Source organism: Nothobranchius furzeri, chromosome 10 (genome assembly GCF_043380555.1).
Source record: "Nothobranchius furzeri strain GRZ-AD chromosome 10, NfurGRZ-RIMD1, whole genome shotgun sequence".
NCBI classification, from domain to species: domain Eukaryota; kingdom Metazoa; phylum Chordata; class Actinopteri; order Cyprinodontiformes; family Nothobranchiidae; genus Nothobranchius; species Nothobranchius furzeri.
In genome coordinates this window covers 70,516,904-70,658,783 of record NC_091750.1, presented here as the reverse complement: position 1 = coordinate 70,658,783, position 141,880 = coordinate 70,516,904, and the positions used below count along the sequence as shown (strand labels likewise).

The 141,880-nt window shown below is 40.6% G+C and overlaps 4 protein-coding genes and 1 long non-coding RNA gene across 5 annotated transcripts; all 5 read right to left on the bottom strand.

The window, feature by feature from the left end:
* Positions 1-28,868: 28,868 nt before the first annotated feature.
* LOC139072055 (mucin-2-like) lies at positions 28,869-40,574 on the bottom strand. Its single transcript, XM_070555245.1, has 19 exons — positions 40,490-40,574; positions 40,223-40,390; positions 40,018-40,134; positions 38,039-39,847; positions 37,811-37,912; positions 37,340-37,456; positions 35,361-37,169; positions 35,134-35,235; positions 34,867-35,034; positions 34,662-34,778; positions 33,535-34,491; positions 33,307-33,408; positions 33,040-33,207; positions 32,835-32,951; positions 31,510-32,664; positions 31,282-31,383; positions 31,000-31,167; positions 30,795-30,911; positions 28,869-30,624 (listed from the first exon to the last, which is right to left on the bottom strand). The coding sequence occupies exons 1-19, from the start codon at positions 40,572-40,574 to the stop codon at positions 29,030-29,032; spliced, it is 9,075 nt and encodes a 3,024-aa protein (XP_070411346.1). The 3' UTR covers positions 28,869-29,029.
* Positions 40,575-41,493: 919 nt separating this feature from the next.
* LOC139072054 (mucin-2-like) lies at positions 41,494-56,077 on the bottom strand. The gene is made up of 25 exons (XM_070555244.1): positions 55,993-56,077; positions 55,726-55,893; positions 55,521-55,637; positions 53,542-55,350; positions 53,314-53,415; positions 53,047-53,214; positions 52,842-52,958; positions 50,578-52,671; positions 50,347-50,448; positions 50,080-50,247; positions 49,875-49,991; positions 47,901-49,709; positions 47,672-47,773; positions 47,405-47,572; positions 47,200-47,316; positions 45,647-47,029; positions 45,419-45,520; positions 45,152-45,319; positions 44,947-45,063; positions 42,968-44,776; positions 42,740-42,841; positions 42,473-42,640; positions 42,268-42,384; positions 41,793-42,097; positions 41,494-41,610 (listed from the first exon to the last, which is right to left on the bottom strand). Exons 1-25 carry the CDS (start codon positions 56,075-56,077, stop codon positions 41,494-41,496), a joined length of 11,631 nt encoding a protein of 3,876 aa, XP_070411345.1.
* Positions 56,056-80,668, bottom strand: LOC139072053 (mucin-19-like). The gene is made up of 37 exons (XM_070555243.1): positions 79,639-80,668; positions 79,411-79,512; positions 79,144-79,311; positions 78,939-79,055; positions 77,650-78,768; positions 77,422-77,523; positions 77,155-77,322; positions 76,950-77,066; positions 74,971-76,779; positions 74,743-74,844; positions 74,476-74,643; positions 74,271-74,387; positions 72,292-74,100; positions 72,063-72,164; positions 71,796-71,963; positions 71,591-71,707; positions 69,612-71,420; positions 69,384-69,485; positions 69,120-69,287; positions 68,915-69,031; positions 66,934-68,742; positions 66,705-66,806; positions 66,438-66,605; positions 66,233-66,349; positions 64,254-66,062; positions 64,026-64,127; positions 63,759-63,926; positions 63,554-63,670; positions 61,575-63,383; positions 61,346-61,447; positions 61,079-61,246; positions 60,874-60,990; positions 58,900-60,708; positions 58,672-58,773; positions 58,405-58,572; positions 58,200-58,316; positions 56,056-58,029 (listed from the first exon to the last, which is right to left on the bottom strand). Exons 1-37 carry the CDS (start codon positions 80,666-80,668, stop codon positions 56,147-56,149), a joined length of 20,178 nt encoding a protein of 6,725 aa, XP_070411344.1. The 3' UTR covers positions 56,056-56,146.
* A 2,420-nt stretch (positions 80,669-83,088) lies between these two features.
* On the bottom strand, positions 83,089-92,237 carry LOC139072052 (mucin-2-like). Its single transcript, XM_070555242.1, has 12 exons — positions 92,145-92,237; positions 88,122-88,158; positions 87,581-87,697; positions 86,296-87,414; positions 86,068-86,169; positions 85,801-85,968; positions 85,596-85,712; positions 84,880-85,425; positions 83,617-84,768; positions 83,389-83,490; positions 83,180-83,289; positions 83,089-83,094 (listed from the first exon to the last, which is right to left on the bottom strand). Exons 1-12 carry the CDS (start codon positions 92,235-92,237, stop codon positions 83,089-83,091), a joined length of 3,669 nt encoding a protein of 1,222 aa, XP_070411343.1.
* Positions 92,238-117,746: 25,509 nt separating this feature from the next.
* On the bottom strand, positions 117,747-119,589 carry LOC129164813 (uncharacterized). The gene is made up of 2 exons (XR_011521738.1): positions 119,212-119,589; positions 117,747-119,117 (listed from the first exon to the last, which is right to left on the bottom strand). It is a non-coding gene; the product is annotated as an uncharacterized lncRNA (long non-coding RNA).
* Positions 119,590-141,880: the final 22,291 nt, after the last annotated feature.

The window sequence follows — 141,880 nt, the reverse complement described above, 5'->3', positions numbered from 1 at the left end:
TACAGAGAAACCTTACATAAACAAGTGCGTGTACACACACAGGTGCTTACATGGTGCTCTCAAAAGTATGGGCTTGGGCACGTTCAACAAATGTCTTAAGGCTGTGGTTGGCACTAAATGCACTGTGATTTATTATCGTGTGATTGTTCAGTAAAGCAATGTTATTATGTTATATTGCCTCATCAGGCTGATGCAGTGGTAGCTTGCTCCTGTTGTACTGTTGTGTATCCCTTTAATTTTTTTCTCCTTCGTCTGGTCTAGAAGCAGACCCCTGTTCATCATTGATTGTTTATTTTTGTGGATGGATTTATATCCTGTGTATTTTTTACCCTTATCATTAACATTGGGTAACATTAGGTGTTGTCCTTGGCCTTTCCAGGTCTGGTGAAACCAGAAACCAGTCCGACAATCTCTACAAACTTCAGACTTTGTTTACAAAGTTTCTTCTTCACCACAAACACTCACAAATGTGAAGATTTTATTACATTAAATTTACTCTTTTTGTGTATTTTAGTCTTATATTCAGTTTTGGTAGTTTAGCATGAAATTATATTAACTCAGATGTGTGAAGTACATCCAGAAGTGATGAAGAGAACCAAAGAGTCAGATAAGTGAGGTTGTTATAGAGAAACTGTCCTTGGTGACCACAGAGACCAGACTTGATCAGCAGAGGTGGTGGAGAGGTGGAGAAAAACTTTTACAATCCCATGGGTCACAGACAAAATTCTTAACTAAAAACCATGTTACGAGTTTTAAAACAGTTGGAGAGCGTGTCTAATTTTCTGGGCTTTTCCAAGAAATTTGTCTGGTTTAACAAAACAAAAGAAATAAAAAGAAACTTTTGAAGTTTTATCAAAGTTTTTCAGGTATTATCAGCAAGAACATTTTGACTTAGAAAACCAACTTCCTCAACAAGTCTCTCCACCATACGTCATTGAGAATGGAAGCCATTTTTTTCTTTTATGGCCTTCACAGGCTCTATTTCGTACTTTTTAAACCAGAGTTGGAATGTGGTGCTGAAGGTTGCACCATCTCACCTGCACAAAAAACAGTTTTTAAAGTAAAAGCTTTGTGCATTAAATAGCAAATTTAAACCTAATTTATTGTAAAATGTTCAAATAAACAACAACAAGGTAAGAAGTGTGATGTACAGAAGTCAACAAATGAAAACACGAGCAGAGAATTTTTGTTTGTGTAAATAAATCAGGCAAACATCCTGTTTTTGTACAGGGATGGAACGGGAGTTACACGGGAACCAGACTCTGGAGGGCAGGTCATTTTGCCCTGGCTTCACCTTTCTGACAGCAACTCTGTGTGTGTGTGTGTGTGTGTGTGTGTGTGTGTGTGTGTGTGTGTGTGTGTGTGTGTGTGTGTGTGGCAGTTGTCTGACATTTGTATAGCGGGGTGGGCAATCCTGGTCCTGGAGGGCCACTTTCCAACATGCTTTAGTAGTTTCCCTGCTTTGACACACTGATTTTAATCAGCAGGTGATTAACAGGCTTCTGCAGACCTTGATAATGGTGATTCAACTTTTAAATCAATCGTGGTGAGCAGGGAAACCACTAAAACATGCTGGATAGCGGCCCTCGAGGATCGGAGTTGCCCAGCCCTAGCTCCTGGGAGACAACTTATAAGGTTCAGTCCCTTTCCCAGTGGTACTCTGGCATGTGGCTTGCATGGAGCTGGGACCGAACCACATTCAGCTACAGTTGAACCTTCAGTGGCCCACTGAAACCTGTCTAAAAGCACAATACACTAAAAAACACCGATCCCTGCCTTGCTGCAAGTTGAACTTTAGGCTAAGTGTGGGTGTGTTACTCACTTTATCCCTGAAAGAATTAGCATGTACACATCTGCTTCTGAAAATGAACAAACTGGGAGAGTGGCTCCAACAGATAAAGAGAGAACACTCCTGTCCAGAAAAGCACAGCTCTAGGACAACCACGATCCTGCAAAGAACTCCTGCTCTCTCTGCATCAAGCTGCCTCCATGATTCAGGAAACATTTCTCTCATTTGCAATTGGTCAAAGAGCAATTGGAAAAGTCCCAAACCCAGTTTTAATTCTCCAAGATTCCCGAACTTTCTAATTTTGTTTTTGGTTACTGGTTCTTTGTAATGCATCTGCATTTAGAGGATAACTCCTAAAACCATCTGTAGCAAGTGGCAGGCACATCTAGAAATGTCTTATTGATATTTGCACAGTGATCTCTAGATTCCATTTTCTCAGCATCCCTGTTTCTCTACAATTAGCATTTTCATCTTTTATTCCCTCAAGCATAGCATTTAGAATTTGTCTTCCTAATGCAAATCCCGTCTGCTTTTAACATTCCTGTTTTGTCTTGTGCAAGTAGCAGGATGTTTTTCAGACTGTGTGTTGGGTGGTGGGAATTAAAGCAGCAAAGACTGGATTAACCACTAATGCTGTTGGCTTAACTTGTTTTAAGAACACCATTTCTAAAACTGTTAGGTAGCGGCTAACAGAACCTGCTACGGAGCGGACATTGCTGCATCGGTGATGTCGCACCCTAGGAATGGGGTTACACTCGATACTTCCTTAGAGGCAAAACGAAATTGAAGAAGGAGCTCAACTGTGTGAGAAGCTTGTAAGAAATCAGAAAGGGTGGTTGAGCAGGACATTTTACAGTCTTTGCAACAATTTAGAGCGAACACTAAAATGTGTCTCAAAGGCTTTGCTTACTCAGCAGGGAAAAGCGACCAAATGTATTTCTTTTTCTGCCCAAGTTTCTTTTTTATCAGTTTAAACAGTGAAAAGCAAATTTCCTGCATTCCTGTGCATTTTAACAGTTAGTTGAAATAAGTAAGCTTTAAAAAATCAATTCATTTATTAATGAAATGATATCAAGATCAACGAGTGACACAAAATAACTAGCCTTTGTTTTGTTTGATCTCATTACAGAAACACATTAGAGCATGAGCATAAACATGAAATAATCATACTAATAATAATAATAATAATAATAGTAGTAGTAGTAGGGGGCTGAGCCGTGATGATAAATTGGTAAGCTGGCTCAGGTGCTTCACAGGGTGAACACTGATTGAATCCCATCTCTGATTAATAATGAATATTCATTTTGGACTATTCCTTTCTCTTAGATGTTCTACAAACATGGACTTGAGTTGGAAAAAGGTAGAATGCCCTCTCCAAGTAAGGAACAAGGTTTTGCCCCAAGTGGAGGAGTTGGGAGCCTCTGCTCTTCCTCCTCTATCTGGTTCCTCTTCAGCACATCCTGAGCTCCTTTAAAGGAATCTCCTACCATCTTTACGCTGATGACATCCAACTGTACATCTTCTTTAAGCCCCATGAGATGTCTAAGCTGCAGCTGTTACACACCTGCTTAGACTCTATCAAAACCTGGATGGCTGGGAACTTTCGACAGCTGAATGAAGATAACCCCATGTCAGGAATCTTGGCGTGACCTTTGACCCAGCTCTCACCATGGATTCTCATGTCAGTTCTCTTGTTCCTCTTCCTTCTTCCATCTCAGGAACATTGCTAAGCTGAGTCCCATTCTGTCCCGCTCTGAACTTGAGACAGTTCTCCACACCTTCATCTCCTCACGCTTAGACTACTGTAACTCTCTTTTCACGTGTCTGAGCAGAACCTCCCTGAACCGTCTACAGGTGATTCAGAATGCCTGTGCTCAGCTTCTGACCAAGTCCTCCAAACACACTCACATCACCCCGCTTCTCCTCCAGCTTTAATGGCTGCCAGTCAACTTCAGGGTTCATTTCAGGATCCTGGTTCTGGTCTATAGGGCCTTACATGGACAAGCACCATCTTACATTGGTGATCTTCTCAGTCCCTACACCCCCAGCAGGTCCCTGAGGTCCAGTGACCAAAGCCTACTGGTTGTGCAGCACCAGGCTAAAGACCAAAGGTGACAGATCATCTGCTGCTGTGACCCCCAGACTCTGGACCTCTCTCCCCCTGAGCCTGAGATCCATTGATTTCCCTCTTTTCATTTAATTTTCTCTCTCCCTTTCCTTACATTTTTAATCAACATTTTTTATTGTTTCTCCTTTAAAACAGATTTTTAATATGATTTAAAATCCTTTTATACTTTAATTTTTTCTGTTTATTTTTGTGAAGCGCCTCATGATTTTTATCTTGAGAGGCGCTATAGAAAAGATTGTTTTCTTTCTTTATTCTTTTTAATAGCTTGGCATTTAAAATCTTGAGGTGGCTCATGCATCTGGTCAGGATAACTCCTGGACACGGCTTTTACCCTGATGCACAGAGACCCGACTACATCGTAGCTCATCACCACCAGGGAGTGAATGTGTGTGTGAATGGGTGGATGACTGTGCTGTAAAGCGCCTTGGAGGGTTCCAGGACTCTAGAAGGTGCTATATCAAATACAGGCCATTTACCATATTTAATTGCATCAAATGTCGTGCCTAAGCTGGAATACAAAGTCACGGTCAAAGAAGTGGACATTTCAGCTAGCAAGGACCCAAGTGAGAAATAAATGATTGATCCGCGCCAAATAGCTGGGTCCAAAGATGAATAAGGATTTATTCTTGCAAGGAGAAGTCATGCAACATGTCATTCAGTGTATGTATAGGCGGTTTCACCAGAGTTCACCAACAGACCTGGGACCTAACTTGTTACAGAACAACATAACTAAGATCTTGTTGGACTTCCAGATTCAGGTGACACCAAAAAGATCACGAGACACTGCAGAAATACCAAGAGCTCAATATAGAAAACATGTTTTGCACATTTTCCCAGGTGTTCTTGAAACGTTTTCAGGATGTTCCTGTGGTTATATTTACTATTTTGTTTTAAATGCTAAAAACGTTCCAAATACAAACTTCCTTAAAGGCCAAAGTGTATGATGACCTCAGCTGTTCTTGCAAGACCCATGACCTGCAACTGAGAAATGCATCGACAAGACAAATAGTCTTGTCGTCTTGTCGATGCATTTCTTATTGTTAGAGAAGTGCTTTTAGACAGATAAACTAGTAAACACTTTCAAAGGACTCACACAGTGATGCTGAAAAACCAGTCTAACTTTTCTTAGGTTGCACTGAAATAGCAGAAGGATGACTGAGTTAAAGCAGCGCAGCCTCACTACACGTAGATCTCACATAAAAAGGAGTGGGTGTGACATGCTATTGTTTTCACTCAAAAAGTATGGAGCTAGGATTGGGACAGTATTCAGCGTAACTTGTACCAAGTTTTGTAACTTCGAACATGTTTCATCACATGTAACTTTGGATTCGTAACTTGTAACTTTAGTTTTCTAACTTGTAATTCTCAATTTGTACTTGTATTTCTTGTTTTGTAACAGGAACATTGTATTTTGTACATGTATTTTTTATTTTGTAAAATCAAACTCTTATTTTGTACATTTACTACTCATTTTGTAACATCAAACATTCATTCAGAAACATTAAACTTTCGTTTTGTAACTAGCAGACTTCCAAATTGAAAAAAATCAAGGTACAAGTTTGAAGTCAAAACTCTCAAAACACACATTTCATTCTACAGGTACAAACCTTAAATCTACAGTTACGGATCTTTTTGTCTTGATTCTAGCGTCAGTGGGAGGAACTTGGGTGGAACCAATGAGAGCACGAGTCTTAGCGACCAATCACGTTTCTCGAATTCCTGTCCAATCATTGGGAGAGGAGGGCAGGGTTCTGTCAGAGCTGTAGAGAGAGTTATGACCTTACGACATGGAATGCGGGAGTCACGTGGTTCACGTAGCTTCGAATAGTTCCAAACAGCCTCCGCTGCTGCATTGACTTCAGTTCATTTTCGGTGTTTCGGAAGGATTTTCTCCAGCCAGTTGATGAAATGTCATCATTTTGTTGCATTCTCAAGTGTTAGCTAACCGCTTCGTACCAAAATAAGCCAACAATGATATTTTATGTTGCCAGTTTTTGCTAGATAACCTTTAATGAGCTAACTGTGTGCAGCTTGTTGGTTGTGAGCAGGAGGACGAGCTGTAGACGGGTTTATTTCAGTTTGTTTGATTCTACGTTTTAAAAATATTCCCCACAGTTTGAAACCCAGTGCATTTAACATAATGCTGCACTTTAGAAAATGGGTTGAAATATAACTTGTTGGTGGAGCTGGGTTCCGACTAGCGGCTTGTGGAGCTCTCGGGAGACCGATGTTTTCCACCCGTTCTCCCCTCCCCCGCAGCACGGCGCATCTCTGTCTGATCGCGGCTTCTGTTTGCTGCGGGCGGGCTGCCGGCTGGTTCTCCCCGCAGCTCAGCGCATCTCTGTCTGATCGCGGCTTCTGTGTGCTGTGCAGGCTGTCGGCTTGTGAAGCTCTGGATGGAAACCGATGTTTTCCACCCGTTCTCCCCTCCCCGCAGCTCGGCGCATCTCTGTCTGATCGCGGCTTCTGTCTGCTGCACGGGTTGCCGGCTTGTGGAGCTCTGGAATGGAAACCTTTCCACCCGGTTCTCCCCAGCGGCAGCTCTGCGCATCTCAGATCGCAGTGGCGCTTGTCTGCTGTGTGGCTGCCGGCTTGTGGAGCTTTCGGTAGACCTCTGTGTTCCACCCAGTTTTACCCAGCGGTCAGCCTGGCATATCTCTGACTCAGAAGCTCTGGTGTTGTGCACAGTTAACTCCGATTGTAGCTAGGTTGCTACCTCCGTTAGCTTAGCTCCCACCTCCGCATTAGCTTTGGGTTAGCTTCAGGTTAGCTTGTAGCTAGTTCGACCGGGTGTCGTCAGTTGATCCCAGCCTTACAGCCCCACCCTCAGCTCCACCTCTCTTCCCTTTTTTGGAATTGTCTGGGCTTGATGGAACCTGTGACACGGTCAAAATGGCGGTGGTGGCCACCTCCCATTTTAGCACAAAAACTTATTGGAGCATATGGAAACCCATTGTCCAGTATATGTATGTCGATTGGTTGCACCCACAAACCCGGCTCTCTATCCATTCTGATTACTCTAGTGTGCCCCCTAGTGGAACACTCCAGTTTTAGTACAAAAACTTATTGGAGTCTATGGAAACCCATTATCCAGTATATGTATGTTGATGCCTTAGACCCATTACACAGTTGATTCTCAGGTCTCATGGAAGCATTTATAAAAGTCGGATAAAAAAGTTAATATAAACATTTTTAAAGGACCAAATACATACTAGTAAGTAGTAAGTAAGTAAAAGTTTATTTATAGAGCGCCTTTCGCAGATATAAATCACAAAGCGCTGTACAACTCGAGTAAAATCAGGGCAAATACCGCTGACCAATAAAGACATCAGAAAAACAATAGCAGTGATAAAATAGTAAATAAAATCAGGAGTAAAAACAAAGTGAAGGTGTGAACCCGAACAAAGCCATCTTTTGGAACATTTAGGGAGGGAACGCCTGGATGAAAAGGTGAGTTTTTAGATGATTTTTAAAGACCTCTACGGTGTTAGAGAGATGGAGATTTGAAGGCAGACTGTTCCAAAGTCTGGGTGCAATAGTCTGAAAAGCCCTGTCCCCTTTGGTTTTCAGTCTGGTTCGAGGAACAGCCAGGAGGTTTTCAGATGTGGATCTAAGGTTCCGTGAGGTGGTGTGTGGGGATAAAAGCTCAGATAGGTAGCTTGGAGCCTGGTTGTTAAGAGCTCTATAGAGCGCCTTCCAGAACTCTCAAGGTCGCTTTACAGAAATTGCATAATACAGATAAAACAGTCCTCAGCAAGTTAAAATTACAAATCAATCAATCAAACAAATTAAAAGTGAAAACCACTAAGTGCTAAAATACTAGACTAAAGGTCAAAAATAAATAATCGGTCAATGTAATGTTATCATAAAGATATACATTACCCATTAAATCTACATAGTATAGCTGAATTACATACACAATCAACTAAAATCAAATTAGGTATTCAGAAAGGCCTGTCTAAAAAAATGTGTTTTCAGTAATTATTTGAACTGAGTGATAGACCTGGCCATACGGATGTCTAAGGGGATGCTATTCCATAACCGCGAAGCCTGTGAGCCGAAAGACCTAAGGCCCATCGAGGATAGATGAACTTGAAGTGTAGCAAGTAAATTATGGGAAGTTGAACGAAGTGATCGTGATGACGTGTACAAGTTCAATAGGTCACGTAAATAACTAGGAGCCATGTTATTTAAAGTTTTGAATGTCAAGAGTAATATTTTGAAATCAATGCAGTAGCATACTGGGAACCAATGAAGCTCCTCAAGAATCGGAGTAATATGTTGAGAAAAAGGTGTCCGGGTAATTGTACGCGCTGCTGCATTCTGCACTAACTGAAGTTTGTGAAGAAGTTTCTGAGGTAAGCCCGTTAGTAAGGCATTACAGTAATCCAAACGTGATAAAACCAGGGCATTTACAAGAATCTTAGTGTCATTTGTTGTCAAGGAAGAACGTAATTGATTGATGTTGCACAGATGAAAAAACACAGACTTAACCAATCCAGTAACATGGGTATTGAAGGAAAGTGTTATCCAAAGTAACACCTAAGCTTTTAACATGTGCAGATGATAAAATTAGAGTATTATTGATATTGAGTGAGAAATTCAGAGATCTGGCAACATGTGATGTGGTTCTGACTGTGAGAAGTTCCGTTTTATTACCATTCAGTTTCAAGAGATTATGATCAAACCAAGTCTGTATTTCACTTAAGCAGTTTGTTATAGCCATAATAGGTAATGACTGAACAGATTAGTGATGTGTCGGTCGCGAACGAACCGGCTCTACGAGCCAGCTCTTTGAAGTGAACGACGGGAGCCGGCTCGCCATTGGGAGCCGTCCCCTCCCCTGCCCCCCTCCCCTCTTGCTTTGGTGAAAGCTACAGGCGATTGGTCAACATGTGTAACTGCGTGTCCAGACTGTCCACACACAGAGTACTAGGGGCGGGGAAGAGAGAGGATAACACTCAGACACACAACAGAGCACATGCGAGTGGAGGGAGACGAGAGGGAATGAGGAGGAGGAAAAGGGCGAGCGAGAGAGGAGAGTATGAAGGGTGAGAAAATGAGCGCCAGCAGTCGGAAAGTGGAGATTTCTTAAAGTGTTCAGTTATTAAATCCATAGAAATTATAAATATTTGATATATTGCATTTTTTTACATTAGTAAATCATTTACATATAGCTTTACATTATTTTGGTTTTAAATGTACTCAAGGCAACAAAAAATCTGAGGAGCCACTTGGGAGCAGAAAGAGCCGGCTCTTTTTGGTGAGCTGCGCCAAAAGACCCGGCTCTCTAAAAAGAGCCGGAATTCCCATCACTAGAACAGATGAAGAAGCGATGTATAATTGCGTATCATCTGCATAACAGTGGAAGTTCACATTGTGCTTCCTAAAGATGTTTTCTAGAGGAAGAATATAGATAATAAATAACATTGGACCCAGAACTGAACCTTGTGGAACCCCACATGATACAGGCATGAGATGAGATTTATATGACATAACCTGAACAAAATGCAAGCGGTCAAAAGGTATGATTTGAACCATGAGAGTGCTGTCCCACATACCGCAATGGTGGATAGGCGCTTTAGAAGAATTTGATGCAATATTGTGTCAAACGCTGACGTCAAGTCTAAGGGCAGTAGTATGCTAACTAGGCCAGAATCAGATGCCATCAAAAGGTCATGAGTGATTTTAATTTGAGCAGTTTCTGTACTGTGGTTTTTTCGGAACCCAGACTGTAGTTGTTCATACAGTTGATTTCCACTAAGGTCGTCTTGAAGTTGAGTAGCCACCACTTTCTCCAACACTTTAGAGAGAAATGGCAGATTTGAAATAGGTCTGTAATTATTAAAATCGGTTATAGACAGATTTGGTTTTTTGAGAGTAAGTAAAATCATCGCAGTTTTAAATTTTACTGGAACCACTCCCATGTTAAGTGAGGCATTAATAATATTAACAACAAGAGGTAGTAACAATGGAAGTGCCAATTTAACTAGTGTCGTAGGTACGGGATCTAAACTGCATGTTGACCTCTTTGAATGCAAGACAATTTCAGAGATTTCGGCATAACTAGGTAGACCGAGATCAGATAATACAGACTGTACCGTGGGTGGAAAAAAATTACAGAGTTGGCAATGAATATCTGTACATTGAGTAAATTGGGAGTGAATATTACTAATCTTGGAATTGAGAAAATCCATATTCAATTCAATTCAATTCAATTTTAGCGCCAAATCACGACGAGTCATCTCAAGGCACGTCACATAATAAACATTCCAATCCAGGTCAGTTCATTAAGCCAATCAGAAAAAATGTTTCCTATATAAGGAACCCAGCAAATTGCATCAAGTCACTGACTAGTGTCAGTAAATTTACAGCAATCCTCATACTAAGCAAGCATATAGAGCTCCGGGAGTTGACGTAACATCTCCCGGCATGCAACAGTTCAAATCAAAACGGCGCCATATTGGCAGGCAGAAGCCCGCAGCTGGACTATTTGTTATCGTCAGAAAACTCAAGCAAACGAGAAATATGGTAGATTCCTGTTGTGCCCCAGGATGCAGAACAGACATGACGACATAAGGGATGAGCCATCTACAGGATTCCTCAAGATCCGGAGCGCCGCAAACGTTTGATCATTGTAATAAAACGTGCTAGTGACCGGGCTAAAATGAAGCTGTGGGATCCCGAGAGTAAAGGTTTTCACTTATGCAGTGACCACATCATATCAGGTACTTTAACGTTTCCTCAACTGTATATGGTATTTATTTTAAATGCTGTTATTACGATTCTTAGTGGGCTTCCTAAACTTATTTTGGCGTGGCTTTTTCTGTCTTATTACTCACAGCAACAAGTAAACATCACGTAAAACGTTGCCTCGTGATTTCTGTGTGCTGTAGGGGTTGTATGAACTAGTCGACTAGTCGACTTCACTGCTCTGTAGTGACTTTTCATGCCTGTCATCGACTAGTTGCTGTCACGTGATAATGACAAGATGCAGTCCTTGGAAAAGACAGCAGGTGACGAGCCCCTGCACGCCTGGATCGAGGCGGAGGCAGCGCGCTGTGCCAGAGCGTCGGTACTGACACCCGCCGTAAAACGGACATTTAACCAAATTGTGACCTTTTCCCTCTTGCAATTTAACCTTCCCCTCACCCCATCCTAACCTTAACCAGCTTGCGCATGCAAAGCTCTGATCGTTGACGCGCTCCAGACATCTGCTTCCTGAGCACGGCCACAGTAACATTATCAAATCAGGTGTCACCACTCAAAAACAAATGTAACGCGATCGTTCATGTCGGCTCATTTCCTTTCATGATTTCTGTATTTTATTTTGGCCTGATGCACCCCGCTGATGTGGAGCGGGGCACATCATCCGTTTTGTCCTCCGGTGACGCACTGCGGCCGGCGAGCAGCTCGCAGGCAGTTGTTTTTGCGGTCGGTGGATCTTTTAGAACTGCATTTCAAAGGTAACTCATGAGGTGAATATATATGAAGCCAGGTAGCAGTTTTCTTTAGGATTGCGAGGAGATGCAGGAAGATAATAAACAGACAGGACAGAAAAATAGTCAAATAAAAACAAGTTAGTTTTTGTACCTGGTGGTTGCAACAAACAGACACCATTGAAGGTAATCAGAAGTGAGGAACAGAAAATGAAATAATTATTTTAATGTTTAGAGCAGCAGGAACTCTGAGAGGCTGCAGGCGCATCAGTGAGTTTGCGGCCGCTGCGCAGAGGGAGGGGGGAGAGGGCTGAAGCAGGAACAGTATATATATATATGCAGAAACTACCGTTGTTAAAAGAGATGTGTTTAACTTAGAAAATGTGGGCGCAATTTTAATTGTCAAAAACTCCAGCGAACCAACCGACCCCCCCCCCAAACCCCACCCCCCACCCCACCCCCGGCCGCCGCTTCAGGTGTTTGACGTCATCAACGACTAGTCGAAGTCGAATCGATTTTCATTACTTGACTGTCGACCTAAAAAAAATTTAAGTCATGCAACCCCTAGTGTGCTGCCGTTTACGTGTTTTATGATCACAGCAATTAACTGGCTAAGCCAGGGGTGGGCAATCCCAGTCCTCGAGGGCCGCTGTCCAGCAGGTTTTACTTGTTTTTCTGCTTAAACACAGCTGATTTGAATCTACTAGTGATTAACAGGCTGCTGCAGAGCCTGATGAGCTGCTGAACAGGTGATTCATCCAGAATCAGGTGTGTTGCGGCAGGTAAACAACTAAAACCTGCTGGATAGCAGCCCTCGAGGACCAGGATTGCCCACCCCTGGGCTAAGCTGTATTTAATTTTTAAGCAATGGTTGATCAATTGTCGGATCACACATAAAAAGCACTTTGGATTGCTATTATCTGTCTCACCGAGACAGATCTCAGACAGATCCTGAGATGCTCCTGCCCGACATATTTATTTTATTCACGAAAAAAAATCAAACTAGTGATTTCTCTTGGCGTTCAGTTTACACATTCAAACAGCACAGCACTCTATTTAAACTACTTACGTGTAAATCTATGTTATTTGCCCATCCTTCCATTTTCATCCGCTTATCCGGAGTCGGTTGAAGGTAGACAAGGTGTCTGCCTCACGGACTAAGGCTGGGAGCTGGTTCCACGGGAGAGGAGCCTGATAACTAAAAGATCTGCCTCCCATCCTAATTTTAGATATTCTGGGAACACCAAGGTTCTTTACTTTGTTCTTGGAGATTAATGTAATGCCATTCAGGTCAGGTGATTGACTAAGCAATTTCCTTTTCTGGATTTCTGGTCCAAAGATGATAACTTCCATCTTGTCTTGATTTAAAAGCAAAAGGTTTAGAGTCATCCAATTTTTTATGTCCTCAAGACAAACCTGTAATCTACCTAACCGAGTATCGTCAGCATAACAGTGAAAGTTTATCCATGCTGTCTAATGATTTTACCAATTCGGAGCATATATATAGTAAAAAATAATTGGTCCAAGCACTGAACCCTGTGGTACTCCACAAGTAACCCTGGAGTATGAAGAAGATTTGTCATGTACATTTACAAAATGAAATCTGTGAGACAGGTAGGATTTAAAGCAGCCTAGCGCTGTTCCTTTGATCCTACAACATGTTCAAGTCTTTCTAAAAGAACATTGTGATCAACTGTGTCAAAGGCAGCACTGAGATCTAACAAGACTAGAACAGACACAAGATTCTTATCTGAGGCCATGAGAATATCATTTGTAATTCTCACTAATGCCGTTTCAGTGCTGTGATACTCTCTAAAACCAGACTGAAATTCCTCAAACAGATCATTAGTGTTTAAATGCTCACATACTTGGATGGCCACTATTTTCTCCAGGATTTTGGAAAAAAAATGGAAGGTTAGATATTGGTCTATAATTCATTGGGTCATCTGGGTCCAGAAAAGGCTTCTTAAGTGAAGGTTTGATTACAGCAACCTTAAAATCCTGTGGTACATATCCATTTACTAAGGATAGATTGATTATATCGAGAATGGGGGCAGTAAGAAAAGGAAATGCATCTTTAAATAATTTGGTTGGGATTGGATCTAAAATGCAAGTTGAAGGTTTAGATGGAGCTAATATTTTTGATAACTCTGAAAGCTCAACTGGAACAAAACGGTTCAAACACAGATGAGGTTCCACAGTTACCTCTGATGCTGCCTCACTGAGGAAGAAGAAATTGCATTAGGGAGTAGGGGTTGCATGACTTAATTTTTTTTAAAGTCGACAGTCAAGTAATGAAAATCGAGTCGACTTGATGACGTCATTCACATATACTGCGTGCAAACTCAAATGGTTCCCTAAAAGCTAGGTGGAACAGCAGAAAATGTGTGTTTTAGCGTGCTTATGTGCTACAATAACGCAGAGATATCCTAGTGCAGAGAAATTAAATCAGTTTTAGCAAGCCACAAACACCAAACAGCTACACGTAGTGCAACACTGAAAACAGGAAACGCCTTACCGCCAGGGAGCATCAGACTCATCTATTGACTACCGGTGTCATTTGTATCAAAATGATGGATAATGGTATTTTGAGGCTTAATCAATCTATTTAAAGTACTAAATAGTGCTCTTGAATTACCATTAGCAAGGCTAATTTGATAAGTATGGTAAGCAGATTTAGCTTTAGCTATTTCCTCCTTATACTTTAGCGAATGGCAATGGTAGAGATCTTTATGACTATGCAGTTGTGTTTTCCTATATAGTCTCTCCAGTCGGCGGCCTTCGCGTTTTAATTGGCGCGGGTTGGCTGCGTACCATGGAGCAGATTTAGAAAAAGAAACATTACATGTTTTCAAAGGAGCCAGGTCATCAAAAACATTCCGTAATTTATCATCATAAAGGTTGAGTAAGACGTCAGGGGGTGCTGAGCAATCTCAACTAGACAGGTTTGTGATAGCAGAGCATTGAGATCAATATTTTTAACATTTCTAAAAGAAATGGAGTGGGTGACAATTTAAAAAAAATAATGAATTAATTTTAAAAGAAACATGCTTATGGTCCAGTAAGGGGAAATCAGATGCCATAACATCCAAAGGAGTAACACCAGTACAACAAACCAGATCTAAGGTATGCCCCTTAGAATGGGTAGGAGCTTTTACAAACTGTTGGAAACCATGGTTGTTCAGGCAGAGTGTTAAGCATTTTGCATTAGAGTCTAAGGCATTATTAACGTGAATGTTGAAGTCACCTAACAAAACCACATTCTGGGAAAGTGAACATAAAAAAGCTATGAATTCAGATAGTTCATTAAAAAATTCTGAATTGAACTTTGGTGAATGGTAGATAACAGCCAAAATTGTGGGAATAGATCCATTCATTTGTAAGACAGTTGATTCGAAAGTCTGGTATGAAAAGGTTTAGCATAGGAGAGACCTTAAATTTATCTTTATAGATAAAAGCAAAGCCGCCACCACGTCCAACCGGCCGAGCTAGGCTAGAATAAACAAACCTGGTTGGAGTTGATTTAATAGTTCTGTGAAGTCACCTGGTTTTGCCACTTCTCAACCAGGCAGAGAAAATCTAGATTACAGTTGTTAATGAGTTCAGATACTAAGCAGTGTTGGGAGTAACGCGGTACAAAAGTAATTAATTACTGTAATGCATAGCTTTTTGCTGTAATGTGGTAATGTAAGGCATTACAGGGAAAAAATGGTAATTACTTGGTACAATTGTCAGTAACGCAGTAATTACAATGCATTTTTAAACCCAGAATCAAGATGTGGGTTTCCTAAAAATTCAAATTGCGGGAAGCCTGCAAAAAGATCCAGTATCCACATACATGACGTCATTTATGGACTCAGCTTTGCGGGCATTCTGTGAGCAGAGAGGACGCAGCGGTAACGGCTCAAATACTCCAGCTGCGTCCTGCACGCGGCCGCTGTTATATTCACAAAATCGCTCCACCAAAACAAAGTCATTCATTTGCGATTGTTTATATCAGCCCATATTCTCTGGTACTTCATGTACTTTTCAGCTGATTCATAATCTGTGCGCCGGTGATTTCAACTCATTGCTGCTGGAGTGCAGCACATATTAAGCTTTATTTTTTATTTTTTTTTTGCGTTCGGTAGATCCCTTTGGCTGATTAGGTGGAAAGTAGGAAATCTAGGAAACAGTTTTTCTGGAAGACAGAGAAAACATGCAGCATGCAGGAAGGTTAGAGGGAGAAAGGGCCGGAAATTATTCAAATAAAATCAAGCAAACAAAACAAAGTGCTTGAAAAGAAAAAAAAGTAGGTAGATTTATCCCCAATACACATTTTTACCAGTGAAAAGCAATAATATATAAGCATTTAATATTTATACATGTGATAGAATCAGATCACCCCGGAAGTCAGTCCCACATCCAGGGCCGTATCAAGGCATTTGGGGACCAAGGCAAATATAGGCTTGGAGCCCCCACCACCTCACTCCCTGCTCAGTTAATATAAGATGGCAGCGTGTTGAGAGTACAGTTTGTTGTTGCTTTTATTTAATAAACAATCATTTTAAAGCACTGTTATTATATCTGACTGTTTTTAACAGCAATCCTAGCTCAGACACCACATCACATTCCACATATATGTCATGAGCTCACTGAGCGTCAGATTACCAGATTCACATTGAAGTTGTTCTGGTGAAAGTAACAGAGTAATGCAAAAGTAGTTTAATGCCTTACATTTTAAAACCAGTAATATTGTAATGTAATGAATTACTTTAAAATGAGGATAACAAGTAATAAATAATGAATTACAGTTTTGAAGTAACTTGCCCAACACTGATACTAAGTGGCCCTTACTAGACCAAACTAGACTAGATTGAAAACAAATCATAGAAAAGCTGAACTGGAATATGCCAAACTACACTTTGACAAGCCACAACGCTTCTGGGAGAATGCCCTAAGGACTAGGGATGTGGAGATTCACCGATCTGAACTGGTGGTTCGTTCATCACGTTAGTGATGCGACTGCACTGGTAGCTTCAGTGTGTATCGAATACAACTGACAGCTATATCGCAAATGTATCTTTCCATGCATGCCTGTCGTCAGTAAAAAACACGTTTATATCGATGACTTCTTAATTTACCTGCTATGTCTTCGTTTTTTGATGCACATCATCTATTTCTTTCATGGCAAGGTAAGTGGGGCGCAGTTAGACAACCGTGGGACCGACGTGCGCGGTTCCGGACCTAACTTACCAAAATAAAACAACCTTCTCTATGACACGGTCTCTGGTTTCTGCAGCAGCATGTTTTTCTGAGCATTGTTACTGATCTGCACACATGAAGCCTATTATTGTAACAATTGAGCAGAACTAAAAACTCCAGACTGAATGACATTTTGCCCTTAACAGTGGTTGAGAGAAGTCAAATAATCCGCTGAGATGAACTCACATTTTTAAATCATAAATGAATTGTTAGCAGGGATAAATCTTAAGGGCAGATGGCGCTTCCCTGCTTCGTTACTGTATCAAATCTCAGGTAGCATATCAAGATACGAATCAAATTGGCCTGAGTGATGGAGGTTAACATCCCTACTACGGACAAATGAGACAAAAAAATGAACTATTTTGTCAAGGCACATGAACTCAAGAACACTGTCCCTACTGTGAAACATGGAAGAGGCTGTGTTATTTTCTGGGCTGCTTTGTTGCATCTGTGCAGGGTACAATGAAATCTCAAGACTCCCAAGAGATTCTAGAGAGAAATGTGCTGGCCAGTGTCAGAAATCTTGGTCTCAGTTGCAGGTCATGGGTCTTGCAACCCAGGAAGACCCAGGACACGTTGGAGGTACTATGTCTCTCATCTGGCTAGGGAACACCTAGGACTTGCCTAAAAGAGCTGGCCCAAGTCACTGGGGGGAGTGAAGTCTGGGCGTCTCAACTTAGGCTGTTGCCCCGTGTCACAACTCTGAATAAGAAGAAGCAAATGGATAAATGAATGGTTATTTTTTGTTCAATGTGCAGTTTTTTATTTCTTTTTCTGTATTTTTGTTCTTCCTTGCTTCTGTCGTGAATGTAATTACTGCTGTGGCACCAACATTTCCCCACTGCCAGACAATAAATACAAATCTTTTCTAGTCTATTTTGGCAACCTTTAACTGCAAATGCTTCTTGGCCTTTACCTGTTGTGACACAGCGGCCACACCAGGTGGTGCAGCGGTAATAAGTCTGCTAGTCCAGAAGCAAAGCAGGGAACCGGTGCCTCAACATTCCAGAAAACCAGGAAAACAAGATGGCCAAGTTATGTTAAAATGATGAAGTGACTTTGGAATAGCAAAATTCCCCCAAGCATTTCTCGGGAAACTACCTAAACATGCAAACAAGAATTGTTGTGAAACAGAATGATGTGTAATTAATGTAAAGACAAACAAAATAAGACATTCGAGATGCACATTGGATCATTAACATTAATGTAAAATTTCTTTTTTGAGACCTTATAATAAAATAAACATTGAGTTTAATTTATTTTTGCTCTGAGTTTAGCAGTTATTTATTTTTGTTTTGTTTGTTATTGTTCCACATTCATACCCACTCAAATAATTTGTTCTGGAAAAACACATTTATGTTTTGTCTTCAAAAACCACATAAAACATAAGAGACATGTGCTGAAGGAAAATCCTCATTGGGTAACTGACTGTCTTCACGCTCTGTGATTGGCCGGTCACACAGAGCGCCCGCCCCTCCCCACACACAAAACTCTGCAGCCGGGAGCTCAGTCCGGCCCATCCACGCACACACACAGACAGTAATGGATCTCTGTGCTTGCTTCACTGTTGCTCACGTTTCTTCAGTACTCCCTAGGTTTTCTTCAGCTCGTCTCTTTTTCGGTTTAATAGTTAAAGTAACTTTTTTCGTAAAGCACGTGGTGCATCCGCTTGGGGGTGGGAGGCTGCAGGCAAACCTGTGGGCTTGCCGCTAATATCTCCCGGGGCTCTGTCGGCTGCTGGTTGTGGTTCGCTGGGGCAATTCTCTGCGCCTCTCGAGAGGGGGGCAGGGGCTTTTCTCGTTACAGTCTCTCTGGGGTCCCTGTGCTCTGGGGCAGCTCCTGGATCTCTGAGACTTGGAGCTCCTTCCATATCCTACACGTCTTTGGGGGGCAGATCTGTGGCCCCTCACACTCTCTATTGGATGCTCCGTTAGAGAAACCTTTCATATTCAAGCTCGTGTACGCACAGGTGCTCTCAAAAGTATGGACCTGGGCACGTTCAACACGTCTTAAGGCTGCATTTGACACTTAATGCACTGTGATTTATCATTGTGTGATTGTTCAGTAAAACAATGTTGTTTTTATATTTCCTCATCAGGTTGATGCAGTGATAGACTGCTCTTGTTGTGTTGTTGTTTTTCTCTTTCTGTAGGTCTAGAAGCAGACTTGTTCATCATTGATTGTTAATGTTGTTCCTTTTGTTTCTTCCTTTCTCTTTCACCTATGTCTTTGTGTCTGATCGAAATTATAGAGCATTAAAAAAACAATAACAATAAAGTTTTAGGTAAAAAATAAATAACTCCCTCATAACAAAGTTGCATCCATGGTTCAAACACACCCAGAACTCTCAGTTTTAATAATAAAACCAGGAAAAAAGAGAGTAAAAAAACAGGGTTTGTTTCCTCAGGCTGTTCCTCTAAGTTTTTTTATATTTGTCGTCAAAAGTTTTGAGAATGACACAAATGTTAGTTTTCACAAAGTTTGCTGCTGAACTGCTTTTAAATCTTTGTTTCAGTTGTTTCTGTGATGTACTAAAATGTGATTACAAGCACTTCATTTGTTTCAAAGGCTTTTATCAACAATTACATGACATTTGTGCAAAGAGTCAGTATTTGCAGTATTGGCCCTTCTTTTTCAGGACCTCTACAAGTCGACTGGGCATGCTCTCAATCAACGTCTGGGCCAAATCCTGACTGATAGCAATCCATTCTTTCATAATCACTTCTTGGAGTTTGTCAGAATTAATGGGTTTTGTCCACCCACCTCTTGAGGATTGACCACAAGTTCTCAATGGGATTAAGATCTGGGGAGTTTCCAGGCCATGGACCCGAAATTTCAACGTTTTGGTCCCAGAGCCACCACGTTATCACTTTTGCCTTATGGCACAGTGCTCCATCGAGCTGGAAAATGCCTAGTTCTTCACCAAACTGTTGTTGGATTGTTGGAAGAAGTTGCTGTCGGAGGGTGTTTTGGTACCATTCTTTGTTCCTGGCTGTGTTTTGGGGCAAAATTGTGAGTGAACCCACTCCTTTGGATGAGAAGCAACCCTACACATGAATGGTCTCAGGATGCTTTGCTTCTACACCTTTTCTTCTCCGGACAAGCCTTTTTCCAGATGCCCCAAACCATTGGAAAGGGGCTTCATTGGAAAAAATGACTTTGCCCCAGTCCTCAGCAGTCCATTCATCATACTTTTTGCAGAAAATCAATCGGTCCTTGATGTTTTTTTGGAGAGAAGTGGCTTCTTTGCTGACCTTCTTGACACCAGGCCATCTTCCAAAAGTCTTCGCCTCATTGTGCGCGCAGATGTGCTCACACCTGCCTGCTGCCATTCCCGAGCAAGCTCTGCACTGGTAGCACTCCGATCCCACAGCTGAATCCTTGTTAGCAGACGATCCTGGTGCTTGTTGGACTTTCTTGGACACCCTGAAGCCTTCCTAACAAGAATTGAACCTCTTTCTTTGAAGTTCTTAATGATCGTAGAAATTGTTGATTTAGGTGCAATCTCATTTTTATGCAACACAATCATGGCTGCACGTGTTTCTTTGCAGGTCATCATGGTTACCAATGGAAGAACAATAATTTCCAGCATCACCCTCATTTTAACATGTCAAGTCTGCCATTCTGACCCAATCAGCCTGACATAACGATGTCCAGGCTTGTACTCATCAACATTCTCACCTGACTTAAGATGATGATTACTGAATTGATCTCAGCAGGTCTTTTAATGACAGCAATAAAGTGCAGTGGAAAGTTTATGCAGGATTAAGGTAATATAATTAAACTTTTGTTTGAATGTGAATTTTTTATTGAGCTCTCTCTATACGTTGACATTCGAAGCAGTGGTGATTTTATTCACCACATTTTAACCCCTTCAGGTTTTTTTCTACAGAAAAAATTAATCTACAACTTATCCTTTTGTTCAAAATTAGCGTCATGTGGATTTGATGACCCAAATGTGGATTTGATCATCCTGTGAGTCCTGTAAATACGAGCTCCCAAAAACTTGAAAAAGAGAGATTAAAGTTGAACTGAACAGTCTGAAGATATTCCTGCCTGGTTGTTCAGGTGAATTTTGTGTCTCATCATGTCTCCTGGCATCATACTCTGGATGACTCAGAGCTTTGGTCCGGATTTAATTTAGCTGCAGCCTTAAAAGCTCTGAGAGTTAAAGCTGCTGCTCCTGTCTCCCTCCTTACTTGAGGTCAGACATCTTGTTTGATTGTGACACTCTACCACCCCCTGCTGTTGTGGCAGGTACAAATCCTAATGTTATATTCTGGTTGACCTGTTATCACATGTAAACATAATTGAGGTTGTTTTCAGTCTGCTCTCGTGGCATAAATATTCTGAATATCTCTAATATTTTACTTGTGAAAATATTGTAATTATTGTCAATTCTCTTCTTTCTTGTCATAACCTTCTGAGAATATTAAATTAGCTAAGCCGTTTGTTCTAGACAGTCTCAGTTCTCAGTTTTAAGGACATAGTTCTGAAAACAGAACTTATTTTAGATGCAGAGTCCACATAGAAAGAGGCAAAAGATGAGTTTTGCAAAATATGTCCTCTTTCATATTTCTTTGTTCATGTTTACTTGGACAGGTGTCGTGCCAGTGTACTCGGGAAATAGCATTTTCCTCTTCAGGAAACAGAATTTTACGATGATGACCAACAGCCCTGAAACACTCAGATCTATTTAATTGCTTGAAGAGTGGTTTACTGAGGATTAAAGTTTACATGAATGAAGGTTACAGTTGTGATGATCCTCCTGTAGGAAAATGTGGACCTGGATTAAAAACTGATCTGATGAGCCCAGATGGACCCTGTTCCAGAGTGATGGTGCATCATGGTAAGAAGAGAGGCAGATGAAGTGATGCACCCTTGTGATTTTTATGTTGAGAGGGGTTTTATTCAAGTCAATTCAATAAAAAAATACTTTATTAATCCCAGAGGGAAATTAGAGTTTCAGTACAGACAATTCTGAGATCAGACATACATACATAGACACATGACAAGAATTGGTGACTGTGGTCATTCGCAACCCGAGTCGCCCTACCGTAATAGATCAAGAGGGTTTATATGAGGATAGAGTCAGGGGGAGGGGAAAAAAGGCACTTCAGAATTACCCTCCACAGAGAGGGCAGCTTTGCTATGCAAAAAAACACCTCAGACAGATATGCACAGACTTCAGACATTACACAACATAAGTGTCCACTAGATGGGGAGGTAGGGTTGGGACTCTCCTCACTTCAGTGCGTGCAGCCGCATGGAGCAGCGTTCATCACCTCCGTTTGGACAGGGGAGGGAGATAATGGGTTAGAGGACTCCTATATACGGTTCCACGGCCTTCACCGGTCACAGTCCCGCCCAGGCTGGGATAGGATAGAAAAAGTTTCCATAGCGATGGCAGCATTCCACATTTCTTCTGAGGGGGGAGTTATCACTTCAGCCTCACAGGCTCCAAGGCACCAGATTCAAATAAAAATTGTTTTGGGGACAGACAGAGATCATTTCCTCTCTGCCTTAGTGTTCTGTTGGTTTTCAACCCCTCTAGATCCAATAATGGCGTAATTAATCCATCCCAATTCGTGTTTATCCATCCACTCACTCCTTGATGGTATCCACCTTTTGTGCTAGAGCCTGAATCTCAGCCAAAGTTCCAAGCTCACGACTCATCTCGACAATTATATGAGTTTGTGCGTTCACAGCACAATGCATTCCATCCCTGAGCTCCGGGATTGAGCCAATATTCCTTGAAATCTCATAAATTTTCCGGTATGCCAGGTAACTGCTCATGTCAAACAGCAGGAATCCCGATACCAAAACGACGAATCTCCAAACATCTTCAGAATCCTCTACAGACAGTTGAGAGAGGCATGTCAGGTTCCACTTTTTCCAGGAGTCCATGACATACCCAGCTGGCTCTGTCCCAGAGGGACATCAGAGAGCCCCTTCTCCCATTCTCATTGTTGAAAAAATTTTGTCAATCGCGTTGAGAGACCAACTGACCAGGTCCATTTTTTATAATTTCCAGTTTCCAGAAAAAATGCAGAAAGCACTGTGCACACAAGACAGGACAAAGAGCCTTGGGATAAGGAGGGAGGGAGAGGAGAAAAAAAGCGTCTGCACTCTTCAAGAGCCGGAAGAAGAAAATATAAAAAAATAGTTTACTTTCTTTTTACTGTACAAACTTGTAGGGGCAGTGCTATGATCTGGGGTTGCTGCAGTTGGTCTGGTCTATCAGCAACAGGATGTGCTCCAAGAATATGTGTGTCGTAATCAAGGCTAAAGGCGGTCCAACTAAATATTAGTGTGAGAGACAGTTCATTAGGTGGTGACTTATTATTGGGCCAGATAGAGCAGTTCCACATCTAGTTGATGAAATCGAAGCAATTGACTGTATCCTAGCTGTTTGTTGGTAAGGGATACACATTGTGCTGGGGATAACAACATTGGCCAGAAATCTGTCCAGGTAAATCAGACCCATGAAATATGATAATCAAATTCTGCCCTGAAGCCTGTTTTCATGTATTACATCAGACATTGAAAATATAAAAAAGAACCTTATTTTAAATTTCATTCATCACTAAATAAGCAAATAATGTTTTCTTTTAAAAAGGGGGATCAAATTATTTGATGGTTTCAGTGCAATAAATATGATGGTCTGTTTTCTGAGTTTGTTAAAGTCCACAAGGGGGTGCCACAGGACAGCTCAGCACACATTTCAGCTGAAACTTCTTCCCTTTGTGAACAAAAGACCAGAGTGACCACTCTTGCCATTGTTAAAAAGAGGCCTCCCTGCTTAGGTTGCTGCCGTCATGACCCAACTCCCAATAAGTAGGAAGGAATATATATATATATATATATATATATATATATATATATATATATATATATATATATATATATATATGTGTGTGTGTGTGTGTGTGTGTGTGTGCGTGCGTGCGTGCGTGTGTGTGTGTGTGTGTGTGTGTGTGTGTGTGTGTACTCTGTGCGTCTTTACCTCCTAGCTTCAGCCTTTCTGTGTTTGGGTCTGACCCAAGTTAGCAAGTTTAAGTCCTCGATCAGATTTGTGCCTTTTCTAGTGTCATTTTGAGACTTTTTATTTATTTATTTTTACCATTACTATATTACCAGTACTAGAAATGATACTAAAAACACAATTATGTGAAACAGAAAAAAAATTTGAATGCTGTGTAAAATTACATTTATTTCAGTAATTTGACTACACAGACTACAAAGGAAACCTTCACAGGTGTTTCTTTTAGTAGTAGTAGTAGTATTAGTTGTAGTAGTAGTGTTCTATTTCAAACAAACTGAATTTTTTGCAATTAAGTGCCCATTATTCAGTTTTTTAAAAAACATTTGGACAGACATTTTATTGTGTCTTTAGTCATTTATATTTGGGTACGGTAGCCGTTATAGTAATTTGTAGTGAATTAAGTCAGTTTAATTAAGAGCCGAACCCATTTTCTTGCATTCTTTTATTAGAGAAGAAATGAAATTGTAATTTTTCTTGGTAATTACTTACTTTCATAATCTTGTAACTCAGTAAGTAGCTGAGTTATGATTTTGATAAAGTAATCAGTAAATATAAGTAATTACTTTTTAAAAGTAACATTCCCAACACTGTTCTTGGAGCACATCCTGTTACTGAACCTAGACCTGACCAACTGCAGCAAGCCCAGATCATAGCACTGCCTCCACAAACTTGTACAGTAGGCACTAGGCGTGATGGGTGCATCACTTCATCTGCCTCTCTTCTTACCCTGTTGCACCATCACTCTGGAATAGGGTTCATCTAGACTCATCAGGCCAGTTTTGATAATGCGTTGGACAGTTCTTAATCCAACTTTAGTCATTTCTGCAATCTCCATAGATGGTATCTCTGCTTGACGCATGCCAATGATTTGACCCTTCAGCAGTAGCTCAAGAGGTAGAGCAGCTTGTCCAGTAATCCGAAGGTTGCAGGTTTGATCGCTACAACCAGAGACTGCTGCTGTTGTGTCCTTGGGCAAGACACTTAAACTGCCTTGCCTGCCGGTGGTGGTCAGAAGGACCAGAGGCCCCAATGTTCAGCAACATTGTAGCTCATCCCCACCAGTGTGTGAAAGTGTGTGTGAATGGGTGAATGACTGATTGTGTTGTGAAGCACCTTGGGGGGTTGTAGAACCCTAAGAAGGCTCAATATAAGCCATTTACCATTTTTTTCAGACTAACATCTTTTCCACAACCACCAGATGTGTCTTTCCACATGGTTGTTTAAGAAATGAAAAGAGACTTGTTGCACCAGTTGGGGTTAAATAACTTGTTGACAGCTGAAAGATAATCATTTATGCAGTAATTATCCAATGGGAGGCTCCTATCTATTTGCTTAGTTAAATCCAGGTGGAAACTTAAGTTTGGTTGGGTGGTGTATACTTATTATTTCTAAAGGTAAAACACACAATACAACCAGAGCCGGATTAAATAAATGGACTACACTAGGCAGGCTGCATTTTTAGGGCCCCCCCCCCCCCTCCATAGATGTTATGTAATGAATTAAAATCTGAAACTTACAAAATTTACTTATAAAAGTTCATTCACATTTTACATAGCCTAGTTTTTGGTTACAAATTGGTTGTTTGTATGCCAAAATAAGTCATGTGTTGTAGGCTGTTGCCTCTGCTGAATCAGAAATTCTGTCAATTTTCTGAGTGTGAACTTATTGTTTTGCTATTTGAACATTAATAAAATTATTTGACAAATAATTAATAAAACCAGCAACACTTACCAAGGAAACCATTTAGCATTATCTACTCCGGGATAATCTTCAGGCTTCTAGCATCACAGGGCCTCAATCACAGCAGAAACACGTCTAAAGAAATGTTCCTTGGTTAAGCTTCAGTCTATGTCTCCAGATTTCCTCTGTGATGCAGAAGAATATCCAATATTTTGAGAGGGATAGTTTAGTGCAAAGTACTCATCAGTTTGGTACCACTTTGCAGGATCAGATGGGTAGCTAGTTGTTAATACCCTGTCTGGGTCTAGGGGCTCCTGTAAGACTACATTGGGCTCACTTCTGGCTGGCTGCTGTTCTTCCAGTTTGTCCTTCTGTGAAGGCGCTGATGTTGACGGTGTTGGCGCTACAGCATCTTCCGCCACATCTTCCACCGCGTCTTCGGGTTGTGTCTCCTCCGGGTCTGACTTGGGCCCGGCCTCTGGCTCTGCTGACTCGAGCATGTTCACAGCTGTCGGACGGCTGCCCGAGCAGCCCGACAGAAACTTCTGTAAAGCCCCCCGCTGTCTCTTCTTTAGTTCCTCTTCATTTAAATATTTTTCTTTTTTACGTTTTGCCGCACCCGAAAGCATCGTGAAAGTTAGCCTACTCAAAAACACCTGCTAGCTTTGTTGTGTCCCGCTCTAACTCTGACCGCTTCTCTGACGTCCTTCATTGGGTGGCGCCTTAACCCTCTGGGGTCCAGGGTGTAATTTGCCGTGAGTTTTCCTTTGTATTTCCAAAATAAAAACCATAACCACTGTCTTATGTGTTATCAATCTTTTCAGCACAACCTGGACTTTATGAATCTATACTTATTTTGTATATTTGGACATAAAGGGGTTGCGTATTAGACCTTAAATCACTCAAAAACATAAAATCTGAATAGGAAAAAAGTTGTTTATTTTACTGTGAAACCAACAAACATTTATGACAAATGTTTTTTATCATTTAGACTGGTAATCTAGACTGTACATTTATAAAAAACATGACTAAATATAGCAAATAACTAATTAAAAAAAGTTATTAGCTCTCTGGGATCCAGAGTGTAAATCACCGTTTTTGACTCATTTTGGTTTTTCTTTTGTATTTTCTAATAAAAACAATAAATATTGCCTTATGGGGTATCATTAATTTCAGGACAACCTGGACTATCTGAATTTATACTTATTTTATTAATTTGGCAATAATGTACATGGATTTTGGAGTGGGGAGTGGCTCCGTCTCACGCCGAGATCTGACAGCTGCGCGGCGCCGCCCACTCCTCTTGATGGATCTCCGAGGAGCTGGATCTCTGCCTTCATCCTCTACCTCATCATGACCCAACTCTTCTATGAGGAAGGATGGATCTGCCACATCATCATCATCATCCTCGCTATTTGCCTCAGACTCCGGCTGCGAGTCTCCGTCCACTTCCTCTGCTTCCAGTTCAAAAAACAGCCGTACTATCTGAACTGCCTGGTGGACATTTATCCTTCTCATCATCCTTTATTAAAGCCTAATAAAAGCCTACTAAACTGCAGAGACAATATATCTGTCCGGATCGCTCCAAAATACAAAGTTTACCGTCAATATCTGTCTAATTGTTTGTTGTTACACTGTTCGCGCCACTCCTTTCCCCGCGAAGCGGCTCCTTTTTGCGCACATCTCGTTACTCGTGTGATACTTTTTATCAGCTGAATATGTGAGACGTCCACCAACAGCAAAAGGATCTCGTGTTTTTGTGGGTTTTTAATGTTCACAAGCACATTCCCGCTCACAGATTACTAAACCGCTGTTTTGACAAGTTATCAGATTGTCTAAAAATAGGTAACAACTGACATTACAAGGGAGTCATCTGTGGTTTTTTAAACCAAAGATGGGGTTAAATACCAGTATATGTAAAGAATGGGTCATTTAAATCTTACTTATGAACCATAAAATGTGAGATTCCATATGAAATATCAATCTGATGGATCTTTGACTATTTTAACCAGAAGTTCAGAACTTTTTATTGCAGGGATAAAGCGACACTTCGTATTAACTCCAAGGAAAGAGAGAGAGTCAGGTTTAAAATAGTTAAGAAATTTATTTCTACACAATTTAAACAAGACCAACTTAAACACTCTGTGTACTGATGGAACTACGGTGGAGTGAGACGTGATGAATGATGATGGTGTGTGTGTGGAGTGTTATTCAGAACCAGCGGATCCGGAGAAGCACTTAGTTCTGAGTGGGAGTGAATGTTTCACTCTAAGCCTTAGTAGGAGATTTATAACACACATGAGACGCCATCTGTCGGTCTACGTAACCAGGGGAAGCCTCCGTTAGATCCAGAATGCCGAGGTCCTCGTGGGCCCTCTTTGGTACCGAAGCTGGTAGAAAAGCAGCGGTGCCGACCAAACTAGTCTTGGAATGCTTCCAGGTCACGACAGGTTATCACTGGCGTCTCTGAGACCCTGAAGGGGTCGTGAGGTTCAGCTTTTATTCTGAAGGAACCATTGCGGTCAGGTGTAACGTGCAACAGATTTTAACCAGCTTGTCTGAGGTTCTTTATGGCTGAAGAGGAAGTCCGGATGGCTTGTCCGAGACTCCTCCAGAACGCTTTGAACTAACGAAAAGGTGGCGTGGGATAGTTTTTATAATTGTCATATTTTGGTTTACTGGCAAATCAGAATTTGACATGCAAAATAGGGTTTATACAAACACCACAGAAAACCACGCCTTGCCAGAAACGAAGGTTCTAATTGGATCAGACAAAAGGAAATGTGTCGTGTGACTTTAGCATTACGTGTCATTAGTTTCTAGTGCAAATGTCCAAGATTATAATAACTTGTAAAATACTACTGATCACAGGATTATAATGTCAAGTAATAACATTGTCATTTCATAGATTGATTGAACATTGGCTCACATTATTATTGGTAGTAACAAAGTTGTTGATTATGTATTTATCAAAATAGTGTTCGTCTTCGTCTTGAGAGGTGAAGCAGTTCAGATGAGTAGAGTACATAAAAGACCTTGACGACTATCATGTAGATTAGCCTGTCAGAGACTTTATGTCTCTGCTCGAGCAGACACAGCAGATCATGACGTTTAGGTCAAAAACAGGACATTCATGATGCTACATATATAATTCCAAAATATGAGTATTAATAAATTCAAATAACAAGTAAAAACCAGAAAATCTTCTTCACAAATTGTTAAAATGCTACTTTTGATCAGAGAAACTGAGAAAGACTTAATGAGTGATTTTAGACAAAAACCAACACTTACAAAAATCAACCTCCATCTTGCCACTCCAAGACTTTACAATTTATTCTCAGAGAACAATACGTTCTTGTCTCATCTTGCTAAAACTGAGAGTGATTGTGGCTAAAATAAATGAACAAAACGAATATAAAGTTAAAGTATTTTACAGGCCCTCACTTATTTAAAACACACATAAGAAATCTTGATAAATTTAAATTACAGCGCATAGAGGAAATATTGAGCAAAAATGATAGCTACAAATACAAACACACTTAAAATCAATTAACGTATTCTCTTAAATATTACTTAAATTAATTGCTTTAAAGTAAAAGTTTATAGATATTTATCACAAGTGCTGCTACTTACTCAATCCCTATGCAGACTTTTTTATTTATTAGCTTTTAAAGTCCCATGAGTTCTCCAGTGACCATCTTTTTCTAAAGGAAAAAGAGAAATAGTCCAAGAAGCAAATGAAGAATACTAAAATGGACTCTATAGGCATTGCTCTTAGTTGTTTGTTGTGTTGGTGGAATTGTAGCTGTTTGTGCGATCATCATGGTTGAAGAAGAAGATGGAGTGGTGTATGTGCCATTTGTGGCTCCTGGGTATGATGGCTTTGTAGCTGGGTCAAGTGTTTTAGCTGCTGTTGTTGGTCTAGCTGATGTAGTGATTGGAATTAGTGGTCTCTTAGCTGGTACTAAAGGTAAGTGAGCTGGTGCTGTTGCTGGTAGAACTGGTGGAGCTTTTCTAGTTGTTGGTACCCTAGTTTTTCCTGCTGTTGTAGCGGCTTGTTTCAAGGTTGTTTTTGCTGGTTCAGATGTTGCTGAGCTCATTGCTTTAACATAATTTAGGACTGTGGTCATAACTGGGTCAGCAGATTTACTTATAAATGAATCAGTAGGTGGAGTCGTTATTGCTGGCCTGTGGTTACACAAAGTTTGTCCAGAACAGCCGGGTCCACTTATTGTTGGTTTTGTTTCAGTGTCTGTGGGTGCTTTCTCAGTTGTTTGTGCATTAGGCACAGTGGCTGTTGCATTAGTTGTTGTGGAAGGTTCTTCAGTTTTTGTGGTTAGCTCTTCAGGCACGGTAGGTAAAACTTGACTTTTTGTTATTGATAATTCAGTGGGCGTTGGTGCATTACTAACTGTTTTTAGCACTTTATTTGTGTTAAATGGGGCTTTTGTAGTGGTTGCTGGCGAAAAAGTTGTTGCAGCATTTTCCCTAGTAGCTGCTAATGTATCAGTTATAGTGGCTGGTGCATCTGTGGTTGTTTTTGCAACTTCAGTTATCATTGATGGTTTTTCAGTTGCGGTGATTGGTGTTGTAGAGGTGGTGGTTGCTTCTTCACTTATTGTCTGTGCGTCAGTTGTAGTGGCTGGTGCAGTGGTTATTGTTGTTGATTCTTCAGTTCTTGTTTTTGGAACTTCAGTTGTATTGGTTGTTGTTAAATTCACGGTGGTTACTTCCTGAATGGTTGTCTGTGCACTGGTAGTTGAGGCAGGTTCTTTTGTTTTTGGTGTTGGAACTTCTGGTGTGGTGGTTGAACTTAGAATTTCGGTTATTGGTTTATCAGTGGTGATTGGTGCTTTCATTGTTGTTCTAGGTTCGCTGGTAGATGTTGGTGTATCAATTGTAGTGGCTGGTGCATCAGTGCTTGTTTCTTGCACTTCAGTTGTGGTGGCTTTTTCCTTAGTTGTCGTTGTTGGTCTAGGAGTTTTGGGTCTTACCTTTTCAGTTACTGGTACTTTAGAGACTGTTGCTCTCTCTTCAGTTGTGGTGTCTGGTGCTTTACTTCTGCTGGTAAGTTCTTCAGTTGTTGGTGCAGCAGTTGAAGTGGCTCGTTTTTCACTTGTTGAAATTGGTGCTTCAGTCGTTTTTTGCTGGTTACACTCACTTTGTCCACAACAACCTGGTCCACTGGTGATGTTCCCAACTTGTTCCATGAATGGTAGACTTTGCAGGACTTTAGCTGCTACACATGTATTTTCAGTTACACAGCCACACACTGGGTAAGTTGTGGATCCGTGTTTCACTGTGGAAAGCGATGATTTTCATCAAGAACACTTTTTTATAGAAACAAATTATTTTGACGGAATTCACATGTAATTATTCTAATTTCTAAACAGTGATTTTTATTTTGTTATACTCCATAGTAAGAAGAAATAGTCTGGACTTGTCTATTCCTGTAACATGCAAACACACCTGTGGCTGTCAAGCAGCTGTTTTCCTCTCCTAAACATGAAACAGTTGAGTTGCATGTGGAAGTTTTGGGGTCACAAACGATACACCGCAGTTTGTTGGATGACTGAGATCCAGGCACTAAAACACAAGAAAAGAAGTAGTCAACAATGTTTTGAATTAATCAGAAACTTAGTTATATCTATAAACTTTATGCATTCATACGTACTGGGAAGATTTTGTGAGTTGCAGTTGTCATTGTTGCAGCATTTTACAGATGCACGTATGCTTGAAAAACCCAGGTTGGCTGAAAATAGCTGAATGCCTGGCTTTTGACACAGGATGGATGGTGCACAATCTTTGTAGATTTTGTTTTCTGTAGTTCCTGATGAAGTGGCTGTAGAGTCCAGAAGAAGTTTGTTATTTTTGTTCAAAAGAGACAAAAAATTTGAAAAAACAAAACAAAACAAAAAAAAACTTTTTGCCTAAAACATCTTGTAATGGAACATACCTTGAATGGAAGCAATAACACACATTGTCTCTGAGCCGCATTTCTTTTCTGTTGTGGTTTCACACTTGTCATCTGTGCAGGCCATACAATGCAAAGAGCCACCTGTAAAAAGTAAAAGCATTTGAAACCGCTACTTTCAACGAGTTTACATGTGTTAAACAATATTTTGTAGTTTTTTTTCTCAAAATAGTAAAAATAGGAAAAAAAGATTGCAAGTAAAATACATACCGCTGTGTTCTGTTGTAGGTCGTAATGTGGTGGTAGCTGTTGAAAATGTTGCTGTAATTAGTCTTTTAGTTGTTGACGGAGTTGTTTCAGTTGTAGTGTTTGTTGTTCTAGTTGTGGTGGTTGCTTCCTGAATTGTTGACTGTGCACTGGTTGTTGAGGCTGGTTCTTTAGTTTTTGGTGTTGGAACCTCTGGTGTGGAGATAGACCTTTGAATTTCACTTATTGGTCGTTCAGTGGTGGTTGGTGCTTTAGTTGTGGTGCTAGGTTCTCTGGTAGTTGTTGGTGTATCAATTGTAGTGGCTGGTTTATCTGTGCTTGTTTCTGGCACATCAGTTGTGGTGGCTTGTTCCTTAGTTGTCGTTGTTGGTCTAGGAGTTTTGGGTCTTACCTTTTCAGTTATTGGTACTTTATAGACTGTTGCTCTCTCTTCAATTGTGCTGTCTGGTGCTTTACTTCTGCTGGTAAGTTCTTCAGTTGTTGGTGCAGCAGTTGTAGTGGCTGGTGCAGTGGTTCTTGTGGTTGATGCTTCAGTTGTTGTTTTTAGCACTTTAGTTGTATTGGTTGTTGTTCGAGTCGCAGTGGTTGCCTCCTGAAATGTTGTCTGTGCACTGGTAGTTGAGGCAGGTTCTTTTGTTTTTGGTGGTGGAACTTCTGGTGTGGTTGTTGAACTTAGAATTTCGGTTATTGGTTTATCCGTGGTGGTTGGTGCTTTCGTTGTTGTTCTAGGTTCTCTGGTAGTTGTTGGTGTATCAATTGTAGTAGCTGGTGCATCAGTGCTTGTTTCTGGCACTTCAGTTGTGGTGGCTTCTTCCTTAGTTGTCGTTCTTGGTCTAGGAGTTTTGGGTCTTACCTTTTCAGTTACTGGTACTTTAGAGACTGTTGCTCTCTCTTCAGTTGTGGTGTCTGGTGCTTTACTTCTGCTGTTAAGTTCTTCAGTTGTTGGTGCAGCAGTTGAAGTGGCTCGTTTTTCACTTGTTGAAATTGGTGCTTCAGTCGTTTTTTGCTGGTTACACTCACTTTGTCCACAACAACCTGGTCCACTGGTGATGTTCCCAACTTGTTCCATGAATGGTAGACTTTGCAGGACTTTAGCTGCTACACATGTATTTTCAGTTACACAGCCACACACTGGGTAAGTTGTGGATCCGTGTTTCACTGTGGAAAGCGATGATTTTCATCAAGAACACTTTTTTATTGAAAAAAGTTAGTTTGACAGCATTCACATGTAATTATTCTAATTTCTAAACAGTGATTTTTATTTTGTTATACTCCATAGTAAGAAGAAATAGTCTGGACTTGTCTATTCCTGTAACATGCAAACACACCTGTGGCTGTCAAGCAGCTGTTTTCCTCTCCTAAACATGAAACAGTTGAGTTGCATGTGGAAGTTTTGGGGTCACAAACGATACACCGCAGTTTGTTGGATGACTGAGATCCAGGCACTAAAACAGAAGAAAAGAAGTATTCAACAATGTTTTGAATTAATCAGAAACTTAGTCATATCTATAAACTTTATGCATTCATACGTACTGGGAAGATTTTGTGAGTTGCAGTTGTAATTGTTGCAGCATTTTACAGATGCACGTACGCTTGAAAAACCCAAGTTGGCTGAAAAAAGCTGAATGCCTGGCTTTTGACACAGGATGGATGGTGCACAATCTCTGTAGATTTTGTTTTCTGTAGTTCCTGATGAAGTGGCTGTAGAGTCCAGAAGAAGTTTGTTATTTTAGTTCAAAACAGACAAAACATTAGAAAATAACAACCTTTTTGCCTAAAACATCTTGTAATGAAACATACCTTGAATGGAAGCAATAACACACATTGTCTCTGAGCCACATTTCTTTTCTGTTGTGGTTTCACACTTGTCATCTGTGCAGGCCATACAATGCAAAGAGCCACCTGTAAAAAGTAAAAGCATTAGAAACCGCTACTTTCAACGAGTTTACATGTGTTAAACAATATTTTGTAGTTTTTTCCCAAAATAGTAAAAAAAAGAAAAAAAAAGATTGCAAGTAAAATACATACCTCTGTGTTCTGTTGTAGGTCGTAATGTGGTGGTAGCTGTTGCAAATTTTGTTGTAATTAGTCTTTTAGTTGTTGACGGAGTTGTTTCAGTTGTGGTGTTTGTTGTTCTAGTTGTGGTGGTTGCTTCCTGAATTGTTGACTGTGCACTGGTTGTTGAGGCTGGTTCTTTAGTTTTTGGTGTTGGAACCTCTGGTGTGGTGGTAGACCTTTGAATTTCACTTACTGGTCGTTCAGTGGTGGTTGGTGCTTTAGTTGTGGTGCTAGGTTCTCCGGTAGTTGTTGGTGTAACGGTTGTAGTGGCTGGTGCAGTGGTTCTTGTGGTTGATGCTTCAGTTGTTGTTTTTAGCACTTCAGTTGTATTGGTTGTTGTTCGAGTCGCAGTGGTTGCTTCCTGAATTGTTGTCTGTGCACTGGCAGTTGAGGCAGGTTCTTTTGTTTTTGGTGGTGGAACTTCTGGTGTGGTTGTTGAACTTAGAATTTCGGTTATTGGTTTATCCATGGTGGTTGGTGCTTTTCTTGTTCTTCTAGGTTCTCTGGTAGTTGTTGGTGTATCAGTTGTAGTGGCTGGTGCATCAGTGCTTGTTTCTGGCACTTCAGTTGTGGTGGCTTCTTCCTTAGTTGTCGTTGTTGGTCTAGGAGTTTTGGGTCTTACCTTTTCAGTTACTGGTACTTTAGAGACTGTTGCTCTCTCTTCAATTGTGGTGTCTGGTGCTTTACTTCTGCTGTTAAGTTCTTCAGTTGGTTGTGCAGCAGTTGAAGTGGCTCGTTTTTCACTTGTTGAAATTGGTGCTTCAGTCGTTTTTTGCTGGTTACACTCACTTTGTCCACAACAACCTGGTCCACTGGTGATGTTCCCAACTTGTTCCATGAATGGTAGACTTTGCAGGACTTTAGCTGCTACACATGTATTTTCAGTTACACAGCCACACACTGGGTAAGTTGTGGATCCGTGTTTCACTGTGGAAAGCGATGATTTTCATCAAGAACACTTTTTTATAGAAACAAGTTAGTTTGACAGCATTCACATGTAATTTTTCTAATTTCTAAACAGTTATTTTTATTTTGTTATACTCCATAGTAAGAAGAAATAGTCTGGAATTGTCTATTCCTGTAACATGCAAACACACCTGTGGCTGTCAAGCAGCTGTTTTCCTCTCCTAAACATGAAACAGTTGAGTTGCATGTGGAACTTTTGGGGTCACAAACGATACACCGCAGTTTGTTAGATGACTGAGATCCAGGCACTAAAACACAAGAAAAGAAGTATTCAACAATGTTTTGAATTAATCAGAAACTTAGTCATATCTATAAACTTTATGCATTCATACGTACTGGGAAGATGTTGTGAGTTGCAGTTGTCATTGTTGCAGCATTTTACAGATGCACGTACGCTTGAAAAACCCAAGTTGGCTGAAAATAGCTGAATGCCTGGCTTTTGACACAGGATGGATGGTGCACAATCTTTGTAGATTTTGTTTTCTGTAGTTCCTGATGAAGTGGCTGTAGAGTCCAGAAGAAGTTTGTTATTTTTGTTCAAAACAGACAAAACATTAGAAAATAACAACCTTTTTGCCTAAAACATCTTGTAATGAAACATACCTTGAATGGAAGCAATAACACACATTGTCTCTGAGCCACATTTCTTTTCTGTTGTGGTTTCACACTTGTCATCTGTGCAGGCCATACAATGCAAAGAGCCACCTGTAAAAAGTAAAAGCATTTGAAACCGCTACTTTCAACGAGTTTACATGTGTTAAACAATATTTTGTAGTTTTTTCTCAAAATAGTAAAAAAAAGAAAAAAAAGATTGCAAGTAAAATACATACCTCTGTGTTCTGTTGTAGGTCGTAATGTGGTGGTAGCTGTTGCAAATTTTGTTGTAATTAGTCTTTTAGTTGTTGACGGAGTTGTTTCAGTTGTGGTGTTTGTTGTTCTAGTTGTGGTGGTTGCTTCCTGAATTGTTGACTGTGCACTGGTTGTTGAGGCTGGTTCTTTAGTTTTTGGTGTTGGAACCTCTGGTGTGGTGGTAGACCTTTGAATTTCACTTACTGGTCGTTCAGTGGTGGTTGGTGCTTTAGTTGTGGTGCTAGGTTCTCCGGTAGTTGTTGGTGTAACGGTTGTAGTGGCTGGTGCAGTGGTTCTTGTGGTTGATGCTTCAGTTGTTGTTTTTAGCACTTCAGTTGTATTGGTTGTTGTTCGAGTCGCAGTGGTTGCTTCCTGAATTGTTGTCTGTGCACTGGTAGTTGAGGCAGGTTCTTTTGTTTTTGGTGGTGGAACTTCTGGTGTGGTTGTTGAACTTAGAATTTCGGTTATTAGTTTATCCATGGTGGTTGGTACTTTCGTTGTGGTGCTAGGTTCTCCGGTAGTTGTTGGTGTAATGGTTGTAGTGGCTGGTGCATCTGTGGTTGTTTTTGGCCCTTTAGTTGTTGTTGCTGGTTCAGTGGTTGAGGTGGGTGCGTCAGTTGTTGTGGAAGGTTTTTCAGTTGCAGTGATTGGTGTTGTAGAGGTGGTGGTTGCTTCTTCAGTTGTTATTTGTGCATCAGTTGTAGTGGCTGATGCAGTGGTTCTTGTGGTTGATGCTTCAGTTGTTGTTTTTGGCACATCAGTTGTAATGGTTGTTGTTAAAGTCACGGTGGTTGCTTCCTGAATTGTTGTCTGTGCACTGGTTGTTGAGGCTGGCTCTTTAGTTTTTGGTGTTGTAACTTCTGGTGTGGTGGTTGAACTTAGAATTTTGGTTATTGGTTTATCAGTGGTGGTTGGTGCTTTAGTTGATGTTCTAGGTTCTCTGGTAGTTGTTGGTGTATCGATTTTAGTGGCTGGTGCATCTGTGGTTGTTTTTGGCCCTTTAGTTGTCGTTGCTGGTTCAGTGGTTGAGGTGGGTGCGTCAGTTGTTGTGGACGGTTTTTCAGTTGCAGTGATTGGTGTTGTGGTGGTGGTGGTTGCTTCTTCGGTTGTTGTTTGTGCATCAGTTGTAGTGGCTGGTGCAGTGGTTCTTGTGGTTGATGCTTCAGTTGCTGTTTTTAGCACTTCAGTTGTATTGGTTGTTGTTCGAGTCGCAGTGGTTGCCTCCTGAAATGTTGTCTGTGCACTGGTAGTTGAGGCAGGTTCTTTTGTTTTTGGTGGTGGAACTTCTGGTGTGGTTGTTGAACTTAGAATTTCGGTTATTGGTTTATCCGTGGTGGTTGGTGCTTTCGTTGTTGTTCTAGGTTCTCTGGTAGTTGTTGGTGTATCAATTGTAGTGGCTGGTGCATCAGTGCTTGTTTCTGACACTTCAGTTGTGGTGGCTTTTTCCTTAGTTGTCGTTGTTGGTCTAGGAGTTTTGGGTCTTACCTTTTCAGTTACTGGTACTTTAGAGACTGTTGCTCTCTCTTCAATTGTGGTGTCTGGTGCTTTACTTCTGCTGGTAAGTTCTTCAGTTGTTGGTGCAGCAGTTGAAGTGGCTCGTTTTTCACTTGTTGAAATTGGTGCTTCAGTCGTTTTTTGCTGGTTACACTCACTTTGTCCACAACAACCTGGTCCACTGGTGATGTTCCCAACTTGTTCCATGAATGGTAGACTTTGCAGGACTTTAGCTGCTACACATGTATTTTCAGTTACACAGCCACACACTGGGTAAGTTGTGGATCCGTGTTTCGCTGTGGAAAGCGATGATTTTCATCAAGAACACTTTTTTATAGAAACAAGTTAGTTTGACAGCATTCACATGTAATTATTCTAATTTCTAAACAGTGATTTTTATTTTGTTATACTCCATAGTAAGAAGAAATAGTCTGGATTTGTCTATTCCTGTAACATGCAAACACACCTGTGGCTGTCAAGCAGCTGTTTTCCTCTCCTAAACATGAAACAGTTGAGTTGCATGTGGAAGTTTTGGGGTCACAAACGATACACCGCAGTTTGTTGGATGACTGAGATCCAGGCACTAAAACACAAGAAAAGAAGTATTCAACAATGTTTTGAATTAATCAGAAACTTAGTTATATCTATAAACTTTATGCATTCATACGTACTGGGAAGATTTTGTGAGTTGCAGTTGTCATTGTTGCAGCATTTTACAGATGCACGTACGCTTGAAAAACCCAAGTTGGCTGAAAAAAGCTGAATGCCTGGCTTTTGACCAGGATGGATGGTGCACAATCTCTGTAGATTTTGTTTTCTGTAGTTCCTGATGAAGTGGCTGTAGAGTCCAGAAGAAGTTTGTTTTTTTTGTTCAAAACAGACAAAACATTAGAAAATAACAACCTTTTTGCCTAAATCATCTTGTAATGGAACATACCTTGAATGGAAGCAATAACACACATTGTCTCTGAGCCACATTTCTTTTCTGATGTGGTTTCACACTTGTCATCTGTGCAGGCCATACAATGCATAGAACCACCTGTAAAAAGTAAAAGCATTTGAAACCGCTACTTTCAACGAGTTTACATGTGTTAAACAATATTTTGTAGTTTTTTCCCAAAATAGTAAAAAAAAGAAAAAAAAAGATTGCAAGTAAAATACATACCTCTGTGTTCTGTTGTAGGTCGTAATATGGTGGAAGCTGTTGCAAATTTTGTTGTAATTAGTCTTTTAGTTGTTGACGGAGTTGTTTCAGTTGTGGTGTTTGTTGTTCTAGTTGTGGTGGTTGCTTCCTGAATTGTTGACTGTACACTGGTTGTTGAGGCTGGTTCTTTAGTTTTTGGTGTTGGAACATCTGGTGTGGTGGTAGACCTTTGAATTTCACTTATTGGTCGTTCAGTGGTGGTTGGTGCTTTAGTTGTGGTGCTAGGTTCTCCGGTAGTTGTTGGTGTAACGGTTGTAGTGGCTGGTGCAGTGGTTCTTGTGGTTGATGCTTCAGTTGTTGTTTTTAGCACTTCAGTTGTATTGGTTGTTGTTTGAGTCGCAGTGGTTGCTTCCTGAATTGTTGTCTGTGCACTGGTAGTTGAGGCAGGTTCTTTTATTTTTGGTGGTGGAACTTCTGGTGTGGTTGTTGAACTTAGAATTTCGGTTATTGGTTTATCCGTGGTGGTTGGTACTTTCGTTGTGGTGCTAGGTTCTCCGGTAGTTGATGGTGTAATGGTTGTAGTGGCTGGTGCATCTGTGGTTGTTTTTGGCCCTTTAGTTGTTGTTGCTGGTTCAGTGATTGAGGTGGGTGCGTCAGTTGTTGTGGAAGGTTTTTCAGTTGCAGTGATTGGTGTTGTGGTGGTGGTGGTTGCTTCTTCAGTTGTTATTTGTGCATCAGTTGTAGTGGCTGGTGCAGGGGTTCTTGTGGTTGATGCTTCAGTTGTTGTTTTTGGCACATCAGTTGTAATGGTTGTTGTTAAAGTCACGGTGGTTGCTTCCTGAATTGTTGTCTGTGCACTGGTTGTTGAGGCTGGCTCTTTAGTTTTTGGTGTTGTAACTTCTGGTGTGGTGGTTGAACTTAGAATTTCGGTTATTGGTTTATCAGTGGTGGTTGGTGCTTTCGTTGTTGTTCTAGGTTCTCTGGTAGTTGTTGGTGTATCGATTTTAGTGGCTGGTGCATCTGTGGTTGTTTTTGGCCCTTTAGTTGTCGTTGCTGGTTCAGTGGTTGAGGTGGGTGCGTCAGTTGTTGTGGAAGGTTTTTCAGTTGCAGTGATTGGTGTTGTAGAGGTGGTGGTTGCTTCTTCAGTTGTTGTTTGTGCATCAGTTGTAGTGGCTGATGCAGTGGTTCTTATGGTTGATGCTTCAGTTGCTGTTTTTAGCACTTCAGTTGTATTGGTTGTTGTTCGAGTGTCAGTGGTTGCTTCCTGAATTGTTGTCTGTGCACTGGTAGTTGAGGCATGTTCTTTTGTTTTTGGTGGTGGAACTTCTGGTGTGGTTGTTGAACTTAGAATTTCGGTTATTGGTTTATCCGTGGTGGTTGGTGCTTTCGTTGTTGTTCTAGGTTCTCTGGTAGTTGTTGGTGTATCAATTGTAGTGGCTGGTGCATCAGTGCTTGTTTCTGGCACTTCAGTTGTGGTGGTTTCTTCCTTAGTTGTCGTTGTTGGTCTAGGAGTTTTGGGTCTTACCTTTTCAGTTACTGGTACTTTAGAGACTGTTGCTCTCTCTTCAATTGTGGTGTCTGGTGCTTTACTTCTTCTGGTAAGTTCTTCAGTTGTTGGTGCAGCAGTTGAAGTGGCTCGTTTTTCACTTGTTGAAATTGGTGCTTCAGTCGTTTTTTGCTGGTTACACTCACTTTGTCCACAACAACCTGGTCCACTGGTGATGTTCCCAACTTGTTCCATGAATGGTAGACTTTGCAGGACTTTAGCTGCTACACATGTATTTTCAGTTACACAGCCACACACTGGGTAAGTTGTGTATCCGTGTTTCACTGTGGAAAGCGAAGATTTTCATCAAGAACACTTTTTTATAGAAACAAGTTAGTTTGACAGCATTCACATGTAATTATTCTAATTTCTAAACAGTGATTTTTATTTTGTTATACTCCATAGTAAGAAGAAATAGTCTGGACTTGTCTATTCCTGTAACATGCAAACACACCTGTGGCTGTCAAGCAGCTGTTTTCCTCTCCTAAACATGAAACAGTTGAGTTATATGTGGAAGTTTTGGGGTCACAAACGATACACCGCAGTTTGTTGGATGACTGAGATCCAGGCACTAAAACACAAGAAAAGAAGTATTCATTAATGTTTTGAATTAATCAGAAATTTAGTCATATCTATAAACTTTATGCATTCATACGTACTGGGAAGATTTTGTGAGTTGCAGTTGTCATTGTTGCAGCATTTTACAGATGCACGTACGCTTGAAAAACCCAAGTTGGCTGAAAATAGCTGAATGCCTGGCTTTTGACACAGGATGGATGGTGCACAATCTTTGTAGATTTTGTTTTCTGTAGTTCCTGATGAAGTGGCTGTAGAGTCCAGAAGAAGTTTGTTATTTTTGTTCAAAACAGACAAAACATTAGAAAATAACAACCTTTTTGCCTAAAACATCTTGTAATGAAACATACCTTGAATGGAAGCAATAACACACATTGTCTCTGAGCCACATTTCTTTTCTGTTGTGGTTTCACACTTGTCATCTGTGCAGGCCATACAATGCAAAGAGCCACCTGTAAAAAGTAAAAGCATTTGAAACCGCTACTTTCTACGAGTTTACATGTGTTAAACAATATTTTGTAGTTTTTTCTCAAAATAGTAAAAAAAAGAAAAAAAAAGATTGCAAGTAAAATACATACCTCTGTGTTCTGTTGTAGGTCGTAATGTGGTGGTAGCTGTTGCAAATTTTGTTGTAATTAGTCTTTTAGTTGTTGACGGAGTTGTTTCAGTTGTGGTGTTTTTTGTTCTAGTTGTGGTGGTTGCTTCCTGAATTGTTGACTGTGCACTGGTTGTTGAGGCTGGTTCTTTAGTTTTTGGTGTTGGAACCTCTGGTGTGGTGGTAGACCTTTGAATTTCACTTACTGGTCGTTCAGTGGTGGTTGGTGCTTTAGTTGTGGTGCTAGGTTCTCCGGTAGTTGTTGGTGTAACGGTTGTAGTGGCTGGTGCAGTTGTTCTTGTGGTTGATGCTTCAGTTGTTGTTTTTAGCACTTCAGTTGTATTGGTTGTTGTTAGAGTCGCAGTGGTTGCTTCCTGAATTGTTGTCTGTGCACTGGTTGTTGAGGCAGGTTCTTTTGTTTTTGGTGTTGTAACTTCTGGTGTGGTTGTTGAACTTAGAATTTCGGTTATTGGTTTATCAGTGGTGGTTGGTGCTTTAGTTGTTGTTCTAGGTTCTCTGGTAGTTGTTGGTGTATCGATTTTAGTGGCTGGTGCATCTGTGGTTGTTTTTGGCCCTTTAGTTGTCGTTGCTGGTTCAGTGGTTGAGGTGGGTGCGTCAGTTGTTGTGGAAGGTTTTTCAGTTGCAGTGATTGGTGTTGTAGAGGTGGTGGTTGCTTCTTCAGTTGTTGTTTGTGCATCAGTTGTAGTGGCTGATGCAGTGGTTCTTGTGGTTGATGCTTCAGTTGTTGTTTTTAGCACTTCAGTTGTATTGGTTGTTCGAGTCGCAGTGGTTGCTTCCTGAATTGTTGTCTGTGCACTGGTAGTTGAGGCAGGTTCTTTTGTTTTTGGTGGTGGAACTTCTGGTGTGGTTGTTGAACTTAGAATTTCGGTTATTGGTTTATCCGTGGTGGTTGGTGCTTTCGTTGTTGTTCTAGGTTCTCTGGTAGTTGTTCGTGTATCAATTGTAGTGGCTGGTGCATCAGTGCTTATTTCTGGCACTTCAGTTGTGGTGGCTTCTTCCTTAGTTGCCGTTGTTGGTCTAGGAGTTTTGGGGCTTACCTTTTCAGTTACTGGTACTTTAGAGACTGTTGCTCTCTCTTCAATTGTGGTGTCTGGTGCTTTACTTCTGCTGTTAAGTTCTTCAGTTGTTGGTGCAGCAGTTGAAGTGGCTCGTTTTTCACTTGTTGAAATTGGTGCTTCAGTCGTTTTTTGCTGGTTACACTCACTTTGTCCACAACAACCTGGTCCACTGGTGATGTTCCCAACTTGTTCCATGAATGGTAGACTTTGCAGGACTTTAGCTGCTACACATGTATTTTCAGTTACACAGCCACACACTGGGTAAGTTGTGTATCCGTGTTTCACTGTGGAAAACAATTATTTTCATCAAGAACACTTTTTTATAGAAACAAGTTAGTTTGACAGCATTCACATGTAATTATTCTAATTTCTAAACAGTGATTTTTATTTTGTTATACTCCATAGTAAGAAGAAATAGTCTGGACTTGTCTATTCCTGTAACATGCAAACACACCTGTGGCTGTCAAGCAGCTGTTTTCCTCTCCTAAACATGAAACAGTTGAGTTATATGTGGAAGTTTTGGGGTCACAAACGATACACCGCAGTTTGTTGGATGACTGAGATCCAGGCACTAACACACAAGAAAAGAAGTATTCATTAATGTTTTGAATTAATCAGAAACTTAGTTATATCTATAAACTTTATGCATTCATACGTACTGGGAAGATTTTGTGAGTTGCAGTTGTCATTGTTGCAGCATTTTACAGATGCACGTACGCTTGAAAAACCCAAGTTGGCTGAAAATAGCTGAATGCCTGGCTTTTGACACAGGATGGATGGTGCACAATCTTTGTAGATTTTGTTTTCTGTAGTTCCTGATGAAGTGGCTGTAGAGTCCAGAAGAAGTTTGTTATTTTTGTTCAAAACAGACAAAACATTAGAAAATAACAACCTTTTTGCCTAAAACATCTTGTAATGAAACATACCTTGAATGGAAGCAATAACACACATTGTCTCTGAGCCACATTTCTTTTCTGTTGTGGTTTCACACTTGTCATCTGTGCAGGCCATACAATGCAAAGAACCACCTGTAAAAAGTAAAAGCATTTGAAACCGCTACTTTCAACGAGTTTACATGTGTTCAACAATATTTTGTAGTTTTTTCTAAAAATAGTAAAAAAAAGAAAAAAAAAGATTGCAAGTAAAATACATACCTCTGTGTTCTGTTGTAGGTCGTAATGTGGTGGTAGCTGTTGCAAATTTTGTTGTAATTAGTCTTTTAGTTGTTGACGGAGTTGTTTCAGTTGTGGTGTTTGTTGTTCTAGTTGTGGTGGTTGCTTCCTGAATTGTTGACTGTGCACTGGTTGTTGAGGCTGGTTCTTTAGTTTTTGGTGTTGGAACCTCTGGTGTGGTGGTAGACCTTTGAATTTCACTTATTGGTCGTTCAGTGGTGGTTGGTGCTTTAGTTGTGGTGCTAGGTTCTCCGGTAGTTGTTGGTGTAACGGTTGTAGTGGCTGGTGCAGTGGTTCTTGTGGTTGATGCTTCAGTTGTTGTTTTTAGCACTTCAGTTGTATTGGTTGTTGTTCGAGTCGCAGTGGTTGCTTCCTGAATTGTTGTCTGTGCACTGGTAGTTGAGGCAGGTTCTTTTGTTTTTGGTGGTGGAATTTCTGGTGTGGTTGTTGAACTTAGAATTTCGGTTATTGGTTTATCCGTGGTGGTTGGTACTTTCGTTGTGGTGCTAGGTTCTCCGGTAGTTGATGGTGTAATGGTTGTAGTGGCTGGTGCATCTGTGGTTGTTTTTGGCCCTTTAGTTGTTGTTGCTGGTTCAGTGATTGAGGTGGGTGCGTCAGTTGTTGTGGAAGGTTTTTCAGTTGCAGTGATTGGTGTTGTGGTGGTGGTGGTTGCTTCTTCAGTTGTTATTTGTGCATCAGTTGTAGTGGCTGGTGCAGGGGTTCTTGTGGTTGATGCTTCAGTTGTTGTTTTTGGCACATCAGTTGTAATGGTTGTTGTTAAAGTCACGGTGGTTGCTTCCTGAATTGTTGTCTGTGCACTGGTTGTTGAGGCTGGCTCTTTAGTTTTTGGTGTTGTAACTTCTGGTGTGGTGGTTGAACTTAGAATTTCGGTTATTGGTTTATCAGTGGTGGTTGGCGCTTTCGTTGTTGTTCTAGGTTCTCTGGTAGTTGTTGGTGTATCGATTTTAGTGGCTGGTGCATCTGTGGTTGTTTTTGGCCCTTTAGTTGTCGTTGCTGGTTCAGTGGTTGAGGTGGGTGCGTCAGTTGTTGTGGAAGGTTTTTCAGTTGCAGTGATTGGTGTTGTAGAGGTGGTGGTTGCTTCTTCAGTTGTTGTTTGTGCATCAGTTGTAGTGGCTGATGCAGTGGTTCTTATGGTTGATGCTTCAGTTGCTGTTTTTAGCACTTCAGTTGTATTGGTTGTTGTTCGAGTTGCAGTGGTTGCTTCCTGAATTGTTGTCTGTGCACTGGTAGTTGAGGCATGTTCTTTTGTTTTTGGTGGTGGAACTTCTGGTGTGGTTGTTGAACTTAGAATTTCGGTTATTGGATTATCCGTGGTGGTTGGTGCTTTCGTTGTTGTTCTAGGTTCTCTGGTAGTTGTTGGTGTATCAATTGTAGTGGCTGGTGCATCAGTGCTTATTTCTGGCACTTCAGTTGTGGTGGCTTCTTCCTTAGTTGTCATTGTTGATCTAGGAGTTTTGGGGCTTACCTTTTCAGTTACTGGTACTTTAGAGACTGTTGCTCTCTCTTCAATTGTGGTGTCTGGTGCTTTACTTCTTCTGGTAAGTTCTTCAGTTGTTGGTGCAGCAGTTGAAGTGGCTCGTTTTTCACTTGTTGAAATTGGTGCTTCAGTCGTTTTTTGCTGGTTACACTCACTTTGTCCACAACAACCTGGTCCACTGGTGATGTTCCCAACTTGTTCCATGAATGGTAGACTTTGCAGGACTTTAGCTGCTACACATGTATTTTCAGTTACACAGCCACACACTGGGTAAGTTGTGTATCCGTGTTTCACTGTGGAAAGCGAAGATTTTCATCAAGAACACTTTTTTATAGAAACAAGTTAGTTTGACAGCATTCACATGTAATTATTCTAATTTCTAAACAGTGATTTTTATTTTGTTATACTCCATAGTAAGAAGAAATAGTCTGGACTTGTCTATTCCTGTAACATGCAAACACACCTGTGGCTGTCAAGCAGCTGTTTTCCTCTCCTAAACATGAAACAGTTGAGTTATATGTGGAAGTTTTGGGGTCACAAACGATACACCGCAGTTTGTTGGATGACTGAGATCCAGGCACTAAAACACAAGAAAAGAAGTATTCATTAATGTTTTGAATTAATCAGAAATTTAGTCATATCTATAAACTTTATGCATTCATACGTACTGGGAAGATTTTGTGAGTTGCAGTTGTCATTGTTGCAGCATTTTACAGATGCACGTACGCTTGAAAAACCCAAGTTGGCTGAAAATAGCTGAATGCCTGGCTTTTGACACAGGATGGATGGTGCACAATCTTTGTAGATTTTGTTTTCTGTAGTTCCTGATGAAGTGGCTGTAGAGTCCAGAAGAAGTTTGTTATTTTTGTTCAAAACAGACAAAACATTAGAAAATAACAACCTTTTTGCCTAAAACATCTTGTAATGAAACATACCTTGAATGGAAGCAATAACACACATTGTCTCTGAGCCACATTTCTTTTCTGTTGTGGTTTCACACTTGTCATCTGTGCAGGCCATACAATGCAAAGAGCCACCTGTAAAAAGTAAAAGCATTTGAAACCGCTACTTTCTACGAGTTTACATGTGTTAAACAATATTTTGTAGTTTTTTCTCAAAATAGTAAAAAAAAGAAAAAAAAAGATTGCAAGTAAAATACATACCTCTGTGTTCTGTTGTAGGTCGTAATGTGGTGGTAGCTGTTGCAAATTTTGTTGTAATTAGTCTTTTAGTTGTTGACGGAGTTGTTTCAGTTGTGGTGTTTTTTGTTCTAGTTGTGGTGGTTGCTTCCTGAATTGTTGACTGTGCACTGGTTGTTGAGGCTGGTTCTTTAGTTTTTGGTGTTGGAACCTCTGGTGTGGTGGTAGACCTTTGAATTTCACTTACTGGTCGTTCAGTGGTGGTTGGTGCTTTAGTTGTGGTGCTAGGTTCTCCGGTAGTTGTTGGTGTAACGGTTGTAGTGGCTGGTGCAGTTGTTCTTGTGGTTGATGCTTCAGTTGTTGTTTTTAGCACTTCAGTTGTATTGGTTGTTGTTAGAGTCGCAGTGGTTGCTTCCTGAATTGTTGTCTGTGCACTGGTTGTTGAGGCAGGTTCTTTTGTTTTTGGTGTTGTAACTTCTGGTGTGGTTGTTGAACTTAGAATTTCGGTTATTGGTTTATCAGTGGTGGTTGGTGCTTTAGTTGTTGTTCTAGGTTCTCTGGTAGTTGTTGGTGTATCGATTTTAGTGGCTGGTGCATCTGTGGTTGTTTTTGGCCCTTTAGTTGTCGTTGCTGGTTCAGTGGTTGAGGTGGGTGCGTCAGTTGTTGTGGAAGGTTTTTCAGTTGCAGTGATTGGTGTTGTAGAGGTGGTGGTTGCTTCTTCAGTTGTTGTTTGTGCATCAGTTGTAGTGGCTGATGCAGTGGTTCTTGTGGTTGATGCTTCAGTTGTTGTTTTTAGCACTTCAGTTGTATTGGTTGTTGTTCGAGTCGCAGTGGTTGCTTCCTGAATTGTTGTCTGTGCACTGGTAGTTGAGGCAGGTTCTTTTGTTTTTGGTGGTGGAACTTCTGGTGTGGTTGTTGAACTTAGAATTTCGGTTATTGGTTTATCCGTGGTGGTTGGTGCTTTCGTTGTTGTTCTAGGTTCTCTGGTAGTTGTTGGTGTATCAATTGTAGTGGCTGGTGCATCAGTGCTTATTTCTGGCACTTCAGTTGTGGTGGCTTCTTCCTTAGTTGCCGTTGTTGGTCTAGGAGTTTTGGGGCTTACCTTTTCAGTTACTGGTACTTTAGAGACTGTTGCTCTCTCTTCAATTGTGGTGTCTGGTGCTTTACTTCTGCTGTTAAGTTCTTCAGTTGTTGGTGCAGCAGTTGAAGTGGCTCGTTTTTCACTTGTTGAAATTGGTGCTTCAGTCGTTTTTTGCTGGTTACACTCACTTTGTCCACAACAACCTGGTCCACTGGTGATGTTCCCAACTTGTTCCATGAATGGTAGACTTTGCAGGACTTTAGCTGCTACACATGTATTTTCAGTTACACAGCCACACACTGGGTAAGTTGTGTATCCGTGTTTCACTGTGGAAAACAATTATTTTCATCAAGAACACTTTTTTATAGAAACAAGTTAGTTTGACAGCATTCACATGTAATTATTCTAATTTCTAAACAGTGATTTTTATTTTGTTATACTCCATAGTAAGAAGAAATAGTCTGGACTTGTCTATTCCTGTAACATGCAAACACACCTGTGGCTGTCAAGCAGCTGTTTTCCTCTCCTAAACATGAAACAGTTGAGTTATATGTGGAAGTTTTGGGGTCACAAACGATACACCGCAGTTTGTTGGATGACTGAGATCCAGGCACTAACACACAAGAAAAGAAGTATTCATTAATGTTTTGAATTAATCAGAAACTTAGTTATATCTATAAACTTTATGCATTCATACGTACTGGGAAGATTTTGTGAGTTGCAGTTGTCATTGTTGCAGCATTTTACAGATGCACGTACGCTTGAAAAACCCAAGTTGGCTGAAAATAGCTGAATGCCTGGCTTTTGACACAGGATGGATGGTGCACAATCTTTGTAGATTTTGTTTTCTGTAGTTCCTGATGAAGTGGCTGTAGAGTCCAGAAGAAGTTTGTTATTTTTGTTCAAAACAGACAAAACATTAGAAAATAACAACCTTTTTGCCTAAAACATCTTGTAATGAAACATACCTTGAATGGAAGCAATAACACACATTGTCTCTGAGCCACATTTCTTTTCTGTTGTGGTTTCACACTTGTCATCTGTGCAGGCCATACAATGCAAAGAGCCACCTGTAAAAAGTAAAAGCATTTGAAACCGCTACTTTCAACGAGTTTACATGTGTTAAACAATATTTTGTAGTTTTTTCTAAAAATAGTAAAAAAAAGAAAAAAAAAAGATTGCAAGTAAAATACATACCTCTGTGTTCTGTTGTAGGTCGTAATGTGGTGGTAGCTGTTGCAAATTTTGTTGTAATTAGTCTTTTAGTTGTTGACGGAGTTGTTTCAGTTGTGGTGTTTGTTGTTCTAGTTGTGGTGGTTGCTTCCTGAATTGTTGACTGTGCACTGGTTGTTGAGGCTGGTTCTTTAGTTTTTGGTGTTGGAACCTCTGGTGTGGTGGTAGACCTTTGAATTTCACTTATTGGTCGTTCAGTGGTGGTTGGTGCTTTAGTTGTGGTGCTATGTTCTCCGGTAGTTGTTGGTGTAACGGTTGTAGTGGCTGGTGCAGTGGTTCTTGTGGTTGATGCTTCAGTTGTTGTTTTTAGCACTTCAGTTGTATTTGTTGTTGTTCGAGTCGCAGTGGTTGCTTCCTGAATTGTTGTCTGTGCACTGGTAGTTGAGGCAGGTTCTTTTGTTTTTGGTGGTGGAACTTCTGGTGTGGTTGTTGAACGTAGAATTTCGGTTATTGGTTTATCCGTGGTGGTTGGTACTTTCGTTGTGGTGCTAGGTTCTCCGGTAGTTGATGGTGTAATGGTTGTAGTGGCTGGTGCATCTGTGGTTGTTTTTGGCCCTTTAGTTGTTGTTGCTGGTTCAGTGATTGAGGTGGGTGCGTCAGTTGTTGTGGAAGGTTTTTCAGTTGCAGTGATTGGTGTTGTGGTGGTGGTGGTTGCTTCTTCAGTTGTTATTTGTGCATCAGTTGTAGTGGCTGGTGCAGGGGTTCTTGTGGTTGATGCTTCAGTTGTTGTTTTTGGCACATCAGTTGTAATGGTTGTTGTTAAAGTCACGGTGGTTGCTTCCTGAATTGTTGTCTGTGCACTGGTTGTTGAGGCTGGCTCTTTAGTTTTTGGTGTTGTAACTTCTGGTGTGGTGGTTGAACTTAGAATTTCGGTTATTGGTTTATCAGTGGTGGTTGGTGCTTTCGTTGTTGTTCTAGGTTCTCTGGTAGTTGTTGGTGTATCGATTTTAGTGGCTGGTGCATCTGTGGTTGTTTTTGGCCCTTTAGTTGTCGTTGCTGGTTCAGTGGTTGAGGTGGGTGCGTCAGTTGTTGTGGAAGGTTTTTCAGTTGCAGTGATTGGTGTTGTAGAGGTGGTGGTTGCTTCTTCAGTTGTTGTTTGTGCATCAGTTGTAGTGGCTGATGCAGTGGTTCTTATGGTTGATGCTTCAGTTGCTGTTTTTAGCACTTCAGTTGTATTGGTTGTTGTTCGAGTTGCAGTGGTTGCTTCCTGAATTGTTGTCTGTGCACTGGTAGTTGAGGCATGTTCTTTTGTTTTTGGTGGTGGAACTTCTGGTGTGGTTGTTGAACTTAGAATTTCGGTTATTGGTTTATCCGTGGTGGTTGGTGCTTTCGTTGTTGTTCTAGGTTCTCTGGTAGTTGTTGGTGTATCAATTGTAGTGGCTGGTGCATCAGTGCTTATTTCTGGCACTTCAGTTGTGGTGGCTTCTTCCTTAGTTGTCGTTGTTGGTCTAGGAGTTTTGGGGCTTACCTTTTCAGTTACTGGTACTTTAGAGACTGTTGCTCTCTCTTCAATTGTGGTGTCTGGTGCTTTACTTCTGCTGTTAAGTTCTTCAGTTGTTGGTGCAGCAGTTGAAGTGGCTCGTTTTTCACTTGTTGAAATTGGTGCTTCAGTCGTTTTTTGCTGGTTACACTCACTTTGTCCACAACAACCTGGTCCACTGGTGATGTTCCCAACTTTTTCCATGAATGGTAGACTTTGCAGGACTTTAGCTGCTACACATGTATTTTCAGTTACACAGCCACACACTGGGTAAATTGTGTATCCGTGTTTCACTGTGGAAAGCGAAGATTTTCATCAAGAACACTGTTTCATAGAAACAAGTTAGTTTGACAGCATTCACGTAATTATTCTAATTTCTAAACAGTGATTTTTATTTTGTTATACTCCATAGTAAGAAATAGTCTGGACTTGTCTATTCCTGTAACATGCAAACACACCTGTGGCTGTCAAGCAGCTGTTTTCCTCTCCTAAACATGAAACAGTTGAGTTATATGTGGAAGTTTTGGGGTCACAAACGATACACCGCAGTTTGTTGGATGACTGAGATCCAGGCACTAAAACACAAGAAAAGAAGTATTCATTAATGTTTTGAATTAATCAGAAATTTAGTCATATCTATAAACTTTATGCATTCATACGTACTGGGAAGATTTTGTGAGTTGCAGTTGTCATTGTTGCAGCATTTTACAGATGCACGTACGCTTGAAAAACCCAAGTTGGCTGAAAATAGCTGAATGCCTGGCTTTTGACACAGGATGGATGGTGCACAATCTTTGTAGATTTTGTTTTCTGTAGTACCTGATGAAGTGGCTGTAGAGTCCAGAAGAAGTTTGTTATTTTTGTTCAAAACAGACAAAACATTAGAAAATAACAACCTTTTTGCCTAAAACATCTTGTAATGAAACATACCTTGAATGGAAGCAATAACACACATTGTCTCTGAGCCACATTTCTTTTCTGTTGTGGTTTCACACTTGTCATCTGTGCAGGCCATACAATGCAAAGAGCCACCTGTAAAAAGTAAAAGCATTTGAAACCGCTACTTTCAACGAGTTTACATGTGTTAAACAATATTTTGTAGTTTTTTCTAAAAATAGTAAAAAAAAAAAGAAAAAAAAAGATTGCAAGTAAAATACATACCTCTGTGTTCTGTTGTAGGTCGTAATGTGGTGGTAGCTGCTGCAAATTTTGTTGTAATTAGTCTTTTAGTTGTTGACGGAGTTGTTTCAGTTGTGGTGTTTGTTGTTCTAGTTGTGGTGGTTGCTTCCTGAATTGTTGACTGTGCACTGGTTGTTGAGGCTGGTTCTTTAGTTTTTGGTGTTGGAACCTCTGGTGTAGTGGTAGACCTTTGAATTTCACTTATTGGTCGTTCAGTGGTGGTTGGTGCTTTAGTTGTGGTGCTAGGTTCTCCGGTAGTTGTTGGTGTAACGGTTGTAGTGGCTGGTGCAGTGGTTCTTGTGGTTGATGCTTCAGTTGTTGTTTTTAGCACTTCAGTTGTATTGGTTGTTGTTCGAGTCGCAGTGGTTGCTTCCTGAATTGTTGTCTGTGCACTGGTAGTTGAGGCAGGTTCTTTTGTTTTTGGTGGTGGAACTTCTGGTGTGGTTGTTGAACTTAGAATATCGGTTATTGGTTTATCCGTGGTGGTTGGTACTTTCGTTGTGGTGCTAGGTTCTCCGGTAGTTGATGGTGTAATGGTTGTAGTGGCTGGTGCATCTGTGGTTGTTTTTGGCCCTTTAGTTGTTGTTGCTGGTTCAGTGATTGAGGTGGGTGCGTCAGTTGTTGTGGAAGGTTTTTCAGTTGCAGTGATTGGTGTTGTGGTGGTGGTGGTTGCTTCTTCAGTTGTTATTTGTGCATCAGTTGTAGTGGCTGGTGCAGGGGTTCTTGTGGTTGATGCTTCAGTTGTTGTTTTTGGCACATCAGTTGTAATGGTTGTTGTTAAAGTCACGGTGGTTGCTTCCTGAATTGTTGTCTGTGCACTGGTTGTTGAGGCTGGCTCTTTAGTTTTTGGTGTTGTAACTTCTGGTGTGGTGGTTGAACTTAGAATTTCGGTTATTGGTTTATCAGTGGTGGTTGGTGCTTTCGTTGTTGTTCTAGATTCTCTGGTAGTTGTTGGTGTATCGATTTTAGTGGCTGGTGCATCTGTGGTTGTTTTTGGCCCTTTAGTTGTCGTTGCTGGTTCAGTGGTTGAGGTGGGTGCGTCAGTTGTTGTGGAAGGTTTTTCAGTTGCAGTGATTGGTGTTGTAGAGGTGGTGGTTGCTTCTTCAGTTGTTCTTTGTGCATCAGTTGTAGTGGCTGATGCAGTGGTTCTTATGGTTGATGCTTCAGTTGCTGTTTTTAGCACTTCAGTTGTATTGGTTGTTGTTCGAGTTGCAGTGGTTGCTTCCTGAATTGTTGTCTGTGCACTGGTAGTTGAGGCATGTTCTTTTGTTTTTGGTGGTGGAACTTCTGGTGTGGTTGTTGAACTTAGAATTTCGGTTATTGGTTTATCAGTGGTGGTTGGTGCTTTCGTTGTTGTTCTAGGTTCTCTGGTAGTTCTTGGTGTATCGATTTTAGTGGCTGGTGCATCTGTGGTTGTTTTTGGCCCTTTAGTTGTCGTTGCTGGTTCAGTGGTTGAGGTGGGTGCGTCAGTTGTTGTGGAAGGTTTTTCAGTTGCAGTGATTGGTGTTGTAGAGGTGGTGGTTGCTTCTTCAGTTGTTCTTTGTGCATCAGTTGTAGTGGCTGATGCAGTGGTTCTTATGGTTGATGCTTCAGTTGCTGTTTTTAGCACTTCAGTTGTATTGGTTGTTGTTCGAGTTGCAGTGGTTGCTTCCTGAATTGTTGTCTGTGCACTGGTAGTTGAGGCATGTTCTTTTGTTTTTGGTGGTGGAACTTCTGGTGTGGTTGTTGAACTTAGAATTTCGGTTATTGGTTTATCCGTGGTGGTTGGTGCTTTCGTTGTTGTTCTAGGTTCTCTGGTAGTTGTTGGTGTATCAATTGTGGTGTCTGGTGCTTTACTTCTGCTGGTAAGTTCTTCAGTTGTTGGTGCAGCAGTTGAAGTGGCTCGTTTTTCACTTGTTGAAATTGGTGCTTCAGTCGTTTTTTGCTGGTTACACTCACTTTGTCCACAACAACCTGGTCCACTGGTGATGTTCCCAACTTGTTCCATGAATGGTAGACTTTGCAGGACTTTAGCTGCTACACATGTATTTTCAGTTACACAGCCACACACTGGGTAAGTTGTGTATCCGTGTTTCACTGTTGAAAGCGAAGATTTTCATCAAGAACACTTTTTTATAGAAACAAGTTAGTTTGACAGCATTCACATGTAATTATTCTAATTTCTAAACAGTGATTTTTATTTTGTTATACTCCATAGTAAGAAGAAATAGTCTGGACTTGTCTATTCCTGTAACATGCAAACACACCTGTGGCTGTCAAGCAGCTGTTTTCCTCTCCTAAACATGAAACAGTTGAGTTATATGTGGAAGTTTTGGGGTCACAAACGATACATCGCAGTTTGTTGGATGACTGAGATCCAGGCACTAAAACACAAGAAAAGAAGTATTCATTAATGTTTTGAATTAATCAGAAATTTAGTCATATCTATAAACTTTATGCATTCATACGTACTGGGAAGATTTTGTGAGTTGCAGTTGTCATTGTTGCAGCATTTTACAGATGCACGTACGCTTGAAAAACCCAAGTTGGCTGAAAATAGCTGAATGCCTGGCTTTTGACACAGGATGGATGGTGCACAATCTTTGTAGATTTTGTTTTCTGTAGTTCCTGATGAAGTGGCTGTAGAGTCCAGAAGAAGTTTGTTATTTTTGTTCAAAACAGACAAAACATTAGAAAATAACAACCTTTTTGCCTAAAACATCTTGTAATGAAACATACCTTGAATGGAAGCAATAACACACATTGTCTCTGAGCCACATTTCTTTTCTGTTGTGGTTTCACACTTGTCATCTGTGCAGGCCATACAATGCAAAGAGCCACCTGTAAAAAGTAAAAGCATTTGAAACCGCTACTTTCTACGAGTTTACATGTGTTAAACAATATTTTGTAGTTTTTTCTCAAAATAGTAAAAAAAAGAAAAAAAAAGATTGCAAGTAAAATACATACCTCTGTGTTCTGTTGTAGGTCGTAATGTGGTGGTAGCTGTTGCAAATTTTGTTGTAATTAGTCTTTTAGTTGTTGACGGAGTTGTTTCAGTTGTGGTGTTTGTTGTTCTAGTTGTGGTGGTTGCTTCCTGAATTGTTGACTGTGCACTGGTTGTTGAGGCTGGTTCTTTAGTTTTTGGTGTTGGAACCTCTGGTGTGGTGGTAGACCTTTGAATTTCACTTATTGGTCGTTCAGTGGTGGTTGGTGCTTTAGTTGTGGTGCTAGGTTCTCCGGTAGTTGTTGGTGTAACGGTTGTAGTGGCTGGTGCAGTGGTTCTTGTGGTTGATGCTTCAGTTGTTGTTTTTAGCACTTCAGTTGTATTGGTTGTTGTTCGAGTCGCAGTGGTTGCTTCCTGAATTGTTGTCTGTGCACTGGTAGTTGAGGCAGGTTCTTTTGTTTTTGGTGGTGGAACTTCTGGTGTGGTTGTTGAACTTAGAATTTCGGTTATTGGTTTATCCGTGGTGGTTGGTACTTTCGTTGTGGTGCTAGGTTCTCCGGTAGTTGATGGTGTAATGGTTGTAGTGGCTGGTGCATCTGTGGTTGTTTTTGGCCCTTTAGTTGTTGTTGCTGGTTCAGTGATTGAGGTGGGTGCGTCAGTTGTTGTGGAAGGTTTTTCAGTTGCAGTGATTGGTGTTGTGGTGGTGGTGGTTGCTTCTTCAGTTGTTATTTGTGCATCAGTTGTAGTGGCTGGTGCAGGGGTTCTTGTGGTTGATGCTTCAGTTGTTGTTTTTGGCACATCAGTTGTAATGGTTGTTGTTAAAGTCACGGTGGTTGCTTCCTGAATTGTTGTCTGTGCACTGGTTGTTGAGGCTGGCTCTTTAGTTTTTGGTGTTGTAACTTCTGGTGTGGTGGTTGAACTTAGAATTTCGGTTATTGGTTTATCAGTGGTGGTTGGTGCTTTCGTTGTTGTTCTAGGTTCTCTGGTAGTTGTTGGTGTATCGATTTTAGTGGCTGGTGCATCTGTGGTTGTTTTTGGCCCTTTAGTTGTCGTTGCTGGTTCAGTGGTTGAGGTGGGTGCGTCAGTTGTTGTGGAAGGTTTTTCAGTTGCAGTGATTGGTGTTGTAGAGGTGGTGGTTGCTTCTTCAGTTGTTGTTTGTGCATCAGTTGTAGTGGCTGATGCAGTGGTTCTTATGGTTGATGCTTCAGTTGCTGTTTTTAGCACTTCAGTTGTATTGGTTGTTGTTCGAGTTGCAGTGGTTGCTTCCTGAATTGTTGTCTGTGCACTGGTAGTTGAGGCATGTTCTTTTGTTTTTGGTGGTGGAACTTCTGGTGTGGTTGTTGAACTTAGAATTTCGGTTATTGGTTTATCCGTGGTGGTTGGTGCTTTCGTTGTTGTTCTAGGTTCTCTGGTAGTTGTTGGTGTATCAATTGTAGTGGCTGGTGCATCAGTGCTTATTTCTGGCACTTCAGTTGTGGTGGCTTCTTCCTTAGTTGTCGTTGTTGGTCTAGGAGTTTTGGGGCTTACCTTTTCAGTTACTGGTACTTTAGAGACTGTTGCTCTCTCTTCAATTGTGGTGTCTGGTGCTTTACTTCTGCTGTTAAGTTCTTCAGTTGTTGGTGCAGCAGTTGAAGTGGCTCGTTTTTCACTTGTTGAAATTGGTGCTTCAGTCGTTTTTTGCTGGTTACACTCACTTTGTCCACAACAACCTGGTCCACTGGTGATGTTCCCAACTTGTTCCATGAATGGTAGACTTTGCAGGACTTTAGCTGCTACACATGTATTTTCAGTTACACAGCCACACACTGGGTAAGTTGTGTATCCGTGTTTCACTGTGGAAAACAATTATTTTCATCAAGAACACTTTTTTATAGAAACAAGTTAGTTTGACAGCATTCACATGTAATTATTCTAATTTCTAAACAGTGATTTTTATTTTGTTATACTCCATAGTAAGAAGAAATAGTCTGGACTTGTCTATTCCTGTAACATGCAAACACACCTGTGGCTGTCAAGCAGCTGTTTTCCTCTCCTAAACATGAAACAGTTGAGTTATATGTGGAAGTTTTGGGGTCACAAACGATACATCGCAGTTTGTTGGATGACTGAGATCCAGGCACTAAAACACAAGAAAAGAAGTATTCATTAATGTTTTGAATTAATCAGAAATTTAGTCATATCTATAAACTTTATGCATTCATACGTACTGGGAAGATTTTGTGAGTTGCAGTTGTCATTGTTGCAGCATTTTACAGATGCACGTACGCTTGAAAAACCCAAGTTGGCTGAAAATAGCTGAATGCCTGGCTTTTGACACAGGATGGATGGTGCACAATCTTTGTAGATTTTGTTTTCTGTAGTTCCTGATGAAGTGGCTGTAGAGTCCAGAAGAAGTTTGTTATTTTTGTTCAAAACAGACAAAACATTAGAAAATAACAACCTTTTTGCCTAAAACATCTTGTAATGAAACATACCTTGAATGGAAGCAATAACACACATTGTCTCTGAGCCACATTTCTTTTCTGTTGTGGTTTCACACTTGTCATCTGTGCAGGCCATACAATGCAAAGAGCCACCTGTAAAAAGTAAAAGCATTTGAAACCGCTACTTTCTACGAGTTTACATGTGTTAAACAATATTTTGTAGTTTTTTCTCAAAATAGTAAAAAAAAGAAAAAAAAAGATTGCAAGTAAAATACATACCTCTGTGTTCTGTTGTAGGTCGTAATGTGGTGGTAGCTGTTGCAAATTTTGTTGTAATTAGTCTTTTAGTTGTTGACGGAGTTGTTTCAGTTGTGGTGTTTGTTGTTCTAGTTGTGGTGGTTGCTTCCTGAATTGTTGACTGTGCACTGGTTGTTGAGGCTGGTTCTTTAGTTTTTGGTGTTGGAACCTCTGGTGTGGTGGTAGACCTTTGAATTTCACTTATTGGTCGTTCAGTGGTGGTTGGTGCTTTAGTTGTGGTGCTAGGTTCTCCGGTAGTTGTTGGTGTAACGGTTGTAGTGGCTGGTGCAGTGGTTCTTGTGGTTGATGCTTCAGTTGTTGTTTTTAGCACTTCAGTTGTATTGGTTGTTGTTCGAGTCGCAGTGGTTGCTTCCTGAATTGTTGTCTGTGCACTGGTAGTTGAGGCAGGTTCTTTTGTTTTTGGTGGTGGAACTTCTGGTGTGGTTGTTGAACTTAGAATTTCGGTTATTGGTTTATCCGTGGTGGTTGGTACTTTCGTTGTGGTGCTAGGTTCTCCGGTAGTTGATGGTGTAATGGTTGTAGTGGCTGGTGCATCTGTGGTTGTTTTTGGCCCTTTAGTTGTTGTTGCTGGTTCAGTGATTGAGGTGGGTGCGTCAGTTGTTGTGGAAGGTTTTTCAGTTGCAGTGATTGGTGTTGTGGTGGTGGTGGTTGCTTCTTCAGTTGTTATTTGTGCATCAGTTGTAGTGGCTGGTGCAGGGGTTCTTGTGGTTGATGCTTCAGTTGTTGTTTTTGGCACATCAGTTGTAATGGTTGTTGTTAAAGTCACGGTGGTTGCTTCCTGAATTGTTGTCTGTGCACTGGTTGTTGAGGCTGGCTCTTTAGTTTTTGGTGTTGTAACTTCTGGTGTGGTGGTTGAACTTAGAATTTCGGTTATTGGTTTATCAGTGGTGGTTGGTGCTTTCGTTGTTGTTCTAGGTTCTCTGGTAGTTGTTGGTGTATCGATTTTAGTGGCTGGTGCATCTGTGGTTGTTTTTGGCCCTTTAGTTGTCGTTGCTGGTTCAGTGGTTGAGGTGGGTGCGTCAGTTGTTGTGGAAGGTTTTTCAGTTGCAGTGATTGGTGTTGTAGAGGTGGTGGTTGCTTCTTCAGTTGTTGTTTGTGCATCAGTTGTAGTGGCTGATGCAGTGGTTCTTATGGTTGATGCTTCAGTTGCTGTTTTTAGCACTTCAGTTGTATTGGTTGTTGTTCGAGTTGCAGTGGTTGCTTCCTGAATTGTTGTCTGTGCACTGGTAGTTGAGGCATGTTCTTTTGTTTTTGGTGGTGGAACTTCTGGTGTGGTTGTTGAACTTAGAATTTCGGTTATTGGTTTATCCGTGGTGGTTGGTGCTTTCGTTGTTGTTCTAGGTTCTCTGGTAGTTGTTGGTGTATCAATTGTAGTGGCTGGTGCATCAGTGCTTATTTCTGGCACTTCAGTTGTGGTGGCTTCTTCCTTAGTTGTCGTTGTTGGTCTAGGAGTTTTGGGGCTTACCTTTTCAGTTACTGGTACATTAGAGACTGTTGCTCTCTCTTCAATTGTGGTGTCTGGTGCTTTACTTCTGCTGTTAAGTTCTTCAGTTGTTGGTGCAGCAGTTGAAGTGGCTCGTTTTTCACTTGTTGAAATTGGTGCTTCAGTCGTTTTTTGCTGGTTACACTCACTTTGTCCACAACAACCTGGTCCACTGGTGATGTTCCCAACTTGTTCCATGAATGGTAGACTTTGCAGGACTTTAGCTGCTACACATGTATTTTCAGTTACACAGCCACACACTGGGTAAGTTGTGTATCCGTGTTTCACTGTGGAAAACAATTATTTTCATCAAGAACACTTTTTTATAGAAACAAGTTAGTTTGACAGCATTCACATGTAATTATTCTAATTTCTAAACAGTGATTTTTATTTTGTTATACTCCATAGTAAGAAGAAATAGTCTGGACTTGTCTATTCCTGTAACATGCAAACACACCTGTGGCTGTCAAGCAGCTGTTTTCCTCTCCTAAACATGAAACAGTTGAGTTATATGTGGAAGTTTTGGGGTCACAAACGATACACCGCAGTTTGTTGGATGACTGAGATCCAGGCACTAAAACACAAGAAAAGAAGTATTCATTAATGTTTTGAATTAATCAGAAACTTAGTTATATCTATAAACTTTATGCATTCATACGTACTGGGAAGATTTTGTGAGTTGCAGTTGTCATTGTTGCAGCATTTTACAGATGCACGTACGCTTGAAAAACCCAAGTTGGCTGAAAATAGCTGAATGCCTGGCTTTTGACACAGGATGGATGGTGCACAATCTTTGTAGATTTTGTTTTCTGTAGTTCCTGATGAAGTGGCTGTAGAGTCCAGAAGAAGTTTGTTATTTTTGTTCAAAACAGACAAAACATTAGAAAATAACAACCTTTTTGCCTAAAACATCTTGTAATGAAACATACCTTGAATGGAAGCAATAACACACATTGTCTCTGAGCCACATTTCTTTTCTGTTGTGGTTTCACACTTGTCATCTGTGCAGGCCATACAATGCAAAGAGCCACCTGTAAAAAGTAAAAGCATTTGAAACCGCTACTTTCAACGAGTTTACATGTGTTAAACAATATTTTGTAGTTTTTTCTAAAAATAGTAAAAAAAAGAAAAAAAAAGATTGCAAGTAAAATACATACCTCTGTGTTCTGTTGTAGGTCGTAATGTGGTGGTAGCTGTTGCAAATTTTGTTGTAATTAGTCTTTTAGTTGTTGACGGAGTTGTTTCAGTTGTGGTGTTTGTTGTTCTAGTTGTGGTGGTTGCTTCCTGAATTGTTGACTGTGCACTGGTTGTTGAGGCTGGTTCTTTAGTTTTTGGTGTTGGAACCTCTGGTGTGGTGGTAGACCTTTGAATTTCACTTATTGGTCGTTCAGTGGTGGTTGGTGCTTTAGTTGTGGTGCTAGGTTCTCCGGTAGTTGTTGGTGTAACGGTTGTAGTGGCTGGTGCAGTGGTTCTTGTGGTTGATGCTTCAGTTGTTGTTTTTAGCACTTCAGTTGTATTTGTTGTTGTTCGAGTCGCAGTGGTTGCTTCCTGAATTGTTGTCTGTGCACTGGTAGTTGAGGCAGGTTCTTTTGTTTTTGGTGGTGGAACTTCTGGTGTGGTTGTTGAACTTAGAATTTCGGTTATTGGTTTATCCGTGGTGGTTGGTACTTTCGTTGTGGTGCTAGGTTCTCCGGTAGTTGATGGTGTAATGGTTGTAGTGGCTGGTGCATCTGTGGTTGTTTTTGGCCCTTTAGTTGTTGTTGCTGGTTCAGTGATTGAGGTGGGTGCGTCAGTTGTTGTGGAAGGTTTTTCAGTTGCAGTGATTGGTGTTGTGGTGGTGGTGGTTGCTTCTTCAGTTGTTATTTGTGCATCAGTTGTAGTGGCTGGTGCAGGGGTTCTTGTGGTTGATGCTTCAGTTGTTGTTTTTGGCACATCAGTTGTAATGGTTGTTGTTAAAGTCACGGTGGTTGCTTCCTGAATTGTTGTCTGTGCACTGGTTGTTGAGGCTGGCTCTTTAGTTTTTGGTGTTGTAACTTCTGGTGTGGTGGTTGAACTTAGAATTTCGGTTATTGGTTTATCAGTGGTGGTTGGTGCTTTCGTTGTTGTTCTAGGTTCTCTGGTAGTTGTTGGTGTATCGATTTTAGTGGCTGGTGCATCTGTGGTTGTTTTTGGCCCTTTAGTTGTCGTTGCTGGTTCAGTGGTTGAGGTGGGTGCGTCAGTTGTTGTGGAAGGTTTTTCAGTTGCAGTGATTGGTGTTGTTGAGGTGGTGGTTGCTTCTTCAGTTGTTGTTTGTGCATCAGTTGTAGTGGCTGATGCAGTGGTTCTTATGGTTGATGCTTCAGTTGCTGTTTTTAGCACTTCAGTTGTATTGGTTGTTGTTCGAGTTGCAGTGGTTGCTTCCTGAATTGTTGTCTGTGCACTGGTAGTTGAGGCATGTTCTTTTGTTTTTGGTGGTGGAACTTCTGGTGTGGTTGTTGAACTTAGAATTTCGGTTATTGGTTTATCCGTGGTGGTTGGTGCTTTCGTTGTTGTTCTAGGTTCTCTGGTAGTTGTTGGTGTATCAATTGTAGTGGCTGGTGCATCAGTGCTTGTTTCTGGCACTTCAGTTGTGGTGGTTTCTTCCTTAGTTGTCGTTGTTGGTCTAGGAGTTTTGGGTCTTACCTTTTCAGTTACTGGTACTTTAGAGACTGTTGCTCTCTCTTCAATTGTGGTGTCTGGTGCTTTACTTCTTCTGGTAAGTTCTTCAGTTGTTGGTGCAGCAGTTGAAGTGGCTCGTTTTTCACTTGTTGAAATTGGTGCTTCAGTCGTTTTTTGCTGGTTACACTCACTTTGTCCACAACAACCTGGTCCACTGGTGATGTTCCCAACTTGTTCCATGAATGGTAGACTTTGCAGGACTTTAGCTGCTACACATGTATTTTCAGTTACACAGCCACACACTGGGTAAGTTGTGTAGCCGTGTTTCACTGTGGAAAGCGAAGATTTTCATCAAGAACACTGTTTTATAGAAACAAGTTAGTTTGACAGCATTCACGTAATTATTCTAATTTCTAAACAGTGATTTTTATTTTGTTATACTCCATAGTAAGAAATAGTCTGGACTTGTCTATTCCTGTAACATGCAAACACACCTGTGGCTGTCAAGCAGCTGTTTTCCTCTCCTAAACATGAAACAGTTGAGTTATATGTGGAAGTTTTGGGGTCACAAACGATACACTGCAGTTTGTTGGATGACTGAGATCCAGGCACTAAAACACAAGAAAATAAGTATTCATTAATGTTTTGAATTAATCAGAAATTTAGTCATATCTATAAACTTTATGCATTCATACGTACTGGGAAGATTTTGTGAGTTGCAGTTGTCATTGTTGCAGCATTTTACAGATGCACGTACGCTTGAAAAACCCAAGTTGGCTGAAAATAGCTGAATGCCTGGCTTTTGACACAGGATGGATGGTGCACAATCTTTGTAGATTTTGTTTTCTGTAGTTCCTGATGAAGTGGCTGTAGAGTCCAGAAGAAGTTTGTTATTTTTGTTCAAAACAGACAAAACATTAGAAAATAACAACCTTTTTGCCTAAAACATCTTGTAATGAAACATACCTTGAATGGAAGCAATAACACACATTGTCTCTGAGCCACATTTCTTTTCTGTTGTGGTTTCACACTTGTCATCTGTGCAGGCCATACAATGCAAAGAGCCACCTGTAAAAAGTAAAAGCATTTGAAACCGCTACTTTCAACGAGTTTACATGTGTTAAACAATATTTTGTAGTTTTTTCTCAAAATAGTTAAAAAAAGAAAAAAAAAAGATTGCAAGTCAAATACATACCTCTGTGTTCTGTTGTAGGTCGTAATGTGGTGGTAGCTGTTGCAAATTTTGTTGTAATTAGTCTTTTAGTTGTTGACGGAGTTGTTTCAGTTGTGGTGTTTTTTGTTCTAGTTGTGGTGGTTGCTTCCTGAATTGTTGACTGTGCACTGGTTGTTGAGGCTGGTTCTTTAGTTTTTGGTGTTGGAACCTCTGGTGTGGTGGTAGACCTTTGAATTTCACTTACTGGTCGTTCAGTGGTGGTTGGTGCTTTAGTTGTGGTGCTAGGTTCTCCGGTAGTTGTTGGTGTAACGGTTGTAGTGGCTGGTGCAGTGGTTCTTGTGGTTGATGCTTCAGTTGTTGTTTTTAGCACTTCAGTTGTATTGGTTGTTGTTAGAGTCGCAGTGGTTGCTTCCTGAATTGTTGTCTGTGCACTGGTTGTTGAGGCAGGTTCTTTTGTTTTTGGTGGTGGAACTTCTGGTGTGGTTGTTGAACTTAGAATTTCGGTTATTGGTTTATCCGTGGTGGTTGGTACTTTCGTTGTGGTGCTAGGTTCTCCGGTAGTTGTTGGTGTAATGGTTGTAGTGGCTTGTGCATCAGTGGTTGTTTTTGGCCCTTTAGTTGTTGTTGCTGGTTCAGTGGTTGAGGTGGGTGCGTCAGTTGTTGTGGAAGGTTTTTCAATTGCAGTGATTTTTGTTGTAGAGGTGGTGGTTGCTTCTTCAGTTGTTATTTGTGCATCAGTTGTAGTGGCTGATGCAGTGGTTCTTGTGGTTGATGCTTCAGTTGTTGTTTTTGGCACATCAGTTGTAATGGTTGTTGTTAAAGTCACGGTGGTTGCTTCCTGAATTGTTGTCTGTGCACTGGTTGTTGAGGCTGGCTCTTTAGTTTTTGGTGTTGTAACTTCTGGTGTGGTGGTTGAACTTAGAATTTCGGTTATTGGTTTATCAGTGGTGGTTGGTGCTTTAGTTGTTGTTCTAGGTTCTCTGGTAGTTGTTGGTGTATCGATTTTAGTGGCTGGTGCATCTGTGGTTGTTTTTGGCCCTTTAGTTGTCGTTGCTGGTTCAGTGGTTGAGGTGGGTGCGTCAGTTGTTGTGGAAGGTTTTTCAGTTGCAGTGATTGGTGTTGTAGAGGTGGTGGTTGCTTCTTCAGTTGTTGTTTGTGCATCAGTTGTAGTGGCTGATGCAGTGGTTCTTGTGGTTGATGCTTCAGTTGTTGTTTTTAGCACTTCAGTTGTATTGGTTGTTGTTCGAGTCGCAGTGGTTGCTTCCTGAATTGTTGTCTGTGCACTGGTAGTTGAGGCAGGTTCTTTTGTTTTTGGTGGTGGAACTTCTGGTGTGGTTGTTGAACTTAGAATTTCGGTTATTGGTTTATCCGTGGTGGTTGGTGCTTTCGTTGTTGTTCTAGGTTCTCTGGTTGTTGTTGGTGTATCAATTGTAGTGGCTGGTGCATCAGTGCTTATTTCTGGCACTTCAGTTGTGGTGGCTTCTTCCTTAGTTGTCGTTGTTGGTCTAGGAGTTTTGGGGCTTACCTTTTCAGTTACTGGTACTTTAGAGACTGTTGCTCTCTCTTCAATTGTGGTGTCTGGTGCTTTACTTCTGCTGTTAAGTTCTTCAGTTGTTGGTGCAGCAGTTGAAGTGGCTCGTTTTTCACTTGTTGAAATTGGTGCTTCAGTCGTTTTTTGCTGGTTACACTCACTTTGTCCACAACAACCTGGTCCACTGGTGATGTTCCCAACTTGTTCCATGAATGGTAGACTTTGCAGGACTTTAGCTGCTACACATGTATTTTCAGTTACACAGCCACACACTGGGTAAGTTGTGTATCCGTGTTTCACTGTGGAAAACAATGATTTTCATCAAGAACACTTTTTTATAGAAACAAGTTAGTTTGACAGCATTCACATGTAATTATTCTAATTTCTAAACAGTGATTTTTATTTTGTTATACTCCATAGTAAGAAGAAATAGTCTGGACTTGTCTATTCCTGTAACATGCAAACACACCTGTGGCTGTCAAGCAGCTGTTTTCCTCTCCTAAACATGAAACAGTTGAGTTATATGTGGAAGTTTTGGGGTCACAAACGATACACCGCAGTTTGTTGGATGACTGAGATCCAGGCACTAAAACACAAGAAAAGAAGTATTCATTAATGTTTTGAATTAATCAGAAACTTAGTTATATCTATAAACTTTATGCATTCATACGTACTGGGAAGATTTTGTGAGTTGCAGTTGTCATTGTTGCAGCATTTTACAGATGCACGTACGCTTGAAAAACCCAAGTTGGCTGAAAATAGCTGAATGCCTGGCTTTTGACACAGGATGGATGGTGCACAATCTTTGTAGATTTTGTTTTCTGTAGTTCCTGATGCAGTGGCTGTAGAGTCCAGAAGAAGTTTGTTATTTTTGTTCAAAACAGACAAAACATTAGAAAATAACAACCTTTTTGCCTAAAACATCTTGTAATGAAACATACCTTGAATGGAAGCAATAACACACATTGTCTCTGAGCCACATTTCTTTTCTGATGTGGTTTTACACTTGTCATCTGTGCAGGCCATACAATGCAAAGAGCCACCTGTAAAAAGTAAAAGCATTTGAAACCGCTACTTTCAACGAGTTTACATGTGTCAAACAATATTTTGTAGTTTTTTCTCAAAATAGTAAAAAAAAGAAAAAAAAAGATTGCAAGTAAAATACATACCTCTGTGTTCTGTTGTAGGTCGTAATGTGGTGGAAGCTGTTGCAAATTTTGTTGAAATTAGTCTTTTAGTTGTTGACAGAGTTGTTTCAGTTGTGGTGTTTGTTGCTCTTGTTGTGGTGGTTGCTTCCTGAATTGTTGACTGTGCACTGGTTGTTGAGGCTGGTTCTTTAGTTTTTGGTGTTGGAACCTCTGGTGTGGTGGTAGACCTTTGAATTTCACTTATTGGTCGTTCAGTGGTGGTTGGTGCTTTAGTTGTGGTGCTAGGTTCTCCAGTAGTTGTAAGTGTAACGGTTGTAGTGGCTGGTGCAGTGGTTCTTGTGGTTGATGCTTCAGTTGTTGTTTTTAGCACTTCAGTTGTATTGGTTGTTGTTCGAGTCGCAGTGGTTGCTTCCTGAATTGTTGTCTGTGCACTGGTAGTTGAGGCTGGTTCTTTTGGTTTTGGTGGTGGAACTTCTGGTGTGGTTGTTGAACTTAGAATTTCGGTTATTGGTTTATCCGTGGTGGTTGGTACTTTCGTTGTGGTGCTAGGTTCTCCGGTAGTTGTTGGTGCAATGGTTGTAGTGGCTGGTGCATCTGTGGTTGTTTTTGGCCCTTTAGTTGTTGTTGCTGGTTCAGTGGTTGAGGTGGGTCCGTCAGTTGTTGTGGAAGGTTTTTCAGTTGCAGTGATTGGTGTTGTAGAGGTGGTGGTTGCTTCTTCAGTTGTTATTTGTGCATCAGTTGTAGTGGCTGATGCAGTGGTTCTTGTGGTTGATGCTTCAGTTGTTGTTTTTGGCACATCAGTTGTAATGGTTGTTGTTAAAGTCACGGTGGTTGCTTCCTGAATTGTTGTCTGTGCACTGGTTGTTGAGGCTGGCTCTTTAGTTTTTGGTGTTGTAACTTCTGGTGTGGTGGTTGAACTTAGAATTTCGGTTATTGGTTTATCAGTGGTGGTTGGTGCTTTAGTTGTTGTTCTAGGTTCTCTGGTAGTTGTTGGTGTATCGATTTTAGTGGCTGGTGCATCTGTGGTTGTTTTTGGCCCTTTAGTTGTCGTTGCTGGTTCAGTGGTTGAGGTGGGTGCGTCAGTTGTTGTGGAAGGTTTTTCAGTTGGGGTGATTGGTGTTGTAGAGGTGGTGGTTGCTTCTTCGGTTGTTGTTTGTGCATCAGTTGTAGTGGCTGGTGCAGTGGTTCTTGTGGTTGATGCTTCAGTTGCTGTTTTTAGCACTTCAGTTGTATTGGTTGTTGTTCGAGTCGCAGTGGTTGCCTCCTGAAATGTTGTCTGTGCACTGGTAGTTGAGGCAGGTTCTTTTGTTTTTGGTGGTGGAACTTCTGGTGTGGTTGTTGAACTTAGAATTTCGGTTATTGGTTTATCCGTGGTGGTTGGTGCTTTCGTTGTTGTTCTAGGTTCTCTGGTAGTTGTTGGTGTATCAATTGTAGTGGCTGGTGCATCAGTGCTTGTTTCTGACACTTCAGTTGTGGTGGCTTTTTCCTTAGTTGTCGTTGTTGGTCTAGGAGTTTTGGGTCTTACCTTTTCAGTTACTGGTACTTTAGAGACTGTTGCTCTCTCTTCAATTGTGGTGTCTGGTGCTTTACTTCTGCTGGTAAGTTCTTCAGTTGTTGGTGCAGCAGTTGAAGTGGCTCGTTTTTCACTTGTTGAAATTGGTGCTTCAGTCGTTTTTTGCTGGTTACACTCACTTTGTCCACAACAACCTGGTCCACTGGTGATGTTCCCAACTTGTTCCATGAATGGTAGACTTTGCAGGACTTTAGCTGCTACACATGTATTTTCAGTTACACAGCCACACACTGGGTAAGTTGTGGATCCGTGTTTCACTGTGGAAAGCGATGATTTTCATCAAGAACACTTTTTTATAGAAAAAAGTTAGTTTGACAGCATTCACATGTAATTATTCCAATTTCTAAACAGTGATTTTTATTTTGTTATACTCCATAGTAAGAAGAAATAGTCTGGACTTGTCTATTCCTGTAACATGCAAACACACCTGTGGCTGTCAAGCAGCTGTTTTCCTCTCCTAAACATGAAACAGTTGAGTTGCATGTGGAAGTTTTGGGGTCACAAACGATACACCGCAGTTTGTTGGATGACTGAGATCCAGGCACTAAAACACAAGAAAAGACGTATTCAACAATGTTTTGAATTAATCAGAAACTTAGTTATATCTATAAACTTTATGCATTCATACGTACTGGGAAGATTTTGTGAGTTGCAGTTGTCATTGTTGCAGCATTTTACAGATGCACGTACGCTTGAAAAACCCAAGTTGGCTGAAAATAGCTGAATGCCTGGCTTTTGACACAGGATGGATGGTGCACAATCTCTGTAGATTTTGTTTTCTGTAGTTCCTGATGAAGTGGCTGTAGAGTCCAGAAAAAGTTTGTTATTTTTGTTCAAAACAGACAAAACATTAGAAAATAACAACTTTTTTGCCTAAAACATCTTGTAATGAAACATACCTTGAATGGAAGCAATAACACACATTGTCTCTGAGCCACATTTCTTTTCTGTTGTGGTTTCACACTTGTCATCTGTGCAGGCCATACAATGCAAAGAGCCACCTGTAAAAAGTAAAAGCATTTGAAACCGCTACTTTCAACGAGTTTACATGTGTTAAACAATATTTTGTAGTTTTTTTCTCAACATAGTAAAAAAAGAAAAAAAAAAGATTGCAAGTGAAATACATACCTCTGATTTCTGTTGTAGGTCGTAATGTGGTGGTAGCTGTTGCAAATTTTGTTGTAATTAGTCTTTTAGTTGTTGACGGAGTTTTTTCAGTTGTGGTGTTTGTTGTTCTAGTTGTGGTGGTTGCTTCCTGAATTGTTGACTGTGCACTGGTTGTTGAGGCTGGTTCTTTAGTTTTTGGTGATGGAACCTCTGGTGTAGTGGTAGACCTTTGAATTTCACTTATTGGTCGTTCAGTGGTGGTTGGTGCTTTAGTTGTGGTGCTAGGTTCTCCGGTAGTTGTTGGTGTAACGGTTGTAGTGGCTGGTGCAGTGGTTCTTGTGGTTGATGCTTCAGTTGTTGTTTTTAGCACTTCAGTTGTATTGGTTGTTGTTCGAGTCACGGTGGTTGCTTCCTGAATTGTTGTCTGTGCACTGGTTGTTGAGGCTGGCTCTTTAGTTTTTTGTGTTGTAACTTCTGGTGTGGTTGTTGAACTTAGAATTTCGGTTATTGGTTTATCAGTGGTGGTTGGTACTTTCGTTGTGGTGCTAGGTTCTCCGGTAGTTGTTGGTGTAATGGTTGTAGTGGCTGGTGCATCTGTGGTTGTTTTTGGCCCTTTAGTTGTTGTTGCTGGTTCAGTGGTTGAGGTGGGTGCGTCAGTTGTTGTGGAAGGTTTTTCAGTTGCAGTGATTGGTGTTGTAGAGGTGGTGGTTGCTTCTTCAGTTGTTATTTGTGCATCAGTTGTAGTGGCTGATGCAGTGGTTCTTGTGGTTGATGCTTCAGTTGTTGTTTTTGGCACATCAGTTGTAATGGTTGTTGTTAAAGTCACGGTGGTTGCTTCCTGAATTGTTGTCTGTGCACTGGTTGTTGAGGCTGGCTCTTTAGTTTTTGGTGTTGTAACTTCTGGTGTGGTGGTTGAACTTAGAATTTCGGTTATTGGTTTATCAGTGGTGGTTGGTGCTTTCGTTGTTGTTCTAGGTTCTCTGGTAGTTGTTGGTGTATCGATTTTAGTGGCTGGTGCATCTGTGGTTGTTTTTGGCCCTTTAGTTGTCGTTGCTGGTTCAGTGGTTGAGGTGGGTGCGTCAGTTGTTGTGGAAGGTTTTTCAGTTGGGGTGATTGGTGTTGTAGAGGTGGTGGTTGCTTCTTCAGTTGTTGTTTGTGCGTCAGTTGTAGTGGCTGGTGCAGTGGTTCTTGTGGTTGATGCTTCAGTTGCTGTTTTTAGCACTTCAGTTGTATTGGTTGTTGTTCGAGTCGCAGTGGTTGCCTCCTGAAATGTTGTCTGTGCACTGGTAGTTGAGGCAGGTTCTTTTGTTTTTGGTGGTGGAACTTCTGGTGTGGTTGTTGAACTTAGAATTTCGGTTATTGGTTTATCCGTGGTGGTTGGTGCTTTCGTTGTTGTTCTAGGTTCTCTGGTAGTTGTTGGTGTATCAATTGTAGTGGCTGGTGCATCAGTGCTTGCTTCTGGCACTTCAGTTGTGGTGGCTTGTTCCTTAGTTGTCGTTGTTGGTCTAGGAGTTTTGGGTCTTACCTTTTCAGTTACTGGTACTTTAGAGACTGTTGCTCTCTCTTCAATTTTGGTGTCTGGTGCTTTACTTCTGCTGGTAAGTTCTTCAGTTGTTGGTGCAGCAGTTGAAGTGGCTCGTTTTTCACTTGTTGAAATTGGTGCTTCAGTCGTTTTTTGCTGGTTACACTCACTTTGTCCACAACAACCTGGTCCACTGGTGATGTTCCCAACTTGTTCCATGAATGGTAGACTTTGCAGGACTTTAGCTGCTACACATGTATTTTCAGTTACACAGCCACACACTGGGTAAGTTGTGTAGCCGTGTTTCACTGTGGAAAGCGATGATTTTCATCAAGAACACTTTTTTTTATAGAAAAAAGTTAGTTTGACAGCATTCACATGTAATTATTCTAATTTCTAAACAGTGATTTTTATTTTGTTATACTCCATAGTAAGAAGAAATAGTCTGGACTTGTCTATTCCTGTAACATGCAAACACACCTGTGGCTGTCAAGCAGCTGTTTTCCTCTCCTAAACATGAAACAGTTGAGTTGCATGTGGAAGTTTGGGGGTCACAAACGATACACCGCAGTTTGTTGGATGACTGAGATCCAGGCACTAAAACACAAGAAAAGAAGTATTCAACAATGTTTTGAATTAATCAGAAACTTAGTTATATCTATAAACTTTATGCATTCATACGTACTGGGAAGATTTTGTGAGTTGCAGTTGTCATTGTTGCAGCATTTTACAGATGCACGTACGCTTGAAAAACCCAAGTTGGCTGAAAATAGCTGAATGCCTGGCTTTTGACACAGGATGGATGGTGCACAATCTCTGTAGATTTTGTTTTCTGTAGTTCCTGATGAAGTGGCTGTAGAGTCCAGAAGAAGTGTATTTTTGTTCAAAACAGACAAAACATTAGAAAATAACAACTTTTTTGCCTAAAACATCTTGTAATGGAACATACCTTGAATGGAAGCAATAACACACATTGTCTCTGAGCCACATTTCTTTTCTGATGTGGTTTCACACTTGTCATCTGTGCAGGCCATACAATGCAAAGAGCCACCTGTAAAAAGTAAAAGCATTTGAAACCGCTACTTTCAACGAGTTTACATGTGTTAAACAATATTTTGTAGTTTTTTTCTCAAAATAGTAAAAAAAGAAAAAAAAAGATTGCAAGTGAAATACATACCTCTGATTTCTGTTGTAGGTCGTAATGTGGTGGTGGCTGTTGCAAATTTTGTTGTAATTAGTCTTTTAGTTGTTGAATGAGTTGTTTCAGTTGTGGTGTTTGTTGTTCTAGTTGTGGTGGTTGCTTCCTGAATTGTTGACTGTGCACTGGATGTTGAGGCTGGTTCTTTAGTTTTTGGTGTTGGAACCTCTGGTGCAGTGGTAGACCTTTGAATTTCACTTATTGGTCGTTCAGTGGTGGTTGGTGCTTTAGTTGTGGTGCTAGGTTCTCCGGTAGTTGTTGGTGTAACGGTTGTAGTGGCTGGTGCAGTGGTTCTTGTGGTTGATGCTTCAGTTGTTGTTTTTAGCACTTCAGTTGTATTGGTTGTTGTTCGAGTCACGGTGGTTGCTTCCTGAATTGTTGTCTGTGCACTGGTTGTTGAGGCTGGCTCTTTAGTTTTTTGTGTTGTAACTTCTGGTGTGGTTGATGAACTTAGAATTTTGGTTATTGGTTTATCAGTGGTGGTTGGTACTTTCGTTGTGGTGCTAGGTTCTCCGGTAGTTGTTGGTGTAATGGTTGTAGTGGCTGGTGCATCTGTGGTTGTTTTTGGCCCTTTAGTTGTTGTTGCTGGTTCAGTGGTTGAGGTGGGTGCGTCAGTTGTTGTGGAAGGTTTTTCAGTTGCAGTGATTGGTGTTGTAGAGGTGGTGGTTGCTTCTTCAGTTGTTATTTGTGCATCAGTTGTAGTGGCTGATGCAGTGGTTCTTGTGGTTGATGCTTCAGTTGTTGTTTTTGGCACATCAGTTGTAATGGTTGTTGTAAAAGTCACGGTGGTTGCTTCCTGAATTGTTGTCTGTGCACTGGTTGTTGAGGCTGGCTCTTTAGTTTTTGGTGTTGTAACTTCTGGTGTGGTGGTTGAACTTAGAATTTCGGTTATTGGTTTATCAGTGGTGGTTGGTGCTTTAGTTGTTGTTCTAGGTTCTCTGGTAGTTGTTGGTGTATCGATTTTAGTGGCTAGTGCATCTGTGGTTGTTTTTGGCCCTTTAGTTGTCGTTGCTGGTTCAGTGGTTGAGGTGGGTGCGTCAGTTGTTGTGGAAGGTTTTTCAGTTGGGGTGATTGGTGTTGTAGAGGTGGTGGTTGCTTCTTCAGTTGTTGTTTGTGCATCAGTTGTAGTGGCTGGTGCAGTGGTTCTTGTGGTTGATGCTTCAGTTGCTGTTTTTAGCACTTCAGTTGCATTGGTTGTTGTTCGAGTCGCAGTGGTTGCCTCCTGAAATGTTGTCTGTGCACTGGTAGTTGAGGCAGGTTCTTTTGTTTTTGGTGGTGGAACTTCTGGTGTGGTTGTTGAACTTAGAATTTCGGTTATTGGTTTATCCGTGGTGGTTGGTGCTTTCGTTGTTGTTCTAGGTTCTCTGGTAGTTGTTGGTGTATCAATTGTAGTGGCTGGTGCATCAGTGCTTGTTTCTGGCACTTCAGTTGTGGTGGCTTCTTCCTTAGTTGTCGTTGTTGGTCTAGGAGTTTTGGGTCTTACCTTTTCAGTTACTGGTACTTTAGAGACTGTTGCTCTCTCTTCAATTGTGGTGTCTGGTGCTTTACTTCTGCTGGTAAGTTCTTCAGTTGTTGGTGCAGCAGTTGAAGTGGCTCGTTTTTCACTTGTTGAAATTGGTGCTTCAGTCGATTTTTGCTGGTTACACTCACTTTGTCCACAACAACCTGGTCCACTGGTGATGTTCCCAACTTGTTCCATGAATGGTAGACTTTGCAGGACTTTAGCTGCTACACATGTATTTTCAGTTACACAGCCACACAATGGGTAAGTTATGGATCCGTGTTTCACTGTGGAAAGCGATGATTTTCATCAAGAACACTTTTTTATAGAAAAAAGTTAGTTTGACAGCATTCACATGTAAATATTCTAATTTCTAAACAGTGATTTTTATTTTGTTATACTCCATAGTAAGAAGAAATAGTCTGGACTTGTCTATTCCTGTAACATGCAAACACACCTGTGGCTGTCAAGCAGCTGTTTTCCTCTCCTAAACATGAAACAGTTGAGTTGCATGTGGAAGTTTCGGGGTCACAAACGATACACCGCAGTTTGTTGGATGACTGAGATCCAGGCACTAAAACAGAAGAAAAGAAGTATTCAACAATGTTTTGAATTAATCAGAAACTTAGTTATATCTATAAACTTTATGCATTCTTACGTACTGGGAAGATTTTGTGAGTTGCAGTTGTCATTGTTGCAGCATTTTACAGATGCACGTACACTTGAAAAACCCAAGTTGGCTGAAAATAGCTGAATGCCTGGCTTTTGACACAGGATGGATGGTGCACAATCTCTGTAGATTTTGTTTTCTGTAGTTTCTGATGAAGTGGCTGTAGAGTCCAGAAGAAGTTTGTTATTTTTGTTCAAAACAGACAAAACATTAGAAAATAACAACTTTTTTGCCTAAAACGTCTTGTAATGGAACATACCTCTAATGGAAGCAATAACACACATTGTCTCTGAGCCACATTTCTTTTTTGATGTGGTTTCACACTTGTCATCTGTGCAGGCCATACAATGCAAAGAGCCACCTGTAAAAAGTAAAAGCATTTGAAACCGCTACTTTCAACGAGTTTACATGTGTTAAACAATATTTTGTAGTTTTTTTCTAAAAATAGTAAAAAAAGAAAAAAAAAAGATTGCAAGTGAAATACATACCTCTGATTTCTGTTGTAGGTCGTAATGTGGTGGTAGCTGTTGCAAATTTTGTTGTAATTAGTCTTTTAGTTGTTGACGGAGTTGTTTCAGTTGTGGTGTTTGTTGTTCTAGTTGTGGTGGTTGCTTCCTGAATTGTTGACTGTGCACTGGTTGTTGAGGCTGGTTCTTTAGTTTTTGGTGTTGGAACCTCTGGTGTAGTGGTAGACCTTTGAATTTCACTTATTGGTCGTTCAGTGGTGGTTGGTGCTTTAGTTGTGGTGCTAGGTTCTCCGGTAGTTGTTGGTGTAACGGTTGTAGTGGCTGGTGCAGTGGTTCTTGTGGTTGATGCTTCAGTTGTTGTTTTTAGCACTTCAGTTGTATTGGTTGTTGTTCGAGTCGCAGTGGTTGCTTCCTGAATTGTTGTCTGTGCACTTGTTGTTGAGGCAGGTTCTTTTGTTTTTGGTGGTGGAACTTCTGGTGTGGTTGTTGAACTTAGAATTTCGTTTATTGGTTTATCCGTGGTGGTTGGTACTTTCGTTGCGGTGCTAGGTTCTCCGGTAGTTGTTGGTGTAATGGTTGTAGTGGCTGGTGCATCTGTGGTTGTTTTTGGCCCTTTAGTTGTTGTTGCTGGTTCAGTGGTTGAGGTGGGTCCGTCAGTTGTTGTGGAAGGTTTTTCAGTTGCAGTGATTGGTGTTGTAGAGGTGGTGGTTGCTTCTTCAGTTGTTATTTGTGCATCAGTTGTAGTGGCTGATGCAGTGGTTCTTGTGGTTGATGCTTCAGTTGTTGTTTTTGGCACATCAGTTGTAATGGTTGTTTTTAAAGTCACGGTGGTTGCTTCCTGAATTGTTGTCTGTGCACTGGTTGTTGAGGCTGGCTCTTTAGTTTTTGGTGTTGTAACTTCTGGTGTGGTGGTTGAACTTAGAATTTCGGTTATTGGTTTATCCGTGGTGGTTGGTACTTTCGTTGTGGTGCCAGGTTCTCCGGTAGTTGTTGGTGTAATGGTTGTAGTGGCTGGTGCATCTGTGGTTGTTTTTGGCTCTTTTGTTGTTGTTGATGGTTCAGTGGTTGAGGTGGGTGCGTCAGTTGTTGTGGAAGGTTTTTCAGTTGGGGTGATTGGTGTTGTAGAGGTGGTGGTTGCTTCTTCAGTTGTTGTTTGTGCATCAGTTGTAGTGGCTGGTGCAGTGGTTCTTGTGGTTGATGCTTCAGTTGCTGTTTTTAGCACTTCAGTTGTATTGGTTGTTGTTCGAGTCGCAGTGGTTGCCTCCTGAAATGTTGTCTGTGCACTGGTAGTTGAGGCAGGTTCTTTTGTTTTTGGTGGTGGAACTTCTGGTGTGGTTGTTGAACTTAGAATTTCGGTTATTGGTTTATCCGTGGTGGTTGGTGCTTTCGTTGTTGTTCTAGGTTCTCTGGTAGTTGTTGGTGTATCAATTGTAGTGGCTGGTGCATCAGTGCTTGTTTCTGGCACTTCAGTTGTGGTGGCTTCTTCCTTAGTTGTCGTTGTTGGTCTAGGAGTTTTGGGTCTTACCTTTTCAGTTACTGGTACTTTAGAGACTGTTGCTCTCTCTTCAATTGTGGTGTCTGGTGCTTTACTTCTGCTGGTAAGTTCTTCAGTTGTTGGTGCAGCAGTTGAAGTGGCTCGTTTTTCACTTGTTGAAATTGGTGCTTCAGTCGATTTTTGCTGGTTACACTCACTTTGTCCACAACAACCTGGTCCACTGGTGATGTTCCCAACTTGTTCCATGAATGGTAGACTTTGCAGGACTTTAGCTGCTACACATGTATTTTCAGTTACACAGCCACACAATGGGTAAGTTATGGATCCGTGTTTCACTGTGGAAAGCGATGATTTTCATCAAGAACACTTTTTTATAGAAAAAAGTTAGTTTGACAGCATTCACATGTAAATATTCTAATTTCTAAACAGTGATTTTTATTTTGTTATACTCCATAGTAAGAAGAAATAGTCTGGACTTGTCTATTCCTGTAACATGCAAACACACCTGTGGCTGTCAAGCAGCTGTTTTCCTCTCCTAAACATGAAACAGTTGAGTTGCATGTGGAAGTTTCGGGGTCACAAACGATACACCGCAGTTTGTTGGATGACTGAGATCCAGGCACTAAAACAGAATAAAAGAAGTATTCAACAATGTTTTGAATTAATCAGAAACTTAGTTATATCTATAAACTTTATGCATTCATACATACTGGGAAGATTTTGTGAGTTGCAGTTGTCATTGTTGCAGCATTTTACAGATGCACGTACGCTTGAAAAACCCAAGTTGGCTGAAAATAGCTGAATGCCTGGCTTTTGACACAGGATGGATGGTGCACAATCTCTGTAGATTTTGTTTTCTGTAGTTCCTGATGAAGTGGCTGTAGAGTCCAGAAGAAGTTTGTTATTTTTGTTCAAAACAGACAAAACATTAGAAAATAACAACTTTTTTGCCTAAAACGTCTTGTAATGGAAGATACCTTGAATGGAAGCAATAACACACATTGTCTCTGAGCCACATTTCTTTTTTGATGTGGTTTCACACTTGTCATCTGTGCAGGCCATACAATGCATAGAACCACCTGTAAAAAGTAAAACTATTTGAAACCGCTACTTTCAACGAGTTTACATGTGTTAAACAATATTTTGTAGTTTTTTTCTCAAAATAGTAAAAAAAGAAAAAAACAGATTGCAAGTGAAATACATACCTCTGATTTCTGTTGTAGGTCGTAATGTGGTGGTAGCTGTTGCAAATTTTGTTGTAATTAGTCTTTTAGTTGTTGACGGAGTTTTTTCAGTTGTGGTGTTTGTTGTTCTAGTTGTGGTGGTTGCTTCCTGAATTGTTGACTGTGCACTGGTTGTTGAGGCTGGTTCTTTAGTTTTTGGTGTTGGAACCTCTGGTGTAGTGGTAGACCTTTGAATTTCACTTATTGGTCGTTCAGTGGTGGTTGGTGCTTTAGTTGTGGTGCTAGGTTCTCCGGTAGTTGTTGGTGTAACGGTTGTAGTGGCTGGTGCAGTGGTTCTTGTGGTTGATGCTTCAGTTGTTGTTTTTAGCACTTCAGTTGTATTGGTTGTTGTTCGAGTCACGGTGGTTGCTTCCTGAATTGTTGTCTGTGCACTGGTTGTTGAGGCTGGCTCTTTAGTTTTTTGTGTTGTAACTTCTGGTGTCGTTGATGAACTTAGAATTTCGGTTATTGGTTTATCAGTGGTGGTTGGTACTTTCGTTGTGGTGCTAGGTTCTCCGGTAGTTGTTGGTGTAATGGTTGTAGTGGCTGGTGCATCTGTGGTTGGTTTTGGCCCTTTAGTTGTTGTTGCTGGTTCAGTGGTTGAGGTGGGTGCGTCAGTTGTTGTGGAAGGTTTTTCAGTTGCAGTGATTGGTGTTGTAGAGGTGGTGGTTGCTTCTTCAGTTGTTATTTGTGCATCAGTTTTAGTGGCTGATGCAGTGGTTCTTGTGGTTGATGGTTCAGTTGTTGTTTTTGGCACATCAGTTGTAATGGTTGTTGTAAAAGTCACGGTGGTTGCTTCCTGAATTGTTGTCTGTGCACTGGTTGTTGAGGCTGGCTCTTTAGTTTTTGGTGTTGTAACTTCTGGTGTGGTGGTTGAACTTAGAATTTCGGTTATTGGTTTATCAGTGGTGGTTGGTGCTTTAGTTGTTGTTCTAGGTTCTCTGGTAGTTGTTGGTGTATCGATTTTAGTGGCTGGTGCATCTGTGGTTGTTTTTGGCCCTTTAGTTGTCGTTGCTGGTTCAGTGGTTGAGGTGGGTGCGTCAGTTGTTGTGGAAGGTTTTTCAGTTGGGGTGATTGGTGTTGTAGAGGTGGTGGTTGCTTCTTCAGTTGTTGTTTGTGCATCAGTTGTAGTGGCTGGTGCAGTGGTTCTTGTGGTTGATGCTTCAGTTGCTGTTTTTAGCACTTCAGTTGTATTGGTTGTTGTTCGAGTCGCAGTGGTTGCTTCCTGAATTGTTGTCTGTGCACTGGTAGTTGAGGCAGGTTCTTTTGTTTTTGGTGGTGGAACTTCTGGTGTGGTTGTTGAACTTAGAATTTCGGTTATTGGTTTATCCGTGGTGGTTGGTGCTTTCGTTGTTGTTCTAGGTTCTCTGGTAGTTGTTGGTGTATCAATTGTAGTGGCTGGTGCATCAGTGCTTGTTTCTGGCACTTCAGTTGTGGTGGCTTCTTCCTTAGTTGTCGTTGTTGGTCTAGGAGTTTTGGGTCTTACCTTTTCAGTTACTGGTACTTTAGAGACTGTTGCTCTCTCTTCAATTGTGGTGTCTGGTGCTTTACTTCTGCTGGTAAGTTCTTCAGTTGTTGGTGCAGCAGTTGAAGTGGCTCGTTTTTCACTTGTTGAAATTGGTGCTTCAGTCGATTTTTGCTGGTTACACTCACTTTGTCCACAACAACCTGGTCCACTGGTGATGTTCCCAACTTGTTCCATGAATGGTAGACTTTGCAGGACTTTAGCTGCTACACATGTATTTTCAGTTACACAGCCACACAATGGGTAAGTTATGGATCCGTGTTTCACTGTGGAAAGCGATGATTTTCATCAAGAACACTTTTTTATAGAAAAAAGTTAGTTTGACAGCATTCACATGTAAATATTCTAATTTCTAAACAGTGATTTTTATTTTGTTATACTCCATAGTAAGAAGAAATAGTCTGGACTTGTCTATTCCTGTAACATGCAAACACACCTGTGGCTGTCAAGCAGCTGTTTTCCTCTCCTAAACATGAAACAGTTGAGTTGCATGTGGAAGTTTCGGGGTCACAAACGATACACCGCAGTTTGTTGGATGACTGAGATCCAGGCACTAAAACAGAAGAAAAGAAGTATTCAACAATGTTTTGAATTAATCAGAAACTTAGTTATATCTATAAACTTTATGCATTCATACGTACTGGGAAGATTTTGTGAGTTGCAGTTGTCATTGTTGCAGCATTTTACAGATGCACGTACGCTTGAAAAACCCAAGTTGGCTGAAAATAGCTGAATGCCTGGCTTTTGACACAGGATGGATGGTGCACAATCTCTGTAGATTTTGTTTTCTGTAGTTCCTGATGAAGTGGCTGTAGAGTCCAGAAGAAGTTTGTTATTTTTGTTCAAAACAGACAAAACATTAGAAAATAACAACCTTTTTGCCTAAAACATCTTGTAATGGAACATACCTTGAATGGAAGCAATAACACACATTGTCTCTGAGCCACATTTCTTTTCTGATGTGGTTTCACACTTGTCATCTTTGCAGGCCATACAATGCAAAGAGCCACCTGTAAAAAGAAAAAGCATTTGAAACTGCTACTTTCAACGAGTTTACATGTGTTAAACAATATTTTGTAGTTTTTTTCTCAAAATAGTAGAAAAAAGAAAAAGAAAATTGCAAGTAAAATACATACCTCTGTGTTCTGTTGTAGGTCGTAATGTGGTGGTAGCTGTTGCAAATTTTGTTGTAATTAGTCTTTTAGTTGTTGACGGAGTTGTTTCAGTTGTGGTGTTTGTTGTTCTAGTTGTGGTGGTTGCTTCCTGAATTGTTGACTGTGCACTGGTTGTTGAGGCTGGTTCTTTAGTTTTTGGTGTTGGAACTTCTGGTGTGGTGGTAGACCTTTGAATTTCACTTATTGGTCGTTCAGTAGTGGTTGGTGCTTTAGTTGTGGTGCTAGGTTCTCCGGTAGTTGTTGGTGTAATGTTTATAGTGGCTGGTGCATCTGTGGTTGTTTTTGGCCCTTTAGCTGTCGTTGCTGGCTCAGTGGTTGAGGTGGATGCGTCAGTTGTTGTGGAAGGTTTTTCAGTTGCTGTGATTGGTGTTGTAGAGGTGGTGGTTGCTTCTTCAGTTGTTGTTTGTGCATCAGTTGTAGTGGCTGGTGCAGTGATTCTTGTGGATGATGCTTCAGTTGCTGTTTTTAGCACTTCATTTGTATTGGTTGTTGTTCGAGTCGCAGTGGTTGCTTCCTGAATTGTTGTCTGTGCACTGGTAGTTGAGGCAGGTTCTTTAGTTTTTGGTGTTGGAACTTCTGGTGTGGTTGTTGAACTTAGAATTTCGGTTATTGGTTTATCCATGGTGGTTGGTGCTTTCGTTGTTCTTCTAGGTTCTCTGGTAGTTGTTGGTGTATCAGTTGTAGTGGCTGGTGCATCAGTGCTTGTTTCTGGCACTTCAGTTGTGGTGGCTTGTTCCTTAGTTGTCGTTGTTGGTCTAGGAGTTTTGGGTCTTACCTTTTCAGTTACTGGTACTTTAGAGACAGTTGCTCTCTCTTCAATTGTGGTGTCTGGTGCTTTACTTCTGCTGGTAAGTTCTTCAGTTGTTGGTGCAGCAGTTGAAGTGGCTCGTTTTTCACTTGTTGAAATTGGTGCTTCAGTCGTTTTTTGCTGGTTACACTCACTTTGTCCACAACAACCTGGTCCACTGGTGATGTTCCCAACTTGTTCCATGAATGGTAGACTTTGCAGGACTTTAGCTGCTACACATGTATTTTCAGTTACACAGCCACACACTGGGTAAGTTGTGGATCCGTGTTTCACTGTGGAAAGCGAAGATTTTCATCAAGAACACTTTTTTATAGAAAAAAGTTAGTTTGACAGCATTCACATGTAATTATTCTAATTTCTAAACAGTGATTTTTATTTTGTTATACTCCATAGTAAGAAGAAATAGTCTGGACTTGTCTATTCCTGTAACATGCATACACACCTGTGGCTGTCAAGCAGCTGTTTTCCTCTCCTAAACATGAAACAGTTGAGTTGCATGTGGAAGTTTTGGGGTCACAAACGATACACCGCAGTTTGTTGGATGACTGAGATCCAGGCACTAAAACACAAGAAAAGAAGTATTCAACAATGTTTTGAATTAATCAGAAACTTAGTTATATCTATAAACTTTATGCATTCATACGTACTGGGAAGATTTTGTGAGTTGCAGTTGTCATTGTTGCAGCATTTTACAGATGCACGTACGCTTGAAAAACCCAAGTTGGCTGAAAAAAGCTGAATGCCTGGCTTTTGACACAGGATGGATGGTGCACAATCTCTGTAGATTTTGTTTTCTGTAGTTCCTGATGAAGTGGCTGTAGAGTCCAGAAGAAGTTTGTTATTTTTGTTCAAAACAGACAAAATATTAGAAAATAACAACCTTTTGCCCTAAAACATCTTGTAATGAAACATACCTTGAATGGAAGCAATAACACACATTGTCTCTGAGCCACATTTCTTTTCTGATGTGGTTTCACACTTGTCATCTGTGCAGGCCATACAATGCAAAGAGCCACCTGTAAAAAGAAAAAGCAGTTGAAACCGCTACTTTCAACGAGTTTACATGTGTTAAACAATATTTTGTAGTTTTTTTCTCAAAATAGTAAAAAAAAGAAAAACAAAATTGCAAGTAAAATACATACCTCTGTGTTCTGTTGTAGGTCGTAATGTGGTGGTAGCTGTTGCAAATTTTGTTGTAATTAGTCTTTTAGTTGTTGACGGAGTTGTTTCAGTTGTGGTGTTTGTTGTTCTAGTTGTGGTGGTTGCTTCCTGAATTGTTGACTGTACACTGGTTGTTGAGGCTGGTTCTTTAGTTTTTGGTGTTGGAACCTCTGGTGTAGTGGTAGACCTTTGAATTTCACTTATTGGTCGTTCAGTAGTGGTTGGTGCTTTAGTTGTGGTGCTAGGTTCTCCGGTAGTTGTTGGTGTAATGTTTATAGTGGCTAGTGCATCTGTGGTTGTTTTTGGCCCTTTAGCTGTCGTTGCTGGTTCAGTGGTTGAGGTGGATGCGTCAGTTGTTGTGGAAGGTTTTTCAGTTGCTGTGATTGGTGTTGTAGAGGTGGTGGTTGCTTCTTCAGTTGTTGTTTGTGCATCAGTTGTAGTGGCTGGTGCAGTGATTCTTGTGGTTGATGCTTCAGTTGCTGTTTTTAGCACTTCAGTTGTATTGGTTGTTGTTCGAGTCGCAGTGGTTGCTTCCTGAATTGTTGTCTGTGCACTGGTAGTTGAGGCAGGTTCTTTAGTTTTTGGTGTTGGAACTTCTGGTGTGGATGTTGAACTTAGAATTTTGGTTATTGGTTTATCCGTGGTGGTTGGTGCTTTCGTTGTTGTTCTAGGTTCTCTGGTAGTTGTTGGTGTATCAATTGTAGTGGCTGGTGCATCTGTGCTTGTTTCTGGCACTTCAGTTGTGGTGGCTCGTTCCTTAGTTGTCGTTGTTGGTCTAGGAGGTTTGTGTCTTACCTTTTCAGTTATTGGTACTTTAGAGACTGTTGCTCTCTCTTCAATTGTGGTGTCTGGTGCTTTACTTCTGCTGGTAAGTTCTTCAGTTGTTGGTGCAGCAGATGAAGTGGCTCGTTTTTCACTTGTTGAAATTGGTGCTTCAGTCGTTTTTTGCTGGTTACACTCACTTTGTCCACAACAACCTGGTCCACTGGTGATGTTCCCAACTTGTTCCATGAATGGTAGACTTTGCAGGACTTTAGCTGCTACACATGTATTTTCAGTTACACAGCCACCCACTGGGTAAATTGTGGATCCGTGTTTCACTGTGGAAAGCGATGATTTTCATCAAGAACACTTTTTTATAGAAACAAGTTAGTTTGACAGCATTCACATGTAATTATTCTAATTTCTAAACAGTGATTTTTATTTTGTTATACTCCATAGTAAGAAGAAATAGTCTGGACTTGTCTATTCCTGTAACATGCAAACACACCTGTGGCTGTCAAGCAGCTGTTTTCCTCTCCTAAACAGTAAACAGTTGAGTTGCATGTGGAACTTTTGGGGTCACAAACGATACACCGCAGTTTGTTGGATGACTGAGATCCAGGCACTAAAACACAAGAAAAGAAGTATTCAACAATGTTTTAATTAATCAGAAACTTAGTTATATCTATAAACTTTATGCATTCATACGTACTGGGAAGATTTTGTGAGTTGCAGTTGTCATTGTTGCAGCATTTTACAGATGCACGTACGCTTGAAAAACCCAAGTTGGCTGAAAAAAGCTGAATGCCTGGCTTTTGACACAGGATGGATGGTGCACAATCTCTGTAGATTTTGTTTTCTGTAGTTCCTGATGAAGTGGCTGTAGAGTCCAGAAGAAGTTTGTTACTTTTGTTCAAAACAGACAAAATATTAGAAAATAACAACCTTTTGCCCTAAAACATCCTTGTAATGAAACATACCTTGAATGGAAGCAATAACACACATTGTCTCTGAGCCACATTTCTTTTCTGATGTGGTTTCACACTTGTCATCTGTGCAGGCCATACAATGCAAAGAGCCACCTGTAAAAAGAAAAAGCAGTTGAAACCGCTACTTTCAACGAGTTTACATGTGTTAAACAATATTTTGTAGTTTTTTTCCCAAAATAGTAAAAAAAAGAAAAAAATGATTGCAAGTAAAATACATACCTCTGTGTTCTGTTGTAGGTCGTAATGTGGTGGTAGCTGTTGCAAATTTTGTTGTAATTAGTCTTTTAGTTGTTGACGGAGTTGTTTCAGTTGTGGTGTTTGTTGTTCTAGTTGTGGTGGTTGCTTCCTGAATTGTTGACTGTGCACTGGTTGTTGAGGCTGGTTCTTTAGTTTTTGGTGTTGGAACCTCTGGTGTAGTGGTAGACCTTTGAATTTCACTTATTGGTCGTTCAGTAGTGGTTGGTGCTTTAGTTGTGGTGCTAGGTTCTCCGGTAGTTGTTGGTGTAATGTTTATAGTGGCTAGTGCATCTGTGGTTGTTTTTGGCCCTTTAGCTGTCGTTGCTGGTTCAGTGGTTGAGGTGGATGCGTCAGTTGTTGTGGAAGGTTTTTCAGTTGCTGTGATTGGTGTTGTAGAGGTGCTGGTTGCTTCTTCAGTTGTTGTTTGTGCATCAGTTGTAGTGGCTGGTGCAGTGATTCTTGTGGTTGATGCTTCAGTTGCTGTTTTTAGCACTTCAGTTGTATTGGTTGTTGTTCGAGTCGCAGTGGTTGCTTCCTGAATTGTTGTCTGTGCACTGGTAGTTGAGGCAGGTTCTTTAGTTTTTGGTGTTGGAACTTCTGGTGTGGATGTTGAACTTAGAATTTTGGTTATTGGTTTATCCGTGGTGGTTGGTGCTTTCGTTGTTGTTCTAGGTTCTCTGGTAGTTGTTGGTGTATCAATTGTAGTGGCTGGTGCATCAGTGCTTATTTCTGGCACTTCAGTTGTGGTGGCTTGTTCCTTAGTTGTCGTTGTTGGTCTAGGAGTTTTGGGTCTTACCTTTTCAGTTACTGGTACTTTAGAGACAGTTGCTCTCTCTTCAATTGTGGTGTCTGGTGCTTTACTTCTGCTGGTAAGTTCTTCAGTTGTTGGTGCAGCAGTTGAAGTGGCTCGTTTTTCACTTGTTGAAATTGGTGCTTCAGTCGTTTTTTGCTGGTTACACTCACTTTGTCCACAACAACCTGGTCCACTGGTGATGTTCCCAACTTGTTCCATGAATGGTAGACTTTGCAGGACTTTAGCTGCTACACATGTATTTTCAGTTACACAGCCACACACTGGGTAAGTTGTGGATCCGTGTTTCACTGTGGAAAGCGATGATTTTCATCAAGAACACTTTTTTATAGAAAAAAGTTAGTTTGACAGCATTCACATGTAAATATTCTAATTTCTAAACAGTGATTTTTATTTTGTTATACTCCATAGTAAGAAGAAATAGTCTGGACTTGTCTATTCCTGTAACATGCAAACACACCTGTGGCTGTCAAGCAGCTGTTTTCCTCTCCTAAACATGAAACAGTTGAGTTATATGTGGAAGTTTTGGGGTCACAAACGATACACCGCAGTTTGTTGGATGACTGAGATCCAGGCACTAAAACACAAGAAAATAAGTATTCATTAATGTTTTGAATTAATCAGAAATTTAGTCATATCTATAAACATTATGCATTCATACGTACTGGGAAGATTTTGTGAGTTGCAGTTGTCATTGTTGCAGCATTTTACAGATGCACGTACGCTTGAAAAACCCAAGTTGGCTGAAAAAAGCTGAATGCCTGGCTTTTGACACAGGATGGATGGTGCACAATCTTTGTAGATTTTGTTTTCTGGAGTTCCTGATGAAGTGGCTGTAGAGTCCAGAAGAAGTTTGTTATTTTTGTTCAAAACAGACAAAACATTAGAAAATAACAACCTTTTTGCCTAAAACATCTTGTAATGAAACATACCTTGAATGGAAGCAATAACACACATTGTCTCTGAGCCACATTTCTTTTCTGTTGTGGTTTCACACTTGTCATCTGTGCAGGCCATACAATGCAAAGAGCCACCTGTAAAAAGTAAAAGCATTTGAAACCGCTACTTTCAACGAGTTTACATGTGTTAAACAATATTTTGTAGTTTTTTTCTCAAAATAGTAAAAAAAGAAAAAAACAGATTGCAAGTGAAATACATACCTCTGATTTCTGTTGTAGGTCGTAATGTGGTGGTAGCTGTTGCAAATTTTGTTGTAATTAGTCTTTTAGTTGTTGACTGAGTTGTTTCAGTTGTGGTGTTTGTTGTTCTAGTTGTGGTGGTTGCTTCCTGAATTGTTGACTGTGCACTGGTTGTTGAGGCTGGTTCTTTAGTTTTTGGTGTTGGAACCTCTGGTGTAGTGGTAGACCTTTGAATTTCACTTATTGGTCGTTCAGTGGTGGTTGGTGCTTTAGTTGTGGTGCTAGGTTCTCCGGTAGTTGTTGGTGTAACGGTTGTAGTGGCTGGTGCAGTGGTTCTTGTGGTTGATGCTTCAGTTGTTGTTTTTAGCACTTCAGTTGTATTGGTTGTTGTTCGAGTCACGGTGGTTGCTTCCTGAATTGTTGTCTGTGCACTGGTTGTTGAGGCTGGCTCTTTAGTTTTTTGTGTTGTAACTTCTGGTGTCGTTGATGAACTTAGAATTTCGGTTATTGGTTTATCAGTGGTGGTTGGTACTTTCGTTGTGGTGCTAGGTTCTCCGGTAGTTGTTGGTGTAATGGTTGTAGTGGCTGGTGCATCTGTGGTTGGTTTTGGCCCTTTAGTTGTTGTTGCTGGTTCAGTGGTTGAGGTGGGTGCGTCAGTTGTTGTGGAAGGTTTTTCAGTTGCAGTGATTGGTGTTGTAGAGGTGGTGGTTGCTTCTTCAGTTGTTATTTGTGCATCAGTTGTAGTGGCTGATGCAGTGGTTCTTGTGGTTGATGGTTCAGTTGTTGTTTTTGGCACATCAGTTGTAATGGTTGTTGTAAAAGTCACGGTGGTTGCTTCCTGAATTGTTGTCTGTGCACTGGTTGTTGAGGCTGGCTCTTTAGTTTTTGGTGTTGTAACTTCTGGTGTGGTGGTTGAACTTAGAATTTCGGTTATTGGTTTATCAGTGGTAGTTGGTGCTTTAGTTGTTGTTCTAGGTTCTCTGGTAGTTGTTGGTGTATCGATTTTAGTGGCTGGTGCATCTGTGGTTGTTTTTGGCCCTTTAGTTGTCGTTGCTGGTTCAGTGGTTGAGGTGGGTGCGTCAGTTGTTGTGGAAGGTTTTTCAGTTGGGGTGATTGGTGTTGTAGAGGTGGTGGTTGCTTCTTCAGTTGTTGTTTGTGCATCAGTTGTAGTGGCTGGTGCAGTGGTTCTTGTGGTTGATGCTTCAGTTGCTGTTTTTAGCACTTCAGTTGTATTGGTTGTTGTTCAAGTCGCAGTGGTTGCTTCCTGAATTGTTGTCTGTGCACTGGTAGTTGAGGCAGGTTCTTTTGTTTTTGATGGTGGAACTTCTGGTGTGGTTGTTGAACTTAGAATTTCGGTTATTGGTTTATCCGTGGTGGTTGGTGCTTTCGTTGTTGTTCTAGGTTCTCTGGTAGTTGTTGGTGTATCAATTGTAGTGGCTGGTGCATCAGTGCTTGTTTCTGGCACTTCAGTTGTGGTGGCTTCTTCCTTAGTTGTCGTTGTTGGTCTAGGAGTTTTGGGTCTTACCTTTTCAGTTACTGGTACTTTAGAGACTGTTGCTCTCTCTTCAATTGTGGTGCCTGGTGCTTTACTTCTGCTGGTAAGTTCTTCAGTTGTTGGTGCAGCAGTTGAAGTGGCTTGTTTTTCACTTGTTGAAATTGGTGCTTCAGTCGATTTTTGCTGGTTACACTCACTTTGTCCACAACAACCTGGTCCACTGGTGATGTTCCCAACTTGTTCCATGAATGGTAGACTTTGCAGGACTTTAGCTGCTACACATGTATTTTCAGTTACACAGCCACACAATGGGTAAGTTATGGATCCGTGTTTCACTGTGGAAAGCGATGATTTTCATCAAGAACACTTTTTTATAGAAAAAAGTTAGTTTGACAGCATTCACATGTAAATATTCTAATTTCTAAACAGTGATTTTTATTTTGTTATACTCCATAGTAAGAAGAAATAGTCTGGACTTGTCTATTCCTGTAACATGCAAACACACCTGTGGCTGTCAAGCAGCTGTTTTCCTCTCCTAAACATGAAACAGTTGAGTTGCATGTGGAAGTTTCGGGGTCACAAACGATACACCGCAGTTTGTTGGATGACTGAGATCCAGGCACTAAAACAGAAGAAAAGAAGTATTCAACAATGTTTTGAATTAATCAGAAACTTAGTTATATCTATAAACTTTATGCATTCATACGTACTGGGAAGATTTTGTGAGTTGCAGTTGTCATTGTTGCAGCATTTTACAGATGCACGTACGCTTGAAAAACCCAAGTTGGCTGAAAATAGCTGAATGCCTGGCTTTTGACACAGGATGGATGGTGCACAATCTTTGTAGATTTTGTTTTCTGTAGTTCCTGATGAAGTGGCTGTAGAGTCCAGAAGAAGTTTGTTATTTTTGTTCAAAACAGACAAAACATTAGAAAATAACAACCTTTTTGCCTAAAACATCTTGTAATGGAACATACCTTGAATGGAAGCAATAACACACATTGTCTCTGAGCCACATTTCTTTTCTGATGTGGTTTCACACTTGTCATCTGTGCAGGCCATACAATGCAAAGAGCCACCTGTAAAAAGAAAAAGCATTTGAAACTGCTACTTTCAACGAGTTTACATGTGTTAAACAATATTTTGTAGTTTTTTTCTCAAAATAGTAGAAAAAAGAAAAACAAAATTGCAAGTAAAATACATACCTCTGTGTTCTGTTGTAGGTCGTAATGTGGTGGTAGCTGTTGCAAATTTTGTTGTAATTAGTCTTTTAGTTGTTGACGGAGTTGTTTCAGTTGTGGTGTTTGTTGTTCTAGTTGTGGTGGTTGCTTCCTGAATTGTTGACTGTGCACTGGTTGTTGAGGCTGGTTCTTTAGTTTTTGGTGTTGGAACCTCTGGTGTAGTGGTAGACCTTTGAATTTCACTTATTGGTCGTTCAGTAGTGGTTGGTGCTTTAGTTGTGGTGCTAGGTTCTCCGGTAGTTGTTGGTGTAACGGTTGTACTGGCTGGTGCATCTGTGGTTGTTTTTGGCCCTTTAGCTGTCGTTGCTGGTTCAGTGGTTGAGGTGGATGCGTCAGTTGTTGTGGAAGGTTTTTCAGTTGCTGTGATTGGTGTTGTAGAGGTGGTGGTTGCTTCTTCAGTTGTTGTTTGTGCATCAGTTGTAGTGGCTGGTGCAGTGATTCTTGTGGTTGATGCTTCAGTTGCTGTTTTTAGCACTTCAGTTGTATTGGTTGTTGTTCGAGTCGCAGTGGTTGCTTCCTGAATTGTTGTCTGTGCACTGGTAGTTGAGGCAGGTTCTTTAGTTTTTGGTGGTGGAACTTCTGGTGTGGTTGTTGAACTTAGAATTTTGGTTATTGGTTTATCCGTGGTGGTTGGTGCTTTCGTTGTTGTTCTAGGTTCTCTGGTAGTTGTTGGTGTATCAATTGTAGTGGCTGGTGCATCAGTGCTTGTTTCTGGCACTTCAGTTGTGGTGGCTCGTTCCTTAGTTGTCGTTGTTGGTCTAGGAGGTTTGTGTCTTACCTTTTCAGTTATTGGTACTTTAGAGACTGTTGCTCTCTCTTCAATTGTGGTGTCTGGTGCTTTACTTCTGCTGGTAAGTTCTTCAGTTGTTGGTGCAGCAGATGAAGTGGCTCGTTTTTCACTTGTTGAAATTCGTGCTTCAGTCGTTTTTTGCTGGTTACACTCACTTTGTCCACAACAACCTGGTCCACTGGTGATGTTCCCAACTTGTTCCATGAATGGTAGACTTTGCAGGACTTTAGCTGCTACACATGTATTTTCAGTTACACAGCCACACACTGGGTAGGTTGTGGATCCGTGTTTCACTGTGGAAAGCGATGATTTTCATCAAGAACACTTTTTTATGGAAACAAGTTAGACAGCATTCACATGTAATTATTCTAATTTCTAAACAGTGATTTTTATTTTGTTATACTCCATAGTAAGAAGAAATAGTCTGGACTTGTCTATTCCTGTAACATGCAAACACACCTGTGGCTGTCAAGCAGCTGTTTTCCTCTCCTAAACATGAAACAGTTGAGTTGCATGTGGAAGTTTTGGGGTCACAAACGATACACCGCAGTTTGTTGGATGACTGAGATCCAGGCACTAAAACACAAGAAAAGAAGTATTCAACAATGTTTTGAATTAATCAGAAATTTAGTTATATCTATAAACTTTATGCATTCATACGTACTGGGAAGATTTTGTGAGTTGCAGTTGTCATTGTTGCAGCATTTTACAGATGCACGTACGCTTGAAAAACCCAAGTTGGCTGAAAATAGCTGAATGCCTGGCTTTTGACACAGGATGGATGGTGCACAATCTCTGTAGATTTTGTTTACTGTAGCTCCTGATGAAGTGACTGTAGAGTCCAGAAGAAGTTTTTTTATTTTTGTTTTAAAAATGGACAAAAAATTTTCAGAAATTGCCATTTTATCTAAAGTAATATATAACATAAAAAGAACCTTGAATCAAAGCAGTAATGCACATTGTCTCTAAATCACATTTTTTTTGTGATGTGGTTGCACACTTCTGATCTGAGCCGGCCCAACATTGCAGAGCTGAGGCTAAAAGGAGGAAAAGCACAAAAACACAATTTTAACATATAATCAGAAGTCACATGTGATGGTACTTTAAGACTTTTTTGTGCATCCATTTTAACAGCAATTAGTTGCACTATTTGCCATTGACAGACAGTTTTAATTAATCATTTACTTCAATTACATTTTCTGTTTTATGGAAACAGGCAGTCACTCCCCTTCCTAAGTAAGGTATTTTCACAGATATGAACAATTATTAACTCATTTCAAATCTCTCAGTTCTAGCAAAATTGTCAATAATGTGTGTCCATTTCAAACAGCAACTTTAAAAACAACATTTGGAACCAATCTGGATACAGGGTGGGGAATAGAACATTTAAAGTTACTCTAAAGTCAATTCAACGTATTAAAAATATAAATTTTTGCTTAGCTTTGTTTATTGACCTAACTAAGGCGTGGATCACTGGTATATAATCAATCTTTTTTTAAAGCTTTTGCTGAATTAATGGTTATACCCACAACACATTCTGATTGTTTATTGTTTGATGTCTGAGCCAATCTTTTTGCAAAAGGGGGTTCCACAAGGGTCTTTCACAAGTCCCTTGCTCTTCTTATATTAACAACATCTGTGATCAGCTCACTTTCACTTGTTCATACTGGGTTATTTAGCTATTTTACATACTGCTGTTTCTCATCCCTGCCAGGACATCCTAAAATAAATAAATAATTTTGTTAGTTAAAAAAAAAGTAAAATTAAATAAAAAAAATATTTTAGAAAATGTTTTACTTATCCTGTAAATTCTTGTAAAATTATTTTAGTAATAGTTCAATTATAAAACACCATTAGGAAAAGTCATTTACCTGAGCTGAAGAGCCCCCAGATGAGAATCAGAGTAAATATCAACGCCATCACTGCAGTCCGGTCATTGAAACTAATACCAGGTGTCACAATGTTGACTCCAGTTTTTATACTGATGGAGGACTGATTCACTGGGTGTGCGTTAGTGTTTGGGATGGGTCAGATAATTACCTAGCCTCATTATGCTGACTTTTGTTTAGGCATCTTCAAAAGAAAAAACACAACTGTTAGTTCATCAGCATTCAACAAGGTACTTGATTTGTTTACGTAGTTTTTGTTGATTCAGATTGTACATTTATAATGTAGCACAAACCATTTCAGGAATGGTTGAATTTCAAAAGCTTAGTGGTGACTGAGTTTTTGTTTTCTTTCAAGGTCACACAAGTGACAGTTTTCTAAAGCGGGAAGGTTTACGTGCTCACGTAAAAATGTCACATTTTACCCCCCTTGATGTTTTTTTATGTTTTGGGGGTGGGGGGGTTAAAATAACTACTTTTTTGGAATTTACAGTTTAAGATAAAACACTTTGAAAAACAGCATTTCACAAATGATGTTTTATAAATTATTTTTACCGTAAATCCTCTAATACAGGCCTGGGCCTGTATTTGACTCAAGCTCATCAAGCTCCCGGCCTTTATTGGAAGGAGGGCCAGAATTAGAGGCATGCCTCAATTTCTATTTGAGCAAAATGAACTAATGGTTCGCTGGAGTTTTTTACAATTAAAATTGTGCCCACATTTTAGAGTTAAACACATTTCTTTTAACAACGGTAGTTTCTGCTTCAGCCCTCTCCCCCGTCCCCCTGCGCAGCTGCCGCAAACTCACTGGTGCGCCTGCAGCCTCTCGGAGTTCCTGCTGCTCTAAACATTAAAATAATTATTTCATTTTCTGTTCCTCACTTCTGATTACCTTCAAATGCGTCTGTTTGTTGCAACCACCAGGTACAAAAACTAACTTGTTTTTATTTGACTATTTTTCTGTCCTGCCTGTTTATTATCTTCCTGCATCTCCTCTCAATCCTAAAGAGAAACTGCTACCTGGGTTCATATATATTCACCTTATGAGTTACCTTTGAACTGCAGTTCTAAAAGATCTACCGACCGCAAAAACAGCGGAGTGCGTGCTGCTCGCCGGCCGCATCAGTGAGGTGCATCACCGTAGGACAAGGTGATGCTCTCCGCTCCACAGCAGCAAAACGCATCAGGCACAAATAAAAGACAGAAAACATTAAAGCTGGGGTCAGCAACCCGCGGCTCTTCCATCCATCTGATGCGGCTCTCTGTGCTAATAAAATAATGACTGGATATTTAAATAAAATGCTTTATATTTTACTGCATAAATTTTACATCTGTAAGCTAATTCTAAATGTAAAGATTGTCTGCGTAAACTTGAACAGGTCCAACCCGGTCTTACTGTGAGACCGGGTTGACGCGTCACGCTTGTGCGTAATCATATCGGCGCTTTCTGAGCTGAAGAGGATGTGAGATTCTGGGATTCTCCTCAGACAGGCTCCTGGATGTGTCGCCACATTGGAGACAGGAACAAGCGCTATTCAGCCAAAGTTTCATAATCAGGGAACATTTTCTAAGTGACAAGTCTCTCTGAGAGACAGGGTTTGGAAAACACTTGCTTCAGTCGGAGGAATCTTCCCGCATGCGCTCTGTTTCTGCGACACGTTCCAAGCCAATCTCCTCATCTTCAGCTCGCTGTGCATCTTATGTACGCGCTGACAGTGAGCTGCGCTGAGCATTGTCCAGCTCAGATGTTCAGAAGGAAATCTTTTCTTGAGTGATTTAGCTACATCTGCGATGTGCAAAACGAATAAAATGTCAGTTTGTCTGCATGCGTCGGGGTAATTCTTTCTATTCTTTCTCCGTCAAAATAAACGGTCAAATACGGGAACTGTCCGGTCAACACAAGCCCTGCTTTTAACTGTTCTGTTTTCTTGTGAAAATTGTTACAAAGAGATAAAATTAAACTTGATTAACACCAGAGCCAGGCACACTGCACCGTTGTCTCCGTAACTGTAAACGAGGGAAAAACAAATTGATCGGATGCTTTTCTGACCTTCCCTACCTACAAAGTTTAATTACAACAATCAAACGTGACAGAGCCTGGATTTGTATTCTGAACAGTCTAAACATGTTTTAAAAAGAAACGTATGACAAAAGTGGCACCTGCTCAGTAAAACCACCAACAGGGTGAAAAATATCAAAATATTGTAGGCAGAGACGGGCTACAACTTCTGGATCCGTTTTATATAAATCGTTTTATTGATTATCTTCTTATGAAAGATAACTTTGACGTACACGAGCGACCAGTACTGGCTGTTGTCACCTGTTGTGAGCAGCGCTCTGCTGTGTGAGGGTAGGCCCCGCCCACAACGCCGCGGCTGCTGTGGCTCCCAGTGTTTTCTTTACTGTGGGAAAGGGGTTATAATGGCTCTTTGATGGGAACAGGTTGCCGACCCCTGCATTAAAGGAAATTAGCCGACATGAACGATCCCTTGTTAAATTAGTTTTTGAGGTGGCGACACCTAATTTGATAATGTTATTGTGGCCATGCTCAGGACGCAGATGTCTGGAGCGTGTCAACAATCAGAGCTTTGCATGCGCAAGCTGGTTAAGGTTAGGATGGGGGTGAGGGGAAGGTTAAATTGCAAGAGGGTAAATATCACAATTTGGTTAAATGTCCGTTTTGCGGCGGGTGTCGGTACCGACGCTCTAGCACAGCACGTTGCTTCCAGGCGCGCAGGAGCTTGTCACCTGCTGACAGCAGGCTGCTGTCTTTTCCGTGGACTGCATCTTGCCGGTCATTATCATGTGACAGCGACTAGTCGATGACAGGCATAAAAAGTCACTATAGTGAAGTCGACTAGTGACTAGTTCATACAACCCCTATTGCTCTCCAGAGTGTTCTGCAGCATAATCAGCACGTTCTCTTTGAACTTGATATCAAATTTTCGCCTCCCCTTCGTCTCCACACCTGCCATGGTTAAAGTTACCCTCGCGGTCTGTCACCGGCAAATCAAAAGTGAGACGGATGACACCCCCCCTTGCTTGTTACTTGCTTGTTACCACATTCCACCTGGCCACAATAAAAAACCAGCCATTATTCACCTCCGCCGACTCCGACACCGGCCAAAATGTGATACCCGGTTGTCAATTGAATAGAGGCCAATGTTAGAGGATTTACGGTATTTGGGGATGACGCTGTGGCTATTGACAAAAGTGTTCAAAGAGATCATGTTTCCGACTGTTCTATTTTTTCTGTTAGATTTTTTAAGTAAAAACTGATGAAGGGAGACATAAAATATCAGCGATGATTTCTATCATGTAATGCTAAACAGGATTTCAGTTGGTCACGTTTCCTTCTGCTTGATTAATGTCTCTAGGTGACTAGAAGAGAATGTTTTACTCCAAGTACAAAACTGCTACTGTAATTATCTTAATGGTGATTATTAAAGTAATTATGGAAGAATGCTCTCAGTTACACGGTGAGATGATACATCTACCTTCATATAGCTTTTACTCACCTGGAATGCTGAAAAGCTGCTTCACGGCTTCGTTTGTCACATTTATTACTGTTGCGCCTCCAGGAGTGGCCGCTGCCTCACAATAATTAAAGTGTAATTAACTCAACGATAACTTTATTCACCTACTGGATCAGAGAACATTAACCCTGAAATCTGACTTAATTTATGAGGGCAATAAAAGCTTAAGCATGAAGAATTCTTACTGCTTCGCTGTTTTAACTTCAGCAACACTTATCTCTTTTCAGGCTCTGAAGGTTTGAAATCTCGACATCATTCAGAGTCACAGAAGATTTGGCCTTCCATGGATGAATGGATGTTTTATTATCTATCATGGCTTTTGCACAATCACAGCTTAAGTTGGAGGATTTTTAGAAAACTCCAACTTACATTTACAAACTTATTTCTGTCACATATCAAATACTTTCACACATTCTACCTTTTACCAGTTAGTCAGTTTCTCAAGGACTTTTCTCAAAGCTTTCTTTTGGCCATGTGAAGGTGCTATATAGAAAAAGCTGAATGAAAATGTAAAAAGTCTTGCATAATACAGCACAAAAATATTAATAAAGTACATTTGTGCCCAAAGAATTTGTTTTAGTGTGAGAACTTTTCATCAAGCAGCTTGAGAGGAACTCGTAATCAGGTTATGCATCCCACGCCTTTGTTCTTTTTCAGCTTTTAATAGACCTACGTACCTGCATTTAAAAAAGTTTAACAACTATAATTTCTAACCCGTGCTAAAGCGCTAGTGTTCTCCATCAAGGTACTTTTTAGATTACTCATTGGGTGTAGTGAATTAATTATAAAAGTGCCCATTAATTAAAAGTAAGCATCTTAATCCAGCAGATAATTTGTTCCACCCACATTTACTTTACTTTCAAATGGGGAGAAGCATGATTACCTCTCAGCGAGTCAGAAGATGAAACAGAGTAAAGGATGTGCGACTGGAAACAAAACGTACATCTCAATACTTTTTAGCAGACATATTATGTGCAATATTTATCTAAATATCTTTCTTCTCAGAAATTGTTCAACAGTTAAGAGTCAAAGCAACATAATTTATTTATAATTATGTGAAATAATTAAAATTCCATATGTGTCAACTATGGATGGGCCACATCTCATTCATGCAATGTCGGTAAAGTTTTCTTGTCCGAGAAAACAACAAATATCACAATACGCTAATTTCATGGCATGAGTAAATCCACCATGTAAAAGATTGTGCTTGTGCACAATTAAAGTTGTGAAAGCAAAACATAGCTGGACTCACAATATTCCCTCATATCAGCAACTAATGATGGATAGGATACATAATAGTTTCTGAGATATTTTGGCTACCAGTTACTAGGGATGCACCGATGGATCGGCATTTGATCGTAATCGGCCGATAGCGCCCCTATCGGTTTTGATCAGAATTTTCAAAATAGATCAAAGCAGACCGATCAGCCGTAGGGTTGTCATGGTAACCAGTGTAGCGGTAAAAAAAAAAAGTTGACAATAATAATAACCGTCTTGTTTTTTAAAAAACTATATTATCTTGGTGGGTTTACCGTGGCTGCGGTGCAGGTGCGGTGACCCTTACCAGCCACCGTATCATCTGCTGAAGTTGCCGGCGGCACATGCGCGCTTTGCTGTTTACAACCAAAACTTTCTTGAAGCTAAAGCTGAAATAATGGTCAAAGGAGGAGACGGCAGCGCTCAGGAGGACATTTATTATCCCTCAAAGAAGACAAAGTCGGAAGTACGGGCATATTTTAGATATTTGAAGAATGCCGAGGGAGTTTATAGAAGACGGCTATCCTGTTTGCAGCACGTGCAGAAAAAGTGTCTGTGAAAGGCAGCAACGCTTCAAATCTCATGACACATCTGTGTGACCATCACCCACAACTCTGCAGTCAACGCAAGGCAAGTTAACGTTTGCTAAAATGCGTGATCCGAGGATTTGGGTTGAGGGAGAATGCAACGAGTCGCTATATAAAGCAGCCGCAGCGCCGCTACCTGCATATAAACCGTGTCGTGGACACCCCCATGTTGAAATGACGCTATGCATTACGGGGCTCCCAGGGGCAGATATGAGTTGGTCTCTCTCCAAGAATAATTATGAATTTAACAATGATTACTGCCTGATGACATTTTCCCACATCTGCAAAGCTCACTGGAAGGACACAAACCGAGGACAATATTTTCCTGATATAGGGTTTATTACTCAAGTAAGGGTAAAAAAGTATCTGATTAGAAGGCTGCTTGAGTACTGAGTATCATCTGAACTAATATTTTTAAAATGACGACATCAAACAGACATAAAATAAGAAGTTATGGGCAAATATTGGTATTTTAAAGACTAAAGGGAAAAAATGTAAACAAATAAACAACATAATTACAAAATAATACATTTTAGGCTAAATTTAGACACAAACTGTGGACAATATTTCCTGACATACAGGGTTTATTTAATTGTGTGAAAATGTAGCCCGTTTAAAAAAAAATACTGTGATAATACCGAAAACCGTGGTAATTTTGGTCACAATAACCGTGAGGTTAAATTTTCACACCGTGACGACCCTAATACAGACCATTTTAGATTAGGTTACATTTCCTTTATTCCCAGATTATGTAGTTTGTAGCACTCATTATAATGTTGTAGAAAATTTCTGGCCAATCCACGTGATCGGTATCAGTGATCAGCATTCTTTAATATCGGTATCGGTGATCGGCAGCAAAAAACCTGATCGGTGCATCCCTACCAGTTACCTGGTTACACGGAATGGGTTTGGTCCATCTCTCCACACAAAACAAAATTTGTCAGCCAAAATTAGGTTTGGGGTATTTATCATGAGGAAATAATGATTTCACACAGTAAAAAGCGCCAAAACGAGGATTTTCCATCATTTGGCCCCTTTATGTCCACTTGGTGTAATTATAAGTCCCATTCTGCCTTTGTTATAGGAAGGCAGAGGCTCAGCCTCACATTCACCACGGTGCTGAGTGACAGAACATTAGTGATAGAGACAGATAACCACAGCCAATATTAATATCGACTCTAGCAACCCTACAAAAACAAAAAAAATGGGTTGGATCGGCTCCCGTAACCGTTCCCACCCCTGTATTAATATGGTGCCTTATAGAGTCCTAGATTTCCCCCACGGTTCTTTACAACACATTCACCCACACACACATTCACACACTAGCGGCAGTGGGTTACAATGTTGCCATGCAGCTCTGGGGCTAACAAAGGTGGGCTGCCATACAGTCTAGGACAGGGGTATTCAGGTCTGGTTCTGGAGGGCCAGTCTCCAACACGTTTTAGTGTAGTCATCAGGCTCTGGAGACACCTGCTAGTTACCTGCTGATTGAAATCAGGGTTGTTGAAACAGAGTTAAAACTAAAACGTGCTTGATACCAGCCCTCCAGGCACAGAGAGGAATATCCCTTGTCTAGGGGCTACTGCTTCCCTCTAATCACCACAAGCATTTCTCTCTAAAGTATTATTGATAAAAGCATTGTATATCTCCCAAAAAACAGTCTCACGTGTCCCTTTAATTGGTCACGGGATGGACACTCCTTCCCTTTTTCAATCAACAATCCTAAACAAGAAACAGACGTACGCGGATGTGTTTAATTGCGTTAAAGTATTTGTGAAATGGTGTGTGACCAGCAGGTTCTCTTATGAATCATTCATCCCAAGGTGTTAGTTTTGATTCACAGGAAACTTACACTTGTTCAATGAATTCTCTACAAAAACATTTGTATGGCAAACTATTCTCTTGTTGTAATTCCATGTGACATTGCTGCATTGGTAGGTGTGGCAGCTGAATGTGCACCCACAAATATGAGTAGACCTGAGGTTAGTACTGTAGATGTGTTAGGTGGAAACGCAACGAGAAGAGTCATAATGAGAAAGCGGAGGCAGATTTTCATCGCCGCAATAGAATTTACCAACTTGTTCTACAATTGGGGTTATCCAACCATCCATCCGTTTTTGACTGCTTATTTGGGGCCGGGTCGCGGGGGCAGCAGGGAGGCCCAGACTTCCCTCTCCCCAGCGACTCGGACCTGCGGGGGAATCCCAAGGTGTTCCCTGACCAGCCGTAAGACACAGTCTCTCCAGCATGTCTTAGGCCTTCCTGTAGGCCTTCTCCCAGTTGGACATGCCCTGAAAACCTCACCAGGGAGGCATCCAAGAGGCATCATGACCAGATGCTCGAGCCACCTCAACTGGCTCCTCCACGTTTCACGTGTCTGGGGTTTCATGTGTCTGAGCAGAACCTCCCTGAACCGTCTACAGGTGGTTCAGAATGCCTGTGCTCGGCTTCTGACCAAGTCCTCCAAATACACCCACATCACCCCGCTTCTCCTCCAGCTTCACTGGCTGCCAGTCAACTTCAGAGTTCATTTCAAGATCCTGGTTCTGGTCTATATGGCCTTACATGGACAAGCACCATCTTACATTGGTGATCTTTGTAGTCCCTACACCCCCAGCAGCTCCCTGAGGTCCAGTGATCAAAGCCTACTGGTTGTGCAGCACCAGTCTAAAGACCAAAGGTGACAGATCATTTGCTGCTGTGGCCCCCAGACTCTGGACCTCTCTCCCCTTGAGCCTGAGATCAGTGGACTCAGTGGTCTCCTTTAAAAAACAGCTGAAGACTCACTTGTTCAAGCTGTTTTTGTATGACCTTCTTCGCCACTCTCTCTTTATTCTGCTGTGTGTATTTATTGATATAACTCTGGAAAATATTTAACCAACAATTTACCAGAATAAATCTTCCTGATGCTGGAGTAACTCCTTAGCTCAACTCGTTGTTTGCACTAATCCAGGATGTCATGGAGGTTCTAATGTTGAAATATAGAGATCATCTTTTAGATTACATCTGTGTGTGTGTGTGTGTGTGTGTGTGTGTGTGTGTGTGTGTGTTTGTGTCACAGCTTTCCCAAAGGACTTGTTCTTTCCTTACCAGAGCTAACACGGTTAGCAGTGTTGCTGCAGTCATGCTAACGGAACTCATCTAGAGTCCAGAAGTAGCAATGCAGTTCTAGATGGATTTATAGATGTAGGTTATTATTTTAGATCAGACCTGTTATTTAAAAATGTGTGTAGGAAACAGACACATGGCTCAGACCTTTTGCTGCTGCTGTAAACGCAATTTTACGTAATAATTATGTAGCATCACGGAAGGTCCTCTAATTTGTGGCAAAGGTCACATTTACCCAGCTGGGTAAAGCTGGGCCAAACAGTAACTTTCAAGTTCACAGATTAACCAAGGAGCCATGACGTCTGCTAAAGAACCATACCATACATCTGCTGCTGTTCCGTCCCAGAAGAAGGACACTTCAAGTTCACGATAAAAAATAAATAATAATATTGATAAACTCTTTGATTTTATTACTGTTTATTATGATCATCATAAATAATCACTTGGTTCAGTATAAATGTATTTTAATTACATGAAATGAATTATTATGCTTTGGGTATAATAATGATTAATTATGATTATGGCTGATGACAGGAATGTCTTTTCAGCAAATCAGAAGGTCAACTCCATCTTATCCATCTAACACAGAGTTCATCCAGAGTAAACAATAACTGCCAACACATGTTTTGACGCATGACCAAAACTTTCTTGCTGAGAGTGGGAGTGTTCTGAGGTCTTTGTAAACTAACCTGCAACAGCTTTCACGTCATCTTAGGTGTGTTCTTGCTGTGTTGTGGTTCTAATTCCATGCTGTCGTTCTTTTTTTAAAACACAGAAACAGTTTTGTTACCTGTTTTTCCGCTACGTTTCGTCTGCGGCTGCAGACTTCCTCAGGCTGACGCTGATGGTGGCGTCACTTCCTTCTCCGTTTATCCGCGGGCAGCAGAGCACGTTGTCGCCCTCTGCTGCCCGCTCTCCCCTCTCCGACGATGCAGTCCCATGCGCGGTCCAACGTGTAAACTCCATCGTCCCTGTTCATGGTCCCACATCCATGTCTCCTTATCTCGATTACAAACTTGATAAACAAATGGAGGAACTAATTAAAGGACACATGATGGAAAAACAGGAAAAAGAGTTCACAAAAGTAAAAGAAAGACACATAAAGAAGTTAAACAAACTCATGCAGCACACGTCAGGGGAAGACTCTGGACAAATGCTTTGGCTCGGTACCAGATGCATTTAAAGCCCTCTCCCTCCCCCCTCTTGGCTCAGCAGACCACACACCATCCTGCTAGTCCCTGCTTACACCCCAGTCATCAAGGGTATTAAAAAGGTGACCAAAAGCATCCAGTGGACAGCGGAAAGTATTCTCACCCTAAGGATGTTTTGAGGCCACTGACTGGGTCAGCCTTCTTTCTTCCTCTGATGACATCAACAATAAAGTCGACACAGTATCATCATACATCTCCTTCTGTGTAGACAGCATCATCCCCTCAAAAAAAGTCACCATCTACCCCAACAACAAACCTTGGATCACCAAGGAGCTAAAGGAAATCCTTAACAGAAAAAGAGGATTTTCTTCACCGGTTCTGCACAGGATAAGGAAGAAGTCAATAGGGAGGTCAAGAGGGCCATTAAAGCTGCTAAACTGAAATATAAAAACAATGTGGGAAAAAAAATTTACCACAGGGGACCTTCACTCAGCCTGGCAGGGGCTCAAAACCATGGCTGTTGTGAATACTGTGGTCACAGCCTCCAGAACCATCCAGGTGGAGGGCAGCAACCCCACCTCCCTCCCTGACGACCTCAACGCTTTCTACACCAGGTTTGAGACAGACAATATCACCCAGCTTGAGGAGTCCAGATCCTCACTCAAACCTGGCAGCTCTGCACTCACCTTCCAGACCGAGGACGTGGCGAGAGCCCTCAGGAGGACCAGGGAGAGGAGCTCACCCGGCCCTGACAACATCAGTAGTAGAGTTCTGAGGCACTGTGCAGAGCAGCTAGGAAATGTGTTCCAGACTCTATTTCAACACTCACTTGACAGTCACACCGTCCCCCAGCTGTGGAAACACTCCACAGTTATCCCCGTCCCAAAAAAAGCAACCCAAAGTCTCCTTACGATCTTTGTCCTGTAGCGCTAACCTCCTTGGTGATGAAGGCCATGGAGAAGATCATAAAAGAACACATTGTGAGAGCAACTGAGCCCCTGATGGATCCACTCCAGTTTGCTTATCGTGCACTCAGAGGCGCCGATGATGCAAAAATCTTCATCCTGGACTCCATCCACAAACATCTGGAGCTCCCTGACTCCTTCGCCAGACTTCTGTTTGTTGACTTTTCATCAGCATTCAACACTCTGCAGCCTCACATCCTGGCTACTAAACTTTCCTCCCAATTTCATTTAGATGACCAGTTAACCCTGTGGATACTGGACTTTTTAACCAACAGGACTCAGAAAGTTCGGGTCAACAACTGTCTCTCCGGTCTCCGTTCCACCTCCACCGGCTCCCCCCAGGGCTGTGTGCTCTCCCCCCTGCTCTACATCCTCTACACCGACGACTGCAGATCCACACATCCCAACTGTCACCTGGTGAAATACGCTGATGATACAGTCCTCCTATCACTGCTGTCAGGCTGCTCACAACACCACGGACCTGCTCTTCAGGAGTTTGTGGTGGTGTGACAGCTCCAATCTTGAACTGAATGTGAGCAAAACCAAAGACGTGGTGACCTTCTGCAGGAGGCAGAGAGATCTGGCTGCTTCAGTAACCACCATTATCCATGGGAACCCAGTGGAGGTAGTGGAGGAGTACAAGTATCTGGGAACCACCTTTGACAACCTCCTGAAATTCTCTGCTAACACAGAAGAGATTCTCAGAAAGTGCCATCAACGGTTATATCTCCTTAGGAAGCTCAACTCCTTTGGATTCAGCTCCTCAGTCATGATGACTTTTTACTGTGCCTTCCTGGAAAGCATCATGACCTTCTCCATCACTTGCTGGATCTACTCTCTTAGGCCCTGTCCACACGTAGCCGGGGATCTGCCAAAACGTAGATATTTTTCTACGTTGTGGCCTGTCATCCACACGAAAACGGAGTTTTTTTCACACGAAAACAGATCTTTTTAAAAACTCCGGCCAAAGTGAAGATCTGCGTTTTCTCCGTTTTGGGTGTCTGCGTGTGGACAGACAAAACCGGAGTTTTAAGGTCCGCAACGTCACTTTCTGCGACAAAAAATGCTGACATCACGTGTGCGACCTGTGTTTACACTAGCTGACAGCATGGATGCCCTCAGAGCTGCGCTCGCTTTATCAATTGTCCAAGCGCTTTCTGCTTGTTTGTTTTTGCAAGCGGAATTACTGCTCCTTGCGGAAGACCACAGACGAAGGACGAGGTTAAGAACGGGGAAAGTACTGCCGCCTACAGGTCTGGCATGTCCTTAACAACGTATTTATCCGGGTACGTGTGGACAGAGGTTTTTTTAAAACGCGGTGGTGTGGATGGGCGGATATTCGTTTTCAAAAAACCCCGGCTACGTGTGGACTAGGCCTTAGCCTCCAGAACAGGAATAGACTGCCGCACACTTCATCAGTGTGTTCCATATGGCAAGCCAAATGAGCATTTATTCTGATATCAGGATATCAGCCAGAATTGTCATGAACATGTAAGCCATTTCTGTCCACTAGTTAACTAGTTAGACATGTTTGTGTCAACTAGTTAAATATCGAGGGTGAAAATGTGCCCACTAGTTAACTAGTGACAGCAGAAATGCGCACTAGTTAACTAGTGAACACATTTAGGCTTCAGTAGTTAACTAGTTGACACAAAAACTGCTCACTAGTTAACTAGTAAAAGCAGAAATGCATAGCAGTCAGCTACTTGAAGGTATTTGTCTCACTAGTTAACTAGTGAGGGTCAAAATGTGCACACTAGTTAACTTGTGGTAGAGATAAATGCGCACTAGTTAAATAGTGAACATATTTTGGCTTCACTAGTTAACTAGTTGACACATAAATGGCTCACTAGTTAACTAGTAAAGACCAAAATGCATACCAGTCAGCTAGTTGAAGGTTTTTGTGTCTCACTAGTTAACTAGTGATGGCCAAAATGTGCACACTAGTTAACTTGTGGTAGACATAAATGTGCACTAGTTAACTAGTGAACACATTTTGGCTTCACTAGTTAACTAGTTGTCACATAAATGGCTCACTAGTTATCTAGTAAAGGCCAAAGTGCATACCAGTCAGCTAGTTGAAGGTTTTTTGTGTCTCACTAGTTAACTATTGATGGCCAAAATGTGCACACTAGTTAACTAGTGAAGGCTTAACTCCTAACTAGTTAACTAGTTGGAGTAGGTCAGTGCCACTAGTTAACTAGTGAACCATTAATGGCTCACTAGCTAGCTAGTTGATGGCAGCAGGCTCACTAGTTACCTAGTTGATGCATCCATTGTCCAAACTAGTTAACTAGTGAGGACATAAATGTATACTAGTAAACTAGTTCAAGTCTACATTCACACTAGCTAGCTAGTTGCGCAGAATTTTAATTAGGAGGCGGAGAATTTCTCAAATTAAGACTCTCTATTGGCTCCCTGTGTCAAAATAAAATATGACAACCAATCACAGTGCGGAATTTCGTAAAATCCCACCCCAAACATTTGCATGCGGCACACAAGTTAACATGCTGGCCAGAGGAACCTCAGCTAGTGAACTAGTAGTGGCTTCAGTGTGACACTTACATGTAAACTTGTGAAGGCAGAACTGCTCACTAGTTAACTAGAGAGGGTACAAATGTCCACTAGTTAACTAGTGAGGTGCAAAATAAGTGTCACTAGTTCACTAGTGGGCCCCAAATCGCCCACAAGTTAACTAGTAAGGTGCGGATATGCTCACTAGTTAACTAGTGAGGTGCAGATTTGCTCACTAGTTAACTAGTGCGCCCTAAAGCGCCCACTACTTAACTAGTAAGGTGCAAAAAAGCATCACTAGTTAACTTGTAAAGTGCAGATATGCTCACTAGTTAACTAGTGGGCCCCAAAATGTCAACATGTTAACTAGTAGGGTGCGGATTTGCTCACTAGTTAACTAGTGAGGCACAGATATGCTCACTAGTTAACTAGTGATGTGCGGATTTGCTCACTAGTTAACTAGTGAGGTGCAGATTTGCTCACTAGTTAACTAGTGTGCCCTAAAGCACCCACTAGTTAACTAGTAAGGTGCAAAAAAGCATCACTAGTTAACTTGTAAAGTGCAGATATGCTCACTAGTTAACTAGTGGGCCCCAAAACGCCAACTAGTTAACTAGTAGGGTGCGGATTTGCTCACTAGTTAACTAGTGAGGCACAGATATGCTCACTAGTTAACTAGTGAAGTGCGGATTTGCTTACTAGCTAACTAGTGAGGCGCGGATTTGCTCACTAGTTAACTAGTGAAGTGCGGATTTGCTCACTAGTTAACTAGTGAGGTGCGGATTTGCTCACTAGTTAACTAGTGAGGTGCGGATTTGCTCACTAGTTAACTAGTGAGGTGCGGATTTGCTCACTAGTTAACTAGTGAGGTGCAGATATGCTCACTAGTTAACTAGTGAGGTGCAGATATGCTCACTAGTTAACTAGTGCGCACAAGACGCACACTAGTTGCTGTTTTTGGAGCAATCTAGTTTACTTGTTATGTAAAAATGTGTTCTTACTAGTTAACTAGTGACAAATTTACCTTCACTAGTTAACTAGTTGACATATTTGGCCTTTCTAGTTCACTTGTAATGGGACAGGAAGCACTCACTAGTTAACTAGTGAGCATATCTGCATTATAATTTTTTCTCACTAGCTTATAGAGGGCAAACTGAGCCTTACATGTTAAATAGTGAACACAAAACACTGTCACTAGTTAACTAGCTGCAGAAAAATGCCCCTAAAACTAGTAAATTTGTGGAATTTGAATAAATACACACTTGGCTGGCATTCTGTGTAACATGTTAACTAGTTCGACCGCTGTACTGCTCACTAGTTAGCTAGTGAGCAAATCCGGCCTTTACATGCAAATGAAGAAATGCAGAACAGCTATGTGATTGGTCCATGTAGGACTGAGAAACAGAGAAAGTATGGCGGACTCTGTTCAGGCTGTTCTAAGAGAAAATTTGATAAACTAAGATCGTTTGAGCACATAAATATGTTTTGACGATATTTGTAGCGAGAAAGTTGTGGTGTATTGCTGTAATCTTTGTTCAGTTAACGTGTGCAGTCTTTAGTTTTCAGTTATTAGTCTGAAAAAGCCTGGAGGCGGAAGGCAGCGGCAGACAGCATGTCTGTTTCTGTTGACAGGAAAGTGCAGAAACTCCGCAGAAATCTCCGTCAGATATATTGTTTCACATTTGTACGGAAGCGACAAGTTTATAATAATAAAAAAGGCTCTATTTTACATACGTTGCTGTAAAGCCTCCAGCACTCATAGTGTTTTAAAGGTATGAATTTGCGAGGAGATGTAGCACCTAGTGCCGGTGGTCTAGTGACTAACGAGTTCGCCTGCAATGGTGAAGGTCGCGGGTTCGATACTGGATCATACACTTTAGTTGTGTACATTATTTCACTTCTTTTCTTTTGCATAATTTTTGTATTTATGTCAACAAGAAACAAAATACGTAACGGATTAGTGGGCAGAGTTACACACACACACACACACACACACACACACACACAAAACATGTAAACAAGTATTTTATGAGTATGAATCTGATTATTGCCGACAGTCGATATTTAAGCATGTGTGTCCACCTTCCTCAATCCATCCTCGCAAAATAAAATCATCGGCACAGTACAGCAGGCTTTCTCTTGATCCAGAACTAGCACTTCGAAATTGATCATGTCCACGGCCATCTGCTGCACAATCAGCTGCTCGCATCGCGGGAAACATTGAAAACAGCTTCATGAACTGAGACACAACAGGGTTAACATCGACAAAAAAAATCCACAAATAAATCTAAATAATTAATGCCATTTCCGTCTTTTTCCTTGAAATATACAAATAGCAGATCATAAATCTAGAGCAGAAAAAGCTGCTGCAGGAAGCAGGGTCTGTAGTTATTCATGCACCAATTCATCAATGTGATTATTGATCAAGATCAGGTAAACTGATATTAATGTTGCAACATTTCATTTGATCATCTGAATGATACCACACAACTGAATGACCTGTTGAGTCTCTGCATATTCAGGTATTTACTACGGAAAACAAACAACAGCAGGCAGCAGCAGGACTCCCCATGTTATTTCTCGGGTCGCTGGCCCGCGGTCGTCGGGGCCGCTGCGGTCAGCTCTTAGCCGGGAAGCCCTCGTTCGGCTGCGTGGGCTGCTTCACCGTGGACCAGCTCCCAGCAGCCGCTGGTCGGGCAAAACGCTCTGGCTGCAGCTCCGATCAGACCCTACCAACACCTCGCCACAGACAGCACCGCATTAAAAGCCCACAATTACGACCCGCTCCCCAAAGTTACAGTTCTCAAGCACTGATGAACACATAAATAACCCACAACAGCTATGAAATGTGTGTTATTTACGGCAAAAAGGAGATATTTTTCAAGCCGACGTGCCAATGTTAACCGCAGTTGGCTTGGAAATGTGCTGATTTTATTATTTTTGTCAATTAAAATCCCCCTTGTTTGCTCTTACGTTTTACGAAAACGCAATATTAATTAAAGCACGCTTTAGTGATCAGCATGTAAAGCAAAGAAGAAATGTGAACATTTCAACCCATTTCGAACCAACCAGTAATATCATTTCTTAATACGGTGCAGCGGCAGCATTTAAAAACCAAAATATAGTTTTTACTCTCCAAAAAAAGGAGAAGACAGTCACGGTGCAGCAACCCATTTTAGTCCATTAATCTCCACAATAAATATCCAGACAGAGAATTTCTACGGCCTCGCTGTAAACTCCAATGTCACCCAGGACCAGTCTTAAAGAGACAACGCGCTTAAAGGGAAAGTGTGTAGATTTCTGGCAATAGGGGGTAGTAAATACCAAAGTCACTGCAAACAAGCTGTATTTTTTGTTCAAGTGAGGACCTTACTAACTAATGCTCATAAAGCCAACAAAACTCTCTGGACTCTAGCTGTAACTCTCAAATTAGGATATGAGATTAATGACTCAGGTTCACGCTCCAATACATTAATTGTTTGAGAAATGCATCTTTTTATGTTGAGTGCCATCCGCCAAATAACACACGAGAAAAGGAAGAAGAAGAGTGTTGTTGCACAGTTTTCAAAGGAGTCAAAAACCACCAGCAAAACCATAAATACAGCTAAATAAACATAGAATCCAACATGGCGTCCTCCAGAGAGTCGGACCCTCGCCTGTGTATTTTATTACTATGAAGGGTACATGAACTGATTAGGAACACAATGTAATAGGGTCAAAGGTCAAGGTTGTGTGAGGTCATATATATATCAAAAATTGCCTGAACGGGTTGAATGATTTTGACCAAATCAGAGGTGATAGCTCCCTATCAAAGGTAGATAAACTGATCAGGTCACAACCTCATAGGGTCAAAGGTAAAGGTCGTGTGAGGCCGTATATATGAAAAATTGGTTTTTGTGTGCAATATCTTCTGAACAGGTTGAAATACTTTGACCAAATCGCAGGTGAGAACTCCCTATCTAAGGTAAATAAACTCATGAGGTACAAAACCTCATAGGGTCAAAGGTCAAGGTTGTGTGAGGCCGTATATATGAAAATTTGGCTTTTGTGTGCAATATCTCCTGAACGGGTTGAAGGATTTTGACAAAATCAGAGGTCATAACTCCCTATCAAAGGTAAATAAACTCATCACATACACAAGTTCATAGGGTCAGAGGTCAGTGTCATGAGAGGTAATATATATGACCAGTCAGGCATATCCCGCGACGCTCTGCATCGATTTCCAGGGCTTTCTTGTTTCTACAGAGTTTATGTAGGGTGCTGCTGGTTTGGGGTGTTATGTCAGCAGGCAGAGTTTAGGAGTCTGACAGCTGTGGGGAAGAAACTGTTTCGGGACCTGGTAGTCTTAGTCCATAGGCTCCTGTAGCGCTTCCCAGAGGGCAGGAGGGTGAAGAGTCCATTCGATGGGTGACTGGAGTCTGATGGTTTTCCCTGCCCTTTTCAGACACCAAGAAAAAAGGAGAGTAACTTTATTTTGTTTGTGTGATTTTATTTTGTTGTGTGACTACTGGTTGCAGTTCCCTGTTCAATTGATTGCTGTTCCCTGTTAAATTTAAAAAAGAAAAAAGTCTTAAGTTTTGTTTTGACTGGAGAGAACTAAAAAAGGTTACACTGTCTTCTGGTACTAGCTCAAAATAACAAGTGGTGCTTGCTGCAGAACCACAAAGGCGGAGCTGCACCAGAAGGTGGAGCTGCACCAGAGTCAGCGCCGCCCATTCCAGAATCAGCCCCGCCCATTCCATTAGAGTCAGTCTAATTCCTTCCAGTTGTCAGACTTGATAGCATTCTGGAACCAAAGAGGGTGTTGTAGCTAAAAAATGCGAGATTGAGGACGGAGTTGAGAAGTTAATTGAACAGTTTTTGTAAAGGTTCCATATAATTAAAAATCTAACTTTTGGAACTTTTAATCATGTTATATTGTCATTTCCTCATAAGAAACACGCCAAAGCCATTTTTAGCCTCATTCATGCATTTTCCTCCCATCTCAGCTTCAATTTGGTCTCCTCCCCCGAAGCGGGTCTGGTCTTGGTTCTCAAATCTGGATATTCTGTGAATTTTCTGACAAATTATTTCTGAAATGACTTCTACTGAGACACCGCCAATAAACCATACATCCCATCTCAGAGACACACTGGGCAGCACAATTACATGTAACGCCACTTGATTTATAACAGATGTGGTGGTGTAGTGGTTATGGAGTCAGGTTGACATGCTGTTTCGCCTCCCAGTAGTGTAAGTTTTAGGTAGTTTACAACCTCTTTTCTTCATTTCTAGCTACACTTGCCAGTACTATGTTTACAACAATTTACTGGTATACCGTTTAACATATAATGTGTTTATTTATTTATTTATTCGTTTATTTAGCCAGTGTGAGTCCATTTGTGAGCAGAGTTTCAACTAAAATGCTGTTTAGGAACGACCAAATTCAAAGAACTTTTAGCGACATAAATATTTTGCTGAAAAGAAACATTACAACTAAAATATAAACAAATTGAATGTGGCTAAATAGACTGCTGATGGCCCCACCGAGAATCGAACCAGCATCAGCTGAGGGGAAAGCAAAAACCAACTCAGACGATTTTACCACTAGACTACCAGAGGCCATTCAATAGACTGAAGTGCTGTTGTACACCACTTTTATTAGACCAGCTGTAGGCAGATATTCGTTAAAAGAAACCTTTTCATTTCGAGATATATTCAGTCTTTGTCATGTAGCAAGTTATATTTATCTTGTTTAATTGGAGTATAGAACATAGCATTAACGACTGTAAACTAGTAACAGCCGTAATTCATGTGGGTCAGGTCAGTTTGCGATAAAGTTGAAAACAAAAACGGAAGTCAGTGGGCTAGGCTGAGTTTGCGTGAATGGGCGGGGTGCAGCTCCGCCTTTGTGGTTTTGCAGCCAGCACCCTCTCCAAAATAACCACAGTTTTTTCCCTCAGTGTCATTTGATCTATTTCTTGGGAAGATGGATGGATGGATGGATGGAGATATATATATATATATATATATATATATATATATATATATATATCAATAATTATTTTTAATATAGCCTTTTTCAATACCAAACTTTCAATACCAAACAAAAATGAACTACAATAAAATTACTGGCACACTAAATTCCAATTCTCCTCAATGGGACTTGAACTCGCCAACTGATCTCCCTTACACGACACCAAACGAGGTGCTTTACTTGATTTGGGAGGGGGGAATAAAAGCAGTAAAACAATAAAACTTTGAACATTACAACACAAAGAGAAAATAAATAATGTTACAGCAATTGCGGAATGCCATCTGCGGGATTCGAACCCGCCGCAACGACCAACCAGTAGGTGTCAAACCATGACTAATGAGTGCAAGCCTTGGCGCTCAGGGACACCCATCAGATTGTGAGGCCACAGCACATACGTTTTAGACTGGGTGGGATTCTTATACCCAACAGGAGTCTTCTGCCCGCCTTCTCATTAGAATATGCATAATTTGTGTTTCAGGCACTAGTTAACTAGTGAGCTGCTGCACTCCCACACATGTAAACTGGTGAAATTTCAATTGTTCCACTAGTTAACTAGTGGACAAAAATGGTCAGCTTGTATGTGTTTTTAGATGCAACTAGTTAACTAGTGAGCAAATCCGCACCTCACTAGTTAACTAGTGAGGTGCAGATATGCTCACTAGTTAACTAGTGAGGTACTAGTGAGGTGCAGATATGCTCACTAGTTAACTAGTGAGCATATCTGCACCTCACTAGTTAACTAGTGAGCAAATCCGCACCTCACTAGTTAACTAGTGAGCATATCTGCACCTCACTAGTTAACTAGTGAGCAAATCCGCACCTCACTAGTTAACTAGTGAGCAAATCCGCGCCTCACTAGTTAACTAGTGAGCAAATCCGCACCTCACTAGTTAACTAGTGAGCATATCTGCGCCTCACTAGTTAACTAGTAAGCAAATCCGCACGTCACTAGTTAACTAGTGAGCATATCTGCGCCTCACTAGTTAACTAGTGAGCAAATCCGCACCCTACTAGTTAACTAGTTGGCGTTTTGGGGCCCACTAGTTAACTAGTGAGCATATCTGCACCTTACTAGTTAACTAGTGATGCTTTTTTGCACCTTACTAGTTAACTAGTGGGCGCTTAATGGTGCACTAGTTAACTAGTGAGCAAATCTGCACCTCACTAGTTAACTAGTGAGCATATCCACACCTTACTAGTTAACTTGTGGGCGTTTTGGGGCCCACTAGTGAACTAGTGACACTTATTTTGCACCTCACTAGTTAACTAGTGGACATTTGTACCCTCTCTAGTTAACTAGTGAGCAGTTCCGCCTTCACAAGTTTACATGTAAGTGTCACACTGAAGCCACTACTAGTTTACTAGCTGAGGTTCCTCTGGCCAGCATGTTAACTTGTGTGCCGCATGCAAATGTTTGGGGTGGGATTTTGCAAAATTCCGCACTGTGATTGGTTGTCATATTTTATTTTAACATAGTGAGCCAATAGAAAGCCTCAATTTGAGAAATTCTCTGCCTCCTAATTAGAATTCTGTGCAACTAGCTAGCTAGTGTGAATGTAGGCTTGAACTAGTTTACTAGTATACATTTATGTCCTCACTAGTTAACTAGTTTGGACAATGGATGCATCAACTAGGTAACTAGTGAGCCTGCTACAATCAACTAGCTAGCTAGTGAGTCATTAATGGTTCACTAGTTAACTAGTGGCACTGCCCTACTCCAACTACTTAACTAGTTAGGAGTTTTGCCTTCACTAGTGAACATGTGGACACTTTGAACTGTCACTAGTTAACTAGTGAGACACAAAAACCTTCAACTAGCTGACTGGTATGCATTTTAGCCCTTACTAGTTAACTAGTGAGCCATTTTTGTGTCACCTAGTTAACTAGGAAGCCAAAATGTGTTCACTAGTCAACTAGTGGGCATTTCTTCTGTCACTAGTTAACTGGTGTGCACATTTTGGCCATCACTAGTTAACTAGTGAGACACAAAAACCTTCAACTAGCTGACTGGTATGCATTTTGGCCTTTACTAGTTAACTAGTGAGCCATTTTGTGTCACCTAGTTAACTAGTGAAGCCAAAATGTGTTCACTAGTTAACTAGTGAACATTTCCGTCTCCCACTAGTTAACTGGTGGGCTCATTTTGACCCTGACTAGTTAACTAGTGAGACACAAATACCTTCAACTAGCTGACTGGTATGCATTTTGGCCTTTACTAGTTAACTAATGAGCCATTTTTGTGTCAACTAGTTAACTAGTGAAGGTCAAAATGTGTTCACTAGTTAACTAGCGTGTACAGTTTGACCCTCACTAGTTAACTAGTTGACCTGTTGACAAGATATCAGAATTAATGCTCAAGCGGCTGGCCAAATTGGGCAAAGTTAACAAGTGGGATTTTTACATTCAGTAGTCAGCTAGTACGAGTTTTTGTACCTTACTAGTTGACTAGTAAAAACTAAATGTGTTTTAACTAGTTAACTAGTGGACATTGATCTGTCCACTAGTTAACTAGTGAACACACTGAGCAATACTAGTTAACTAGTAAGATATGAAACATTTTAACTAGTTAACTAGAGAGAATTTAGGCCTTACTAGTTAACTAGTTGACATTTAGGCTGTCACTATTTAACTAGTTGACACAAACATGGCTAACTAGTTAACTAGTGGACAGAAATGGCTTACATGTTCATGACAATTCTGGCTGATATCCTGATATCAGAATAAATGCTCATTTGGCTTGCCATAGTTCCAAAATCGTTGGCCTGCCTGTCAGAACTCTTGCTCAGGTTTTCTATCAACAGGCCCTGAGACAGGCAGCCAAAATCCTCCACAACCCCTCTCACATTCCTCACCCCGCATTTCAATGGTTCCCCTCTGGGCGACGCCTACGCTGCATTTCCTGCAAGACCAGTGTTGCCAGATGTACGATAATTATCGTATTTGTACCATAATTTTGGGCTCTGTACGATGTACGATCAATAGTTTCAAAAATCCTCAAATGTACGATAATTTCACATTGCATCTAGTAACACCATCTTTTGCTGTGGCTTTCCCAAGTCAATTACATAATTTTAAACTGTTCTGAAGTCAGATTTCACCTCAGTGCTTACAGGTTTATAAATGTCTCCTACAAACCAATGAAAAAGAGAAGTTTGAAAATGATGTGAAAATTGCTGAAATCAAGCTATGTGGCTTTTTAGCCCAGCACAACATTGCAATGAGAAGCACAGACCACTTAGTACAGGTGATTAAAGGCATTCTGCTGCGACAGACAGTGAATCAGATGAGGAGATCGAGATCAGCAACTAGGTGAGTAGGCTGCTTTGTCATTTATTGGGTCAGTTTTTCCACTGCTGTGATGTTTTGTCGCGTGCTTTTAACCTATGTAGAAATGAAATAAATAGGACTGCGCAAATGTGCATACTGTGTCAATGCGTGGAGGTCGGAGTGGTGCCGACACACTCTGCACATTTATAAGCATTATATTACTGGTTTTAAAGATGTTTATTTAAACAAGGCAATAAAAAACACCTTCTTTGTTATATTATATTGGAGTGAGAAGTCGTTTATAGAACGTTATTATCAAATTTATAATGTACGATAATTTGTACTGAAAAACAATCATTTAAGCCTCTCTGTATGATATTGTGGGATTTTGGATCTGGCAACACTGTGCAAGACTGAGAGGAGGAGAGCCACCTTTGTCCCCAAAGCCATTCTGCTCTTTAACTACAGCAGATAAGATAAGACCATCCCCTGATAAACCCTCTCCTTGGGCTCTCCATATATTTAACTTTTATACAGACAACACTTTAGTCACTTTATTCACTTAGAGATTTTGGCATACTTTACTGTTTTATCCATCTCAGTGTTTTTTGCATATTTTTCTGTTTCATCCATCTTCTTGCTGCTTTATTACTTCCTTATTGCCTATTTATTCAATGTTCGTATGTCCAACATCATGCTGCTCTGCTGTTATTTTTTTTTATTGCCCCTCGGGGATAAATAAAGTTTTTCTGATTCTGATTCTGATAAACAAGAAAAAGAGGGGAGAAATGCAAGGTAACTCCACACCAAACTCATGGGTATGTAACATTTCACAATACAAACTAACAGAAGCAGAAGAGAGCATATTAAAGAAAGGTTTAAACTTTGCAGTCACACCAAAATAAATACCATATGATGAATTCATTGTAGCAACAGAACAAGCATGTCAACAGATCACAGATGAGGGAAAGAAAGCAGAACTCAGAAATAACGTAGTTGGGATATTTAAAAACAGCCAAATTCAACACAGCAATATTACAAAAGAAGAACATTCAGCCATGACAGCTTTATCCAAAAATGAACAGATAATTATTCTACCGGCAGACAAAGGAAGAACTACAGTAGTTATGGACAGAGAAAAATATAAACAACAGACGAAACAGATCGTAGAGGACAAAAATACATACAAAATACTTAAAAAAGACCCAACAGAAAACATTAAGAAAAACATGAAAAAATTACTGAAGCCACTACAAGAAAAAGGCGAAATAACAGAAAAAATGTACAAACACTGGATTCATACGGCAAACATAACACCAAGAATATATGGAACGCCAAAAATACACAAACAAAACACCCCACTTAGACCAATAGTTGACAGCATAGGTACACCATCATACAATATGGCAAGCGATATCAGCAAAATCATCAGCCCGTTATTAGGTAACACAGATCAACACTGCAAAAACAGCATAGAACTGGCAAAAGAACTAAAGGAGATTACAATAGAAGACAACGACATACTCATCTCACATGACGTCAGATCCTTCCCTGTTCACAAAAACACCAACCCAAAAAACCATAGACGTAGTAGTTAACAGAATCAGACAGGACAAGACTTTACACAAAAGAACAAACCTCACAGCAGACGACATAGCACAACTGATAGAACTGGTAGCTAACTCCACTTACTTCACATATGACAACACAATATACAAACAACTGGAAGGCTTCGCCATGGGTAACCCGTTATCAGCCACCCTGTGCGAGTTTTTCATGGAAGACCTAGAGCAAAAAGCCATAGCCACTGCCCCCCCCCCAAACTGCAAAATAAAACTATGGAAACGCTACGTAGACGACATACTGGAAATCATACCAAAAGGACAAACAGAAACACTAACACAACACTTGAATAACATTGACGACACAGGCAGCATAAAATTCACTTATGAGTGAGAAACAGAAGGCAGCATAGCATTTATGGATATGAAAATAAGCAGGCAGACCGACGGGACCCTAAACATAAACACATATAGGAAACCAACACACACAGACCAATATCTATTATGGACATCAGAACACCCCACCATACACAAAATGTCAGTAATCAGAACACTATATCATCGAACAAACATAATAATAGAAGAAAGAGACCGTAAACAAGAGGACGAACACATACAACACGCTTTAAAGACCTGCGGATACCCGACATGGGCAATAAACAAAGGCAAACGGCAAACAAAAACCGAAAGAAAAGAACAACCTAAGCAAAGAACCAGAAACCCAGAAAGACAAGAACCAAAACCAGTGATAACCCTACCATACATCAGAGGCATAACAGAAAAAATAAGAGCAACAATGAAAAAACACAACATAAACACACCAACAAAACCATACACAACAGTTAGAAACAGACTAGTACACCCAAAAGACAAAATATCAGCTGGACTTAAATGTGGAGTCATTTACGAAATCCCATGCAAACTTTGCAATAAAACATACATAGGAGAAACGGGACGCCAACTCAACACACGAACAATAGAACATAGAAAGGAGTGCGAGAAAGAGGCAAATCAAAAACACACAAGAGCAGCAAAAGAAGAAGCAGAAAGTACAACAAAGAAGTCAGCCGTAACAGATCACTGCATAAGAGAAAACCATATAATGGACTGGGACAACACAAGGATCATAGACACCGAACAACAAAAATACAAAAGATGGATAAAAGAAGCAATCGAGATAAGGAGACGTGGATGTGGGACCATGAACAGGGACGATGGAGTTTACACGTTGGACCGCGCATGGGACTGCATCATCGGAGAGGGGAGAGCGGGCAGCAGAGGGCGACAACGTCCTCTGCTGCCCGCGGATAAACGGAGAAGGAAGTGACGCCACCATCAGCGTCAGCCTGAGGAAGTCTGCAGCCGCAGACGAAACGTAGCGGAAAAACAGGTAACGAAACTGTTTCTGTGTTTTAAAAAAAGAACGACGGCATGGAGCTTTCACGTCAGTTCTTGAACCAACACCATCCTGAGGAGACGGGAACGGCCGCCCTGACCCTCTGCCAAGCTGTTCTGCCACGCCGACAAGAATAGCTAAGAATAAACGTAAACTGTAACCAGCTGACGAAAAACTCCGTCCAGAAGTTATTGATTTCTGAGTTAAGTTAAGATGAGAAACTTCTTCAGAGTTAAGCCAAACGCTCGACGCTGTGTACCCGGGACATCTCTGGATGAAAAAGTTTAACAACTATAATTTCTAACCCGTGCTAAAGTGTTAGTGTTCTCCATCAAGGTACTTTTTAGATTACTCATTGGGTGTAGTGAATTAATTATAAAATTGCCCATTAACCAGAGGATCGGTTCACTCGCGTCTTCTCTACGGGACCGAGTACCCTGGATGGACACCATCCTCCAGATCTCCGGATCCACAAAGAGGGTCTCCTGTTTGGGTGAGGTAGCACACAGGAATGTGTTTGATGCTGTTTTCTCTAAGTGAACGACTCAGGTAGCCACAAAACATCATTTCCAGCTCAGAACACTTTCCTCTCTCTGAAAGAAATCTGAGAATTCCATTCACACATCCAAACTCATATTGTCAATTTAGCTTTCATCCAGCCACAGGTTTGCTTTTAAAACAAGTTTAATATCAAAGCTGTTAAAAATTGTCATCACATTGTCATCCATGAAGTGTCATTCAAATCTTAAAGTTAAAAAATTGTTAGTAATAAAATTCTTCATTTTTAAACTTGCCTCATTATTGAAATGAAACACAGAAAGGTATAATATTTCTGGTTATTGAAAAGCAAAGATTCCTAGCTTCTGATTCAAAATAAACTTTTGCTATTAAATTTAATTATCTTAAATTAAACAGTAATCTTTGGATTAAAAATAGACCAAGTGAATTGTTGTATGAGCTTCTATTGATTATATAAGTATCTTGGATATTTATACATGATATAAGCTCATATGCTAATATGCTCGGTCCTTCTCAGAATCTCAAACTGAATAGCAACAGTTTTGATTCTAGTATGTAATTAACCCTACATAATTGGCGAGCCAGCCAGGAGGACACCTAGTGCCCTAGGAGAAAGGTGGTAAATCACTGGTGTCAGTCAAGCTGACCCAGAATCTATTCTGCGACGCACTTCTTGACACAAGTTCAGACTTTACACTGGTAACACGAGCCATGTTCGATCGCATTTGCATTTCTTGTGGAGGGGGGTCAGGCCCTCAGAAATCACATCATGTTCTGTAATTGACAGGACATCCTCTCATGACTTAATCTTGTCTGCTAGGTTCGATCTCCAGATATCACTCGGTCCCGTGACTCTGACACACCTGATTTACATCTCTGACCATGCAAGGATGGCTTTCACCCTTGGCATGGACTTTCTGAGCCGCATTAATGCTTTCATTGATGAGGAAAAGGGAGAGCTCTGGTCAGAGGGGGACCTGCCTTTGACTGCGGCCCTGCCTACGGACCTCCACTGTCTCACGGTTGGTAGCTCTGAGCAGGTGGGGACACCATGTTCACCACCTGGTTCAGAACTTTTGCCACCACAGATTCAGCTACCATTACAGTCACAGTCTGCTGATTTCTCTAACATAGCTGAAGCTCCTACCTCAGTAGTCGACCGAGACTAACAACAGCTTGTGTTAAGTTATCCTGATTGCAATAATCTTTCTCTTTCCACCATGTGGAGGTGAACACCTCACCAGTTACATGGATGGCCAGAATCTCAGCTTTGACACTCAACTTCCGCCAGAGAACTTCCTCAACAGCCATTTCATCGCTTGTACAGACCAGCTTGCCTCTCGGGGTGAGATGGTGGACACATCATGGGCCCTGAACCCCTTGTGGCCCCCTGATGACCCCATCTTAAAACCACCTGAAGGGTTTGTGTCTGTTCAACTTGGCTTTTCTGTAAATGACCTTGTCAGTCTTCAGGTCCAGCATCCTGCTGTCAGCGGGATGATCTTGAACCCTTTTGACCCAAAAGCTTTTCAACATCTTTCACAGGGTTTTGACTCAGTGCCAGAGCTGCGTGCTCTATCTTGTGCTCGTGTCATCTCTCTTTCAGGTGTTGGCCGCTCGTGCTTCGGACTGATGGGAGAAACCAGCATCTCTAAGATCAGTGATGTCCACAGAGCCTCTGTGGCCTCGACAGCTCAGACCCTGCAGGGATCGGGGGACCCTCCCAATCCAGGCGGAGCTGATGCTGGCAAGGATGCTCCACAAATGACTCCACACCCTGTCACAGGGAGAGTTGATGGTGGCTCAGAGACTCCAGCTGACACTCTGTACTCTGAGGTGGGATCTCTACACACTGACATTATGAGATAAACCAGCATCACCAGTTTCATTTTCACTTTTCAACCAGCAAAGCGACAAAGGAAAAGTAACATAAGGCTACAACAGCAAGCACTAAAAGTCCTTATGGATCATTACAATATTTAGAAATATTTTCACATATACTCTGTTATTTCTGGTGTTCTATAATAATTTCTAATAATTAACCCTAACCCACACAGAACAAACATGAATGTTAAGATTATGTCTAAAAAACAACTGAATTTACCAACAAATATTAATAATTTCTTTTACTTGTTTATGGCACATGTTCAAATATGGCAGATTTGATTTTCATGCTAAGATTTCACCAACTTCATAGGGTTTAACATTTGCAACACATGAATCCTTATTTAGCACAACTAGTCAACCTTGTGACATGAGTTTCATAAACCTAGCTTTGTTTGTTTCAGAGATCTGACTGTAAACACGAGAGGAGACCGAGGAGTTTTCCGGCTCTGCAGACACACCAATATTTGACGCGTTATAGCCCCGCGCTGATTGGTGGAAGCCGGAAGCCAAAGGACGAGGCCACTGTTTTGCAGCCCTACACGTTTAACCTCCTTGCCCTTGCCAGGCCTTAACCCCCAAATCTCTGTTGTTGTATGCCTGAGGGGAGAGGCGCAGCAGAGGCTACAACATTAACTGGGGGCGCAGGTTCCCGACTGTCCCCCATCCAGCTTGCAACTGCCAGAACCACAAGATCCCTGGGGCCTTGCCAGGCTCAACCACCACCCTGGCACAGATAGTGAGCTAAAAACTTTTTTAACACTGGCTGAATTTTTACTCTTTTTTTTTTGTTGTGGTGTTTGATCATTTAGTGATAAATGTCAGTTTAATTAACTAAAATCTGACCCATGAATCGTTGCAATGAAAATAGAAATTTTAGAAAATTAGAAAAACACAAAAACTCTGTCAACAAACCAGACGCTTTGACTAGCAAATGTAGCCATAGTTTAGAACAAATGAAAACAAATCAAATGCAATATGGTGTATAATTTTTATTTTAAATAGCTTGAAGTTGAAAATGACAGTACAACTGATATTACTTGGGAACCATCGGTGGTTTTTAAAACAAAGACAAGGTTAAATACCAGAACATAACGCCAAAATAGAACTATGATAAAATAGATAACGAGTGAATCCTAGAAACCTTTCCTCAAAAAGTTTTGTAAAATTGTTTAAATTTGACTTTTGAATCAGGCCTAACAGTTAATGGTTAGATCATTATAATCGGTGGTTCATAAATAATAAATAAATCACTCTAAAACATCTCACAATGACTTTCAACCTTTCCTGTTTGTGTTATTTTGCAAAACCTGGGAGTAATCTGGACAAAAAAAAAACAGATTTAACAGAATAAAAAGAAATGTGATGTTTTTGTATTTTACAAGCGCTTAATTAAAAGAAATGCATACAATTTTGAAATCTTTATTTATAGCATTGAATGACAGCATACAGTATAGAAGAAATGCAGAGCATAATGGTAGTTTTTCAATTAATTTCTTAAATATTATTTAAATTAATGGCTTTAAATTAAAATGTTAATATAAATGAATCACAAAGAACTGCTTTTATGTGCTCAATCCCCATTTAGACCATTTTAAATATGCTTTTATGGTACAGTGACTTCTCCACTGTTGTTATACACTACTAGAGTTATTTATAAGAAAAAGATAAATAGCACAAGAAGCAAATTAATAGTGTCAAAAATGACTCTATTGGCATTACTCTTAGTTGTTTGTTGTGTTAGTGTAGTTGTAGTTGCTCCTCCTTGTGCAAGAATCATGGGTGAAGACAATGGAGTGGTTGATTTACCATTTCCTGTTGTTGGTCTAGCTGATGTAGTGGTTGGAACTACTGGTCTCTGAGATGACACTAAAGGAGTTTCAGCTGGTGCTGTTGATGATGATGGAGGATTTGTTGTTTTACGGTTACACCCACTTTGTCCACAACAGCTTAGTCCACTGGGGATGTGACCAAGATTTTCCATGAAAGGTAGACTCTGCAGGTTTTTACCTGCTTTACATGTAATTTCAGTCACACAGCCATGCACTGGATTGGTTTTAGATCCAGATTGCACTGTAAAAAAATAAGCTTCCATCAATAACCCCAGTTTTGTTAATACATTTCAGTTTAAAGACATTTACATGTTTTTGTTTCTAATGTTTAGACACTGAGTAGAGTTGTTTTTCCATGAGAATACAAGTGTGTGAGATCTAGTTAACAGGAACACCAACCTGTGGCTGTCAAGCAGCTGTTTTCCTCTCCTGAACACGTTACCATGGTGCTACAGTTAGATGTTTGAGGGTCACAAGTCAAACACTGCAGTTTGTTGAATGGCTGAGGTTGGGGCACTACAACACAAGGAAAAAGACTTTAGAAAAGAAAATGACAGGTTTAATAGTCCACGATCAGAACCTTGTCCGAGCTCATTGCAGTTATGCGTACTGGGAAGACTTTGGGAGTTGCAGTTCTCAGAGTTGCAGCACAGAGCGGATGCATGGACGCTTGAGAAACCCAAGTTGGCTGAAAAGTTCTGCATGCCTGTAACTTGGCACAGGTGGGATGGTGCACAGCCCTTGTAGATTCTTTCAGTAGTAGTTCCTGATGAAGTGGCTGTAGAGTCAAGGGGCACTTTGTTATTGTTGATAATAAAACTGGTAACCTATGCTGTTCAACTTTTGCTCTTTTCTGTAAAGTATCATCTAACAAACAGAGAGGAATACCTATAATGGAAGCAGTAATGCACATTGTCTCTGAGCCACATTCTGATAATGCTGTGGTTGTACACGTCTGATCTGTGCAGGCCATACAATGCAAGGATCCAGCTGTAGTCAGAAGAAACAACAGAAGTGGTTATTTTGAAGGGTTTCTTTACATTATAACTGTTACTTTTGTGTTGAGGTTGAGCGGTTTCGGTATTTCTGCTGCCGATACCGATGTCAGTGTGTCGAGGCTATGGTCAGCCAATGGCTGATATGTGGGGTCGAATTTTCATTTAGACATCTGGAAGCTTTCCACCTTATTTTCATGCTAAAATGTCACTAATAACATCAACTGATGCACAAATATTCTGATGCTGAACCAGTTTTTGAACACTGAATTTAACCAATTGTTAAATCTGTATTTTGTGCACGGCTCAGTGTTAAAATGGGTCATCTAATTAAAGCTAATTAAACAAATCAATTAACTGACCAAGTATTAAACATTAAAACTGGTAAATCAAAAGACAATTGAGTTGAAAATATTTTTGAGCATTTATTATGCAGATATCATTCTGGGTTATGAATTTACATAAAAATAAAATTCTGCAGCAGCACCTGGCTGTTTGGGAATGTGCCTGACTTGAAATCGGTTTTACTAAGGAGGTATATCGGCCAATGCCAACTTTCAAGAACAGTAAATACCAGCCTTATATATCAGCCAGAGGTGTGACCAAGTCGCTTCCTTGCAAGTCACAAGGAATTCACAAATATTTCCAATCAAGTCTCGAGTCAAGTCCAAGTCAAAGACAACCAAGTCCTAGTCGAGTTCAAAGTCAATAATGTGTAAGTCTAAGTCAAGTCCAAGTCCTTAACTTTAAATTTCAAGCCATAATCAAGTCATTTGTCCAACTTAATTTAATGACAATGATAATAAATAAATTCCAGAAATAAAGCTTCTTAAAGCTTCGTTTGTTTGCTCAAACAAGCAGAAAGTGCAACTGAAATAGATTATAAACAAAGTGCTGCTGCATTTAGCAGTAAATCAAACCCAGAACCAAGAATGATTTATGATTATTTTCCATGTCGTGCCACTTTTGTGCTAAAATATCAAATATGCTGAAGTCAGCAGAGTCAACAGATGCAAGTCGATTCAAGTCACAAGTCATTGGCGTTAAAGTCCAAGTCAAGTCGTAAGTCTTTATAGATTTCATCAAGTCAAGTCAGAAGTCATTAAAATAACGACTCGGGTCTGACTTGAGTCCAAGTCATGTGACTCGAGACCACATTTCTGATTTCAGCCGATCGATATATCGCTTCATCCCTACTTTTGTATGTGTAAACATAGTAAAAGTACGGGAAAAGTACAAACAGGAGCAGATACCTGTGTTGTTGGTTGTAGTTGGTGCAGGAGATGAAGTTGTAACTGAATCGGTAGGTGAAGGCGTTGATGATGGAGGATTTGGTGTCCAAGAGTTACACCCAGTTTGTCCGCAACAGCTTAGTCCACTGGTGATGTTACCAAGATTTTCCATGAAAGGTAGACTCTGCAGGTTCTTACCTGCTTCACATGTATTTTTAGTCACACAGCCATGCACTGGATAGGTTGTAGGTCCATTTTGCACTGTAAAAAATGACAGCTTCCATCAATAATGCTAGTTTTGATAACACATTTCAATTGAAAGGTATTTACATGTTTTTGTTTCTAATGTTTAGACACTGAGTAGAGTTGTTTTTCCATAAGAATACAAGTGTGTGAGATCTAGTTAACAGGAACACCAACCTGTGGCTGTCAAGCAGCTGTTTTCCTCTCCTGAACACGTTACCATGGTGCTACAGTTAGATGTTTGAGGGTCACAAGTCAAACACTGCAGGTTGTTAGATGGCTGAGGTTGGGGCACTACAACACAAGGAAAGAAGGCTTTAGTAACGAAAATGACAGATTTAATAGTCCACGATCAGAAACTTGTCCAAGCTCATTGCAGTTATGCGTACTGGGAAGACTTTGGGAGTTGCAGTTCTCAGAGTTGCAGCACAGAGCGGATGCATGGACGCTTGAGAAACCCAAGTTGGCTGAAAAGTTCTGCATGCCTGTAACTTGGCACAGGTGGGATGGTGCACAGCCCTTGTAGATTCTTTCAGTAGTAGTTCCTGATGAAGTGGCTGTAGAGTCAAGGGGCACTTTGTTATTGTTGATAATAAAACTGGTAACCTATGCTGTTCAACTTTTGCTCTTTTCTGTAAAGTATCATCTAACAAACAGAGAGGAATACCTATAATGGAAGCAGTAATGCACATTGTCTCTGAGCCACATTCTGATAATGCTGTGGTTGTACACATCTGATCTGTGCAGGCCATACAATGCAAGGATCCAGCTGTAGTCAGAAGAAACAACAGAAGTGGTTATTTTGAAGGGTTTCTTTACATTATAACTGTTACTTTTGTGTTGAGGTTGAGCGGTTTCGGTATTTCTACTGCCGATACCGATGTCAGTGTGTCGAGGCTATGGTCAGCCAACGGCTGATATGTGGGGTCGAATTTTCGTTCAGACATCTGGAAGCTTTCCACCTTATTTTCATGCTAAAATGTCACTAATAACATCAACTGATGCACAAATATTCTGAAGCTGAACCAGTTTTTGAACACTGAATTTAACCAATTGTTAAATCTGTATTTTGTGCACGGCTCAGTGTTAAAATCGGTCATCTAATTAAAGCTAATTAAACAAATCAATTAACTGACCAAGTATTAAACATTAAAACTGGTAAATAAAAAGACAATTGAGTTGAAAATATTTTAGAGCATTTATTATGCAGATATCATTCTGGGTTATGAATTTACGTAAAAATAAAATTCTGCAGCAGCACCTGGCTGTTTGGGAATGTGCCTGACTTGAAATCGGTTTTACTAAGGAGGTATATCGGCCAATGCCAACTTTCAAGAACAGTAAATACCAGCCTTATATATCAGCCAGAGGTGTGACCAAGTCGCTTCCTTGCAAGTCACAAGGAATTCACAAATATTTCCAATCAAGTCTCGAGTCAAGTCCAAGTCAAAGACAACCAAGTCCTAGTCGAGTTCAAAGTCAATAATGTGTAAGTCTAAGTCAAGTCCAAGTCCTTAACTTTAAATTTCAAGCCATAATCAAGTCATCTGTCCAACTTCAGTTTAATGACAATGATAATAAATAAATTCCAGAAATAAAACTTCTTAAAGCTTCGTTTGTTTGCTCAAACAAGCAGAAAGTGCAACTGAAATAGATTATAAACAAAGTGCTGCTGCATTTAGCAGTAAATCAAACCCAGAACCAAGAATGATTTATGATTCTTGTCCACGTCGTGCCACTTTTGTGCTAAAATATCAAATATGCTGAAGTCATCATCGTCAACAGGTGCAAGTCGATTCAAGTCACAAGTCATTGGCGTTAAAGTCCAAGTCGAGTCGTAAGTCTTTACAAATTTTGTCAAGTCAGAAGTCCTTAAAATAATGACTCGAGCCTGACTTGAGTCCAAGTTATGTGACTCGAGTCCCCACCTCTGATATCAGCCGACCGATATATCGCTTCATCCCTACTTTTGTATGTGTAAACATAGTAAAAGTACGGGAAAAGTACAAACAGGAGCAGATACCTGTGTTGTTGGTTGTAGTTGGTGCAGGAGATGAAGTTGTAACTGAATCGGTAGGTGAAGGCGTTGATGATGGAGGATTTGGTGTCCAAGAGTTACACCCAGTTTGTCCGCAACAGCTTAGTCCACTGGTGATGTTACCAAGATTTTCCATGAAAGGTAGACTCTGCAGGTTCTTACCTGCTTCACATGTATTTTTAGTCACACAGCCATGCACTGGATAGGTTGTAGGTCCAGTTTGCACTGTAAAAAATGACAGCTTCCATCAATAACCCTAGTTTTGATAATACATTTCTATTTAAAGGTATTTACATGTTTTTGTTTCTAATGTTTAGACACTGAGTAGAGTTGTTTTTCCATAAGAATACAAGTGTGTGAGATCTAGTTAACAGAAACACCAACCTGTGGCTGTCAAGCAGCTGTTTTCCTCCCCTGAACACGTTACCATGGTGCTACAGTTAGATGTTTGAGGGTCACAACTCAAACACTGCAGGTTGTTAGATGGCTGAGGTTGGGGCACTACAACACAAGGAAAGAATGCTTTAGTAACGAAAATGACAGGTTTAATAGTCCACGATCAGAACCTTGTCCGAGCTCATTGCAGTTATGCGTACTGGGAAGACTTTGGGAGTTGCAGTTCTCAGAGTTGCAGCACAGAGCGGATGCATGGACGCTTGAGAAACCCAAGTTGGCTGAAAAGTTCTGCATGCCTGTAACTTGGCACAGGTGGGATGGTGCACAGCCCTTGTAGATTCTTTCAGTAGTAGTTCCTGATGAAGTGGCTGTAGAGTCAAGGGGCACTTTGTTATTGTTGATAATAAAACTGGTAACCTATGCTGTTCAACTTTTGCTCTTTTCTGTAAAGTATCATCTAACAAACAGAGAGGAATACCTATAATGGAAGCAGTAATGCACATTGTCTCTGAGCCACATTCTGATAATGCTGTGGTTGTACACGTCTGATCTGTGCAGGCCATACAATGCAAGGATCCAGCTGTAGTCAGAAGAAACAACAGAAGTGGTTATTTTGAAGGGTTTCTTTACATTATAACTGTTACTTTTGTGTTGAGGTTGAGCGGTTTTGGTATTTCTACTGCGGATACCGATGTCAGTGTGTCGAGGCTATGGTCAGCCAATGGCTGATATGTGGGGTCGAATTTTCATTTAGACATCTGGAAGCTTTCCACCTTATTTTCATGCTAAAATGTCACTAATGACATAAACTGATGCACAAATATTCTGAAGCTGAATCAGTTTTTGAACACTGAATTTAACCAATTGTTAAATCTGTATTTTGTGCACGGCTCAGTGTTAAAATGGGTCATCTAATTAAAGCTAATTAAACAAATCAATTAACTGACCAAGTATTAAACATTAAAACTGGTAAATCAAAAGACAATTGAGTTGAAAATATTTTAGAGCATTTATTATGCAGATATCATTCTGGGTTATGAATTTATATAAAAATAAAATTCTGCAGCAGCACCTGGCTGTTTGGGAATGTGCCTGACTTGAAATCGGTTTTACTAAGGAGGTATATCGGCCAATGCCAACTTTCAAGAACAGTAAATACCAGCCTTATATATCAGCCAGAGGTGTGACCAAGTCGCTTCCTTGCAAGTCACAAGGAATTCACAAGTCTTTCCAGTCAAGTCTCGAGTCAAGTCCAAGTCAAAGACAACCAAGTCCAAGTCGAGTTCAAAGTCAATAATGTGGAAGTCTAAGTCAAGTCCAAGTCCTTAACTTTAAATTTCAAGCCATAATCAAGTCATTTGTCCAACTTAATTTAATGACAATGATAATAAATAAATTCCAGAAATAAAGCTTCTTAAAGCTTCGTTTGTTTGCTCAAACAAGCAGAAAGTGCAACTGAAATAGATTATAAACAAAGTGCTGCTGCATTTAGCAGTAAATCAAACCCAGAACCAAGAATGATTTATGATTCTTGTCCACGTCGTGCCACTTTTGTGCTAAAATATCAAATATGCTGAAGTCATCATCGTCAACAGATGCAAGTCGATTCAAGTCACAAGTCATTGGCGTTAAAGTCCAAGTCGAGTCGTAAGTATTTACAAATTTTATCAAGTCAAGTCAGAAGTCATTAAAATAATGACTCGAGTCTGACTTGAGTCCAAGTCATGTGACTCGAGTCCACACCTCTGATATCAGCCGACCGATATATCGCTTCATCCCTACTTTTGTATTTGTAAACATAGTAAAAGTACAGGAAAAGTACAAACAGGAACAGATACCTGTGTTGTTGGTTGTAGTTGGTGCAGGAGATGAAGTTGTAACTGAATCGGTAGGTGAAGGCGTTGATGATGGAGGATTTGGTGTCCAAGAGTTACACCCAGTTTGTCCGCAACAGCTTAGTCCACTGGTGATGTTACCAAGATTTTCCATGAAAGGTAGACTCTGCAGGTTCTTACCTGCTTCACATGTATTTTTAGTCACACAGCCATGCACTGGATAGGTTGTAGGTCCAGTTTGCACTGTAAAAAATGACAGCTTCCATCAATAACCCTAGTTTTGATAATACATTTCTATTTAAATGTATTTAAATGTTTTTGTTTCTAATGTTTAGACACTGAGTAGAGTTGTGTTTCCATAAGAATACAAGTGTGTGAGATCTAGTTAACAGGAACACCAACCTGTGGCTGTCAAGCAGCTGTTTTCCTCTCCTGAACACGTTACCATGGTGCTACAGTTAGATGTTTGAGGGTTACAAGTCAAACACTGCAGGTTGTTAGATGGCTGAGGTTGGGGCACTACAACACAAGGAAAGAAGGCTTTAGTAAAGAAAATGACAGATTTAATAGTCCACGATCAGAACCTTGTCCAAGCTCATTGCAGTTATGCGTACTGGGAAGACTTTGGGAGTTGCAGTTCTCAGAGTTGCAGCACAGAGCGGATGCATGGACGCTTGAGAAACCCAAGTTGGCTGAAAAGTTCTGCATGCCTGTAACTTGGCACAGGTGGGATGGTGCACAGCCCTTGTAGATTCTTTCAGTAGTAGTTCCTGATGAAGTGGCTGTAGAGTCAAGGGGCACTTTGTTATTGTTGATAATAAAACTGGTAACCTATGCTGTTCAACTTTTGCTCTTTTCTGTAAAGTATCATCTAACAAACAGAGAGGAATACCTATAATGGAAGCAGTAATGCACATTGTCTCTGAGCCACATTCTGATAATGCTGTGGTTGTACACGTCTGATCTGTGCAGGCCATACAATGCAAGGATCCAGCTGTAGTCAGAAGAAACAGAAGTGGTTATTTTGAAGGTTTTCTTTACATTATAACTGTTACTTTTGTGTTGAGGTTGAGCAGTTTTGGTATTTCTGCTGCTGATACCGATGTCAGTGTGTCGAGGCTATGGTCAGCCAATGGCTGATATGTGGGGTCGAATTTTCATTTAGACATCTGGAAGCTTTCCACCTTATTTTCATGCTAAAATGTCACTAATAACATCAACTGATGCACAAATATTCTGATGCTGAACCAGTTTTTGAACACTGAATTTAACCAATTGTTTAATCTGTATTTTGTGCACGGCTCAGTGTTAAAATCGGTCATCTAATTAAAGCTAATTAAACAAATCAATTAACTGACCAAGTATTAAACATTAAAACTGGTAAATCAAAAGACAATTGAGTTGAAAATATTTTAGAGCATTTATTATGCAGATATCATTCTGGGTTATGAATTTACATAAAAATAAAATTCTGCAGCAGCACCTGGCTGTTTGGGAATGTGCCTGACTTGAAATCGGTTTTACTAAGGAGGTATATCGGCCAATGCCAACTTTCAAGAACAGTAAATACCAGCCTTATATATCAGCCAGAGGTGTGACCAAGTCGCTTCCTTGCAAGTCACAAGGAATTCACAAGTCTTTCCAGTCAAGTCTCGAGTCAAGTCCAAGTCAAAGACAACCAAGTCCAAGTCGAGTTCAAAGTCAATAATGTGTAAGTCTAAGTCAAGTCCAAGTCCTTAACTTTAAATTTCAAGCCATAATCAAGTCATCTGTCCAACTTCAATTTAATGACAATGATAATAAATAAATTCCAGAAATAATGCTTCTTAAAGCTTCATTTGTTTGCTCAAACAAGCAGAAAGTGCAACTGAAATAGATTATAAACAAAGTGCTGCTGCATTTAGCAGTAAATCAAACCCAGAACTAAGAATGATTTATGATTTTTGTCCATGTCGTGCCACTTTTGTGCTAAAATATCAAATATGCTGAAGTCATCATCGTCAACAGATGCAAGTCGATTCAAGTCACAAGTCATTGGCCTTAAAGTCCAAGTCGAGTCGTAAGTCTTTACAAATTTTATCAAGTCAAGTCAGAAGTCATTAAAATAATGACTCGAGCCTGACTTGAGTCCAAGTCATGTGACTCGAGTCCACACCTCTGATATCAGCCGACCGATATATTGCTTCATCCCTACTTTTGTATGTGTAAACATAGTAAAAGTACGAGAAAAGTACAATCAGGAACAGATACCTGTGTTGTTGGTTGTAGTTGGTGCAGGAGATGAAGTTGTAACTGAATCGGTAGGTGAAGGCGTTGAGGATGGAGGATTTGGTGTCCAAGAGTTACACCCAGTTTGTCCGCAACAGCTTAGTCCACTGGTGATGTTACCAAGATTTTCCATGAAAGGTAGACTCTGCAGGTTCTTACCTGCTTCACATGTATTTTTAGTCACACAGCCATGCACTGGATAGGTTGTAGGTCCATTTTGCACTGTAAAAAATGACAGCTTCCATCAATAACCCTAGTTTTGATAATACATTTCTATTTAAATGTATTTACATGTTTTTGTTTCTAATGTTTAGACACTGAGTAGAGTTGTTTTTCCATAAGAATACAAGTGTGTGAGATCTAGTTAACAGGAACACCAACCTGTGGCTGTCAAGCAGCTGTTTTCCTCCCCTGAACACGTTACCATGGTGCTACAGATAGATGTTTGAGGGTTACAAGTCAAACACTGCAGGTTGTTAGAAGGCTGAGGTTGGGGCACTACAACACAAGGAAAGAAGGCTTTAGTAAAGATAATGACAGGTTTAATAGTCAACGATCAGAACCTTGTCCGAGCTCATTGCAGTTATGCGTACTGGGAAGACTTTGGGAGTTGCAGTTCTCAGAGTTGCAGCACAGAGCAGATGCATGGACGCTTGAGAAACCCAAGTTGGCTGAAAAGTTCTGCATGCCTGTAACTTGGCACAGGTGGGATGGTGCACAGCCCTTGTAGATTCTTTCAGTAGTAGTTCCTGATGAAGTGGCTGTAGAGTCAAGGGGCACTTTGTTATTGTTGATAATAAAACTGGTAACCTATGCTGTTCAACTTTTGCTCTTTTCTGTAAAGTATCATCTAACAAACAGAGAGGAATACCTATAATGGAAGCAGTAATGCACATTGTCTCTGAGCCACATTCTGATAATGCTGTGGTTGTACACGTCTGATCTGTGCAGGCCATACAATGCAAGGATCCAGCTGTAGTCAGAAGAAACAATAGAAGTGGTTATTTTGAAGGTTTTCTTTACATTATAACTGTTACTTTTGTGTTGAGGTTGAGCGGTTTCGGTATTTCTACTGCCGATACAGATGTCAGTGTGTCGAGGCTATGGTCAGCCAATGGCTGATATGTGGGGTCGAATTTTCATTTAGACATCTGGAAGCTTTCCACCTCATTTTCATGCTAAAATGTCACTAATAACATCAACTGATGCACAAATATTCTGAAGCTGAACCAGTTTTTGAACACTGAATTTAACCAATTGTTAAATCTGTATTTTGTGCACGGCTCAGTGTTAAAATGGGTCATCTAATTAAAGCTAATTAAACAAATCAATTAACTGACCAAATATTTAACATTAAAACTGGTAAATAAAAAGACAATTGAGTTGAAAATATTTTAGAGAATTTATTATGCAGATATCATTCTGGGTTATGAATTTACGTAAAAATAAAATTCTGCAGCAGCACCTGGCTGTTTGGGAATGTGCCTGACTTGAAATCGGTTTTACTAAGGAGGTATATCGGCCAATGCCAACTTTCAAGAACAGTAAATACCAGCCTTATACATCAGCCAGAGGTGTGACCAAGTCGCTTCCTTGCAAGTCACAAGGAATTCACAAGTCTTTCCAGTCAAGTCTCGAGTCAAGTCCAAGTCAAAGACAACCAAGTCCAAGTCGAGTTCAAAGTCAATAATGTGTAAGTCTAAGTCAAGTCCAAGTCCTTAACTTTAAATTTCAAGCCATAATCAAGTCATTTGTCCAACTTAATTTAATGACAATGATAATAAATAAATTCCAGAAATAATGCTTCTTAAAGCTTCGTTTGTTTGCTCAAACAAGCAGAAAGTGCAACTGAAATAGATTATAAACAAAGTGCTGCTGCATTTAGCAGTAAATCAAACCCAGAACCAAGAATGATTTATGATTCTTGTCCATGTCGTGCCACTTTTGTGCTAAAATATCAAATATGCTGAAGTCAGCAGAGTCAACAGATGCAAGTCGATTCAAGTCACAAGTCATTGGCGTTAAAGTCCAAGTCAAGTCGTAAGTCTTTATAGATTTCATCAAGTCAAGTCAGAAGTCATTAAAATAACGACTCGGGTCTGACTTGAGTCCAAGTCATGTGACTCGAGACCACATTTCTGATTTCAGCCGATCGATATATCGCTTCATCCCTACTTTTGTATGTGTAAACATAGTAAAAGTACGGGAAAAGTACAAACAGGAACAGATACCTGTGTTGTTGGTTGTAGTTGGTGCAGGAGATGAAGTTGTAACTGAATCGGTAGGTGAAGGCGTTGATGATGGAGGATTTGGTGTCCAAGAGTTACACCCAGTTTGTCCACAACAGCTTAGTCCACTGGTGATGTTACCAAGATTTTCCATGAAAGGTAGACTCTGCAGGTTCTTACCTGCTTCACATGTATTTTTAGTCACACAGCCATGCACTGGATAGGTTGTAGGTCCATTTTGCACTGTAAAAAATGACAGCTTCCATCAATAATGCTAGTTTTGATAACACATTTCAATTGAAAGGTATTTACATGTTTTTGTTTCTAATGTTTAGACACTGAGTAGAGTTGTTTTTCCATAAGAATACAAGTGTGTGAGATCTAGTTAACAGGAACACATACCTGTGGCTGTCAAGCAGCTGTTTTCCTCCCCTGAACACGTTACCATGGTGCTACAGATAGATGTTTGAGGGTTACAAGTCAAACACTGCAGGTTTTTAGATGGCTGAGGTTGGGGCACTACAACACAAGGAAAGAAGGCTTTAGTAACGAAAATGACAGGTTTAATAGTCCACGATCAGAACCTTGTCCGAGCTCATGCAGTTATGCGTACTGGGAAGACTTTGGGAGTTGCAGTTCTCAGAGTTGCAGCACAGAGCGGATGCATGGACGCTTGAGAAACCCAAGTTGGCTGAAAAGTTCTGCATGCCTGTAACTTGGCACAGGTGGGATGGTGCACAGCCCTTGTAGATTCTTTCAGTAGTAGTTCCTGATGAAGTGGCTGTAGAGTCAAGGGGCACTTTGTTATTGTTGATAATAAAACTGGTAACCTATGCTGTTCAACTTTTGCTCTTTTCTGTAAAGTATCATCTAACAAACAGAGAGGAATACCTATAATGGAAGCAGTAATGCACATTGTCTCTGAGCCACATTCTGATAATGCTGTGGTTGTACACGTCTGATCTGTGCAGGCCATACAATGCAAGGATCCAGCTGTAGTCAGAAGAAACAATAGAAGTGGTTATTTTGAAGGTTTTCTTTACATTATAACTGTTACTTTTGTGTTGAGGTTGAGCGGTTTCGGTATTTCTGCTGCCGATACCGATGTCAGTGTGTCGAGGCTATGGTCAGCCAATGGCTGATATGTGGGGTCGAATTTTCATTTAGACATCTGGAAGCTTTCCACCTCATTTTCATGCTAAAATGTCACTAATAACATCAACTGATGCACAAATATTCTGAAGCTAAACCAGTTTTTGAACACTGAATTTAACCAATTGTTAAATCTGTATTTTGTGCACGGCTCAGTGTTAAAATCGGTCATCTAATTAAAGCTAATTAAACAAATCAATTAACTGACCAAATATTTAACATTAAAACTGGTAAATAAAAAGACAATTGAGTTGAAAATATTTTAGAGCATTTATTATGCAGATATCATTCTGGGTTATGAATTTATATAAAAATAAAATTCTGCAGCAGCACCTGGCTGTTTGGGAATGTGCCTGACTTGAAATCAGTTTTACTAAGGAGGTATATCGGCCAATGCCAACTTTCAAGAACAGTAAATACCAGCCTTATATATCAGCCAGAGGTGTGACCAAGTCGCTTCCTTGCAAGTCACAAGGAATTCACAAGTCTTTCCAGTCAAGTCTCGAGTCAAGTCCAAGTCAAAGACAACCAAGTCCAAGTCGAGTTCAAAGTCAATAATGTGGAAGTCTAAGTCAAGTCCAAGTCCTTAACTTTAAATTTCAAGCCATAATCAAGTCATTTGTCCAACTTAATTTAATGACAATGATAATAAATAAATTCCAGAAATAAAGCTTCTTAAAGCTTCGTTTGTTTGCTCAAACAAGCAGAAATTGCAACTGAAATAGATTATAAACAAAGTGCTGCTGCATTTAGCAGTAAATCAAACCCAGAACCAAGAATGATTTATGATTCTTGTCCATGTCGTGCCACTTTTGTGCTAAAATATCAAATATGCTGAAGTCAGCAGAGTCAACAGATGCAAGTCGATTCAAGTCACAAGTCATTGGCGTTAAAGTCCAAGTCAAGTCGTAAGTCTTTATAGATTTCATCAAGTCAAGTCAGAAGTCATTAAAATAACGACTCGGGTCTGACTTGAGTCCAAGTCATGTGACTCGAGACCACATTTCTGATTTCAGCCGATCGATATATCGCTTCATCCCTACTTTTGTATGTGTAAACATAGTAAAAGTACGGGAAAAGTACAAACAGGAACAGATACCTGTGTTGTTGGTTGTAGTTGGTGCAGGAGATGAAGTTGTAACTGAATCGGTAGGTGAAGGCGTTGATGATGGAGGATTTGGTGTCCAAGAGTTACACCCAGTTTGTCCACAACAGCTTAGTCCACTGGTGATGTTACCAAGATTTTCCATGAAAGGTAGACTCTGCAGGTTCTTACCTGCTTCACATGTATTTTTAGTCACACAGCCATGCACTGGATAGGTTGTAGGTCCATTTTGCACTGTAAAAAATGACAGCTTCCATCAATAATGCTAGTTTTGATAACACATTTCAATTGAAAGGTATTTACATGTTTTTGTTTCTAATGTTTAGACACTGAGTAGAGTTGTTTTTCCATAAGAATACAAGTGTGTGAGATCTAGTTAACAGGAACACCAACCTGTGGCTGTCAAGCAGCTGTTTTCCTCCCCTGAACACGTTACCATGGTGCTACAGTTAGATGTTTGAGGGTCACAAGTCAAACACTGCAGGTTGTTAGATGGCTGAGGTTGGGGCACTACAACACAAGGAAAGAAGGCTTTAGTAACGAAAATGACAGGTTTAATAGTCCACGATCAGAACCTTGTCCAAGCTCATTGCAGTTATGCGTACTGGGAAGACTTTGGGAGTTGCAGTTCTCAGAGTTGCAGCACAGAGCGGATGCATGGACGCTTGAGAAACCCAAGTTGGCTGAAAAGTTCTGCATGCCTGTAACTTGGCACAGGTGGGATGGTGCACAGCCCTTGTAGATTCTTTCAGTAGTAGTTCCTGATGAAGTGGCTGTAGAGTCAAGGGGCGCTTTGTTATTGTTGATAATAAAACTGGTAACCTATGCTGTTCAACTTTTGCTCTTTTCTGTAAAGTATCATCTAACAAACAGAGAGGAATACCTATAATGGAAGCAGTAATGCACATTGTCTCTGAGCCACATTCTGATAATGCTGTGGTTGTACACATCTGATCTGTGCAGGCCATACAATGCAAGGATCCAGCTGTAGTCAGAAGAAACAACAGAAGTGGTTATTTTGAAGGGTTTCTTTACATTATAACTGTTACTTTTGTGTTGAGGTTGAGCGGTTTTGGTATTTCTGCTGCTGATACCGATGTCAGTGTGTCGAGGCTATGGTCAGCCAATGGCTGATATGTGGGGTCGAATTTTCGTTCAGACATCTGGAAGCTTTCCACCTTATTTTCATGCTAAAATGTCACTAATAACATCAACTGATGCACAAATATTCTGAAGCTGAATCAGTTTTTGAACACTGAATTTAACCAATTGTTAAATCTGTATTTTGTGCACGGCTCAGTGTTAAAATGGGTCATCTAATTAAAGCTAATTAAACAAATCAATTAACTGACCAAATATTTAACATTAAAACTGGTAAATCAAAAGACAATTGAGTTGAAAATATTTTAGAGCATTTATTATGCAGATATCATTCTGGGTTATGAATTTACGTAAAAATAAAATTCTGCAGCAGCACCTGGCTGTTTGGGAATGTGCCTGACTTGAAATCGGTTTTACTAAGGAGGTATATCGGCCAATGCCAACTTTCAAGAACAGTAAATACCAGCCTTATATATCAGCCAGAGGTGTGACCAAGTCGCTTCCTTGCAAGTCACAAGGAATTCACAAATATTTCCAATCAAGTCTCGAGTCAAGTCCAAGTCAAAGACAACCAAGTCCTAGTCGAGTTCAAAGTCAATAATGTGGAAGTCTAAGTCAAGTCCAAGTCCTTAACTTTAAATTTCAAGCCATAATCAAGTCATCTGTCCAACTTCAGTTTAATGACAATGATAATAAATAAATTCCAGAAATAAAACTTCTTAAAGCTTTGTTTGTTTGCTCAAAGAAGCAGAAAGTGCAACTGAAATAGATTATAAACAAAGTGCTGCTGCATTTAGCAGTAAATCAAACCCAGAACCAAGAATGATTCATGATTTTTGTCCATGTCGTGCCACTTTTGTGCTAAAATATCAAATATGCTGAAGTCATCATCGTCAACAGGTGCAAGTCGATTCAAGTCACAAGTCATTGGCGTTAAAGTCCAAGTCGAGTCGTAAGTCTTTACAAATTTTGTCAAGTCAGAAGTCATTAAAATAATGACTCGAGCCTGACTTGAGTCCAAGTCATGTGACTCGAGTCCACACCTCTGATATCAGCCGACCGATATATCGCTTCATCCCTACTTTAGTATTTGTAAACATAGTAAAAGTACGGGAAAAGTACAAACAGGAGCAGATACCTGTGTTGTTGGTTGTAGTTGGTGCAGGAGATGAAGTTGTAACTGAATCGTTAGGTGAAGGCGTTGATGATGGAGGATTTGGTGTCCAAGAGTTACACCCAGTTTGTCCACAACAGCTTAGTCCACTGGTGATGTTACCAAGATTTTCCATGAAAGGTAGACTCTGCAGGTTCTTACCTGCTTCACATGTATTTTTAGTCACACAGCCATGCACTGGATAGGTTGTAGGTCCATTTTGCACTGTAAAAAATGACAGCTTCCATCAATAACCCTAGTTTTGATAATACATTTCTATTTAAAGGTATTTACATGTTTTTGTTTCTAATGTTTAGACACTGAGTAGAGTTGTTTTTCCATAAGAATACAAGTGTGTGAGATCTAGTTAACAGGAACACCAACCTGTGGCTGTCAAGCAGCTGTTTTCCTCCCCTGAACACGTTACCATGGTGCTACAGTTAGATGTTTGAGGGTTACAAGTCAAACACTGCAGGTTGTTAGATGGCTGAGGTTGGGGCACTACAACACAAGGAAAGAAGGCTTTAGTAACGAAAATGACAGGTTTAATAGTCCACGATCAGAACCTTGTCCGAGCTCATTGCAGTTATGCGTACTGGGAAGACTTTGGGAGTTGCAGTTCTCAGAGTTGCAGCACAGAGCGGATGCATGGACGCTTGAGAAACCCAAGTTGGCTGAAAAGTTCTGCATGCCTGTAACTTGGCACAGGTGGGATGGTGCACAGCCCTTGTAGATTCTTTCAGTAGTAGTTCCTGATGACGTGGCTGTAGAGTCAAGGGGCACTTTGTTATTGTTGATAATAAAACTGGTAACCTATGCTGTTCAACTTTTGCTCTTTTCTGTAAAGTATCATCTAACAAACAGAGAGGAATACCTATAATGGAAGCAGTAATGCACATTGTCTCTGAGCCACATTCTGATAATGCTGTGGTTGTACACATCTGATCTGTGCAGGCCATACAATGCAAGGATCCAGCTGTAGTCAGAAGAAACAACAGAAGTGGTTATTTTGAAGGTTTTCTTTACATTATAACTGTTACTTTTGTGTTGAGGTTGAGCGGTTTTGGTATTTCTGCTGCCGATACCGATGTCAGTGTGTCGAGGCTATGGTCAGCCAATGGCTGATATGTGGGGTCGAATTTTCATTTAGACATCTGGAAGCTTTCCACCTTATTTTCATGCTAAAATGTCACTAATGACATCAACTGATGCACAAATATTCTGAAGCTGAATCAGTTTTTGAACACTGAATTTAACCAATTGTTAAATCTGTATTTTGTGCACGGCTCAGTGTTAAAATGGGTCATCTAATTAAAGCTAATTAAACAAATCAATTAACTGACCAAGTATTAAACATTAAAACTGGTAAATCAAAAGACAATTGAGTTGAAAATATTTTAGAGCATTTATTATGCAGATATCATTCTGGGTTATGAATTTATATAAAAATAAAATTCTGCAGCAGCACCTGGCTGTTTGGGAATGTGCCTGACTTGAAATCGGTTTTACTAAGGAGGTATATCGGCCAATTTCAACTTTCAAGAACAGTAAATACCAGCCTTATATATCAGCCAGAGGTGTGACCAAGTCGCTTCCTTGCAAGTCACAAGGAATTCACAAGTCTTTCCAGTCAAGTCTCGAGTCAAGTCCAAGTCAAAGACAACCAAGTCCAAGTCGAGTTCAAAGTCAATAATGTGTAAGTCTAAGTCAAGTCCAAGTCCTTAACTTTAAATTTCAAGCCATAATCAAGTCATCTGTCCAACTTCAGTTTAATGACAATGATAATAAATAAATTCCAGAAATAAAGCTTCTTAAAGCTTCGTTTGTTTGCTCAAACAAGCAGAAAGTGCAACTGAAATAGATTATAAACAAAGTGCTGCTGCATTTAGCAGTAAATCAAACCCAGAACCAAGAATGATTCATGATTTTTGTCCACGTCGTGCCACTTTTGTGCTAAAATATCAAATATGCTGAAGTCATCCTCGTCAACAGATGCAAGTCGATTCGAGTCACAAGTCATTGGCGTTAAAGTCCAAGTCGAGTCGTAAGTCTTTACAAATTTTATCAAGTCAAGTCAGAAGTCATTAAAATAATGACTCGAGTCTGACTTGAGTCCAAGTCATGTGACTCGAGTCCACACCTCTGATATCAGCCGACCGATATATCGCTTCATCCCAACTTTTGTATTTGTAAACATAGTAAAAGTACGAGAAAAGTACAAACAGGAGCAGATACCTCTGTTGTTGGTTGTAGTTGGTGCAGGAGATGAAGTTGTAACTGAATCGGTAGGTGAAGGCGTTGATGATGGAGGATTTGGTGTCCAAGAGTTACACCCAGTTTGTCCGCAACAGCTTAGTCCACTGGTGATGTTACCAAGATTTTCCATGAAAGGTAGACTCTGAGGGTTCTTACCTGCTTCACATGTATTTTTAGTCACACAGCCATGCACTGGATAGGTTGTAGGTCCAGTTTGCACTGTAAAAAATGACAGCTTCCATCAATAACCCTAGTTTTGATAATACATTTCAATTTAAAGGAATTTAAATGTTTTTGTTTCTAATGTTTAGACACTGAGTAGAGTTGTTTTTCCATAAGAATACAAGTGTGTGAGATCTAGTTAACAGGAACACCAACCTGTGGCTGTCAAGCAGCTGTTTTCCTCTCCTGAACACGTTACCATGGTGCTACAGTTAGATGTTTGAGGGTCACAAGTCAAACACTGCAGGTTGTTGGAAGGCTGAGGTTGGGGCACTACAACACAAGGAAAGAAGGCTTTAGTAAAGAAAATGACAGATTTAATAGTCCACGATCAGAACCTTGTCCAAGCTCATTGCAGTTATGCGTACTGGGAAGACTTTGGGAGTTGCAGTTCTCAGAGTTGCAGCACAGAGCAGATGCATGGACGCTTGAGAAACCCAAGTTGGCTGAAAAGTTCTGCATGCCTGTAACTTGGCACAGGTGGGATGGTGCACAGCCCTTGTAGATTCTTTCAGTAGTAGTTCCTGATGAAGTGGCTGTAGAGTCAAGGGGCACTTTGTTATTGTTGATAATAAAACTGGTAACCTATGCTGTTCAACTTTTGCTCTTTTCTGTAAAGTATCATCTAACAAACAGAGAGGAATACCTATAATGGAAGCAGTAATGCACATTGTCTCTGAGCCACATTCTGATAATGCTGTGGTTGTACACATCTGATCTGTGCAGGCCATACAATGCAAGGATCCAGCTGTAGTCAGAAGAAACAATAGAAGTGGTTATTTTTACATTTTTTTACACTATAACAGAGGTGTGACCAAGTCATTGCTTTGCACGTCACAAGTCTTTTCATTCAAGTATCGAGCCAAGCCCAAGTCAAACACAACCAAGTCCAAGTCAAGTTAAAAGTCCATAATGTGGAAGTCTGTTAAGTCAAATTCCTTAACTTTAAATGTTCAAGTCATCATCAAGTCAACAGATGCAAGTCGAGTCAAGTCCTAAGTCATTATCGTGAAAATCCAAGTCGAGTCGTAAGTCTTTATAGATTATATCAAGTCAAGTCAGAAGTCATTAAAATAATGACTCGAGTCTGAGTTGAATCCAAGTAATGTGACTCGAGTCCCCACCTCTGATATCAGCCGACCGATATATCGCTTCATCCCTACTTTTGTATTTGTAAACATAGTAAAAGTACGGCAAAAGTACAAACAGGAGCAGATACCTGTGTTGTTGGTTGTAGTTGGTGCAGGAGATGAAGTTGTAACTGAATCGGTAGGTGAAGGCGTTGATGATGGAGGATTTGGTGTCCAAGAGTTACACCCAGTTTGTCCGCAACAGCTTAGTCCACTGGTGATGTTACCAAGATTTTCCATGAAAGGTAGACTCTGCAGGTTCTTACCTGCTTCACATGTATTTTTAGTCACACAGCCATGCACTGGATAGGTTGTAGGTCCATTTTGCACTGTAAAAAATGACAGCTTCCATCAATAACCCTAGTTTTAATAATACATTTCAATTTAAATGTATTTACATGTTTTTGTTTCTAATGTTTAGACACTGAGTAGAGTTGTTTTTCCATAAGAATACAAGTGTGTGAGATCTCGTTAACAGAAACACCAACCTGTGGCTGTCAAGCAGCTGTTTTCCTCCCCTGAACACGTTACCATGGTGCTACAGTTAGATGTTTGAGGGTTACAAGTCAAACACTGCAGGTTGTTAGATGGCTGAGGTTGGGGCACTACAACACAAGGAAAGAAGGCTTTAGTAAAGAAAATGACAGGTTTAATAGTCCACGATCAGAACCTTGTCCGAGCTCATTGCAGTTATGCGTACTGGGAAGACTTTGGGAGTTGCAGTTCTCAGAGTTGCAGCACAGAGCGGATGCATGGACGCTTGAGAAACCCAAGTTGGCTGAAAAGTTCTGCATGCCTGTAACTTGGCACAGGTGGGATGGTGCACATCCCTTGTAGATTCTTTCAGTAGTAGTTCCTGATGAAGTGGCTGTAGAGTCAAGGGGCACTTTGTTATTGTTGATAATAAAACTGGTAACCTATGCTGTTCAACTTTTGCTCTTTTCTGTAAAGTATCATCAAACAAACAGAGAGGAATACCTATAATGGAAGCAGTAATGCACATTGTCTCTGAGCCACATTCTGATAATGCTGTGGTTGTACACATCTGATCTGTGCAGGCCATACAATGCAAGGATCCAGCTGTAGTCAGAAGAAACAACAGAAGTGGTTATTTTGAAGGGTTTCTTTACATTATAACTGTTACTTTTGTGTTGAGGTTGAGCGGTTTCGGTATTTCTACTGCCGATACAGATGTCAGTGTGTCGAGGCTATGGTCAGCCAATGGCTGATATGTGGGGTCGAATTTTCATTTAGACATCTGGAAGCTTTCCACCTCATTTTCATGCTAAAATGTCACTAATGACATCAACTGATGCACAAATATTCTGAAGCTGAACCAGTTTTTGAACACTGAATTTAACCAATTGTTAAATCTGTATTTTGTGCACGGCTCAGTGTTAAAATCGGTCATCTAATTAAAGCTAATTAAACAAATCAATTAACTGACCAAATATTTAACATTAAAACTGGTAAATAAAAAGACAATTGAGTTGAAAATATTTTAGAGCATTTATTATGCAGATATCATTCTGGGTTATGAATTTACGTAAAAATAAAATTCTGCAGCAGCACCTGGCTGTTTGGGAATGTGCCTGACTTGAAATCGGTTTTACTAAGGAGGTATATCGGCCAATGCCAACTTTCAAGAACAGTAAATACCAGCCTTATATATCAGCCAGAGGTGTGACCAAGTCGCTTCCTTGCAAGTCACAAGGAATTCACAAGTCTTTCCAGTCAAGTCTCGAGTCAAGTCCAAGTCAAAGACAACCAAGTCCAAGTCGAGTTCAAAGTCAATAATGTGTAAGTCTAAGTCAAGTCCAAGTCCTTAACTTTAAATTTCAAGCCATAATCAAGTCATTTGTCCAACTTAATTTAATGACAATGATAATAAATAAATTCCAGAAATAAAGCTTCTTAAAGCTTCGTTTGTTTGCTCAAACAAGCAGAAAGTGCAACTGAAATAGATTATAAACAAAGTGCTGCTGCATTTAGCAGTAAATCAAACCCAGAACCAAGAATGATTTATGATTCTTGTCCATGTCGTGCCACTTTTGTGCTAAAATATCAAATATGCTGAAGTCATCATCGTCAACAGATGCAAGTCGATTCAAGTCACAAGTCATTGGCGTTAAAGTCCAAGTCAAGTCGTAAGTCTTTATAGATTTCATCAAGTCAAGTCAGAAGTCATTAAAATAACGACTCGGGTCTGACTTGAGTCCAAGTCATGTGACTCGAGACCACATTTCTGATTTCAGCCGATCGATATATCGCTTCATCCCTACTTTTGTATGTGTAAACATAGTAAAAGTACGGGAAAAGTACAAACAGGAGCAGATACCTGTGTTGTTGGTTGTAGTTGGTGCAGGAGATGAAGTTGTAACTGAATCGGTAGGTGAAGGCGTTGATGATGGAGGATTTGGTGTCCAAGAGTTACACCCAGTTTGTCCGCAACAGCTTAGTCCACTGGTGATGTTACCAAGATTTTCCATGAAAGGTAGACTCTGCAGGTTCTTACCTGCTTCACATGTATTTTTAGTCACACAGCCATGCACTGGATAGGTTGTAGGTCCATTTTGCACTGTAAAAAATGACAGCTTCCATCAATAACCCTAGTTTTGATAATACATTTCAATTTAAAGGTATTTACATGTTTTTGTTTCTAATGTTTAGACACTGAGTAGAGTTGTTTTTCCATAAGAATACAAGTGTGTGAGATCTAGTTAACAGGAACGCCAACCTGTGGCTGTCAAGCAGCTGTTTTCCTCCCCTGAACACGTTACCATGGTGCTACAGATAGATGTTTGAGGGTTACAAGTCAAACACTGCAGGTTGTTAGAAGGCTGAGGTTGGGGCACTACAACACAAGGAAAGAAGGCTTTAGTAAAGAAAATGACAGGTTTAATAGTCCACGATCAGAACCTTGTCCGAGCTCATTGCAGTTATGCGTACTGGGAAGACTTTGGGAGTTGCAGTTCTCAGAGTTGCAGCACAGAGCGGATGCATGGACGCTTGAGAAACCCAAGTTGGCTGAAAAGTTCTGCATGCCTGTAACTTGGCACAGGTGGGATGGTGCACAGCCCTTGTAGATTCTTTCAGTAGTAGTTCCTGATGAAGTGGCTGTAGAGTCAAGGGGCACTTTGTTATTGTTGATAATAAAACTGGTAACCTATGCTGTTCAACTTTTGCTCTTTTCTGTAAAGTATCATCTAACAAACAGAGAGGAATACCTATAATGGAAGCAGTAATGCACATTGTCTCTGAGCCACATTCTGATAATGCTGTGGTTGTACACGTCTGATCTGTGCAGGCCATACAATGCAAGGATCCAGCTGTAGTCAGAAGAAACAACAGAAGTGGTTATTTTGAAGGTTTTCTTTACATTATAACTGTTACTTTTGTGTTGAGGTTGAGCGGTTTCGGTATTTCTGCTGCTGATACCGATGTCAGTGTGTCGAGGCTATGGTCAGCAAATGGCTGATATGTGGGGTCGAATTTTCATTTAGACATCTGGAAGCTTTCCACCTTATTTTCATGCTAAAATGTCACTAATAACATCAACTGATGCACAAATATTCTGAAGAGGAACCAGTTTTTGAACACTGAATTCAACCAATTGTTAAATCTGTATTTTGTGCACGGCTCAGTGTTAAAATCGGTCATCTAATTAAAGCTAATTAAACAAATCAATTAACTGACCAAGTATTAAACATTAAAACTGGTAAATAAAAAGACAATTGAGTTGAAAATATTTTAGAGCATTTATTATGCAGATTTTAAGTCAAGTCAGAAGTCATTAAATTAATGACTCGAGTCTGACTTGAGTCCAAGTCATGTGACCCTAACCCTAACCCTAACCCTAACCAGTCCACACCTCTGATATCAGCCGACCGATATTTCGCTTCATCCCTACTTTTGTATTTGTAAA

What these genes read in the sequence shown, in the direction of transcription:
- LOC139072052 (XM_070555242.1), bottom strand. Translation starts at nt 92,237, where the DNA reads ATGATCTCTTTGAACACTTTTGTCAATAGCCACAGCGTCATCCCCAAA. An exon ending in TCTATTCAATTGACAACCGG is followed by an intron (nt 88,159 to 92,144) that starts GTATCACATTTT and finishes TCCTCCTTTTAG; the next exon opens with CCTCAGCTCTGCAATGTTGG. An exon ending in CAACTCACAAAATCTTCCCA is followed by an intron (nt 85,713 to 85,800) that starts GTACGTATGAAT and finishes CTTCTGTTTTAG; the next exon opens with TGCCTGGATCTCAGTCATCC.
- LOC139072054 (XM_070555244.1), bottom strand. Translation starts at nt 56,077, where the DNA reads ATGGCCTGCACAGATGACAAGTGTGAAACCACAACAGAAAAGAAATGT. An exon ending in TGTTATTGCTTCCATTCAAG is followed by an intron (nt 47,573 to 47,671) that starts GTATGTTTCATT and finishes TGGACTCTACAG; the next exon opens with CCACTTCATCAGGAACTACA. An exon ending in CAGCTGCTTGACAGCCACAG is followed by an intron (nt 44,777 to 44,946) that starts GTGTGTTTGCAT and finishes CGCTTTCCACAG; the next exon opens with TGAAACACGGATACACAACT.
- LOC139072055 (XM_070555245.1), bottom strand. Translation starts at nt 40,574, where the DNA reads ATGGCCTGCACAGATGACAAGTGTGAAACCACAACAGAAAAGAAATGT. An exon ending in TGTTATTGCTTCCATTCAAG is followed by an intron (nt 40,391 to 40,489) that starts GTATGTTTCATT and finishes TGGACTCTACAG; the next exon opens with CCACTTCATCAGGAACTACA. An exon ending in CAGCTGCTTGACAGCCACAG is followed by an intron (nt 30,625 to 30,794) that starts GTGTGTTTGCAT and finishes CGCTTTCCACAG; the next exon opens with TGAAACACGGATCCACAACT.
- LOC139072053 (XM_070555243.1), bottom strand. Translation starts at nt 80,668, where the DNA reads ATGGAACAAGTTGGGAACATCACCAGTGGACCAGGTTGTTGTGGACAA. An exon ending in ACCTACAACAGAACACAGAG is followed by an intron (nt 77,524 to 77,649) that starts GTATGTATTTTA and finishes TTCTTTTTACAG; the next exon opens with GTGGCTCTTTGCATTGTATG. An exon ending in TGTTATTGCTTCCATTCAAG is followed by an intron (nt 69,288 to 69,383) that starts GTATGTTCCATT and finishes TGGACTCTACAG; the next exon opens with CCACTTCATCAGGAACTACA.